The sequence below is a fragment of the Hemicordylus capensis genome, chromosome 2 (assembly GCF_027244095.1).
Source record: "Hemicordylus capensis ecotype Gifberg chromosome 2, rHemCap1.1.pri, whole genome shotgun sequence".
Classification (NCBI taxonomy): domain Eukaryota; kingdom Metazoa; phylum Chordata; class Lepidosauria; order Squamata; family Cordylidae; genus Hemicordylus; species Hemicordylus capensis.
This window is the reverse complement of record NC_069658.1, coordinates 44,393,012-44,537,190: the sequence shown is the minus strand read 5'-3', so window position 1 is coordinate 44,537,190 and position 144,179 is coordinate 44,393,012.

Here is a 144,179-nt window from a genome sequence, read left to right as displayed (position 1 = left end):
TTCCTATGTTCCTAACTACAGTCCCCACAATGCCCTGCACCTCCTGGGCATTCCTAAAAAGGCAAGCTCAAAATAAGGCACTTGGTTTTTAAAAAATGGCCTTTCCTGCTCCCCCATTTGTATATAGAATGGTCTTTGGTGCCGCTGAAGGAGTTGCGGGAGCAGCAGCAGGTGACGGCAGCAGTGGGACCAGCTCTGGAGGCTTCCGATGGAGGCCCGGCAGCACAGCTGTGAGGAGTGACAACAGGCTGGTGGCAAAGCCAGGAAGCCCAGCCATTGGGCTGAGTGGAGGGGCAGAACAGCCAGTGGCCAGCAGCAACAATAGGGTGGTGGTGACCTGGAGCAGCCACAGGGAATCTCTTTAAACTTTAAATGTAAAGAGAGGGGTCCTGATAGCATTACTGGTAAAATATTGGTTCAATTCCAACGTGATTCTGATGGTGCTGGGAAGGCCATGTTGGCCTCCATTATTTTTGGTGGTGCACAAGTCTAGCAGCTGCAACTGAACGGGTTGTGGGGGGGGGGATGTGCCTGGGCCCATGAGGCAGGGGGGCTGGTAGCTGGGTGACAGCTTGCTCTTTGCTCTCCCCCTCATGCTTCTCTGAAGAAGAAGGGAGGGGCCCATCTTCATTTTTTGTCCCAGAAGTAGACCAACTCCAGCCTTGCTATGCCCCTGATCCGATTAACCTTTCGACCAGGATCCTTGTAATTGTGTGAACCCAGCCAATACAAGATACAATGGCAGCCATGGCTGCCCCAGAATCCCTGATTTCACTGGGCAAGAGCAAAGTCCATAGCAATAACTTTTAATTGGATGTGAAGCAAGATAGGCTAGCTATTCCAGTCCTGAGTGAAGAGGTGTGTTTGTCTGACAAATCAAGCTAATAGGGCTGTCAACTAATTAAAGAATTCAGATTTGCTTAATCACCAGGTCTTTAATTAATTATTTACGTTACATTAATCAATTCCATTAATCAGTTCATCAGTAGGTCGGCATATTATCTAACACTTAATATAGGCATCCTAAAGGAAGAATGAGGCACCTTACAATTCAATAACAAAAGTCACTAGCCACTGTTGAGAGGGACATCTTTAATATCTTCTCTTTCAGCCCCTGTTACTACAATAGCAGACCAGAAACAAACAAACAAAAAAATAAAATCTGTGTACATGAAGCATATGGCTGTAGGGGCACGTTTAGTGAAAATGAGCAACAGGATTTCTACAGCCAAGACTGCTCTCCCCTCCAGTTTTGTGACTGTCATCGAACTCCTGCTTTACAATACTAGTAGAGTATTCTGACTTTTGTTTGTTTAAAATCTTGAGAAAGAAATTGCTTGGTAACTTAGATTTCCCTGAGGGCAGGAATATTTTTGGTCACATATTCAAATGACATTTTCTAGCTTATGATTTCATCTGAAGGAACAATGCATTCAATAAATTCCATCATGTATTTCAATAAACTGAAATGTTAAATCTCAGCTAATTAAGACACCCAAAATTAATCAAATGGCATGCTGACTGAATTGTTCAGCATTCCACTGATGTGGAGAGAGAGAGAGAGAGAGAGAGAGAGAGAGAGAGAGAGAGAGTATATTTGTTATTATTCAACTGGTCTCCCCCATAACAAAATTTCCCTAATGACTTTGTACTTGCATCAAACACAGCTAGATATGGCATGACTGGACGAATTGCTCTTTCAGTATCATGGGCCACGGGCTGTTGGTGGTGCATCTTACACATATGACAAGCCCTCAGGCACACAGCCAGCACAGGAAACCAGAAAAGCAGCTGATTCAAATCTTGAGAAGGATACACTGCATACTAACTCCAATATCCATATGGAGGGAGATGCTTATTTGAAAACGTGCTCATATAAACATGTCTGTACTTTTCAGAACTAGTGCAGAACTATTCCCTTAATGTGCTAGGTCTGAATTCTCAAAGTCACTTTATTTATTTTAATGTATTTTAACCCTGCCTTTCTCAGCAGACTCCAGGCAGCTAACAAAGTTTAAAAAGAGTGCAACAAACTCTCAGCAATGTGTTTCCTCTCTTCCAGAGCACAGGCAGAATGGGGTCATTTCACCTGCTTCTGCAACACTGCACATGAGGGACTGGGGGTGTTGTGCACAGGCCCCTGTTGTGTTCCCGCAATCCCGCATTACACACATGCTTCATTAATCAGGATGTCAACCAGGGATTTCTCAGACTCGGCCTACTGACTGGGATCCCTATATAAACCTCCTGGTTTTATATATGGTCAGGCCCTGAACATTCTGCTAGTAGTCCGCTAGCTGTGTGTCAGGGCTGCTGTTTATATGTGTTAAGAACATAAGAACAGCCCTGTTGGATGAGACCCAAGGCCTATCTAGTCCAGCATCCTATTTCACACAGCGACCCACCAGATGCTTCTGGGAAGGCCACAGGCAAGAGGTGAGGCCATGCCCTCTCTCCTGCTGTTACTTCCCTGCAACTGTTATTTAGAGTCATCTTACCTTGGAAGCTGGATGTGGCCTCTAGCCTTCAGATTATTATTATTTTATTTTATTAGAAGTATTTAATATACCGCCCACTCCAAAGACTCCGGGCGTTGTACAATGACATGTAAATAAGGTAACATTAAAAACTACAATCAAAAATTAAATTAAAAATACGAACTAAAATAGATAATGGAAAGGAAATAAAGTAAACTACAGGGCAAATGCCCAGCAGAAAAGAAAGGTCTTCCGTAAGGATTTAAAGACCGGTAGAAAGGGGGCTAGACAAATCTGAAGGGGAAGAGAATTCCAAAGAAGTGGGTAGTAGCCATTTCTTAGCAGCCATTGATAGACCTGTCCTCCATGCATTTATCTAAACTCCATTTATCTAAACTCCATTCAGGCTGTAGGCTGTCTCCACATCTTGTGGCAGAAAATTCCATAGGTTGATTATTGATTGATTGATTGATTGATTGTTAAATGTATATACCGCCTTTTATTAAAACAATCCCAAGGTGGTTTACAGCAAAATTTAACAAGAAGATTGTAAAAAAGACATTATGCGTTGTGTGAAAAAGTACTTCTGTTAGTCAGTCCTAAATTTCTTGGCAATCAGTTTCATGGGATGACCCCTGGTTCTAGTGTTATGAGAAAGGGACAAAAATTTATCTCTATCAACTTTCTCTACACCATGCCTGATTTTACAGACCTCTATCATGTCTCCCCTCTGTCATCCCCCCCAAAAAACTAAAAAGCCCCAGGTGTTATAGCCTTGCCACGCAAGGAAGGTGCTCTAGGCCCCTGATCATCTTGGTTGCCCTCTTCTGCACATTTTCCAGTTCTACAATGTCCTTTTTTAGATGTGGTGACCAGAACTGTATGCAGTACTCCAAATATGGCTGCACCATAGATTTGTATAAGGGCATTATAATGTTTATTTATTTAATTTATTTAAAATGTTTCTATACTGTCCCAAACTTGCATCTCTGGACAGTTTAGCAGTTTTATTTGTTAGCAGTTAGCAGTTCTGTTTTTAGACCCTTTTTCTAATGATCCCAAGCATGGCATTTTTATTTATTTAAAAATTAAATCCCACTTTATTTCCCAATGGGAAATTAAAAATTCCAATTAAGAAATGGGAATTCAAAGCAGCTAATATAAAATATAAAAAATTAACAAAATTCAGTACAATAACAAGCAGCATTTTAAAAAGCAACAAATCATGACACCAAAGGACTTGGAGACCCGACTCACAGTACCCAGAGAGCCAGACAGGGTGCCAGTCACATCTCAGGAGGGAGTTCCAGAGAGTGGGGGCAACTGCAGAGAAAGCACCCTCTAGTGTTGATATTAGCTTCATCTCCAGAAGAGGAAGGATGCAAAGAGTGCTCCCTTGAAATGATTGACCAATGTTTTGTTCCCTTTAGGCCATGTTCTTTAATTTAATTTTATCTATCTATCTATCTATCTATCTATCTATCTATCTATCTATCTATCTATCTATCTATCTATCATATTTTTATGCCACTTGATATATACATCTTTAGGCAGTGTACAAAATTTAAAAACAATATAAAAGTCACAAATTAAAACACACAAAATACAATAATAGCCATAGCATAAACCAGTTATTAAAACAAATCATTAACATTAATTCTAATTAAAAGCCCACATGAACAGGTGAGTCTTGAGGGTCTTACTGAAGACAAACAGAGAAGAAGATATTCTTATTTTAGCGGGGAGCATATTCCACAGAGCAGCCACAGAGAAAGCCCAATAACCGGACCTCTCCAGAAGATCATGACAGGCGGCAGGGTTGATGACAAAGAATTAAAAACTTTAAAACCCTGGGTCCAAGCCATTAAGGGCTTTAAAAGTGATAACCAATACTTTTTATTTTGTCCAGAAACATTTCGGCAGCCAGTGCAGTTCTTTTAAAATTGGTGTTATGTGGTGCCAGCCTTCATGTCCCAGAGACCAACCTGGCTGCCGCATTCTGTACCAGTTGTAGTTTCTGGACTACGTACAAAGGCAGCCCCACATAGAGTGCATTACAGTAGTCAAGCCTGGACGTTATCAGCATATGCACCACTGTTTTAAGGTCATTTACCTCTAGAAATGGACGTAGCTGACATATCAGCCAAAGCTGATAAAAGCGCTCCTGGCCACTGCCTCAGTCTGAGAATCCAGGGAGAGCTTTGGGTCCAGGGGCAGTCCCAAGCTATGTACCTGATCATTCATGAGGAGTGTAACCCCATCAAGAACAGACAGATCTAAACAATCTGTCTGGTCCTCACCAGTGTTTCTTCTAATTTTTATCACCAGTGAGCAGAAAGAGTTTTGTGCTGGACACCACTATCAAGGCAGTGTGTGCACATAAACACACACACACACACACACACACACACACACACACTCAATTTTTTTAAAATTTTCCCGGGCCCCCAGAAATAATTGTTTTAGAAAATCTTTTTAACCTAACTTCTGGTGTCTCTGGGCTGCTGGGGGGGGGTGCCACAGCCTGTCCTCCTCCCTCCATCTTCCTTTGGCTTCCTCCTCCCGCTGCCCTCAGGCCCTCGCCTCTGGTCTTTCTGAGCTGCCGGAGTGACCACTGCCCATTCCCCTCCCTCCGTCCTCCTCTGGCAGAGGCAGCGTGGCAGTGGCGGCCTGGCCCGGGCACTGGGACAATGCTTCCCTTCCCTTCCTGGCTGGGGAAATGAGGTGCTGGGCAGTTGGGTGGTGGTGGGGGGCATAGCAGGGACTGCGCACTCGCAAGAAATGACCCAGGGGTTGGTGTGCACGTGCACATACATGCACCTTAGAGGGAAGCCTGGTCCTGACCCCACACAGTCCACACTTCCGTCTTATTTGGATTCAACCTCAGTTTGTTATCCAGGGAGACTTTTGACTCTGAAGTCTCCTGGAGCTTTTTCAGACAGCAGGCTTTACCACGGGTTTACTGTGACACTTTACTGTGAGTTTGGGGCATAACGAATACTCCGACGAAAAAAGAGGATTTTTTGGACAGAAATCGGGCTACATTCCAATATGGAGGGGGAAACCTGAATCGTGCATGAAGTGCTCTCTGTGATATCACACAGGCTTCAGGGTAAATCTGGCTGATAAATGAATGCACACCGACCCCCCAAAGTAAAGTCGCAGTAAAGTCGTCGTCTGAAAATACTCCTGCCTTTGACTATCTTCGTCTGCCTACTTCTTGCCCTCTCTCTTTTTCACTTGCCGTTATGTGACTTTTTCAACTTAATTGTGGACTTTGTATAGACCTTCTTGACAATAGTTATCATCTTATTCTGTAAACCAAGACCAGACTAACCTCATCAAATCTGCCCAGCTATCCATTTTAGGCCTATAAGTCAAATGAACGCCTAATCATTACCATGCTCTTGACATCACAAGAGCAAAGATTCAGGATGGTGGTGACTATCTTTAAAGTCTTAATTTGTTTGAGGCCAAGTTACCTGAAGGATCATCTTCAGGAATCTGCCCATCCCATTAGAAGTTTCGAGAGGCTCTTATGTGTACCCGCCCCCGTCAGAAGTTCATCCAGTGACTACATGTGAAAAGGCTTTCTCAGTAGCAGTCTCAGCCCCACACATTATGGGAACACTCTCCTCCATGACACTTAGTAGGGATGTGCATGGAACCGGTTCCATGCTCTCCAGGGAAGGTGTGTGTGATGGGGTAACTTTAAGAGACAGGGAAGGGGCTGCCTACCTGCCAGCCCCACCTTGCCCCTCTTCCCCCACTGGCGCTCTCTCCAAAAGAAGGTGTGTGAGACTGCAGCATTCCTCCCTGCACCCCATTCTGCATTGTCATGCAAATGGCCAACACATATGCGTGCTGTGCGCACATGTGTCAGCCATTTGCGTGGCGAGTACTGAGTTCTGTCAGTACTCCCATCATTCCCAATGGGAATATGGTGAAAATGTGATGATGTGCTCCTTGGTAGGCATGGAGTTTCTGCACCTTCGGTAGTAGTGTTGGCAGAGTTTAAAGTGCTGCAGAAACAACGAGCTCTCTCTCCCTTGAATCTGCAGCTCCTTGCAGGGAATGTCAACCTGTGCCAACATGATTAAGGACATGTCCAAACCTCTCTTTCATAAAGCTTGTGTAATTTAGAGAGTCAGCAAGACTGAGATATATGCATGCATTTCACACTAGTTGAATCAAAAATTTAACTTGTTTGAGAGAGAGAAATGAATTCACCTTCTAATCGCTGTTTTTAGTTTACCCTGATCGATTGGGTTGTTTTACTCAAATGGCTAAAGGATATATGTCAAATAAATTGGTGTGCTTTGGCTGGGTTAGTTAAGATGGATTTGTCTTCTACATTTCTTATAAATAGCTTTGGAATATGAAGTGAGTGGAAGGATACTTCATAGATTCAGAGCATATACAAATCAATGTCTCCTGTTCTTAGTTGCCAACAACCAGTGCTATACAGAATAAGGTTCAGTATTTCATGCAGGTGGCTGCTGAAATAAAGCTTGTACAAAAGGTTTGTCCAGCTCGAAGAGTTAACACCCAAATCAGATCCAACTCCCTATCTCTGCAAAATCGAAGAATTTTCCAGCACGGTCAGCTTATTTGTAAAGAAGAGAATTCTGAAAACAGAATCCCTTCAGAAAATGGGCCAATTTGTCAGCTGCAAATTTGGCACAGCTGTGAAGCATGTTTGCTGGGCCATTTGCAGGAACACAATGTTCTTTTTTGCTTTTGAGTGCTGAGGAGAATGAAATCAGGGCTCAGCCCAAGACATAGCAGAATCAACCCTGAAATAAATTCACTTAAGTGTGAAATGAGAAAAGGAAGGAAGAAATAAACTGAAATGCTCAGCTTAAAATAAGGGAGGGGATCGGGGAAGAATTCTCAAAGGGGAGAGAGCGAGAGAGAGAGAGAGAGAGCAAGGAATGAATAAAAGTCTTATTTCATTTTAAAAATCAATTGCTTGGGTACTGTGAATTGGGGGAGAATTATCTGGCAAAGGTCTATGAAATTTGATCTTTATATGTCTCCAGCAGAGCCACCATGTAGAATTCCTGAAACAAACACAGAAACCCTTAATAACATCAGTTTCAAAGAATGAAAAGTTCCAAAGAAACTCGGCAGATTGAGTCTCTCAAAACAAATGTGAGATATATTTGTTTTTTTAAAAAGCAGCCCAACATTCTTGTGTTTGAATTGTTCCCTTTAAACGTCCACACTTTCAAAACCCACCATGCCAGATACTGCCACAGTTGCACAAGCAGCCATGAAACCTAGAACAAAACCCTACACTTGCAAAAATGACTGCAATGCAGCTTGCCAATATATATATATACAATGTGTGAAGGAAGTCATCCCCTAAGACTAAGCAGCTCTGGAAGCCATAACCCTTTGACCGGATGCATGTTTGGCAGACCAAGATAGATATCTTTATGTTCAAGATGGCTGCCATATAATCAAACATGGCTACAACTCTGCTGTAAAATACAGGTATATTTGAATGCCAAGGAAATGCTTCCACTTCCATCTGGAAGCATGGTTGATATACATCCAGATGGCAGTGCTTCTTTGTAATGTCCACGGAGACATGCACAAGCATCAGATATGAGAATATGTCCATCACAATGATGGTCCCTATTTACCAAGGGAATCGCTACTATCTAGAATCTATTCCTTGTAAATCACCATTCCTGTTTGTGCCTACTGTATTCAGTTTTCATCATGCGAGCTATAATTCTTCAGAATTCAGTTGGATCCCCAGAGTCTCTAGGCATTAAATCTCCAGGTGGTACCTGCATGTAATGAACACACAGCACTACCGCTGTATATAGGGCACAGCACAGAGTGGTCGGGATGCAGTTTTCAGCAATGTTTAATAGTGGATGGGGAGCTTGGGCGGTAATACCTTGTATGAGAATTGCTTGTTCTAAGTGTATCCCTATTTTCTTCTGTGAAATCTTGGAAGGTAAGGGCTTGGTTCGTTTGCTTTGGTAATCTGCAATCATGTACCCGGGGGTAGTTCTCGGTCTACCTCCCGCCGGCCCCAGTCCTTTCTCTCAGGACTCAGAGTTCCAGTAGTGAGTGCTATGGATGTGTACAGAACCGTTTGGTGCTCCATTCTATCTATCTGTCTGTCTGTCTGTCTGTCTGTCTGTCTATCTGTCTATCTGTCTGTCTATCTATCTATCTGTCTATCTATCTATCTGTCTGTCTATCTATCTATCTGTCTATTATATTTATATCCCGCTCTTCCTCCAAGGAGCCCAGAGCGGTGTACTACATACTTGAGTTTCTCCTCACAACAACCCTGTGAAGTAGGTTAGGCTGAGAGTGTAGTGCTAGAGAGAGTTAGGCTGAGAGAGAGGTTCATTCTAGGAGCGCTGAACCGGTTTCGTGGACTGGCGTTTGAGCAGGTTTGAGGGGCGGGGGTTACTTTAAGAGTGGGGGAGGATGCTCTTACCCCTCCCGCTGTGTTCCCCCCACTGGTGCTGTGTATTCAAATGGTCTGGCCGGGCAGCAGCGTACTGACCCTGTCGCTCCATTGCTTCCTCAGTGATTGGAAGTTCACAGTGCGCACACTGCACACATGCACATGCACATGCACATGGCGTGTGCCTGTGCAATGGGAACTTCTAGTCATTTCCAGTCCAAGGAAGCAATGGGGTGGCAGAGAGGTACAGTGCCACCCTGCTGTACTGTTTGAATACACAGCACTCGTGGGGGGAATGCAGAGGGAGGGGTAAGAGCACCCTCCCGAGCTCTTAAAGTTACCCCGCCTTTGGACTGGCGGACGCCGGTTCCGTGCACATCCCTAGTGAGAGCAGGGGGATGCAGCATCTTTATCCCCACCTCTCCCTTCAACAGGATCTCGCCTTTCACAGCCTGCCATACCTTGACCTCCTTGGGCTTCTCCCTTTCTGCTCAAAGCATCAGTCCTTGCCTGTGCTTTCTGGAACCATCATTGTCCCCATCTGTGCTTTCTGGAGCTTCATTATTATCCCCCTGCCTGTTTAAATAGCCCTTGACAGGGCTGCCAATATCATCAGGGAGAGGAGGTCCCATTTCGTGAGAGTCACAAGACTCTGCTTCCATAGTGCCCGACGCCAAGGCATCAGATCCAGAAGGCTCTGCCCCTGCCAGCCAACCTGTTCCCTGATGCATAAGCACTGCTGTGTTGGTTTTCACAAGGGACAAACATTCAATGTATAAGCAGAGCCTCACCCACCTGGCTGTCAGTTTCCACCCCTCTAACCCTTGAGAGTGCTCTGCATGTACTTGATTACCTGCTTTCCAATTCTGGAATGCTTATACTTGGAAAAGAATATTCTCCAGTGTAAAATATTCTCTTCAATTCTAATTAATGCATTGGCTTGACCGTAGCCCAACACATTGTACACCGCACCCCCTGGGTTCTACACATTCAGAGGTATGTCCTCCTTTTCAGCCGTGAAACGTTAGAGGGTACCAATAATGGTGTGGGTTTTTTAACATCTATATGAAAAATTCATACATAATGTAATATATAAAACCAGCAGAACAGTGCAGGGTAAAAGGTGCATGAGAGTGGAGTAGTGCCCAAAATTTTATTTCAAAGCATACTCATGGAAAAGTCATTGTGACCTGAAGCAAATACTCTAGAATTATAGCACAAAACTTAACCTTAGCTGCAGCAGTTATATCTATAGAACATAATAGAAGGTCTGCAGTGAGTAAATAATGCATTGCAAAATGTATGGTTGAAACCATGCCTATCCATGTCTCCTGCCACCCAAGAAGTCGAACCCGCAACATAATATGTGCACTTTCATAAGTGGGCTGTTATTGTGACTAATTTGATAAAATCCTCTTTAAACTAGGATATAATAGAATTAGATGGTCATCCTTTAAAATACATACATTTGCAGGCTAACATTAAAAATGCAGTTTAAAATTACCATTATATTCCTGTATAAAAGAGAAATATCACATCAGCTGCCAGGCCTGAGTGTCTCAGCTGCTCTTTATAAACCTGCATTTATAGCTTTCAGACAAAAATCTAAAAGTGAGAGTTCTCATTCTCAGCTGCTGGTTTCCTGCTGGCTCTCAGTGACCTTTCTGACCCCAATTCCACGGAAACTGCACTGGGATAGGTGAAGGGGGGGAGCAAGTAAAGGGGATTAGTATGGTTATTTTAAACATTTATTTTAACTAATCCAAAGTCTATATTTTAAAGATATGTAAATTAATCATAGGCAGCTGAAATTCTTGCATGGATGTGAGTTGCTGAATCGCACATTGGTTTCCCTGGAAATGTAAGTTCAGTTGAGAAAGAGTTGTAAATTAAATATGATCTGTTTTATCTCCTGCCTGTTCTCCTGTCCCTTTTCGATAGCTGTCAACCAGTAGATAAACTCACTATAATAGATTTGAAACTGGTGTTTGGGAGCTTGCAGCAAACTATACTAATATGAGGGTGGGGGGAGTGCTGTGCAGAAACGGAACACCTTTCCCTCCAGATTTTACATACTAAGACAGTGATGCATCTGAAAACTATCCCCAGAAAGATCGGTTTCATTACAGGCCATATAAACCTCTCACTGCCATTGTTTCATCAGGTCAAACTATCATGCTTCTTATCCAGGTTTTAGTTTTAAAAGAGGGTGTCTCACATACCACTCAGCAGCAAGCTGCCTGTCTAAGCGACAGGTGTGCTCACTGTGTCCATGGCACTTTAAACCCCATCGGCATAGCAGGGAGGCTCTGTGCCTACTCAGGAGTGCCTCCTTGCACTCCCACTACTACTTCCGTTATTCCCAGTGGGAGAAGCAGCGACATGGGACAAGTCCAGACATCAAAGAAATCTTCTTTCCCAATATTTTATTTCTCCCTCCCATCTCCCCCACCCACTCCCCCACCTCAAATTGAGGAGCTGCTCCTCAAGCTGTCATTATGTCTGTACTCCTGGACTATCTAATCCACTCTTTCTAGGGAGGCATGATTACGCTTATATCCCCTCGGCACCCGGGATAGAACCCTTTCTGTTTTCCCAGGTCGTTTATCTTGAGCAGTGATGTAGTTGCAAATTCAGAAGTGCAGGTGCTCCCCGTGACAGCCCTTATGGCCATGCCCAGCCCAGCAGCCAGAGAAGCCAAGAAGTACCGGCACTCCACCCCTGCACATCCCCCCCTCCACTACAACTTGGATCTTGAGATATTTTTATGCTTCTGTTCTGCTGTTGGTATTGATTTTATTATAGTCGTTTTTAATCATATTGTGGTATATCTTTTTACTGTGAACCACCCTAGAAATATTTATTAAAGGGAAGTAGGCAAATATGTTAAACAAATAACCTTACTGCTTCACTAGACCACTGATTCTTAAGCTTCACTGAATTGTGGTTTGCATTGTGGCCTTTGTAGACCTTCATGTTTCATTACAGCAGGCCTTTTCAAGTGTTCTTCAGAACTAGGAGCCAGCCTGAAAATTTAGGAACTACACAATGGACACTTGACAAAATCGCCAGACTTAGTGACAGCCGTTATGGAGCAGAAGAACAAATGGACTTCTCTTTAACCCCTTCACAAGTAACATACTTAGAACAGAAACAACACTGTCTGGAACAAATACAGATTTTATTAAATAACTCTGCCTCTGAATATTCTACTCTAGGCACCACAGTTAAATTTCTAGGTGCCTGGCTCCCTGGTGCCTGGGATTTTGTAAGCCCTACATTATACTGTAGCTTCCAAATTAAAATTCAATTCCTTCTACACCCCATACAGCTCCGATGAATGAATGGGATGAAGGGGCAGTTGCTACATAGAGGCAGACATGGCTATAGTACAGCTGCACCAGAGTACAGAAAGAACTGAGCTATAATTAAGAACATAAGAACAGCCCTACTAGATCAGACCTAAGGCCTATCTAGTAGAGATGTGTGAAACGTTTTGGGTACAGAACGATCTGTACCTGAAACTGTCCATTTGGGGTGATTCATTGCCGAAACGAATCACCCTCTTGCCCCCCCCCCCAATGTTTCGGAGCTGAAACGAATCACCCCCATTTGGGCTCCAAATAATTTGTAGTTTTGGCCCTCCATTTTGTGGCTCATAAAGTGCTTCGTCTTCCTCCTCCATTTTGAGTTCTGACGTCTACTTGAATTTCCCACCTTTTTTGCCTCCCATTGACTTCAATGCAAAAAGGTCCGATCTAACGTCTACTTGAATTTCCCGCCTTTTGGCTTCCATTGGCTTCAATTGAAAGGGTCTGATCTGCAGAGGAATGCCTATATTTGGTGTTCAGGAGACAAATTAACCCCCCATTGGCAAGGGGGAGGTGGAGGAAGGGGCAAAGGTGGGGGCAATTTTCAGAGGGCATTGCAGGAGGGTATTTAAAGGGCCAGCATAGCCATTTCCTCTCTTTCTGCTGCCGCCTCGTGTGGGAGAAGAGAGAGCTCTATTGCCTGATTGCCTTAGCCTTGTTGCCCCTATCATCCACCATTGCCTCCATTTGCCCAGCATAGTGCTTCTATTATTATGGTACCAGCTGGCACCCAGCCTGCCTTCCTGCATTGATTGTTCCACCTCTTTTTTTTTTCTTTTTTTTTTTTTGGAGGAGGAAACCACCAGATTGGGAGAGAAGGAGGAGAATTCTCTCCCCCCCACCTTTAAAACTTTTTCTGCCTTGCAGGGCAGGCTTGCCTTGCACACTGCTGCCAGCCTCTGCTGCTTGCTGCCAGTGAGCCTGTGCCATTCTTTCCTGCATTTTATTTTTATTTATTTTAGAAAGAGAATTGGCAGAAAAATATTTTTTTAATTATTTATTCTTCTGATTTTTTTAAAGAACTCCTTTCTGCTGCTGAGAGGATCATCACTGCCGCCTGCCTGCCTGAAGCAGCTTCCAGCCCCAGCGTGCCAGGCCTCTTGTGACTGATGACCACTTTCCAGAGAGGCTGCCCCATCTGAAGAGTAAGGAAGACTGGCTGAGACCAGACCCTCAGAAGTGGACTACAGAGACCCAGCGTTTGGAGAAGCCTTCAACTGAGTGAGAGTGGCCCAGCCATTTATATTTCAACACACGCACAAACACACACCACACCATTACACACATACATCTCTAGTCTCCCTTGAATTGTGTATTTGGGGGGTTATTTTTTCCCTGTTTGGAGGGAGGTTAAGGTTTTGGAGTTTAACTGAATTTTAAAAGTTGTGTGATATTTAGAATAGGTTTTAAATAGAGGTTCTTCAGTCTGTAGCGCTTTAGAGTTTAAATAGGTCAGATCCCCGTTAGCGAGCTAGGTAGTAGGTGGTTCAACTTTAGACTGGTAGCGTAGCCTAGTAGTGGTTTAAATAAATAATTATTTTCCCCCTTCCAAATATATATTTTTAAGAGGAAAGGAGCCTGTTCCAGCACTACTAGCATTAATAAAAAATTAATTCAGCTAGGCTGTCTCAGCACTCCTCTTGTCCTGAGTCATGCACACACTTTTGTGTTGCTGCTTTTAAAAAAATATTATAAGCCACTAGCCTGCCCACCCAATTATTTCTCTGCCCATAATTTGTGAATTGAAACACACATTGCTTGACTTGTGTGTGTAGGCCCACCACAATTTAGTTCCATTATATCATCTTCTGTGCCTGCTGTCTGTGCTAATGACAACATCATTGTTGTTTCAGCAATCCAAATCTGTAACTAACTAAACTTTACTTTGATACATTGTAACTTCCAATAACCACAGATAGAGAATATAACTTTCCCTGTTGTTCTTGCTGAGTGCCAGCCGTAAACAACTCCTCCAAAGTCAGTGCAGCAGTGCCACAAGTTAAGTAACATTATTTCTTGTTCTGTGGCAGCCTGTTACTTTGCTGTTGTATCACTCTAACTCCCAGTCCCTCTAACTAAACTCTGTGTGATACACAACATTACAACTTCTGAGTTAGTCAGCCACAGAATCTGTGCCAGCAAGCCTTAAGCAAGGAGGCAGTGCATCAGAAGTCATCACAGGAGCCCCTGTTTTTGGCCCTTTGAGTGTCGTCCCCCTGCCCATCCACTCTGCCCCTCACCCCACATTCCATCATTTCCCATAAAAGTTTTTTTTTTTAAAAAAAGTTTTAAATGTGACTACAGTCTTTCTCCCCTGCCCCAGCAGTATGCATTGCAATGCAATCCCAAAATGCAATTGTGTGCCTATCCTAATGTGACCCTTTTTTTTTTTTGAGGGACATCTCATGGTGTGGTGTGGGCAAAGGACAGGTTTAATTCACAGTGTCTGTGCGCGCACGGACTAGTTGTTTTTGCAATTTCATATTGTGAATTGCATATCGCAATTTCATATTGTGGGTCATATTGTGAGTTGTCAGCATTTTTATTCAAAGATTGCTTGCATCTACATAGGTTGTGTTCACAGTGCTCACAGCTCATGCTACAGGCTCCGATCCATTGCGGAAATGCACCAGAAACTTGTGTGCCACCGTTGTTGTCATCAATACATCACTCTTCAAACATGTGTAGATGCTGGGAGGGGGTCCCGTGCCAAGCCTCGCTGCTCTGTGTTGCAGAATGTTGTTTTGCATCCTCCTTACTGAATGCATGTTGCTGACTGTGTCTCTCTGTTGCTTGTGATGGACAAAAAATGCTTGGGGGAGGATCAGGGCAGGGCACGGTTGTTGGACCTAGGGCCTAGTCTGCCCTGCTGCATCTGTGTGACAACATGCTCCTTGGAAACCTGGCTCTTTGCAAAGCTCTGCAGTTGTTGTTGTTGTTGTTGTTGTGTGTGTGTGTGTACTGTGTGTTGTTCTTTGGGGCAGATTTGGGGCAGAAATGGGGCATCTGGGGTAGAAGAGTGGGGTGGGGCAGTAGCGCCTAATGGGTGGAGGCTACCACCCAAATTGCAGAGGAATTGGGCAAAGGGCTGATTTTTGGTGATTTGTTGAAATTTGAGTCCCTTTGAGGCAGATATGGGGCAGAAAGGGGGTATCTGGGGTGTAAGGATGGGGTGGGGTGGTAGTGCCTAATGGGTGGAGGCTACCACCCCAATTGCAGAGGAATTGGGCAAGGGGCTGATTTTTGGTGATTTGTTGAAGTTTATGCATCTTTAAGGTTTTTCTCCATAGGGCATCATGGAGTTTTCAGCAGCCCCGTAAGTGCACTTGGGGGGCACTGGGGTGGTCCAGAGCAAGTGGTGGTGTAGTGCACATAGGGTGCCAACCACTCCCATGGTTTGCTAACCCTTGGGGTACAGGGTTCTGTTGTTTCTGAGGTGTTCTTCTGAGTGTGGATTCTCTGATAGCAAATGAGATTTTCAATGAGACACCATAAAACCCCTTTCATTTGCTATCAGAGGCCTTGCTGAAGGCATGCTGGTTCTCCTTCAGCAAGGCCTTTTCTTCTATATGTTTAACAGTTTTGACCTTAAGTATGCATTCCATCAATTTACCAGTTAAGCTGACTGGATCCCCCCAGGTCCCTTTTTGAAAATCACAGTTACGTTGGCTACTTTCCAGTCCTCTGGTACAGAGCCTGATCGTAGGGAAAGGTTACATATTTTTGCTAGGAGATCAGCAATTTCACATTTGAGTTCCTTCAGAACTCTAGGGTGGATGCCATCTGGCCATGGCGATTTGTTAATTTTTAGTTTTTCAAGACAGTTTAGAACTTCTTCCCTTGTCACCTCAAATTGGCCCAGTTCTTCAGAAGCTAAACCTGAAAAGCTCAGTTCCGGAGAGGGTATATGGTTAGTATCCTCCACCATGAAGACAGATGCAAAGAACTCATTCAGCTTCATCTGAATGATTTGGCAAGCTGTCCTGTCATCTGACCTATTTGGCAAGCTGTCATGTGTTTCCTTCTGCTCAACTCCCAGCTCTACTCTGTCCCCTTCTAATTTATCCGAAACTTTAATTTGGCATTCCTTACCAATGTGCTCAGGAAATGCCTACCACAGTAAGAAAATGCCTTCTATTATTTTTGATTCAGGGACCACCAGCCGTGGTGACAAATTACTGCACTAACACTACACTGCAGAGATGACCTCCTTGTGCTACTACAAATGTGTTAATGGAGCATGATTCACATATCATTTCCTAGAGTCTTGTTATTAACATTATGCTAAATAAGGTTACAGAAGGGTTTGTGTTTCAGCCTTATTCAGTCCAAGGAAAAGCAGTTCTTGGAATAGGACTGTGGGATGACTAACATCTGATGAAGAAATTCCCTTTTGCCTAATTGACTGTGTATAGTGTTTATATCAGTAATGAGCACTTGGTGCTTCCAAACACACCACACTTGTGCTTGTATACTTAAATTTTATGTGTGGAATGCTTCTGGTTTTGCTGTAACAACACTGAAACAAAGAACTATAAAGCAGTAAGCAGCATAGAAAATCTGATAGGTTACATGGCATAATCTTGCAGCCTATTCAGAGTGAATGCAGTGCTTTCTGAATTGACTTTGTTATATCACATCTCTGCAGCCACATCCTTTATTGACTGGGATCATTTATCCTAGGCATTTATCCTAGTCAACAAAAATATCATTTTTTTAAAAATGGCACAGATTTGGGCAGGGCTGTCCTTAGGGCATGGCAAGCAGAGTGACTGCCCTGGGTCCCACTCTTTTAACCCTCATTAGAATTAACTGGAAGGGACCCCCACACTGGCTGATTTGCACCGGGCCCTGCATCCCACCAGGGCTCTCTAAGGACAGCCCTGGATTTGGGGACCCAACAGGAACAAATGTTTATAAAAACAGTGAATGATGGGGAGCTTTTGGCAAACATTTTAGGGCTTCCTTCCCTTTCCCATACCAAAATGTAAACATTCACGTCGGCACTAAAAAAAGGGAATCTGGTTGCACTATGCAAATGAAATAAGGTTCATTGAGCAACCTCAGAATGTACTTGCATGGGTACAAATCTCTAGCATGCTATGCTTTTACATCAGTATAAAACTTTAGGGCAGTTTCACAGAATCATAGTTAGGATAGGGGATGCCTCCTACCCTAATTTGGGAGCTGTGTGCACTCCAGTTTGCTGATCGTCTGTCAATCAAAACCAAGGTTGGAGGACTTTTGCTCCTACATCACTCAGCTACTGGGTGCAGCTGCTGAGTAGGAAGGGAGCCATCTGTCCCAGCTGCTGCTGAATAGGGGTGTGCAAGGACTGGTTGCCATGGTTTGGGCCAAATCTGAAACAAATTTGGACGGAACCAGTTTGGTTGAACCCAACAGCTGGGCTGGTCAGGTAGATGAACTGGTTCACAATCGAACTACTCAAACCGGCCCAGTTCGTGGCGGACCGATTCACTGTCGGATCAGCCCATGCACAGCCCTACTGCTGAGCACATGAGCATGAACAGTGCCTCCAACCTTGGTTTTAACTGGCAGATGATCAGGAAGTGGACGTGCACACAGCTTACAAATTGGGGTAGGAGGGAGACTTCTTTATCCTAACTTGTGAACTGCCATTTTAATTCACATAATCTCAACTCACTTAATACATGCCAGCCTAAAACAATTGCTAAGATCGGCAATTCAGAGGCGTATCTAGGGAAAATAGTGCCTAGGGCAAGCACTGAAATTGCGCCCCCTGTCCAAGCATCTGACACCCATCTTTCAGATAACTTTACTATAATATCAGCTGAAAAATACAAGTCACGCTCCTTAATCTTTTAATATTTCAAAAACTATTTTAGCAGTGGACGTAGCCAGACCAAAAAATGCTGGAAAACTACAAATTTCAGTATGCTGGGGCTCATGAAATACCCAAATACTATGTGGAGGTGTACTTGGAAAACTAAACAGAAGTGCCTGTCTAATTCTCTACTATGTATTGTAGCATCACCATTACATAAGTTTTAAAAATAAATGGAGAATTTGACTTTTCCCAGATACTCTGTAAATAATTAAAGGATATGCAGAGTAAACTGTGTCACTGCTTGGAATATATTCTAGTATTTCAGAAAGACGGTTAAAATGAGAGAAAGAGAGCAAGAAACTCCCAGTGGGCCTTAATATTATGGATTTCACACTGATTCAAAGACAAATTCACCATTAATAGCTATATTAAGAGCCCCTGGTGGCGCAGTGGTAAAACTGCCGCCCTGTAACCAGAAGGTTACAAGTTCGATCCTGACCAGGGGCTCAAGGTTGACTCAGCCATCCTTCTGAGGTCGGTAAAATGAGTACCCAGAATGTTGGGGGCAATATGCTAAATCATTGTAAACCACTTAGAGAGCTCCGGCTATAGAGCGGTATATAAATGTGCTATTGCTATTGCTATTGCTATATTAGCAAGACATCACATTTAACTCACTTATCACAAGAGGCAAAGTAAGAGCAAATGAACACAATCCTAAGCATCAGCTCAGTATTCACAAGCCCTGATTCTCTGTACATAGTTCCAAGCTGAATATGTGTACAGTGACTTATATTATATATTATTATTTTTTTACCTGTAGCCCCTTCGGGGGACTTCCTAAAAGCTGGGGTTTTTTCAAAGGTTCCTCCTCCCCCCACTGGCCTCTAGGGCCTCTCAGGGACCATTTGAGCATGTGCAGTGGCCATTTTTAAAAATCTTTTTTTAAAATGGCCACTGAAAACAAAATGGCCACCGCGTATGCTCAAATGGCCTCTGCAAGGCCTGGCATGACCTAGGGCCTCACAGAGGCCATTTGAGCATGCACGGTGGCCATTTTGTTTTTGGCAGCCATTTTTTTAAAAAAATTAATTTTACAAAATGGTGCCCCCCCTTCAAGTGGTGCCCAGGGCACGTGCCCTGCCTGCCCTACCCCTAGATACACCCCTGAATTTGTGCCTTTATAAAAAAGTATGGACAAACTAGATATTTATTCTACCTGTGGTGAGAATTCCTAACATATAAACTGTATATTAAAATTATGAACAGGCAGCAGTTCTATTTAAATGTAAACCCATTTCCCCCCTGCAACACTCCACACCTCCAATATGTGGTTTAGAGCTAAGCTTTCCAGATTAGAACCTACCAATGTCTTCCATATTTATACCAAAACCTGTCAGAAGATGCTTAATCATATAGGCCTGCTTCAGAGATCTTTGACCTTTCTTACAACTTAATTTGCTGTGAAATTTCTCTTCACTTGTTGGTTACGTGACAAGGATGAAATAATATTCACGAAGTATTCATTTTCAAATAAATATAGCACGTCACAGTCTATACATCCAAACTATGCATGGAAATAGTTCATGAAATCAATCTTGTAGAAAAATAGCAAGAAATATTCAACTGTCCAAAGTAGTATCAACTAGCTTTATGCTAAGAAGCAGTAAGAGTCAGCCATTCTCATGGAATATATATTCCTCCTCCTCCTCCTCCTCCTCATTACAAGCTTACCCAAATAAATGCTATACATTACAATACACACACACTGCATCAGAGGTGGGGAACCTTGGCCCTCCAGCTGTTGTTGAACTATTGAATTATTGTGGCTGGGGATGGTGGGAGTTGTAGTTCAAAAACAGCTGGAGGGCCAAGGTTCCCCACCCCTGCACTACATAGAGGCATACATATCGGAGTACAGATTTTTCTTTTGCTGTTGGTACAGTAGATAAAATTCTCAGATGAGATAATTTGATTCTTATTTTTTAAAAAATTGCAAATAAAATGGACTAGGGTCCACACTTTATTTTTTAACAAAGTAAGTCTACATTCAGCAATGTATAATTTTAAAAATCCACCTGTTCAACTCATAGATGAACAATATGATTTTCCCTACCTTCAATAAGGGAAACCATTATTCAGACTTATAACCTAATCTTTGATGTTACCTTGTCAGGCTTTTTTGTGTTCATAGTATAAAAACAATAATAGAACTTGTTTGTTGAAAGGAGCATGAACGTGTGTTGAACGACGCATGAGCCGTGGAAACTGGATTAAATGGCCTCATCATTCTTGCACCCACATAGGCCAAATACTCAGTACAGCCATGTTCTTCCTTGCAAGGCCTGGGAGCCGGTGGAGGCACCTCCCACTGGCCCAAAATGTGGTTCCCTCACTAACTGTTTATAGGTCTGTGTGAAGCTTAGCAAAGAGATAGGTAACCTCAGCTCTCCAGCTGTTGTTGAGAACTACAACTCCCATCAACCCTAGGCACAATTAATTGTGGCTGGGGATGATAAGAGTTGTACTTCAACAACAACTGGTGAGCCAAGGTCGACTACCCCTGCTTTAGTAAATACTCTGCACAGCCCCTCCTTGTACTATGAGGAAGTAACTGTTCCTACCACACTGTGCTCTGTCTAGTATCAGTGGGACTCCTTAAAGAAAGACAGCACCAGCACCATCTTGGAAGGAGTGCACTAGAGCTTTATGGGGAAAGCTCTGGGAAGGACTACACTTCCAACTGCTCCATGCATGCCTTCCAAGATGGCACTGGGGCTCCACAAGGCTCCATTTCTCTTAAAGGGCTCCTCTCAACACTAAGTAAAGCACAGCACTGCACAGAGCTCAGCATGGTGAGAAATGGCTTTCATAATGAAGAATTGTTTTGTTTTGTTCTGCCAAAGTGCCCCCCACTTAAAAAATAGTGAAGATCACTGGGGTACAGGATTCCAGAGCAATACAGTTTTTTGATTAAGAAGGCTCTGCTCATGGTTAGAGCAATCTTTTCTGAATTCTGACCAGAGAAAAACACTTTTATCAAGGGTTTATGCAGGGCCAGAAGGACAAGGGGCCAGGAGACTGGGCATTTGACATCTCACACAATTACTTAAACTGGATATTACTATGTAACACGGTGATTCAATGGGGCAAAGTAAGCTTAAGTTCATTGGTACACAATTGTGTGGTTTGTGTAACTGAGCAATAGAAAAGGAGTTCAGCTTAGGGGTGTGCATGGAACTGGTAAGGGTGGTTGAGTTCGAACCAAACTCAAACTAAAGCATCGAGTCTGCGAGCCAGTTTGTTTGAACTGGTAGTAGTCCAGTCCAAACAGTTGAACCAGTTTGGATGCTTGTAAAGGGGATCCAGTAACGATTCCCCTTTACAAGTGGGGGGAGGGTTGAAAAAGGGCGGTTGGGAGGTTACCTTACATGCTGCGGTGGCGGCAGCTCCCCTAGGCCCACCGGTGCTCCCCCCATCAGCCTCCGCCTGCGAGGGGCTGGTTCAGGCCTCTGTGCAAGTGTGGAGGCCATTAGAGATGAGTTACTCTGCAAATGTGTTGAGGCCATTTGCGTCACCACACAAATTTCCACAGAGGCCCGAACTGCACCCCCACTGGCCCAGGCTGATGGGAGGAGTGGCAGTGGGTCCTAAGGGAGCTGCCGTCAGCCTGCCTCATGCCATAGCAGCGCATAATTTACAATTATTCCCCCCCTTTATAAATTCTCCTTTACAAGCATCTGAACCAGTTGAACTGGGCCAAACTGGTTTGATCTGAACCGGGTCCATGGACTGGCCCCCCTTTTTTGGAGTGCCAGACTGGTTTGAGATCGAAGTGGTTGAACCAGGCCGGTTCGACTGAAACCCAGTTCAAGCTGGTTCACACACCCCTAGTTCAGCTTGCCAGACATTGAGGCGGGTCTCACGATCACTGAGACCCACCTTCATAGGGTTTGTGGGGAGAGCGGGCTAAGCCCGCTCTCCCTGCAGACGAGCAGGGCGGCTGGATTGGCCGCCCACACGACTGCTGGCTCTGTGATGGAGCCGGCAGGGGCTGGGAGGATCGGGGGCCGTGTGGCCCCCTGGAAGCTCCAGTATGCCCTGTGCTCCACAAACCCGGATTAAGGGGTGGGTTACTTGAGCAGGTTACCCATTCAGGAACCACCAGGCTCACAGCCGAGCCTGGTGGTTCACGCGGACTGCAAAAATCGGGCTCGGCTCCCTTCGCTCGATTTTTGCAGTCCGTGTGAATAGCCTCATTGTGTCTCCTAACCATATAATTCCCTTCCCTCTACAGGAAACACTGAATTTATTGTTACTAATAAAATGTTTTTAAAATGCCCTAGAGCTGATTTTCGTACGATTTATCAGGGGTGGGTGGAGAATGATTAAATTACAGGCAAGACTTTGATATTGTAATTGATACTTGTTCTAATGATGAGATGGCAGTCCTCATTTTGTTTGTTTGTTTGTGGGTTTCTTTCTTTCTTTTTTCTTTTTTTCCTTTGTGTGTGTGTGCGTATCTTATGTTGTGAAAAATTGAATAAAAAGTATTTTTAAAAAGAATTTATTGTTACTAACAATTTATGATGATTATTGGTTTGATAGTAACTTCTGTTTACACAGGCTGGATCGGGCAACAACTTGCAGAATTAGGAAAAGAATGTGAATAAGGAGCAAAAGCATATTCCTGGCTCCCTGTGGATCACTTTTTTTCAGCATACCATTGGTTTGATTTGAAGCATGTGGAAGCAGTTATACTTTATGGATGCAATCCACATTTCACAGAAGTCATTGTTGGAAATTGAGTGGATTCTGTGGTGGAGATAGACATATTTGTATTGCTTGACAGATTTTTATTTCATTAGCCAGTCTCCATCTTGAATGCCATGTTTTCATACTGGGAACTTAATTCCTTTAGGTTGTACTCCTTTTGGTTAAATAGTGGGACATGTCAAACTGAACTCTTTTGTTTTCTATTGGCATGTCTTTGTATTTCTGTTTGATTTCACATCCATTGCCTTCGGCTGGGAGTGCTAGATATTCCTGCAGACAGTTCCTGAGAAGTGATAACTCTCCTACCATTCTATGAGTTGGTAAAATTTATTTTGCCCAAGGACCTCGTGCATGCAGGGAACTGGGGGAGTTGCGCAAGGTTCCTGTTGCAGTCCCCTGAATCATGCACGCTTTGTTAGTCGGATGTCAGCCTGTGTCCGAGTTGGATTGAGTTCAGGTTTGAGACATATGTTGATTTAACAAGGCAAGTCTTACGTTCTGTGAGCCTATGCCATGCTTCCCTTATGACTGAATGCATTTCCACATAGGATTTCAAATTTAAATTTCTATCTATTTAAAATGTGGCTACTAAACATTTGAGCTGATTATTTCAAGCCAGTATATGAAATTTCCATGCCCTTCCCCAATTTTCATCCTTGTTATGTCCCCGTCTCATTTACTTCTTGGCTCCTTTTTACCAAGAGCAGCCTATAAACACCCCTGTACTCCTATCTGAGGGTTTTCCTCAAAGCTTCTTTCTTATTGCCTTGTTCTTGAACCTCTGCCTCAACCACACCACACACACACTTAGGTTTTTGTTTCTGCCCATCTTTCATCAGTCACATTGCCTTGTGGCCTCTCCTCACATTTAGTTGTCAGCTTTCTCACCAATAGCTCTGTTCTCCATCGGCTCTATGTAAAGGTTTTCCAACATTATTAACTGACTTTTATTATTGGGACAATTCTATTTCAAGGGTCCCCAGCAGTCTTTTTCTTAGAAGACTAAGAACAACACTTATCTGTTTCATGGCTTTGGCCCAATGAAGTCAACTTCTAGGAACTTTGAGATCGCATTGGCCTTTAGACACGCACAACCTTTTGACATATTGCCGAGCATCAAATTCTTAAGAGGAACAGCATGATATGTTATCCATCTCTGTACCCAAATTCTTTGAAATACAGACACATCCAAATGGGCTAGGATTTTCCTCTGAGATATAAAGGAATTACATCCATCTGAAATTAATTTAGCAATGAACATATCAGGGTACATAATATAAACCAAAAGTCTCTCTTTTCAGACAGAGGTTATAATAATGGCCATTATGTCTTTAGCATACCAACTTTTCTCCAATGTTCCTTTGCGTATTAGCCAGTGGATAGGTTCTCTATATCAAGTAAGGTGTCAGAAAATCATCTAGTTTAAGGAAATGTGAAAATTAAAGTCCTCTATGAGAAGTTACAAAGACATGTTAACTAAAAGCAGCTTTGGTGGGGTGGGGGGGGGCAGCTGGGAAATTCATAGTCAAGAAGAAAAGAGCAGTGAAAGCAAAATGAACTAAAAGCACAGTTGAAAATATATTTTTGGCGGAGACCGGTGCACACATTTAACAGAGATACCAAGTTTTCCCCATAGCTTCCTTTCCAAATTTCCAAAAACTGAATTAAAAAAGAAGACTGGGGATTAGTTGCTAGGACTGTTCAAAGGGAAAGCTGGGCAAAAGAACATACATGAATTGAGTCATTTCTCTCAGTTTTGTTTGTAACCTTTAAGCATAACTCACCCTATAAATGTGCCCTCCTAGATATGGGTGTATTTCTTTATATGTATGTTTATGGCTGATTGTCCAGGATGTATTAGAGACACAGAGGCTTGATGATCAGGATCGATATGCAAGAATTACATCTATGCATGCGTATTTGTCCCTGCAGAGTATATTGTTGCAAGTTTGCAGTCTGAATACTGGGAATGGGTTACAGTGCCTTGATTTTAAAGCTCTTTAAAAAACCATCTTATCACAATCATTTTGCATAAAGTGATGCCTGCCTGATTGGAGTCAGGGATCTGGCAAAGGAATCATACTCTTTCTTAATGACTATGCATGGCCCCCATGGACAATTAACTTAAGAAGTAGAATCTTAGAGACTAATGTCCTGGAGGGTGTGCATGTGCACACATGTGCTAAAAGCAGCAACTTGGAATGCTGAATAGTGATGGTGAGCATCCCTGCTCTCGTTCAACCCTGGAATTATTTTGATGACATCTGATTTCCTCCCCTAAGGTAGGGGTGTGTGTGTGTGTGTGTGTGTGTGTGTGTGTGAGAGAGAGAGAGAGAGAGAGAGAGAGAGAATTTTCTGAGCAATTTTGAGGCTTAGAATATTATCCTTCTCCCCACAAATACCCTACCTGCCAACCCCCCTCGTACTCCCCCCCACCTTTACTTACAAGTCCCGCAGATGATTTTCGGTTTTTACATGGTGGTTTTATGGCAAGTGGACTAATTTCATCCCCGTGTTTGATGAAATATTTCCTTTGATGTCCCCCCCCCCAACGCCCCTTGGGATTTTGAAAACCTGCTTTTTAGAAACCAAACTTTTTGCAAACAAGGCTCTAGCAGCTTGTCAGAAGAGAGGCTATAGCTCCTTGGCAGAGCACATACTTCTCATGCAGAAGGCCCCAGGTCACATCTACTGTTAAAAGGATCTCAGATGGCATTATTGCTATGGAATGCCCTTCCAAAAGAACTTTGCCATTCTCTTTCCCTTAGGGTTTTTGTTTGTTTGCTTAAGATCTCAAAACCTATCTGTTTAGAGAGGCTTTTAAAATCTTTTAATGATAAATTGATGTACTTTAATCAATCTCTTCATGATAAATTGATGTACTTTTCATTTTTTAAAATTCATTTTTAATTAATTAATTTATTTTATTTATTTAAAATATTTCCATACTGCCTAAAACCTGCATCTCTCTGGGCAGTTTACAATTAAAATCATTTTAAAAATTAAATCAATTAACAATTAAAATCATTTAAAACATTAAAACATTTCAAACTCAATATTAAAAATATTAAAACTATAAATCTAACTAAAAGCCTCGGTGAATAAATGTGTCTTCAGTGCCTTTTAAAAAGTTGCCAGAGATGGAGATGCTCTTATTTCAACAGGGAGCACATTCCAAAGTCCAGGGGCAGCAACAGAGAAGGCCTGTTCCCAAGTAGCCACCAAACAATTTGGAGGCAATCACAGATGAACCTTAAATACCCAGGGTCTAAGCTGTTTAGGGCATTATATAGTTAGTATCCTCCATCATGAAGATATCTGTAAAAAAAACTAATTCAGCTTCAATTTAATCTCCTTATCCTCCTTAATAATCCCTTTCAAACCCTTATCATCTAAGGGTCCAACTGCCTCCCTGGCAGGTTTTCTGCTTCTGATATATTTAGTTTTTGTTATTCCCTTTGACACTTCTAGCTGTATGCTCCTCAAACTCTCTTTTTGTGTCCCTTATTGTCTCCTTGCATTTCTTTTGCCAGAGTATTTGACCTAATCCAGTGCTTACTTGACTTAGTGGGCGGGCTGGCCCGGTGTAAGCACCTGTGCTAGCTGGGGCATCCCATCTCCTCTACCGCCTGGGGTTATCATAGCTCTTCTTCACCACTGCCCATCACCATTTCCCAGCTGGCTAACATAGATCTAGGCAGCTGGATGGGACAGGAGAAAAGCAACCCAGCCATCTAGCACTGCACTAGCCAACTGGGAAATGGTGATGAGCGGGCCAGTACCCTGATGTCAAACATGCCCCCTAACACCAGGATGTGTTTATTATGGCACATGCATGGCCCACAGGCTAGATCAACCAGCCACCAAGGTAGCCAGCTGGGAAATGGCAATTGGTGCAAGGTGAGCTGCGAACAACAAGGCAGGGAGTGGTAAGTGGCAAGGCAGGTGAGGCAACAACCTTGGGTGGTGGGGGGCAAGATGCCTGCAACTCACCGCCCCAGGGCATAGGTGCAACCTGAAGCTGCCTTACCTTGCCTCATTCTTTCTTTCAAGCTGAAGCCTGGTGTCCCCCATGATGCATGGTCCAGCAGGAAGTCAAGGAGGCAGCAGTAGCCAGCACAAGCTAGAAGGTGCAGTAGGTCACAAGGTCACAGGCAAGTTCAGAAAACCACTGCAGGTCTGTGTTCTCACACAGGGAGTAAGGCTCCAGCAGCCCTCAGCAGTTCAGAAGCTTGTGCTGAATATAAGGTACTAAAGTGGGGCTGTACTGTGGACTGAGAGTGGTGCTCAGTGACAGCTGTTGTCTCCAGCACTGGTGCTGGTTCAGGAAATTGATTATAACTACCACCACCACCACCACCACCACTTATATTAAACCAAAAGTTCTCAAAGCAGTTTACATAGAAAAATAATACATAAGTAAGATGGTCCCCTGTCTCCAAAGTGCTCACAATCTAAAAAGAAAGATAAGACAGATACTGTCAACAGCCACTGGAGGGATGATATGCTGGAGTTGGATAGGGCCAGTTGCTCTCCCCCTGCTAAATATAAGAGAATCATCACTTTAAAAGGTTTCTCCTTGCTTGGTTAGCAGGGGTCACTTTAGGGCAGCCCTGCTCCACTTAGCCCCCCCAACTGTTTTTGGACCACAACTCCCATATTCCCCAGCCACAGTGGCCAATAGCCAGGGATTGATTGATTGAATATATATATATTTTATAGCCAGGGATTGATTGATTGAAAAATAAATAAATAAATAAATAAATAAATAAATAAATATATATATATATATATATATATATATATATATTCATTCAGTTTTTATACTGCCCTTCCTAAATGGCTCAGGGCAGTTTACAATTAAAACAGAAACCATTACAACCAATAACAATTAAAACAGAGATATAAATATAAAGATCCCAGATTGTGGGGGTTGTGGGCCAACATCTGCAGGAGAGCCAAAGCTGAACAGCCCTGCTTTAGGGTTAAAAGGGTTTGTTTTAGTATAAAACATCTGGAGACCCCTACCCCTTTCCTGGAGCAAACCAAGCCTTACTCAAACGGTTGCCAGGGGTTGGCTGCTTACTTCTCCTCCTGCATCTGACTGCGAGACGTGCACTTTTCCGTTTGACTTGAAGGTCCCTGCTGAGCCGGTGGCTTCTGTCAGATTGGGGACTTGGAGAACTGCTAGGGCCTGGAGAACCTTGAGTCCAGGTACAAGATGCCTTGGGCCTGACTGCTTCTTTTGGTCATATCTAAAAAGTCTGCTTCCCAAGCTCTGTCTCTGAAGCTGGTGGTACAAGTGGCATGGTACGCTCTACTGATTCCAGAGTTTCTGAAAATAGGCTGGGAGTGTGAGTTTCTATCCTCTCGGAGAAACCTTCAGAGGTCTCTGACCTGGTGGGTCTCAGAGTTGAGATCTATGGCTTTCTCAGGCTGTAATTCTTCATCCAATCTAAGGATATTTCTCGTTGCCCTCCCTCAGAGTCAGCACCAGTTTTTCAGGTCCCCTCCAACACTGACTGCTCCACTTCGTTATCCACTTCTCACCATCTGGCTTTGCACTCTCCCTGCCCCCACTCCCCCCGCCGCCCCAGTCACCTATGTTGCAGAGGCTGGGTCAATGGACAGCGCAGAAGACTTGTTTTTCTGGCAGTTACTTGTTTCCCTTCCCAGAGTTTTCTTGCAAGTGGATGGAGATGCCAACTCCATGCTCTCTCTTTTCCCCACAAGTGACATTACCAAATAGAGGCAAAGTCTCTGCACACTCGCTCTCCCCCTAGAAGCTCTCCGGTTTGCTTCCAAGGGACAAGTCTAGAACTCACACATATTAATTTGAATAAAATAAAACTCAAATTGTGATGTTATCACCTCCATGCTTTTGACCCTGATATTTCCACTGATTTGCTGTCATTTCATAATCTAAACTCCTCACCTACATTTGCTTATAATTATTATAATTATTATCTTCAGTTCTTACCTCCCTAGGAGTATAATAAAACCTTGATAATCAATCTTCGAAAAAGTTTGTCTTTAATTAAATAATTAATTCAAAGGGTAGTAATCCGTCTTAAATTAGGAGGCTGTGCACATGAGCAGCCCAACAAAGGCTAGGGCAGCCCAACCTGGATTGAGCTGCTCATTTGCAGTACTGGGATCAAGGCCGCTCCTGGCGCTGCCTCCCCTGCAAGCCTGGGAATTTACCCCAGGCTTTAACCTGGGTTGGAGGGTGCGGGTGTGCCCTCTAGCCCAGTGCCAGGATTGTGAACTCATCACGTGGTGCATTGTGGGGTTCCTGGAGGCCGGAAGAATGAGTCCCGGCTTCCAGAGATCCATACTGCATGGGGCAGCGTGGATTGTGTGGGTGTGCGGTCTCACAACAAAGAGGAAATTACTGGTCATCTGGGCGGGGGGGAAGTAGGTCCTTCTCTATCTCTCCGCCCCTCTCATGGTTGTGTCTACAACTTCTATGTCTTCCTAACTTAGTGGTTATTAAATTTGTAATAGAAAGGAGATTTGTATCCATGCTCCTAGTGATATCCTTAAAGGTAATAAAAATGTCCTTAAGAATTAATATGTAATTCTAATAAAATGACAGATACTAACTTTCCCATAGAGGCCCAATATGTCTAATGGATACTGCAGTTCAAAACAAACATCAGGGCATTTTTAAAAATCTGTTTAAAAAACCTTTCAGAAACAAGGGCCTGATCCTTAGATGTCACGCAGAACCAAGGTCTAATCATGACATTCATGACTCTTGGGTCCTCCCCTTTGCATACAAGTGTAGGAAACTTTACACTTCTTATCTTGGCTTACAACAAACTGGGATTTGCTGTGATTCCAAACCTAGCAAATGCCATCTCTATCAAAGCAGAATTTGCAAACAAGCCAGGTTATAAGACTGGTATTCAAGCTCAACCCTGGTATACAAACGGCTTTCAGGCAGTGGTTAATTACTGGCACATCTGCTTGAGAACTCAGGAGTGAACTGAGATGAAAGACAAGCTAAGTGTTCAGTTATTTTAGATTGCACTGGTCTGTTTTCATCCTGAATCTTCCAGATACAGGTAGTTTCTGATAACAAATAAATAGTTCCAAGTTAAGCATGGAAGTGTCTCAGATTGTTTCTGGTGTTCAATAAGAACTGTCTACCATAGCTTATAAAGCATACCTTGCTGTCGGTCTCCTTTCTTTCAGTGTGGTTGCATCCCCAATAATGTCCACTCTATTCTGCAACACACATCTGCCACCCCATCAGTTCTTTGCCTGTGGAGTTCACAGAATGCATAAATACATCACAAATTGTCAGGTGTTCCCCTCAGGCTCCATGAGGTCTGAACAGATGCTATTAATACTTAAAGCATTAATATCTCTTATTATAACCCATGGAAATATGGGCACATTTTAGTGAAGAATGGAAATAATCTACAATTCGAATTCCAAAGTGAAGTGGGCTTACGTGAACTACGTTCTAGAACAAAACAAGCATACTGTGACCTTTTCAGTTATACATTTTAAAGAGAAATACACTCATCAGCTACCAACCAGAAGCTGCCCATTGTGACCTGTCAGTAATTATTCAGCAGAGTTGAATATGTCCATAGTGTAAGCACAGTTGCTGGATGCCAGGAATATAGCCACCTTTTTGAGTGTTATATTTTGGAGACTGATACAACTTGTCCAGGACTTTTAATAGAGCTTCCTATTTTTATACAAGTCCCTATTCTGGGAACTTATCTCCCAGATGTAAATGACAGCACCAGCCAAAAGTGAGCAGCTAGCTACACCAGAAGAAATACTCTCATTTTGTTTTATAGAGCGAGAGTTAGAGCAGTGACTCAAGCAAATTAGAAACTCTGCAGAGACATTTACAAGCTTGCCCATTACCATGATATATGAACACTGCTGAAACATATTGGAACATAATCCTTCTCCAGGTTCCTTCCAGTATAAAAGTTGGTGTGTAAATGCAAGAGCTGGAACCAAGTTACTCACTCAAGAAAATGCTTTAACATCCAAGCTAAAATATAATTTTATATTTAATAATAATTTTTTAAAAACTAGAAGCAAGGCAACTTTTCAGGACATTAAAGGGGCATGGGAGTGCCCCTTTAGTTAAGGCGAGTAGTGGAAGGAAGGAAGGAAGGAAGGAAGGAAGGAAGGAAGGAAGGGCTAGAACATTGGAAACTGCCTTATACCATGTCAGACTATTGGTTCATCTAGCTCAGTATTGCTTACAGTGACTGGCACAGGCTGTCCTAGTTTTCAGGAAGGAGTCTCTCCCAACCCTACCTGGAGATGCCAGAGGTTGAACCTGATTGAAAACATTTCTACCACAGAGCTGATTGACTGACTGATTGATTGATTAAGTGCCGTTAAGTCGGTGTCGACTCTTAGCTACCATATAGACAGGTTCTCTCCAGGATGATCTCTCGTCAACTTGAGCTTTAAGGTCTCTCAGTGGTGCATTCATGGCTGTCGTAATCAAGTCCATCCACCTTGCTGTTGGTCGTCCGCTTCTTCTCTTTCCTTCAACTTTCCCCAGCATTATGGACTTCTCAAGGGAGCTGGGTCTTCGCATAATGTGTTCGAAGTATGATAGTTTGAGCTTGCTCATTTGTGCCTTGAGTGAAAATTCTGGATTGATTTGTTCTATGATCCATTTGTTTGTTTTCCTGGCTGTCCATGGTATCCTCAAAAGTCTTCTCCAACACCAAAGTTGGAGGCAACATCAAAGTGTCAATGTTTTTTCTATCTTGCTTCTTCAAAGTCCAGCTTTCACATCCATAGAATGTCACGGGGAAAACCATTGTCAGAACGATTCTAATCTTTGTAGGTGTAGACACATCACGGCACCTAAATATCCTTTCCAAGGCCTTCATTGCAGCCCTACCAAGTGCTAGTCTGCAGCATGTTTCTTGACTGCTGGATCCTTTACTGTTGATGGTCGATCCTAAAAGGCAGAAGCTATCCACCACTTCAATGTCTTCATTGTCAATTGTGAGGCTGGTTGCTGTACCCATTGTCATTAGTTTAGTCTTCTTTACATAATTGTAGTCCTATTTTTTCTCTGTGCTCCTTGACATTCATTACTAGAGCTTGCAGATCATCTGCATTCTCAGCTATCAGAGTGGTGTCATCCACGTAGCGCAGGTTATTGATGTTTCTTCCTCCAATTTTAAAACCATGCTCATCTTCTACCAAACCAGCTTCTCTCAGTATATGTTCAGCATATACATTGAATAAAGAAGGAGAAAGGATACAGCCTTGTCTTACTCCTTTGCCAATCTGGAACCAGTCTGTTTCACCACGGAGCTACATCCCCTAATAAACTGCCATTATAAATCTCAAAATTGTGCTGCTTCTGTCTACTAGATGTAAACATATTTAATAACAACTCACCCTCCTGATGAAACCTTAAAACAATCAGTGTGTGTGGTGTGTGTGCATGCAAGCACATGTGTGGGGCAGTAGTGGAGAGATGGTAAAGATCTCTAATTTTGAATTCTCAGCAGTCTCCTTACAATATTTAGGATTCTTTAGGAATAGTTGTGACAGTTAAAACTATATTTGCAGATATGCCCATTGTGTAATAAGGCAACCCCAGAAGCACAGTAAAGAGAACAGTTTCTTACTTTAGGAATTTGCAGGCCTTAATGTGTCTGAAAAACTTACAAATATTTTTGGAATATATAGTATGTAACACTGTCCACTTCCACCTGCCTCAGATAACCTTAAACTATTGAACTGTTTCCAAAATTGTGTTTCTAATTTCCAGGTTTAAAGTTTACTCATATACACTATGCATGCTGCCCTTTGAGACATAGGAGTGATGACTGGAAGATATCAGGGGTCTTTAAATCATAACAAGGAAGATTCCACAATTGTTGATGAAAAAAGCTTGTTTCAAAGTCAAGTTGAGTTGTATGGAGATTTTGTAAATGGCTCATGGTGGAATTATCAGTATTTTGAAACAATAAGACGACTCAGAATTCCTTACACAAATTTAATTGGGGGTATTGCTGTTTACTTGATTTGAAAAGACCAAACCCTGAGCTTTTTCTGTGATCAGTCACATACAGTGACTACAGGTCATGGTGGGGATGAGGGGTGGGGCGGGGGGGGGGGAGAGAGAGAGAGAGAGAGAGAGATTGGAACTACATTTTGGAACTAAATTTAGTTTGGACTAAATTTTAGATGTCAACTGCAACAGGAAAGAGCTTTGAAAAGTAATGTGCCTGCCATTGTAGGATTTTCTCTAAGGTTGCCTCAAGAGCTTGAATTACATGACTGCCCTGACCCTTTATAGCAATCCCTTTAGCTACTGTTTTTAAAAACCTACAGAGTAACAGTGGAAGGCAGGTTTGGGAGGGAATCATGATATAGGGCTTCAAGGTTCCATTAGAGCCCTCTACCTCTTTCTCCATAATTTGAGCACTAGTAGCTACCCTTTTGACCAATACAACAAAGTCTCTGTATTAGGGCTGTGTGAAGCTATAGTGGCCGATTCATTTTAGAATGAGAGGGGTGCCCTCCCTCATGAGCCCAGGGACATCCCCCCGCCCTGCTCAATTATTACTATGCTCCAACTGGAGAGGGCCAGGAAGTAAGTTTTCTCCGCCTCCTGGTTCAGGTTAAGAGGCAAGCGGTTGGCCAAATCCTCTTCTGACTCTAATGAACTGCTGCCAGCTACACGCCCGCTTTTCAAAGTTCTTGCTAACTGGCAGGGAGACTAGTGGCAGGCCATTGGCAAGGTGGTGAACCCTATTTTGAGCTGGAGTTGCCACCTCATGGTGCAGCGGGGAAGTAATCTGCCTAGAGAGCAGGAGGCTGTTGGTTTGAATCCCCGCTGACATGTTTCCCAGAATATGGGAAACTCCTATATTGGGCAGCAGCGATATAGGAAGGTGCTGAGAGGCATCATCTCATACTGCGTGGGAGATGGCAATTCTGCTAAGAAAACCACATGGTTCTGTGGTCGCCAGGAGTCAACACCGACTTGATGGCACAACCTTTCCTGAATTCAAAGGGCTCTGGGCCTAGCTCACAATCTCATAAGCCTTTACAAACTGAGGGCGTTTGTATTTCAAACTCCCCCGGTCTGAATTTGCCCCATCTTTAATTAAAGGTCATATTCTCATGACCCACACAATTGTAGTGAAAGGGTTAACTACGATCAGTGAGCCAGATGCATGCCGCTGGAGTGTGACAGGAGAACCCGCAGTTCAGCACCAATTGTAGTCCTGCCGCCACAACCAACTACTGCCCCTGCCAACTATTGTGGCAGTGAGGCAATGACTGGCACTAAAGCACAGGCTCTCACAATCACGCTCTGCAGGAGCATGCCCAGCTAACCAGCCATAATTAATCCTTTAACTACGATCACACAGATTGTGAGAACACAGCCCAAGACAACTGAAAAGTATGAAAAGTATTTCAGCATAAGCAATTACTTGATACAAAATAGGCAGTTTCTTAATATAAAATGGTGATGCTTATGTCAAGCAAGCAGTTAACTTCTATATTCCACTATATATTGGCCATACATCAAAACCATGCCAGCTAGAAGGATGCAGTTAGGGATATCACAACATAAGAAGAAATTAAAACACAACTAAATATAACTAGGATGCAGATCACGACACTGCTGCTATGCAATCTCTCCTTTTATCAGTGAGATGTATGTGGCATTCCCACACAAGCCTCGTAATGTACTTGTGCCTGACGGATTGCTGTGTGTATGGGCGGGGTGGGGTGGGGGGAAGCAGCAGCAGGCCTGTCACTTAAACAAGATGCCCTCTTCATTCCATTAGGGCTGCCAAGCCTGCAGCTTCTCCTGGGGCCGTATCAGGAAAGGTGACAGTACAGTGCTTTTGTCTATACTGCTATGAGCTATCCCAGAGCAGTAATAGGCTGCAGTAGCAATTAATTAGGTAAATCGGGAGGCAGTCACCTTCCTTCTCTAGCAAGGACAAATTGCTGCAATAGGCTGAGAAACTGAGAGTTCTTTTTATACAAATAGCCCCCCCCCCCGCCAACATACCACTCTATATGTAGCTGTTAAGTGTTTTCTGATTAGGTTATTGCTTACTTGAAGCATCGGAAATATTCCTATCAATAGGCAATCTTGCTCTTTGTATAGGGCTAACTATGCTGCCTGATTAAAAGACTGATGGAATTTAAAAGCTGGTTTTTCTGAATATCAAGAGAAATGTCTTCAGTCCACAAACCCACTCAATTTATTTGGTTCAACTTCCTGTATGGTATGAAAAGGATAACAATCTGCAATGCAATGGGGCTATTCTCATGAGCAGCAAAAATCGGGCTAGGAAAGCCTAGCCCGATTTTTGCTGCTCATGTAGACCACTGGGCTCGCAGGTGAGCCAGGTGGCTTACAAGCGGCTAGCCCGCTTCTGTAGCCCTCCCCTAAGCCTGGGTTTGCGGAGCGAGCACTCCGCAAACTCGGGCTTCCCTATTGTGAGTAGCTGCAGCGTGGCTCCGCGCTGCAGCTACTCATGAGTAGACCCCCGGAGGGGAGGCAAAAAGCCGCCTCCCGGCTCCGGGGGTCTCCCCAGTATGCCCTGCATGCTCACGCAGGGCATACTGGAGCTTCCGGGGGCCGCGCAGCCCCTGAGCTCCCCAGCCCCTGCCGGCTCTGTCACGGAGCCGGCAATCGGCCGCCCAGGGTGCCCAGGGCTCTGCATGAGATCCGGCCGCCCAGGGCTCGTGCTCTGATCGTGAATGGGAGAGCAGGCTTAGCCCGCTCTCCCCGCTCTGCTGCAGAAACCGGGTCTCACTGATCGTGAGATCTGGCTCAATGTATTTATATCAGCCTCTGCTTTGACTTATCCACCATTCTCTCTGTTCTTCAAGCAAATTTCTCAGTTAACTCACCACTCCTGTTTTTATGTTATGCCTGCTGGGTGTAATGGAGTCGCTCCTAGCCCCTCTTGAACAAGTGGAGTTATGCCAAGATAGCAATATCCTTGAACCACCAGGGCCAACATTGGGGGACAGCAGCACAGGATAGCTGCTGAGAGTTCAGCATCCTCAGAAGTGCCCTCTGACAATCCCTGAAGCTACCCCTGTGCCCATAGCCTTCACATGGCAGCGGCATCTCTGTCACTGCCTCTTTTGCCTCCTACCTTCACAGTAAACCCCACTATGAATCTTAGCAGGGGCACCAGGTAGGAGAGGGCCCACAGAAAGCAGTTTGCCAAGGAGCTCCTAAAGCTTGGAGCTCACCCTGGAGAATATCATCAATTTAACCCCTTATGCTAGCAGGATTTGACAAGTTCAAAGGGGAGAAATGGGCAGAGAATCGCAGTATGGTGGGAGAGGAATGGGACTTCGCTGGAATCCAATGCTTGCCCTGGAATTACTATATTTCCACACATATACTCTGCACCCTAGTACAACTCACCCATGAGTATACCACACAGAAAAATAGCACTTTTGTTTGAAAGATTATGGATAGCCTATTATATCCCTGGTGGGGTGCATATGCAATACACACATGATGTCACATCAGCCGCTGATAGACACAGGAGCACTCAAGAGTGAAGGTTGTTGGGAAATGTAGTCCTGCTGTCAGTCACATGCATCACAGCTGGCAGACATCCAGACCACAGTTCTGAGTGACTCCTTGGGGTGGGGTGGAATGCTGCAATGGATAGAGGGGAGTCCCCCCCCGGTTTTGCAGTGTTAATGATTCTGTAGACAGCCCACACCTTTTTAGATCCCCATCCCCTTTTCTATTTATAAAAACTTAAACAACCTGTGGGTTATATGCATGGAAATATGGTGGCCCCACCCCTAATGATAGCAAGATAGTATTTCAAAATCCCATTGGGTTGGGATTGGTCCCACCCTAATGACAGTGAAGTGCTTGCAAAATTGGAGTCAAGAGGGTCAGATGACTGCCTCTATATCCACCATAGAGGATATTATTCCTTCTAGCTAACTCTCTGCCCAGTTGCAGCATGCCACCATGATTGTATCTAAAGGACTGCCTGCTCTATATGAGAACCTGCTCATCCATTCATATCATCCCCAGAGGGCCTTCTCTGGGTGCTCCAATGGTTAGCCAGGTGGTGACTAAAGCTTTGCCATTTTCACTAGGACTCCTGTGGCTTTATTCATTACATTTACACCTCACCTTTCTTCTATCATAGAATTCAAGGCAGGGTTTCCCATTAGTTATCCCATCTAGTCACTTGACTAGATTCAGACCTACTTAGCATCAGCAAGTCTACAGTTTCATTGCCGTGTCCTGCTTTACCGATCATTCCTGCCATTTCCACATTCTTTCTCACTCCCCAGAATGGGGAACAAGCCCAGTCTTTCAAAAGATAAGCTGCCCACTCCTCTTTATCCTGCTCCAGTTGCCACACCTGTCTCATCCCTTTTATTACTGCTCTGGGCTGAGATTGTTGGAGGCTAATAAGCCCCAGCTGACTCTAAGCTCGGTCAATTAACCTTTGTCTATGGAGCATGACATCCGGGGGCGGCGGGGGGGGGGGAGCTTCTTCCCTCAGTCAACACTACTGGATAGCCTCTCTTACACTGCTCAAAATATGACTATCACACAAATGCCACAGTCAAATTGCAGCTAACCAATAAGCATGACCTAAGCACATGTAACAGCCGCATGTGGTTATCTACAACTAAATGTCCTTTCAGCATTGTTATTGCTACTGCTGTTGTTTGTTTATTAATTTGTTTAACAACTAAAAGTATACTCAGCAATTTATAATTAGCTCTTTAGGCAATTGAGCACATTACACAGAGAGCCTATTCACATGATGGGATGAAATCGGGCTAGCCTCTGCTAGCCTGATTTCGACCCATCGTGAGAACCACCGGGCTCGGCTGCAAGCCTGGTGGTTCTTAAGCGGGTCACCCGCTTATGTAGCCTGGCACTTAAACTGGGTTTGCGCTGCGGAGCGAGTGCTCCGCAAACCTGGTTTTCCTGCTTGTGAGTTGCCACACCGCAGCTCCACACCATGGCTACTCATGAGGAGACACCCCAACTGGGAGGCTGAAAAGCAGCCTCCTGGCTGAGGGGTCTCTCCAGCATGCCCTGCGCATTTGCCGGGGATCACGTGGCCCTCCATATCCCCAGCCCTGCCCAGCTCCATGACAGAGCCGGCAGTTGTGTGGGCAGCTGCTGCGGCTGCTCAGAGCAGACTTCCTGCTTATCTGTGGGGAGAGCGGGCTAAGCCCGCTCTCCTCGCAAACCCCCAGAGGCTCTTCTCAGTAATCGTGAGAAGAGCCTCAGAAACAAACCCGAGTTTGTTTCTCAGCAAACAAAGCCTCTGCTAGCTCGATTTTCTGTAATCGTGAGAACCACCGGGCTCGGCTGCCCACTCAAGTACCCCTGCCCTAAAAGCAGGTTTGCGGAGCGAGTGCTCTGCAAATCCAGTTTTCAAGATCATGAGCACCCGCAGCGTGACTCCACGCCGCACCTACTCACGGGGAGACCCCTAGAGGGAAAAGCCACCTCCCGGGTCTGGGGGTCTCTCCAGTATGCCTTGCATGCTTGCACAGGGCATACTGGAGCTTCCGGGGGCCATGCGCCCCCTGAACACCCCAGCCCCCACCAGCTCCGTCACGGAGCCGGCAATCATGTGGGCAGCCAATCTGGCTGCCCAAGGCTCCCGCTTGCTTGTGTGTGGGGAGAGTGGGCTTAGCCTGCTCTCCCTGCTTAACTTCGCAGACAGGGTCTCACTGATGGTGAGACCCGGCTCTATAGCAAATAAGCACTAAGGCTGTTCAAAGCTTCAAGGGCCTATTCAGGTTCAGCCTCGCTTCAAACCCATTTAGCCCAAAGAGAAGTACTGTCTGGGAAGGCTGAAGTAGGGATGAAGTGAAACAAACTGGACCGAAACCTTCAGCCCCTCAAAGTCTTGATTAAGCCTTCCCACCCCTAAAACTACTTACCAGGACCAACAGAGGCCAGGAGAAAATCCTCTATACTTGTTTTCGCAAGAGGGTTCTGTGGGGAGATTGGGCTTGACCTGCTCTTCTCGTAGCTAGCAAGCAGCTCGCCCTGGGTGGCTGGATCGGCCACCCACACCATCATTGGCTCCATCATGGAGCCGGTTGGGGCAGTGGGGATTGGGGGCCTCACAACCCTCGGAAGCTCAGCATGAGTGCGTGGGGCATTCTGGGGAGCCCCCCCCGATGCTGGGAGGCTTATTGTAGCCTCCCGGTTGCAGGGGCTACTTATGAGTCACTGCAGCACGCAGTCATGCTGCAGCAACACAAGAGCAAACAAACGGGGTTAGCAGAGCACGTGTTCCACTAAACCCATTTAAGGGGGGCAATTAAGTGGGTTTGCTGCTGGGAACTGCGGAGCTCCCAGTGGTTCACATGCTTGGTGAAAACCAGGCTGCATTTCCTTAGCCCAGTTTCCACTGTGTATGAGAATAGCCTCTTGTCTCAAGAAAGCAAGCATCTGCCTTTCATGACTTGACTTTTTAAAAGACATTCATTTCTTTTGCTGTGCAATCCCAGGAGTGGCATGGGTGCTCTTGCATTTGTAGTCTTTTCTGAGGCTGCAGCCTCAGAAAAGACTATAGTTCCCCCTACAATTCTCTAGGGGGAAACAACAAAAAGAAGTTGTTTTAAAAGTGAAGCTGTGGAAGCAGCTGGTTTCTCCCTCATGGTGTGGAGCAAAGAGGAAATATAGATGCTTTCCTTCTGGCCCCTGCTAGTCCTGGTAAGTAGTTTGAGGAACGCGGGTGGGGTGAAGCCAAGCTTCAAGCGGCCAAAGGGTTCATCTGAAAGCAAAGTGGGTCTCCTTGAAGTGAGGCCAAAATATGTCTGCCAAGAAACTCTGTTATTTGGGTGTTGCCATTGAAGAGGTTATCTCTCGGTAGTCACCTGCAATGGTGGAGGCACCTGAAGGAAGGCCTCTGGAAAAGATGTTAATGGTTGAGTGGGACAGTCTTTTAGCGACATGATAGTGTGGAGGAAATTAGCAGTGCAAAGTAGCCCTAAATACACTCGGTCTGCTAAATGCTTGCCCCAGAAAAGTGGAGGCAGCAGGAGGTGCAATAAATCCTCTCTCCACTCATAGGTGAGGCCAAAGGGGCAAGAGAGAAGCAAGGAAGGAGGGCCTCCCGCTGCAGAATGAGAATCCAGTTGGAAGAGAGCAAGCTGGGGGCCTGTGCCTGCTGTAGCACAGAGCTCCACCCCTCCTGATAGCTAGCACTTGCCACAGGGGAGAAAGGCAACTTCACATTAGGATTAGACAGATCGGTCGATGGAGGACATGTCTGTTGATGAGTATTAGCTATGAGGACAAAATATTCAGGTTCAAAGGCTAAGTGCCACTGAAATCTAGTTGCTGGGAAGCAAGCAACAAAGGACAACTATTGCCTTCCTGCCTCTTGTGGCTTCCCTGGTGACTATTGGCGGGGTAGTCCTTCCATGAGGCATGGTGAGGTGGCAGCAGATTATTGCGTGGGGGGGGGGCAGCAGCAAAATGGCAAGATGCCCTCTTGTCCCCCTTTTAAACAGGGGAAAGAAGGAGAGCAGGGTGCACACAAGAATGTGGCATTTGGCACTCTGCCTCAGGCATACAGAGATCTTGAACCACCACTGTGATGATTGGAAATAGGATGCCCAATAAGCTGGCTGCCTTAAGAACATAAGAACAGCCCTGCTGGATCAGGCCCAAGGCCCATCTAGTCCAGCATCCTGTTTCGCACAGTGGCCCACCAGATGCTGCTGGAAGCCTCAGACAGGAGTTGAGGGCGTGCCCTCTCTCCTGCCATTACTCCCCCGCAACTGGTACTCAGAGGCACCCCGCCCCCGAGGCTGGAGGTGGCCCACAGCCCTCCGACTAGTAGCCATTGATAGACCTCTCCTCCATGAAGTCATCCAAACCCCTCTTAAAGCCATCCAGGTTGTCGGCTGTCACCACAACCTGTGGCAGAGAGTTCCACAAGTGGATCATGCCTTGGACTGATCTACAGCCTTGGACTGATCTACAGCAGGATTTTTCTGAAATTCTTTCCCACTTTCTCCTACTTAGCAACTTTCCTTGCATGTAGGAGACATAATCTGTTATGACTGTCTATTTTGGTCTCCCCCTGTTTTAGACAGTGGTCAGAATGACAGAGGAATTGATGGATTGATGTTGAGATGCAGCTGCGGTGATTGCTGGAAGCAGGCTAGAGATGACCTTTTAAAACAGGACGATAGCCTATATGTAGCACAGATTTTTTAATACACAATCATTCCAGACATGAGCATTGGGAGTGCAGATGTTTGCATGGGATATGCTAGCAGCCAACCAACCTCTTGTAAAATCATTAGACAACAGAAGTTGAGAAAATTATTCTTTGTATTTTGAATTGGCCCTTCTTTTACATACAGCTAGAAGAGAACAAGCCCAGTGATACCACCGTCTTGCGTTTCAAGCTCTCTAGCATATTTAATGTAGGCCATAGGATAGTCTCTATAAAGCATTACAAAAACAGATATTTTGGAAAGTAATGCAAACTTTGTCTACTTTTAAGAATTTCACAACTGTTGCCACTGCGAAATAATGAACCTGTTCTCATGACCACAGATTCCTTGGTAGGAGAGGAATAACCCAGGAACCATCATCTGGGGCAGCAGGAGTCCTCCTGACCCAGCAATTCCAAACCAGGGTAGACCAGATCTGCTACCCAGGTAAAAAGTGAAGTAGGACAAAAACGGAGCCCTTCCTACCTTTCATTTTGGTTGTCTATGCAGCCAAAGCATTTTAAACTGTTCCCAGACTGCTGGTGGCCATAATAGCCATAGAGTTGGGTGGAAAGCAGGGCCAGAGAGAGGAGGACTGTTGCTGTACTAAGGGCTGCCTCACTGCTGCTTGTGCAGTGCATTGTGGGATAGCTAGAGGCCCCAGCTCCCAGTTTCAGCTCTGGAGACTACTGCTGTGTTGTCCATGTGGGCATGCAAGCTGGAGACCCAAAAGGAGGGTCATTCAATGGGGAATCAAGCCCCATTTCAATGTCAGAGCTAAGCATGTCTGTAATAGGGGGCCTAAATGTAATTAACTTTTTTAAGATCATGCCCTCTGCAAGCAGTCTCAGCCATCATCAGGCACTTGTTCATGTGAATAAATATAATGGGCAGCATCCAGATTAATGCTTCCTCTTACTGCATGTTTCATGCATGCAGTGTTTCCCCACCCCACAGTCTCCTCCTTCCCTTTGCTGTCTTGATGCCTCCTGAAATGTTCTAACACAAGAACAATGTTAGTTTAGATGCTGCCCAGTGTGTGAACTGGCTAATCATGTGAATTCATTGTGATCTCAGCAGATTATTGGGTGGCTTCAAAGGTATTGCAGCAAGTAAGTATAGACCAGGGATTCTCAATGTTGGGTCCCCAGATGTTATTGGACTCCAACTCCCATAATCTCCAGGCCCAGTGGCCTTTGACTGGAGATTATGGGAACTGAAGTCCAATAACATCTGGGGACCCAACGTTGAGTATCCCTGGTATAGATGAGCTGCTGGTTGTTGCTGGGCACACACACTTGCCGGTCATACCACCATTTTAATGACTTCTGAAGCTGCCAATATTGGGGGAATGTCTACTATTGACCTAAGCTCAAGATCTAAAACTAACATTTGAAGTTGGCTTGATGAAGTTGGTCTGAGGTCAGTAACCTACATTCTTTGCCCGACACTGGAGACTTCAGAAGTCATGAAAAAGATGGTGTTAGCGAGAGCACACACCTGGTAGCAACCAATGGGTCTCCATACTTACTTGCCACTGTTACATTTGAAAAAGTCCATGGTTCTTGTGGTACCTAGGAGAAATTCTCACGATGACCCTGGAAATAGTTGCCACCTGTATTATCGGCACATCTGTTCATCTGTTACATCTGTCTACATGAGTGCATGTATGAAGATGGTTGGGACTGCTCACATGTGTAAAGTCCCACCTGAGCCAGCCCTTTGATTCATTTTAACAGATTGGAGGAAGCTAGACGATCCATACACAGTGACCTCTCTTATGGAAAACCTGTCATACAATATTTACTAACTTCATGCTGACAAAAGGAAATTGATTGCCAGCTAGTAGGGATGTGCATGGAACCCGCAACTGCTGATTCTAAGGTGGGGGGCATAACTTTAAGGACTGGGGAGGGTACTCTTACCTCCCACTCACCCCATGCCATGTTTCCCCCGCCAGCACTGTTTTCAAAAACGGTCCCACCGGCGTGGCAGTGTACCTCCTTGCCACCCTGGTACGTCACAGACCACTGTCCGGTTAGGCGACTTGCGCATGCGCAGCCACCACTTCCAGTCCGCAATGTACCAGGGCAGCAAGGAGGTACTCTGCTGTCCCAGTGGGACCATTTTTGAGAACATTGCTGGTGGGGAAAACGCAGTGGGGTATGTGGGTAAGAGCACCTTCCCCAGTCCTTAAAGTTATCCCCCAGCTTTGAACTGGCTGAACCGCTGGTCTTTCAAACTGGTTCGGAAGCCCATAGAGGGTCCATAAAGGGTTCGGAGACCCATTAAGGGCCTCCGAACCAGTTCCATGCACATCTCTACCAGCTAGTGCTTAAAAGGTTAAGACATATTGGGAAGCCATGGTTTCCTTTGTGAGCCATGGCTCACGTGCTGCCATGAATGGGAAAGCTTTCACTTTCACTTTGAAGTTAATCACAGTTCTGCATTATGTTCAAGGCTGCCTTTGCACATAATGGCAAACCACAGGTCCAGTAGACCCCATCCCCTCTGCCATGCTCCCAGATGATCCCAAACTGGAGTCTGGGAGCCTGAAAAGCGGCGAGGAACTGGCTGCATGGGCTTCCACTTTCTCATGAAGGACAGCCATGGCAGCCAACCAGATACAGAGAGGGAAGAGCTTCCTACCCTCAACTATGCTTAGAACCAGTGGCAGACTTTGGATGACACAATGCCGCTTTCTAACTGGAATTATTGCCTGTGAAATTGTAGAGCAACCAAAGGTGAAAATTCAGGTTTGTGACCTAAAATTTCGGGTTGCTCTTTGAATGGAACTGAGGGTTCCCAAATTTGGACAACCTGAGGCTTGGCATGATGTCCAAAGGCGGCCTGTGTGATGATTATTTGAAACCATAAGGAACAAAACAAGATCTGAAACCATGGTTTGATCCCGGTTTCTTTCCCCCAAATGCGATTTGAAGTAAATAATCACAGTTGGACATAATGTGGAACTGTGGTTAATTTCAAATATAGAGGTAATGGGAATTAATGGGGAACTGTGTAGGGGTGTGCAAACCAGTCTGGTTATAACCCTGGTTTGACTCAAAACAAGACAGTTTGAGTGGTCTCAGTTCAAACCAGCCCGGCCCCCTAAAAGGGGGTTGCCGGTCCGCGTTTTAACTGGATGAGCCAAACCAAACTGAGTTTGGGCCAATTCAGGAATCTACTCATAAAGGGTAGGGATGCGCAAATCGATTCAGCTGCAAATTGATTTGTACCCAAATCTATCTGATTTGGGTGATTTGGAGACAAAACAAATCACCCCTGTGGTCCATTGGCTAGCTTCAGATCCAAATCGAATCATGCCTGATTCAATTTGAATTGATTCGAGATTCGGATCCCTCCTCTTAATTTCCCCAGATTCTCAGCTTTCATTTAAAAAAGAAGCTAAGCTCTAGCCCTTGTAGAAGTGGAGTTATGGAGCAAAATGTGTGGTGACTATTTTTCAAATGTTTGGATTCTTTGGTGTATAATAACTTTCCCTCAATGAATTCCTATGAGGATTCATTACACACCTTCATTTTTTTCTATTCATTTTGACTGTCTTTTGGACAGTGGAACATAGGAACATAGGAAGCTGCCATATACTGAGTCAGACCATTGGTCTATCTAGCTCAGTATTGTCTTCACAGACTGGCAGTGGCTTCTCCAAGGTTGCAGGCAGGAATCTCTCTCAGCCCTATCTTGGAGATGCCAGGGAGGGACCTGGAACCTTCTGATGCTCTTCCCAGAGCAGCTCCACCCCCTTACAGTGCTCACACATCTAGTCTTCCATTCATATGCAACCAGGGCAGACCCTGCTTAGCTAAGGGGACAAGTCATGCTTGCTACCACAAGACTAGTTCTCCTCCCATGACAGTGCCAACTGTCAACTGCCATGTGCCAACTATACCCCACTCCCACCCGCAAGGCAGTGGGGTACTTCTCAGTTTATGTTCTAGGATTTTTTCTAAAAGTGTTTAGGCTCTTTGGTGCCTAATAACCTTTCCTCATAATGAATCCCTATGAGGATTCATTACACACCAAAGAGTCTAAATATCTCAAAAATTCCTAAAATATAAACTGAGTACCCAGTGGCTTGTGGGTTGGGGGGTAGTTGGAACATAGGATGCCACTAATTTCCCACCCCTGCCTGCAAAGCAGTGGGTTTAAAAAGAACAGAAGAAATGAAGGTGTGTAAAGAAGACACAAAAGAATCCAAACACTTCAAAAAATACAAAAAATAAATAAATTGAGTACGTGTGTGTGTGTGTGTGTGTTTTTGTGTGTGTGTTTGTGTGTGTGTGTGGTGGGGTGTAGTTGACACATGGCAGTTGACAGTTGGCAGTGTCTAGTGACAGTCAAAATGAACAGAAGAAAGGAAGGCGTATAATGAATCCTCATAGGGTTTCATTATGAGGAAAAGTTATTAGACACCAAAGAATCTAAACATTTCAATAGTCCTAAAAATTAAATGAGTACCCCACTGCCTTGCAGGTGGGGGGGGGTTAGTTGGCACATGGCAGTTGACAGTTGGCACTGCCCAGTGACAGTCAAAATGAACAGAAGAAATGAAGGTGTATAATGAATCCTCATAGGGATTCATTATGAGGGAAAGTTATTAGACACCAAAGAATCCAAACACTTGAAAAACAGTGATCACATATTTTGCTCCATAACTCCACTTCTACAAGGGCTAGAGCTTAGCTTTTTTTTAAAAAAAAGGAAAGCTGGAGATCCATCTTAGGGTTAGGATATGGAGACATCGAATCCGCATCATTTCCTTTGGCGGAAATGTTCAAAATCAGTAAAAACTAAAACAATTCATTAAACATCAACCAAATGTCCCACTGCCTTGAAATGTGGGTGGTAGGTGGCACCCATGGGGACCTACCTACCACTCAATTTTGCCCCTAGGACTTTGTTAATTGGTCCAAATCGATCCAAATCCAAAGCAAAGCAAAGCAAATACAAATTTAAATTAGGGTGGTTGTGGGGGGTAGATTTGGACACAAAACAAATTAGGGGTGATTTGTTTTGGGCACAAATCAAATCAAAAAATCCATTTGTACACATCCCTAATAAAGGGGAATCTGGTGAGATTAAAGGGGTGAGAGGGGAGTCAGGAGTATGCCTGAAGCAGCAGTGGCAGGGGCGGCAGCTCCTCCACACCTTAGCTAGTTCCATGCACATCCCTAGAACTGTGGTTTGCTTCAAAGTAAAAAGGCATGCTTTCCCACTCTTCCTTGTGATTGGAGACAATTTACTTGGCATTTGTGGGCCCATTTCTTAATGCTTCAGATAGCAGATAGCAGATAAATCTTATGGTAGCAAGCATGACTTTCCTCCTTAGCTAAACAGGGTCTGCCCTGGTTGCATATGAATGGGAGACTAGAACTGCGAGCATTGTAAGGTATTCCCCTCAGGGGATGGAGCTGCTCTGGGAAGAGCAGAAGGTTTCAAGTTCCTTCCCTGGCTTCTCCAAGATAGGGCTGAGAGAGATTCCTGCCTGCAACCTTGGAGAAGCCACTGCCAGTCTGTGAAGACAATACCGGGCTAGATAGACCAATGGTCTGACTCAGTATTTGGCAGCTTCCTATGTTCATATGTCAGTTCTCCCATAGACTTAGGTGGAGGCTGTATGTGATTGCTATATTTGGAAGAACTGTAGCCACATACAGAGCCATGCTCTGGACTGTGTGACAGATCTCTTGTTTATTGTAAATAGTCTGTAATCCTGGCTGGTTAGGGGATGTATGCGATGCAGAAAAAAATCTGTTCAAGAATAATCAAAATTCTGCCCCAAGAAAATCCAGATTCAACTAATTATGCAAATCAAGAAATCTGAATATATTTTCTTATTTTGCACAATTTATTTTGCTTCCAGTAGCCATGGGAAGGGGCAAGAATCAGGGCAGAGTTGTTCAGGGCACTGAAGTCACAGGTCCTAGTCAGCAGAATTTGTTACTGCTTTTGGTTTTGGACGTCCACCAGGCATTTCCCAGTCTAACTTTGTGGCCATAAGGACTAGGGACTTGTTTTTGAAGAAGAAGAAGAAGAAGAAGAAGAAGAAGAAGAAGAAGAAGAAGAAGAAGAAGAAGAAGAAGAAGAAGAAGAAGAAGAAGAAGATCTTTGATTTGAAGGATGTTTTTGTGTTTTTGTTGCGCATGCACAAAATCACAGGAAACACCCAAATATACTTTCAGTGGTCAAGCAAATCAGCCGTTTTCAGTACTGATGAAACGAGCACAATATATTCCAGAGATCTGCAGTATTGTATTAAGCAGTCCTTTGATGGAAAGTCACATCCACACTGGACTCTGATTCAGAAGAGAAAATAAACATCTTATTACCTTTATAGGGAAATACTTATCATTCTGCAACTTTCACAATCTGTGCCTAAGTCTGTCTACTGAGACATAAATCCAGACAGAAGCCTAGTGAGACATATGTCCTGGTGACTTTGCTTTGGGTTGTAGCCTTCCTTTCTAAAAATGAAAAGCCTCTGTCATTGTACAGAGATTTAATCTGACTGGTGGATAGATAAATGCTTGAGGTCTCCCTGCTGCTTTTGGCTGCTGAGCAATTGTATAGGGTGGTGCAAATATAGGCTCTACCTCCTCCTAATGGCTCTCATGGCACGAGTGTAAGGTTCCTCGTCATTTTAATGCCCCACACAATAAACGTCTAGGTTATAAATTTTGATATGCTTCCCAGCTGAATGGATGCCTTGAGTGGAGACAGACTGGCTGGAGCTAAAAGCTGTTAGCTTTGATTTACCTCCCTTCTATTATCCAACCCTATTGAGAATTTTGAGTTGCGATCAGAAGGCATGTTGATTGGCTGCAGTTTATAGATTGAGTGATATTTAACTCCAGTCAATACTCTGCAACCTTATAATGATATTAGTGGAGATGAGGTAATGCTAGTTTGGTAAGAGGCAGACAATGAAGCAAGGTGTTTGCAAATAAATCCATTGACAGATGAGTTTTCCTCATTAATCATTTAGCACGTGCATTTCCCCAAAGTCCTGGCAGCAAAGGGAACTACTGGTGAAAAGTCCGCTGTGTCATTTCTTATGCAGTATTTATGCTTTGCCTGATTTGTAATATTTGGCTCACACTCTGCAGACCTACACATGCTATGCATTCAGGGGGCAGTTGCCTCCATGTTATTGTTCAGTCTTTTTCTGTTGCCCAGAAGCACTGTGTCCCTTTGGATGTTTTATCTGTTGCAGATGGAAAATCAGAGAAAAATAGAACTGAGGATATAGGGGGGAAAAGAAGCAACACTTACATCATTCATTCAAATCAGAGCATCCCAGAAGTTCCTATGGTAGAAAGTGTAAACAGATGACAGACGTAATGAGAGCCAGCATAATGGAGAGGACAAAGTGTGATCCAGAAGTCTGAGGTTCAAATCCACTGAGTCATGAGGCTTGGGCCAGACTCACTGTCTCAAACTAACCCAATTGACAAGGCCAAACTACACCTAATGTCAAAAGATAATTGAGCTTCTGTTGTTGTCTAAAGTAGCAGTCATGGGAGAGAGGGGTGGAACCTGGATTGGGGCCACAGTAGGGGGAGAGGATTGTTTGACCATTTAACTCCATGCCATCATCATGATGAAAATTGCCCCTATGAAAGCTGCTATTTGCTTTAGAAGGGGCTATTTTCGAGTATTGAATTAGGTACAGTGCATTTTTAAAAAATTATTTTCAGCTGCATCATTAGGGAAATGGTGGGCTTCCATTTAGGAGCATTTCCACTATCTTCTCTTGAGACTAACCATTCAGAGTAACATTTTCATATAACTTGAAGCTCTGACACAAACTGTTTCCTTCCATGCAAGGTGTTACCATGTTTGCTCAGATGCGTAATGTTTGCCACATTGTGAGGCTATTCTCACAATGTGGGGAAACCAGGCTAAAGGAGCCCAGCCCAGTTTTCCCTCATCATGAGGGAAGGTGAGTTCTCTGGCGGCTAGCCCACCAAAGTAGCCCTCCCCTTAAACGAGGTTAGCGGAGTGAACACTATGCTAACCCCATTCTGGCGATCATGAATCACCACGGCATGGCTCTGCACCACGGCAACCCGTGAGGAGACCCGGCTGGGAGGCTAAAACAAGCCTCCTAGTCTCGAGGGTCTTCCCAGGATGCCCCACGCACTCATGCAGGGCATCCTGGGTCTTTCAGGGGCCGGGAAGCCCCCGATCCCCACAGCCCCTTCCAGGTCCATGATGGAACCGGTAGTTGTGTGGGTCGCCTATCCGGCTGTCCAGGGCTCCATGGGTGATCATCTGTGGGGAGAGTGGGCTAAGCCCGCTCTCCCCGCCAAACCCTCCCAGTCTATACACACCGCTCATGGGTAGAGGACTGGAGTCATACACACATACCTATCCTAAGTTGTCTGTGGAGCTTGTGTGCAGTAGCTGTAAGGTTGCTGTCATCCTCCTCTGGGTGGAAGGAGATGGATAGTCTGCTCCTGCAGGTTATGGAGGAGACTGAAGGGTCTGGGCAGTTCAGAGACACAAGTGTGGAACATGTACTGACACACTTCAGAAGAACCTCAATGATGGGAGTTGTGGGGAAGGGGCCAGGTCAGGGTTCACGGAGGAGTCCAGGGGGCTTAAGAAAGCACACAGGAGTTCTTGCACACACACAAATGGATGGGATTTGAGCACACCATGAGCCTCTTCTCATGACCAGTGAGAAGGGCTAGAAGGTGGGCTGTGGGGAATGCCTACACAGATGAGCACTGACTCCTGCCAGTAGCTCAGAGGGTTGGGGTGGCGGGACGTCCCGCGTTGCCCCACTGCTCGGAGCTCCAATAATGTACTCTGCAAGTATGTGGTGCATAATTGGGATCCCCCTCCTCCCGAGTCTGCCAGCTGCAGCTGAAAGCAGCTGCGGCTGACACACGATGGGCAGAACAGGGTTACGAGAATGCTTGCTCTCCTAACCCTGTTTTGAGGGGAGGCTCCACAAGCAGGTTTGTTGCTGTGGTGCCACTGAGATTGGGAGCCGGGTATCACAGTCAGTGAGACCCGGTTTGGGGTGGTGGGCAGGAAGAGCGGGCTGAGCCCGCTCTCCCCTCACATGAGCGAGGAGGGGGCCCTGGGCAACCGGATCAGCCACCCACATGACTGCCAGCTTTGTAATGGAGCTGGCGGGGGCTGGGGGGAGCAGGGGCCGATTGGCCCCCGCAAGCTCCAGCATGCCCTGTGCCAGTGTGCAGGGCATGCTGGCGAGGCCCCCGGAGCCGGGAAGCTGCTTTTCGCCTCCCCTCCGGGGGTCTCCTCATAAGTAAGCATGGCACAAAGTCGCGCCACAGCTACACACGATCTTCAAAATCAGGTTTGCGGAGCACTCACTCGGCAAGCCTGGTTTTAGGGCAGGGGTTCTTGGGCAGGTTACCCGCTATAGAACCACCAGGCTTGCAGCCAAGCCAGGTGGTTCTCACAATTGCAGAGGCTAGCCTGATTTTCTGCAATTGTGAGAATAGCCCCTGGATGTGAGCCCAGGGTTCACATGTGTGTGCAAAACCAGGCTGGGCTCACTTAGTGAGGTGATTCTCATGATCGCCCAAAAGCGGGATACGGGAGAGCTGGTCTTGTGGTAGCAAGCATGACTTGTCCCCTTAGCTAAGCAGGGTCTGCCCTGGTTGCATATGAATGGGAGACTTGATCTGTGAGCACTGCAAGATATTCCCTTCAGGGGATGAAGCCTCTCTGGGAAGAGCAGAAGGTTTCAAGTTCCCTCCCTGGCTTCTCCAAGATAGGGCTGAGAGAGATTCCTGCCTGCAACCTTGGAGAAGCTGCTGCCAGTCTGTGAAGACAATACTGAGCTAGATAGACTAATGGTCTGACTCAGTATATGGCAGCTTCCTATGTTCCTATGTGTGCTGCAATGGGGGCCGCGCGGCTCCCGGTCGCTAACCCTCATAAATACCCCTCCCCTAAGATGAGGTCAACGGGGTGAGTGCTCTGTTAACCTAGGACCGGGTCTCACAATCAGTGAGACCCGGTTTCCTCGGGTGAGCAGGAAGAGAGGGCTAAGCCCGCTTTCCCAGCTCATGAGTGGGCAGGGAGCCCTGGACAGCCGGATCGGCCGCCCACATGATTGCCAGCTCTGTGACGGAGCCGGCAGAGGCTGGGGGGAGCGGGGACCAATTGCCATTGCGCAGGGCATGCTGTCAAGAACCCTGGAGCCGGGAGGTGGCTTTTTGCCTCCCCTCTGGGGGTCTCCTTGTGAGTAGGAGTGGCATGAAGCCACGCTGCGGCTACTCACGATCTAGAAAACCAGGTTTGTGGAGCGCTCACTCCACAAACCTGGTTTTAGGGCAGGGGTTCTTGAGCAGGTTGCCCGCTCTAGAACCACCGGGCTTGCAGCTGAGCCCAGTGGTTCTTACAATCTGCAAAAATCGAGCTAGGCTCTCCTAGCCCGATTTTTGCAGATCGTTAGAATAGCCCCCATGTGTTGCCGTGGCTCATGGCGACACACGAGTTGACCCCTGACCGGGAGGCTGCAAGCAGCCTCCTGGGCTTGGGGGTCTCTCCAGGATGCCCAGCACACTTGCGCATGGTATCTTGAAACTTCCGGGGGCTGCACGGCCCCTATCCCCACAGCCCCTGCTGGCTCCGTGATGCAGGGGTGAGAAGAGGCTCTGTAAGAAGAGGCGTAAGGGGGTTTGCGGGGAGACCGGGCTTAGCCTGCTTTCCCCCAAGCCCCCTTACCCCTCTTCTCAATGATCATGAGAAGAGCCTCAGTGTGTGAGTAGCCTCCTTGTGTTGCAACCTTCTTATAGAGGTTTTCTGCCCTGGAGACCTGGAGCTGCATCTCACAATCAGTGAGCCCCAGGACCGGGTCTCACGATCACATGATTGCCGGCTCTGTGACAGAGCTGGCGGGGGCTGCGGAGCTTGGGGGGGCATGCGCCACCTGGAAGCTCCAGTATACCTTGCGCGAGCGCACAGGGCATACTAGGGAGACCCCTGGAGCCGGGAGGCGGCTTTTCGCCTCCCCTTCGGTGGACGACTCGTGAGTAACCATGGCGTGGCGCCGCACCGTGGCTACTCACGATCTGTAAAACCAGGTTTGCGAGTGCTTGCTCCGCAAACCTGGTTTTAGGGCAGGGGTAGTTGGGCGGATTACTCGCCTAGGAACCACAGGGCTCGTGTGAATAGCCTCAGAGTTAGGTTCACATCCATGCTAGAAACAACTGATAATAGCTCAAAGACAAAGGCATGATGAGTTTGGGGCTCCTGCGGGTTTTACTTTCTGTTCAGATACTCCAAAGGACAAAAGGCAGGCATATGTTTGTTTTTGTTTTTTTTAAATAAACGGGAGAACAGTGCTTCTCAGATTATCCAGAAGGTGCTGTCTTTAGCTAGGATTTCTGTGAAATGTTTCCAGCATTTCCCCTTCTCCTTCATAATGCCTCTCAAGTCTGAGGTGCATTATGGGTGTCTGACTTATGGCTGTTCTTCCATCTTTTCTACCTTTTACTTGACAGCAGGCGCTCTCAGATTTTACAAGTTTGGCATCTTCCTTGATTACCCTAATAAATGTTGCAAGATTTCCAGGCAGGAACTGAGGAGAAACATTCACAACAAGACGTCCATGCTCTACATACAGAAGAGCAGTAAATGCTGCATTGTCTAGGTGGATTTTTTTGTTTTACTTCTTCCACTTGGCCTTGTTAGAATTCCTTTTGTTTTGATATGTGTGCATTTATTACACCGAATTTTGTGTGTGTGTGTGTGTGTGTGTGTGTGTGTGTGAGAGAGAGAGAGAGAGAGAGAGAGAGAGAGAGAGAGAGAGAGAGTGTGAGGGTGGGTTTGTTGAATGGTTAATATACATAAAAACCCAGTCCTAGAAATTATGCATATTGCCTGGGAAATGTACAAAATCCTGTCAATGCATTTACAATCCCTAATACCTTTGGGGGCTTATGCAGACTGAGCAGAGAATGCACATGTCCAGAAAAAGTACAGAAATCTGTTAACGTATGAATATTCCCAAATGCCTCTTGGAGATTATCCATATTTATTGGAGAATATGCCAATTCCATCAAGATACGCATAGACCTCAAAGCCTCTTGGAGATTATGCATCCTGACCAGAAAGCATGCACAACTCCCTTTTCATACAGGGATGAAAGTGCACAAAGGCCAGTCATTATGCCTGTTAGCCACTCAACTTACTCACATTGCCCCCGCCCGTGTGTGTGTCTGTGTGTGTGTGTAAACTTTATTCTTTCATGTAATCCGCTTTGGGCGTACTTCAGTGCAGAAAGGTGGGATATAAATGAATAAATTAAACAACATGACCCTAGAATATAAAGGATCTCCAAACAATCAGGAACACATTTAGCGTTCTGGCAAAAACCTGACTATAAAAGCTTCAGTTCCAGGAGTAGAGTCCAAGAACTGTTTAAAAATAAGATGCACATGACCTAGCTAAACTTAAGCACTTTAAATCTCCACTGCTTTTAATGAGCATTAAGCACATACCCATGTACACTGTGCACGATAAAAATAATGTACAAGCACTTCAACGATTCCACATGAGGCCAGGTGACAGAAGGGGTCTATAGTACAGTAACTTCTGCTATGGGAGGAGGAGGTTGAGCTGCTTGTATTCCAGTTTGCTTCATATGTTTTAACATCTAAGTCATGGTTAAATCATACCAGCCTTTCTCTCTCTTTCTTTCAATTATCATGTTTTCTTAATCCAAGCACGTCAGCAAAACTCTGCTGAATTTTTCTTGGCCCTACTGCCACAAGCATATTTAAGATTGCAGCCTTATAGTTAATAAATGTTTCCTAGTCATCAAAGAAAGTATCTCAGATTTCCTTAACATCTGTAAGCAACATGTGATATGTGAATGCTGGATAGCTTGAGAGATTGATTAATGTGCTGCTAATATGATCTATTATGCTTTGAACTGCAAGTGATTTAAAGGTTGTTACTATAGGCACTTCCTAAATAGTTAACAACAATGAGTATATTTGTTGATGGCAGCAGCAGAGCAGGCATGTAACTGTTCAAGCAAAAATCAGTCATCCTTCCTAATGGCAAAACTTTCCACTGGTTCATCTGCAGACTGCTAGCTATGAACAAGACTTGAAGAAGCATTTATGACCATAGTCACCAATTAATTAATAGTCATAAGAGACAGTCATTTCTTCTTGGTGGATTGGTTTAAATCATAAAAGCATCAAGAGGGAAAATCCAGCTTACGTCTTTATTTTAAATGAAGTTAGGAACATAGGAAGCTGCCATATAGTGAGTCAGACCATTGATCCATCTAGCTCAGTATTGTCTACACAGACTGTCAACGGCTTCTCCAAGGTTGCAGGCAGGAATCTCTCTCAGCGCTATCTTGGAGATGATGCCACCAAGGGAACTTGGAACCTAGAAGCTTTTCCCAGAGCAGCTCCATCCCCTGAGGGCAATATCTTACAGTGCTCACACATGTAGTCTCTCATTCTTATGCAACCAGGGTGGACTCTGCTTAGCTAAGGGGACAAGTCATGCTTGCTACTACAAGACCAGCTCTCCTCTCAAAAGTTTGCCATTTTAAATTTCCTAAACAAGCATTCATATCATCTGATTGCTATAGCCATTGGCTTTCAACTAAATAGAGGGCTTTTTCACATGACCAAATGGGAAGGAATTGGGGGGATGGCAGGATCCTACCTTCCTGCTCCCAGATGACCAGAGCCTGTTCATGACTCTCCATGAACAATCTCCATAGTTGAGATCGGAAGGGGGGACCAAGCTGAGTCCTCCAGTATCCCACAATGTACCAAGTGAGCAGTAGAGAGGCAGCTTTTAGTATAGCAACAGTGTTCCTCTCTCTGGCCTTGCAAGCCTCAGAACTATATGATCATCATGGTCACCGGCCACCCAGGAAAAGTTTAAAAGCAGCAGCAGCAGCAGCACCACAGACAACCCAAGGAAGATGTAGGATGAGTTCTGTTTCCCTCCTACCTCTTTTTTAGCCTGGGTAGCAGATCTCGGCTATGCAGGCTAAGAGCTCCTGGGTCAGAAGGACTCCTGCTGCCCCTGACAACCAGGGATTCAGGGTTAACCCTCTCCTACTCAGGAATCTCTGCTTACGAAAACAACCTTAGAGTCTTCTACAACCTAAGTGCATAATTCCAAAGCTTTAGCCTTGCAGATCTGTCTTTTGCACTGTGGAATGACATCTGCTTAGGGACAAGAGCTATTTCTGCTTATTTTCTTTGTATGCATGCATATAACACTTTCTTTATACCATGTATGGGTTATTTTACAATTGGCAGGTAATCCTGCCTCCATATAAATAAACACAACAACAATTACATGATAAATTTGCACTTTGAAGTTTATCTTTCTTAACCCAAACAGAATTTGCGAAATAAAAAGAGTTACAGAGGGTTGCTCAGACTCCTGTCCCAAACTGAGGTTTGTTATTGCTGCTGCTGGCTTGTTTGAGAGTTCTTTCTTTTCTGTGGCATTGAGATACAGAGCCAGGTCTCACGATCAGTAGATCAGCTACCTGTAGCCAAAGATTGGTGGGACCATAACATTGAAAAAGTTGAAGAAAATGAAGATGCAAAAATATTATGGGACTTCCGACTACAAATAGACAAACATCTGCCACACAATACACCAGATATAACTGTAGTTGAGAAGAAAGAAAAACAAATTAAAATAATCGACATAGCAATAGGGATAGCAGAATAGAAGAAAAAGAAATAGAAAAAACAACCAAATTGAAATTGAAAGGTTGTGGCAGAAGGAGACCAAAATAATCCCAGTAGTAATTGGCGCCCTAGGTGCAATTCCAAAAGACCTTGAAGAACACCTCAACACCATAGGGGCCACAGAAATTACCATCAGCCAATTACAAAAAGCAACTTTACTGGGAACAGCCTATATTCTGCGATTATATCTATAATAATAACAACAATATTGATAATAAAATTCAGCCATCCCAGGTCCTTGGGAAGGACTCGATGTCTGGATAAAACAAACCAGTCTATGACACCTGTCTGACTGTGTAAACAAGAAATAATAATAATAATATTAAATTCAAATTTTATTTTAAAGCAGGAGCCATTTACTATAATTGGATGGTGTTTTTTTTTAAAAAAAAATCCAAAAATGAACCAAAAAAATGTTTTCAAAAAACCAAAACAACTGTTCCAGGCTGAGCCAATGTCTTTACAAGGGCACCAGAACATGGACACTGACCACAGCCAGGTAACACAGCACAGGACAATGTTGCTCCAGCAAAGTCTAACAGCAGATTCTTAGTTCTTATAGTTGCTGCCAAAGCAGATGGAACTGGCCCTACCCCTTTTTGTGGAAGGGCTATTTCTTAAAGGGTCCCTGTCGGATTCTCAAACACTGGCTCCAGCAATGTTGGGGAGCCTCCACTACAACCAGCATGTCCTCAGTTGACTCTGAGTTGGAGAATGAAGGCAGAGCTGTGTCTTCAAATTAAAGCAGAGTGTTGACTTGGGTTCCTCAGGTGTTCTTGTTGTGGGGGTCCCAGTGGGAAGGGCTCACCCAATGTCTGGATTCTAGATTGTTCACACTGTGTCATCCCCTGAATTCTCTGCATCGTCCCTGGAGTACGAGGCATGGTCTTGGATCTGGGGTCATGCAGGGGCATATCTATAGGGGGGCAGGGGGGGCACGTGCTCCGGGCACCACTTGAAGAGGGGGCGCAATTTCTTAAAATTAAATAATTTTTAAAAATGGCCACCAAAAACAAAATGGCCACTGGGCATTCTCAAATGGTGCGGCGGGGGGGGGGCAATTTCAGTGCTTGCCCTGGGCGCCGTTTTCCCTAGTTACGCCACTGGGGTCATGACAAAAAAACCCATATCCGCCTTGTATTCATTTAGCTCCTGTGTGCTTATCATGTTGTCTGGTGGCACAAGGTTAAGCTAGTGTTGAGATATTTATAAACCTCATATCACTGACACAAGCTATCGGCAAAGTTAAACTGAGTTCGCACATACTTGGGCATTGCACTAAACACATGTTAGTAAATACAGGTTGTATTATATAAACTTAGATATAGCACTGAAGTTGCAGATTGCGGATGTAAGTCTGTGCAGACAGTTGTAGGAAAAGGTGCAGGTTAACACAAGGGTATGAGTTCTTCCATGGAAACCTCTGCACTCCCCAGTGCTAAGTTCAGTGTGAAAGCTGTCGAAGCCGAGACTAATATACACAGAAATATGGCAGGTAGATAAGAAACTAATACCTTAGTTCTTTATACAGTTATTTCTTTATATATATATATATATATATATATATATATATATATATATATATAAAATAATTTTATATTTTATATTTAGTCCCACCTAAAGGAGCAGTAAACAATATGCTTAAAAACAATAATACAATAAAACATACAATAAAAGCAGAGACTCACATACTGCACAGTAAGCTGCTGACCAAGTGAGAGTGGTGCTCACTGCTTCTGAGCCACTCTGAACTAGGGATGTGTGAATAGATTTGGGTACAAAACTATTTGTACCCAAATATGGCTGATGTGGATGATTTGTACACAAAACAAATCACCCCTGTGTTCAATTGCCCAGATTCGGATACAAAACAAAATCACCCCAGATTCGAACCCCCAAAATTTGGAGATTTGGACCTCCATCTTGCGGCCAAAGTGGGTTGGGTGGTAGTGCCCAATGGGTGGAAGTTTTAATTTTCAAAGAAATTTGGCAAAGGGATGATATAAAAATTGTTTTTGAAGTTGATACCTCTTTAAGCTTTCCCCCACAGAGAATAATGGGGATTTCAGCAGCCTTATAGTTCCATGTGGGGGGGCACCAAGGTGGCCCAGATCTGGTTGTGGTGGGTGGTAGTGTCCAATGGATGCAAGGAAACTACCACCCAGATTTCAAAGAAATTGGGCAAAGGGGTGGTTTTATTTTATCTTATTTTATTTTATTTAAGATGGCATGTCTTTGTGGCAGATTTGGGGCAGAAATGGGGTTGGGGGTCAGAAGAGTGGGTCAGGTGGTAATGCCCCAATGGGTGCCTGCTACCACCCAGACTTCAAACAAATTGGTGAAAGAGGTGATTTTTAAAGCATTTCTGAAATATGCGCATCCCATAGGGATCCCTTTCCCCCCATATGGAATAATGGGGAATTTCAGCAGCCCATAACTCCACTTAGGGGGCATCAGGGTGGCCCAGAGTGCATTTTGGTATAGTGCACATAGGGTGTAAACCACCCCCAAAATGACAAGCCCATAGGGCACTGGTTTTGGTGTTTTCAATGTGTGAGGTGTTCTTCTGGGAGTAGATTCTCTGGTATGAAATCCACAGATGATCGGGCAGCTAGTCCTGGGCAGCCAGATCGGCCAACCTCATGATTACCAGCTCTGTCACAGAGCCGGTAGGGGTGGTGGGGATCTGGGCCCGCCTGGCCCCCAGAAGTTCCGGCATGCCCTGCGTGAGTGTGCAGGGTATTCTGGGGAGACCCCTGTGCGCCAGTAGGCTTGTTGCAGCCTCCTGGTCTGAGTTCTCCTCATTAGTCGCCATGGCGATGCACAATAGAAAAAACAGGATTAGCAGAGTGCATGCTACGTCCGTTAACCTTGTTTAAGGGGAGGGGCAGTTAGGAAGGTTTGCTGCCAGGAGCCACATGGCTCCCGTTGCAGCACACGGCCAGGAAAAACTGGGCTAGGCTCCCTTAGCCTGGTTTCTTCTGGTCGTGAGAATAGCCTCCATTAGTCCATATAGCTCAGTATTGTCTACCCAGACTGGCAGCAGCTTCTCCAAGGTTGCAGGCAGGAATTTCTCTCAGCCCTATCTTGGAGATGCCAGGGAGGGAACTTGGAACCTTCTGCTCTTCCCAAAGCGGATCCATCCCCTGAGGGGAAGATCTTACAGTGCTCACACATCAAGTCTCCCATTCATATGCAACCAAGGTGGGACCCTGCTTAGCTAAGGGGACAAGTGAGTCATGCTTGCTACCTTATATTTAGCAGAGGGAGAGCAACTGTTCCTGTCCAGCCCCAGCACAGCACCTTTCCAGTGGCTGTTGCTGGTGTCTGCCTCGTGTTTCTTGTTAGTGAACTCATTTTGGGACAGGGAACCATTTTATTCCTTTTCCTATCTAAGCTGCTCTAAGAACTTTTTTTGGTTGATAATCAGTATACACAAATTCTGAATAAAAACAACAACAAGATATGTGACTGCTTGCAGCAGCAGCAGCTTCACAATAGAGGTAGAGTTCTTCGCGGTATGTCACTCATGTCACCATGCTCATGTGAGCATACCAGACCCACAGAGTCTGGTCTGGGCCTTCAAAACAAGGGTTTGCATATGACATAGCTGGATGCATGTATGAAGCAGGCCTCAGAATGTAATTCTCCTTACCAAGGGCGGAGGGCGGGGGGACACCTTGCTGTGGAATATTTTTGGAGTTTCAGTGAATCCAAGGGGTCGTTCATGCCACACATCTGAAATAAGTGGCTGAGGATTGCATCACAGGGGTACTTTTGTATTTATAACTGTAATATGTGTCTCAGTGACTCATGCTGTAAGCTGAGCTGACACCAAGCACTACAAGAACTCTTGGTATATAGCTCCCTGGAGCAAATTATTTTGTATATCCAGAGCAGACCAAGGAACAGTAAAATGCAATTCTGTGTGGCATTAAGTGTGAAAAATAATCTTATTTCCAAGTTCACTTTGAAATTTATACAGAGAGGCAGGTCTGGGTCCTGAGATAGCACAAAGCTTCTGCACAGGCTGTAAAGCATGCTGAACAGTCAGTCCCCTTAGGTCAAAAATGGGCACCCAGATTGGCACTGAAGACCATGTCAGAAATTCTGTCACCACGTATTCTGTGTGATGTTCTGCAGTCATGAGAGCTAATAACGGTTTTTTGTTTTTTGTTTTTAATAGAGAGCTAAATGCTCACAAGTCTAATAAGAACCCACTGAAGAATTTTGGCAGCTAAATGCATTTACTAACGCAATGTCAATAACTGCTCCAGAGATGACCAGAAAACATTTTTTGTCCTTTTACTTTAAAATGTGTGCTGTCGAAATAGATGGTAAAACCTCTGTAAAACTGGTGTGTCACATGTTACCAGCTTATAGCAATACTTGTAAAATGAGACATCTCTTGCAAAATGAGAGTAAGAAAGGCAGTTTGTGAAATGTACAGCAGATGGTCATGGAAGATTTTAGGTATCGTCTGTCTGCATATCTTTAGGGGTGTGTTTTTTTAACCAACAAAACACCAGAAGACGGTATAGAGTACAGATAACTGGACAAAGCTGCACCAGAGGGCATAGCTTATGGCAATATCTTCCTTGTCTGGTTCAACTTGATTTCCCACTCTGGGTTCAGACAGCAGACACATCTTTAAACATATCTTCCACTAAAGAAAGGTGGAAACTTTCCAGACAGATTTGGAACGACAGCTTTTATAACCCAGCTCTTGTATCAGAGAAACACTTTCTGGAAGATGAACAGAAACATTTTAGATTATTTTAGCTTTGGCATGTGGACTGATCTAACGGGGCTGATCTGCCATGTGGTGGATGCCAGACTATTCTTTCACAATGTTTGAGCATTAGTGTGTTTCCTTTTGTAGCTGCTTTCACACATGTGGCAGCCAGCCACGAGGCATACAGTGCACTGACATGAGCCACAGCTTTTTAGTGACCGGAAGTGAGGGTATTCTCCTCGTCAGGCCAACGTTTGCATACTGTGAGGTCTACCTCACAGACAGACTAGAGAGCTTCAGGGGTTGGCACAACTCAGAGTCCCATCATGGCAGAATAGTGCACAAGTCCAGGCTCTTCCTGATGTGGCTGGCTCTTATGGCAGACTGTGGGGTGGGGGCACAATCTATTGTTTTATAAGCTGCTTCCCTTGTAAATACAAAGCAACATTCTGTAGCCTTAGGCTTTATTCTGAAACAACTCATTTTTTCTTCTTCTCTTTGACTCACTTTACCTTTCTGACTCCACCTCCACACCACCACACACACACTCTACAGGATCTCCACTGGGATTAATTAAGATAATATGTATTCTATCTAGCAGTCCATTATTCATTCATCCATCCAGCCATCCAGCCATCCATCCATTCGATTTCTCTACCGCCCTTCCAAAAATGGCTCAGGGCGGTTTACACGGAGAAATAACAAACAAATAAGATGGAACCCTGTCCCCGAAGGGCTCACAATCTAAAAAGAAACATAAGATAGACACCAGCAACAGTCACCGGAGGTACTGTGCTGGGGGTGGATAGGGCCAGTTACTCTCCCCCTGCTAAATAAAGAGAATCACCACGTTGAAAGGTGCCTCTTTGTCAAGTTAGCAGGGGTAACTTGGGACTTGTAACATTATGGGACAGGGGTAACATTATGGACTTGTATTCTATCTAGCAGTCCATTATGTTTTGTTATTTTTTCTTTTCCTATTTCTTGGGGTCTCTGGCACAGGAGCTGTTAGTGATTGTTTTTTGGTACAGAGAACTGTCCATCACTTTCATCAACCTCATCCGCGAAGTCAAAACTAGAGGCAAGATCAAATTCCTCTACGGTTCCTCTCTTGTGATCAGACTCCTTCCCCTCTTTTCTCATAATATTATGCATGCTTGAAAGCTGCAAACTGTTCCATTTCTTTCCATCATCCAATATGGCAGAATCTCCTTGGATTCTGATTATTCGGTTTTGGTCCAGTATATCGTGAACATCCCTTTCCCTCTTTATAAGGCAGCCATATTCAAGCAAAGTCCCCCACCTGAAATGTTCGGTGTTTCGCACCCTGTTTATGATCCACACATACAATTTATATTTTGAATCTCTGCATGCTCAGGGTGAGATGTCACAGAAAGCCCCATCGCTTGTTACCTTAAGTAAGTTTGGTGTTAGCTTTGTGTCCTCTCAGCAGTTCAAAAGGTGATTTTCCTGTGGTATAATGAGGAGTAGTTTGATAAGCAAATAGAGTTGCTTGGATTATCTCCTTCCAGGGTTGTTATTGCATAGTAGTCAGTTGTAAACTTTCTTTCACTAATCTGTTCATTCTTTCCTCGAGGCATTCCCTCGAGGATGATACAAGGAAATAGGCTTGTGTTTTATCATTTCTAATGAGATAAGCTGTGTCCCATTATCAGTCACTAGTTCTTTAGGAAGACCTTGAGGCGGGTCTCATGATCTGCGAGTGTGCAGAGCATGTTGGAGAGACCCCCGAGTCGAGTTGGGAGGCTTCTTTGTAGCCTCCCGGTCGGGGGTCTCTTCGTGAGTTGCTGTGGCACAGAGCCGCTCCGCAGTAACACAGGATCATTGAGCCCAGGTTAGTGGAGTGCTCACTCCACTAACCTGGGCTTAGAGGAGGGCTCCGTAAGTGGGTAACCTGCTTGAGAGCAACTGGGCTTGCCTGCAAGCCCGGTGGTTCTCATGGTCGCCAGAAAGCAGGCTAGGCTCCCTTAGCCCGCTTTTTAGCGATCGTGAGAATCGCCTCCTTCTCTCACAAAAATTGAGGGCATGCACTGTATCTCTTAATTTGTAACAATGTTGTCAGCAAATGAAACTTCTGGCCACCTGGAATAGTAATTCACCACCACTATATCAAAACTTTGTTGTGTGGGCTGCTTATCAAAAGGCCCCATTATATCCAGAGCGCGTTTTCCCCAGGGACCATTGGAATGCTCTATGGGAGTCAAGTAGGTGGTAAAAGTCTTCTGTGATTTATCACACACAGCACAAGCCATGTAGCAACTGATTACATTTTCAATATGTTTCTCCATACCCTGCTAACTTGGCAAAGAGGCACCTTTTAACGTGGTGATTCTCTTTTATTTAGCAGGGAAGAGTAGCTGGCCCTATCCACTCCCCGCACAGTACGTCCAGTGACTGTTGCTGGTGTCTATCTTATGTTTCTTTTAGATTATGAGGACAGGGATCCATCTCATCCATCTTATTTATTTATTATTTCTCTGTGTAAACCGCCCTGAGCCATTTTTGGAAGGGCAGTATAGGGAATCGAATAAATAAAATAAAATAAAATAAAAATAAATAAGGAGGTTGGCACCACCAAACAAGCAGTCCTCAGCACCAGTTCATTGAGAAGGGACAGCATGTATGAGATTGGCATTTATGGCTGAAGATGTTCAGGTACTTTGTTTTTGCATGGCCACCCATTAGTTATGTAAGGTTTAAGTTCAGTAAGTACTTCAGTAAGCACTGAGGGCTGCTTTCCATTCAGAAGACATCACTCTATGAGTGGATGAAGCTATTTGTGCAATTACAACCCCTTCGTCCTCTTCTTCTGGGATCTCCTCTTGCCCTGGAAGTCAAGATAAACAATCTGCAGTTGTATTCCAAAAACCTGGCAGATATTTCACCTAGAAATCAAAGTCCATAAATCTGGTGGTCCATTTGGCTGTTCTTGGGGTTGCTCAACTTGATCCCTGAGTAGTAAATAAAGCAGATAGAAGTTTATGGTCTGACCGTAAGGTTAGTTTTCTGCTCCCCAAGCAAGTCCTGAAGTGCCTAACTGCCCAGAAACATGCTAGAGCTTTATTTTCAATTACAGAATACATCTTATCTGAATCAGTAAGCACTCTGGAAGCAAAGGCAACTGTAACCTCTTTTTTCTGGGTCAAGACAGCACCCAAACCATATTCAGAAGCAACAGTGGTTACAATAGTGTGCCTTTTGGTGTCAAAAGAAGTGAGGGTAGGGCTTTCAGCAATGGTTGATTTGATAGTCTGAAAACTAACCTTGCAGGATGTGTCCCAGTTAAATGCTACATTATTTTTTAAAAGAAGATGCAATGGAGCAACATAATGGAGGCAAGTAATTTTAGAGTAATTTTGGGAAGGCAAGATGCCATTGAGCCTCAAGCAGGCAGTGGTAAGACCACTACTAAAAAAGCCCTCCCTTGATCCCACCAATTTTGATAACTATCAGCCTGTTTCTAAACTTCCTTTTTAAAGCAAGGTGATAGAGTGTGTGGTGTCTGTGCAGCAGCAAAGGGTCTTGGATGATACAGATCATCTAGACCCTTTTCAATCTGGCTTTTGCCCTGGGTTTGGGACTGGAACTATTTTGGTCACCCTAGTGGATGACCTACGCCGGGAACTAGATAGGGGGAGTGCATCCCTCCCTGTTGGTTCTGTTGGACCTCTCAGCAGCACTCAGTGCCATTGACCATGGAATCCTTCTGGACTACCTCTCAGGTATAAGGATCGGGGGTAGTGCATTGGAGTGGTTCTAGTCCTTTCTGATGTTTCCAGCCCAATAGTGAGACTCCTTTTTGTGACACATACTGTACACTTTCCCTTCCGCAGTATATCCCCATGGGTGGATGTCTGAAGGCTGCAGGTGCAGATCTATTGTAGTAAGGAGTTTCTTGTAAATTAGATGGGAAATGATAGTGTATGGAAAACCAGACTCTGCCATCATCCACACTTAATGGCCATTAAGTGGTACTTGACAATGTGGAGAAACAGGCTCTGTCACATTTAAAATGCTTCAGGAAGTGGTTCGCCTGCTTCATCCTTATCATATAGTTTATCAGTCACGGAGTATACAGCAGACGTGCAAACCTTAGCAGAGTGTCCCCTTCCCTTGCACCTGTTGCAAGTGACCCTCTGTGCAGGAGAATGAGCAAAATTGGCTTTGTAGGCAGAGTCTCCACATTGGTAGCATTGGTAGTTCTTCCTTTCCTGTGCTGCCACTTTCTGGGCCAGTGCCATAGGAGAAGATTTGGCTCGGAAGGATTTATACTGAACAGCCTGGTGGTTGGTTTTGGGTTACCAAAGAGAGTGATTTGGCACAGAGAAGAGCATTTTCCATCCTCCTAGCCATCTCTATAACTTTACCCAAAGTAAGTTTCCGCTCCAGTAGCAGTTTTTCATACAGTTCAGAGCAGCTGGTTTTCATAACAATCTGATCCGTGATCAGTTCATCAGTAAAGTTGGCAAAATCACAAGTTACGCTTAAGGCACGCAGTCCTGTGACATATTGATCAATAGATTCACCAGGGGAATCTAGAATAGAACTTGTAATGTTCAGCAATCACATTCAAAGTAGGGTTGAAATGGTCATCTGCAGTTTGAAGAACAGCTTCATAAGTTGTTGGCATCCCCTTCCAAGTTGGCAGGGAAGGACAAATGATTATATATTATTTCGCTTTCAGGGCCCAGGCAGTGAAGCAATATAGCCTTCTGTTTTGCTGGAGTAAAATCAGAGGTCTGTATAGTCAGGAGGTAATTGCAGAAATAGAACCTCCATTGTTTCTGGGGAAGAGTAGGCTTTCCTGGATTGGACAAGATAAAAGGTGGTGATGGGATCTGAGCCATGATGCAGCGGGCATCCAGGGAACAACAGAGTCCAGGACTGATAAGGAAAAATACCTTCAGGGGTTGTGCAGTTCAGGAAGCTGAAAAAACAATCAGCAGCAGCAATAGTAGAATGCAGCAGTTCAGGAATGTAAGCACAGTAATGCAATGAAAAGTAGGGGTGTGCATGGAACCGTCTGGCCTAGTTCGGTTCGAGGCTGGACCGGCCTCAAACATAACTGGGCCAGTTCAGTCCAACCCCCATTGAACCACCCCCCCCGTCCGGTCCTGGACCGGACCACAAATTTTTTGTTTTTTGTTTTTAAAATTAAAGTAGATTTTAAGTACCTTTAGCCCCTTTGGGGGGCTTGCTGAAGCTGCGGGTGTGTGTGTGTCCATGTGGGTTTCCTCTCCCCCCTCAGGCCTTCCTCATCACTGCCATGGCCCACTGTGGCTGGGTAACTGAGCATTTTCTGACCTTTCGGGCCTCTGTATGAGTGCGCGGCCGCCATTTTGGTGGCTGCCACACATGCGCCAATGCCCTCTGCGAGGCCAGCACACTCATATGGAGGCCCGAAAGGGCAGAAAATGCTCAGTTTGGCGGGCCATGGCAGTGATGAGGAAGGCTGGTGGGGGAAGAGGGAGCCCGCGCAGACTCCACACCCCGCGGCTTCAGAAAGCCCCCCGAAGGGGCTAAAGGTACTTAAAATCTACTTTAATTTTTTTAAAAAACAAAAATTAAAAATTCATGGACCGGCCGGACTGGACCTGGCGGTCTGGTTCTGGTCCGACGGAACCCGGGGGGTGGTTCGGTTCGACCCCGAACCCCCAGACCCCCGCACCCCCGGACCGGACCGCAGGACCACCGGACATCCCTAATGAAAAGAAGATGCAGGAACCTTCACAAGCTTTGCAGCCTCACACGCACAGCTGTTCAAAATTTCATCGCCAAATGTTTTATAACTGCTTCGCTTGTAGCAAACATGAAGAAATCTTATGCTGATTTAATTAAGACTTTATTAAGAAACAGCTCCATTGTTCTCCTTCTCCTTCCCCTCCCTTTCCTTTCTGACTCCACCCCCTCACACTCTCTACAGGATCCCCGCTGGGACAAACTTCTATCTAGCAGTCTTTTATGTTTTGTTAATTAGAATACAACATCTATTTACTCATGGACATCCACATTCTAAGCTGCCTAGAGTGCCAGAAACTTCCTCCCTGCCAAAAACAAACAAATAAACCTTGAGCCAATCCTGGAATGCAGCTTGTCCTTTGATGATCTGTTATGAAAAGTTATATTAGATTGAAATTTGCATTTAGGAGGTTTGCTTTTAATGAAACTGTATCCTCAGTGCCCTTGCTCTGTTGGCCTGAAACACTTCGTGAGAACTGCTGCTAGCTGTGGACCAAGGGTTGAGAAATTGGCTACTTATGCCAATTTCTCATCTGTATCTTGAGGGCAGAAATGTGACGATCCTGGGAAATGAGCCAAGGCTTCCTTCACTTGCTGGAGTGGTATGATTACAGGTCAACCTTGGGCAAAAATAGCTATTCTAGAAAGGGAAAATGGTGGCTGTCTGCCAGTGCATGGCCTGATTAGACCATAATGTCTCATCTAATGTAGGTCGGACTGACCTATTGCAGAGTATTCTCCATTCATCCATATCAGAATATTAAATATGAGGGCAAAGTGGCATGGCTGTAAATAGAGCCCACACCTATTTAGATTAATAACAGCCTTAAGAGGAAGATAAGAGTTTGTGGTTGTTTTCACTTTTTAAATTCATGTGTGTCTCTGAAATTGCCTCGTGCAATGACCAGAGTGTACATCTGCTTATGGCGTTGCTTACTTAACATGAATCAAAGCTTATATATTTTGTACTTGTTAAAGTGCAATGCAGATTTGTCATTCTGGAAGCCCAGGTGATAATAAAAAGACTCTGCATTTTTTTTAACATTTATATTCTGCTCTTCCTCCAAGGAGCCCAGAGCAGTGTGCATAGTTACGTTTCTCCTCACAACAACCCTGTGAGGTAGATTAGGCTGAGAGAGAAGTGACTGGCCCAAAGTCACCCAGCAAGTATCAAGGCTGAATGAGGATTTGAACTCTGGTCTCCCTGGTCCTAATCCATCACTCTAACCACTACACCACACTGGTGTAGTGAATCTTTCAAAGTAATATTCTGTTAATAAATATCTGAATCCTAAGCAACTTTGCCCCCCAAATTGGGGGCAAACAAACAAACAAACAAAAGGTTTCAAGTTCCTTGAATCCTCTCTGGATCAAAAGACCTCTGGTTTTGCCCCGTTCCAGAATAATAATTGTTGCTACCCACTCATAAAATTCACAAACTGCTTTCTCTGGGTGGGTGGGGGGAGAAAGAGCACAGCTTTTATCCAGAGAGGATAAAACACATATTTCATCATAAAGGCTTAGAGGGATGGACTGACAACTAGGCCTAATTAAGAAATAGACTGTAAAAGGAAGGAGGTTAAAACATGGAAGCGGTCATAATTCCCGTGAGAGACTTCACTGAAAATCAGGGGCTACAGGAAGGATGTGGAATTTGCAGAGATCGCTTATGGAGAATGAGACATTTGTAGTATGGATTACATTTTTGGAATCTGAAAACTTGCTGGGATTGTATCTAAGTGTTTTTAAGTTTCATTGCTAAGTTGCACATGTGCATTTTAAGATATATACTGTGAGGTTCAGTCATATTTGTCACATTTCCACTGTGATGAACCACCTCAGTGCCAAATGAGTTGCATGCACTTCATTCTCAGTTGCTCTTATTATTTAGTTTTGTTTATGGTTGCCAATCAAACTCAAAAACACACACTGAAAGACAGCTATCTAAAGAGTCACATATCGATTTTCCATAGACTCCCCTGGAGGTTTGCTGAGTTTCCTTTTCAGAGGTTGCCCTGCACAACTTCCAAATCGCTCCAAAAACTCCACCACATTACAAAAGCAGTTTGGAGATTTGATGTAATACTGGAATACTGGTGCATAATGGCCAACATAATGTGCAGCATCCCACAGGCGTTTATGGCACTGCTGGAGCTACTATGTGTTCATAACTTTGCATTCATGCAGTTGTTCATGGCCCTCTTGCCCAATTGCTGGAAACTGAGTGAACACTGGAAATTGTGCAAAAAAAGTTGCACGGTGGTCTAATCATAGGAAATAATTGTGGGGAGGTTTAAATGGCAACTCTCCCCACTTCCCAGTTAGCACGTGGGGAGGCATAAAGAGCCAGTTTAAGTGGCTGCATGCCAACTCTTTAAACCTCCTGAACACCAACTGGGGCGGGGGGGGGGGGGCAGAGTGGCCTTTTAAACTTTAAAGATCCCCAATGATTGGTGGGGAGGTTTAAATGGCTGCTCTCCTCACATCCCAGCTGGTGTGTGGGAGACTTTAAGGGACGAAGCAAGTGGCTTGGACACTCCTTTAAGTGTCCCAGCCACGCACAGTGCCTGAATGCAGAACCTGACCCCAATTTGTGTGGGTGGGGGGACAGGTTAAGCCAGAGGTGAGCAAACCTGGCCCTGCAGCTGTTGTTGAACTACAACTCCCATCATCCCAAGTCACAATAAATTGTTGTGTTCAACAACAGATGGAGGGCCAGGTTTGCCCACCCCTGGGCTAAGCTCTCCAATGTCACAGATTCACCTTTTACGGGAGTTTCCCAGAACACAACCTCTCACAATATTGGAGAGTTTCCTGTACTCATCTTTGGAAACTTAGCAAAAAGAAAAGTGTGTGTGTGTGTGTGTGTGTGTGTGTAGGTGCTCAGCTACAGCTTGATCCTGGCTGTAGATCCAAGCACAGCTAGATCCAATTCTCTTTGCTGTCTTGATCTTGCTCTTGCTTTTCTTCACTCCTCGTCTCCTTTAAAGGACTCATTTCTATGCCCTTATTCTTAGGCGGCGGCTGCTGCTGCTACTGCTGCACCAAGTTTTCTCTTCTTTTCCACATGGCTGACTCTTCCAGGGCTCATCCACCAGGCCAGCTGTGCCATTGTGCTGAGCTGGCATTGCGGCGCACTCCAGCACTTCCTCTCACCGACTGTCAGGAAGTGTTGCATGTAGCATAAAGTGGACTCATAACTGTGCAAAAGGGGGAGCAGAGAAAGCCGCCTCAAAAGGAGCAGTACATACTGGAAGACAATCACCTCAAACAGAAGCAGGGTATAAAAGGCTGGATGTTGGCGTGTGTGTGGGCACAAAAAGAGAGAGAGAAAAGAGCCATTGTTTTAGTCTTTGAGTACCTAGTGAGCAAGAAATAGTGCTGAAATGCATTGGTGTGGGCATAGCTACGCACTATAGTTCTTTCAGTCACCCTCATACGGCAAGGAATTCTTTAACAGGGCAAAGCTTGAGTTCCGTTTCATCAACAGCTTTCTTTTCCTAAACCTGTTGGGTGGCATCTAAATCTGTGGCACACCATTGATGAAAGCTCCTTCCATGAGTGGAAGGAGAATGGTCCTCATACAATCAAGGCTGGAGGGGTCCGGCAGCAGACCTGGGATACAATGCTGCCACCGCCACTCACATTTGCTGCAGCCACCCCACACTATGTGCTGTGTGCACACACCTGCTATGCTCCTTGCGCCAGCATCTGAAGCACGCTGTGTTTACAACGATTTGAATGCAGATTCTACCACTCTGAACATAATCATGTAATTGTAATATTTATTTATTTATTATTCCTAAAATTATGTAACTGATCTCATTGTAGCATTGAAGTTCAAGCCTCGCCCAACAACGTCACAAAAACTGTCATATATTTAAACACAAAGAATCTTAACCCCAGACCTCAAAGGCTCCTTCCACATGTCACTCATACAAAGTTCTGCTATGGGTTTCAGAAAAGGGAGGGAAGCTGGTCTTGTGGTAGCAAACATGACTTGTCCCCTTAGCTAAGCAGGGTCTGCTCTGCTTGCATATGAATGGGAGATTACATGTGTGAGCACTGTAAGATATTCCACTTAGGGGATGGAGCCACTCTGGGAAGAGCATCTAGGTTCCAAGTTCCCTCCCTGGCTTCTCCAAGATAGGGCTGAGAGTGATTCCTGCCTGCAACCTTGGAGAAACCACTGCCAGTCTGTGTAGACAATACTGAGTGAGATGGACCAATGGTCTGACTCAGTATATGGCAGCTTCCTATGTTCCTAGATGCCAACACAGGAGCTGTGCCTGACATCAGTTCATGGATGTGCAGGGAGAGAAAGCAAGCAAGCACTCAAGCAGCGAAGAAATGGCTGGCTGCCTGGAAAAGGGTGAGGGGCCGTGCGTCCATCTCTGCCAGTGGGTGAGCTCTTCATTCACTGGCTGGGTGTGGCGGAAGGAGGGGGTTCCCTGGCGGTGCCTGGATGCTGGTGGCTTAGGGACATTTGTCCCCTCTTGTCCAGTAGTGGCTACGCCATTGCACATGAAGGGTCTTTCTGCAAGCAGAAGCCATCCTTGCATGAGCACCACTTTCTTTTTACTTGTGGAAGCAGTTTTCTGCCAATGGTGGGCCACTGCATTAAATGTTTGGATGCCACTCACTATGTTTTCCTTTATTATCTGGAGTCCTCAGGACAGTAACACTGCTGGAGTACAAAAATCAACAATGAGTAAGGTTTTCAAAGGAAAATGAAAGAAGAAACTCATGGAATCTCTTCTGGATGACTGCTAACTGAGCAAAAGGGCACCTTTTAAAGTGGTGATTCTCTTATATTTTAGCAGGCAGAGACCAACTATCCCTATTCAGACTCAGCAAAGCATTCCTTCAGTTGGTGTTGCTTTGCCTACCTTGTGTTTCTTTTTTAGACTGTGAGTCTTTTGTGTTACTGAGCCTATTGTGAATCTTTTGGTTACTGAGGGAACCATCTGAGGTATATATTTGTTTTTCTATGCAAACGTATTTGAGAACTTTGTTGAAAAGCAGCATATACATAGTAGTAGTAATAATAATGCAGCCACCTAATGGTGCAGCAGGGAAATGGCTTGACTACCAAGCCAGAGGTTGCTGGTTCAAATCCCTGCTGGTATGTTTCCCAGACTATGGGAAACACCTATATTGGGCAGCAGCGATATAGGAAGAGGCTGAAAGGCATCATCTCATACTGTGTGGGAGGAGGCAATGGTAAACCCCTCCTGTATTCTACCAAAGAAAACCACATGTCTCTGTGGTCGCCATGAGTCGACACCAACTTGACTTACTATTATTAGTAGCAATAATAGTAGCAGTAGTAGTAGAGATGCTCTGTCTGTGGTCTCTACTAGAATCAGTTCTTAAAAACAGATGGTGGTTACAAACATTGAACATGCTTTGAACATGCAATCTTGTCCCCTATAGGCTTAAAGAAAACACTACAAAACCGTGTATGGGGGTGTGTGGGGGTGTGTGTGCGCATAGATTAAGACATAGCCCATTGAACTAGAGCTAGCCACTGCAGAAGATATGCTAAAGCTGGGAGCATTAGGAAGCCAGCAGGTTCTGTGTCTGATGTTGTGATTTATTGCAGTCTTCATGTTAGTCTGACTTCGAAGCAGACACCCTGTTATGTCTTTGTCCCTCTTCTCACTCTTTAGATATTTGCCTTGTTACAAAATTAGCCTTTGATCACTTTCAGCGGCTCTGTGTTGAGACATATAATTGCAGTACAAACAGGGCACAATTGTTAGGCAGGCAAACAAAACCACTCCATTCTTTGCTAGATTGCCATCTCGTTCACATGTACTCTCCTTCAATGCCCCCTTCTTAAGCCACCCTAGTCAATACAAATGACTGTTTACCATGGCATGAAGTAAGACAGTAATTCAAGGGCAATTGCATTGAGGTCATAAGCAATGAGTGGTATTTTACACATATCATTTTCCTGCATTTTCCACCAGTAGCAGATTACACTAGATATTACACTGAAATTCCATGACTGGAGGTCCCCATGAGTTTGGCTCATTGGCTGATGCATCAGATGACCAGCTCCCTGTTTGGTTATAGGTGCACTGCATTGTTATCACTTAGTAAGTGGCTCCCTCCATGGCTCATTGTTATGTATGGAAATTATGCATTGGGCTGTAACTCAGTGATAGAATGCATGCTTTGCATGAAGAAGATCCTAGGTTCAATCACAACACAAGACAGGATGCTTCTCTGGCATTTCCAGTGAAGGCTGGGAAGAATGCCAGCCTGAAAACTTAGAGAACTGCTGCCAGTCAATGTAGACAATATGGAGCTAGATGGTCCGGTTGTCTGACTCAATATAAGGCAGCTCTATATTATTTCTTTGGAGATGGTGCTGTAGCTTCATGGTAAAGGATCTGCTTTGCATGCAGATGGTCCCAGGTAGGTTCAATCCCTAGCATCTCCAGGAAGGGCCGGGACTGGGAGAGACTTTTGCCTGGAACCCTGTTTTATAACTGCTTGCCTTGTAGTAAACACAAAGAAATCTTATGGTGATTTAACCAAGACTTTATTCAGAAGCAATTCCATTGTTTTCCTGGGGTGGGCAAGAAAAAGAGGGGATCTGAGTCATGCTGCAGTGGGCATCCAACGAACAACAGAGTCCAGGATTGATAAGGGAAAGTATCTTCAAGGGTTGTGCAGGTCAGGAAGCTGGAGAAACAATCACAGGAACATAGGAAGCTGCCATATACTGAGTCAGACCATTGGTCTATCTAGCTCAGTATTGTCTTCACAGACTGGCAGCAGCTTCTCCAAGGTTGCAGGCAGGAATCTCTCTCAGCCCTATCTTGGAGAAGCCAGGGAGGGAACTTGGAACCTTCTGCTCTTCCCAGAGCGGCTTCATCCCCTGAGGGGAATATCTTGCAGTGCTCACATATCAAGTCTCCCATTCAGATGCAACCAGGGCAGACCCTGCTTAGCTATGGGGACAAGTCATGCTTGCTACCACAAGCAGCGGCAGTGATAATAGAATGCAGCAGTTCTGGAATCTAGGCCCAGTAAGTTGCGGGCACATTCACAAGCTTTGCAGGCTCACGGGCATAGCTGGTTCAAAATCTCATCGCCAAATGTTCTATAACTGCTTCCCCTTGTAGTAAACATAAAGAAGTTTTATGAGGATTTAAGTAAGATTTATTTAGAAACAACCCTATTTTTCTCCTTTCCCTCCCTTTTCTCTCTGACACCCCCCCCCCCACTACACACTCTCCAGGATCCCCCCGCTAGGGACTCTAAACAATGAAACACAAAAAATTACAAGACATAATACAACACCCTGGAAAGCTATTGCCAGAGTAGACAATGAGGCAATTCTCACGATGGAGAGAAACCTCCCCCATTGTGAGAACCTTCGTGGGCAAGCCCGATGGTTCAACGGCGGCTAGCCTGCCTATGAACCCCTCCCCTAGAACGAGGTTAGCAGAGTGAGCACTCAGCTAACCGCATTTTACTGATCATGTGCCGCTGTGGAGTGGCTCTGCCCACTTGGGAGGCTACAACGAGCAGCATCCCGGCATCAGGGGCATCCTGGGACTTCCGGGGGCCAGGTGTCCCATGATCCCCGCTGCCCCTACTGTCTCCGTGACAGAGCCAGTAGTTGTGTGGGTGGCCGATCCAGCCACCCAGGCCTCGACGTTTGATCATATGCAGGGAGAGCGGGTCAAGCCTGTTCTCCCCACACAAGCCCTGCAGGCTCTACACACTGATCGTGTGTAGAGCCTCCATACCTAGCTAGATGGTCTGACTCCAGATGCAGATGTACCTAACTCCTATGTTCCTAGTTCCTATGAATGCCGCCGGATGCGGTGATGGCCGCTAATCTAAACAGTCTGAAAAGGGGATTTGACAAATTCATCGAGGATAGGGCTATCAAGGGCTACTAGCCTTGGTAGCTATATACTTCTACCAGGATCAGAGGTGCCATGCCCTTGAACACCAGGTGCTAGGGACCACCGAGGGAGGGGGCAGTTGCCCTCTTTCCCCTGCTCACGGGCTTCCGGTGTGCACTTGGTTGACGGCTGCAAGGTTCTGTGTGCACCTGGTAGAGACAGGATGCTGGACTGCATGGGCCCCGTCCTGATTCAGCAAGGCTCTTTTTGTGCTCATATGATGTTCTTATTCCAAAGCGGAGGCAAGAGAACCAGGGGTCGTGTATTGTTTGCAGCATCACGGGGACAGTGGAGGTGAGGTTTTCTAGAGCCTACGGGTAATACCAAGGCCTGTCATGGAAAAGGGCTCTCTTGAGCCAAGCTCCTTGGCTTGCTCAGCAAGGTTCTGCCCCACCAGCCCAAGTTGCCCTGGACTCAGGATGCCTTCAGGGTCTGAAAAATGCTTGCTGTACCAGGCTTGTGCATTACATTGATGTTGCAAGGGTGTAGTTCCAGCACTGCAGGACAGATCTACCTAAGGCATAGCTGGCTGGGCAGCTATTTTTGGCAGCACATTAGTCATTCCAAATGGATGCAAAGCCCCTATTATTCATTGAAAGTAGCTTGAAAATGATTAAGTGATTATTCCATGCTTGGCAGCAGAGACTGGTGCATTCTGGGAGCATGAAGGAGCCTTTGTCTAGTATGCTCCGTGGATGCCTGTAGCCTTCCACAAAGTGCTTGATTTTCTAGCACACTGGAAAAAAATGTTTGGCTTGGAATCCTTCAGGTTTGGATAATTGCCATGCTTTGTACTCAAGTGCAGAACTTCAGTTCAAACTTGCCTCTTTTGTTCCCACCACCTAATGCCTCACCATTGCTTGAAATGCTTTCTAGGCCAGAGGAGATCTCTTCAGCTTGATGGAGTGTTACGTTAACCTTCAGAGCACCACTAAAATGTCCTTTGTCAAGGGAGACAAGTCCAGATAACCCTCCTGACTCACCTTCTTGCCTCTAGCCTGGGGAGATTGGGCTAGGTCTCAGGCTTAATATCTAGGATCTCCAGGTAGGGCTGGGAAATGCCTCCTGTCTGAAACCCTAGATAACTACTGCTAGTCAGTGCTGATGAAACCGAGCTACAGGACTGGCCCTAGGTTTTTGGCACCCTAGGTGAAGCTTGATTTTGATGTCCCCCACCCCCCAAGCCAAGGAGTGTGCAGCCCCAGTTCAGAGGCACTCTTACTCCTGAACTTCAGGAAGTCCACAGTTCTTAGCCCCCCCCCATCCTCTTTAGTTTGTTCTGAGTGGTGTAGTCGCCCTGTGTAGCATGGTGATGCTTAATTTGCAGGGGAGAGGGGGGCCTCCAAAGGCCTTGAGGTCCAGGCTCCAAAATTACTTAGGTGCTCCTCTGCCCCAGTTTGAGCCACACAGTCTGTTCATTTGTGAGGTTGAATGACCAGCCTGAGCAGATGACCAGTGGATGACTAGCTCGTCCAGTTTTGAGCATACAGTGGGAGAGAGTTTGCAGTCTATTATGGGAGCAAAACTGAACACTTCAGAGATTAAAAGATGCTGCTGTTAATTTGGAAATCCAGTTTGAGACAATTTCATTTTGGGCACATATGCTGAGACAATTTACATTCAAGAAAGGGAATGCAGCTTATGAGACAAGCTGTTTATTGGGGGCTGAAATGCAATAGCAAAGAAAATAGCGCAGTGGAAAAACTGCTGCCCTGTAGCCAGAAGGTTACAAGTTCGATCCTGACCAGGGGCTCAAGGTTGACTCAGCCTTCCATCCTTCCGAGGTCGGTAAAATGAGTACCCAGAATGTTGGGGGCAATATGCTAAATCATTGTAAACTGCTTAGAGAGCTCCGGCTATAAAGCGGTATATAAATGTAAGTGCTATTGCTATTGCTATTGCTAACACAGGAACATAGGAAGCTGCAGACCATAGGTCTATCTAGCTCAGTATTGTCTACACAGACTGGCAGCGGCTTCTCCAAGGCTGCAGGCAGGAATCTCTCTCAGCCCTATCTTGGAGAAGCCAGGGAGGGAACTTGGAACCTAGATGCTCTTCCCAGAGCAGCCCCATCCCCTAAGGGGAATATCTTACAATGCTCACACATCAAGTCTCTCCCATTCATATGCAAGCAGAGCAGACCCTGTTTAGCTAAGAGGGCAAGTAATGCTTGCTTCCACAAGACCAGCTCTCCTCTCCTAGGCTATTTGGGGGGAGAGAATGTGCAGGGCCTTTAGGGAGGGTAGTGCAGCATTACATATTACCTTCTTACAACACCGTGCAGTACTTTAGGGGTGCAATACAAGAGTGAGAAAAAAGTATAATTGGCAGTGCGATAGTCTGGCACTGTTTATGCACCCCCAAGAATGGGTGCTGTAGGCAACAACGTAGGTCTGCTTGCTTAGTAGACAGACTGGACCTGCTGAGCTACGTAGTGGTCTAATTCAATAAGATAGGTTCATATGTTCAGCCTGATAGTAGTTCTATCTGCTTTACTGTTTTCAGTTCACTGTTTGAGTCAGACAATTCTTTTTCCTGACTATTTTAGTGGGTTGATTTATCAAAAATAACTGTGAGTGGGATGGATTTAAAATAGAAAGCTAAGAAAACCTGCTGCTCAGGACAGAGTATAACTTTGCTTTCATGGACCTGTCTTACAATTTTTATGTTCTCAAAAGCTAGGGAGCCATTGGCTCCAAGTTAGTACTGGTAGGGAGATTATTCATATGCAAAATAAATTTACTAGAACACATTTCATTATATACTGTAGAGTGTAGGCACTCTTATTTATTTTTAAATTATATGTTAATTATATATTTATTTTTTCAATTATACTGCCCTTTTTGTCCTAAGATCCCAGGGTGGAGAACAAAAAGATAAAAATAATCTTAAGGTTTCAATAAGACACCCTCAAAATAAAACAGACAGATCTAGATACAAAGAAAAGGAAAGCATTGGCTGAAAGCATTCAATCCCCCCCCCTTCCTCCTCCTCCTTTGGGAATGAGGGAGACATAAGAATTTAATCCAGACCTGAGCTCCACGGCTCGGGGCTATCACTGAGTAGGCCCTGTCCTGCAGTCTCGATAAATGCATTTCAGCAGCTGTAGGCATGAGCAGAGCCCTCTAATCAGTTGCGGGAGGTGGGGTAAAGAACAAGTGTTCTTTAGCCTGCAGGCTAAGCTGTTTAGGGTTTTAAAGATAATAATCAGCACCTTGAATTGCTCCTGGAATTGTACAGACTTTTCAGGAAAGGTCCATCATTAATTAGAACTTGACACTTTGCAGTTGTCCTGCCTGTTTTATGGATCCTGGCTGGGAGACTGGTGATGAATAGCCACTTTTTTGCCTTTGAATGGTCTTTCTCAGTTGCCCTAATGACAATTACTCTTATTGAGCTCTGCACTAACTGGGACACTTGAATTTGAAGTTTTGCTTTCCATGTGTCATTTTCCTGAGAAGATCCATATATCTTCTTTTTAAAATTTTCATTTCAATGGCAAAATAATACTATTAAAAATGAAATTAAAATTAAAAAAAAAAATAGAGGAACTCAGAAATCAAAGCCTTGCCACTCCATAGGAACAGTGACTGTTACTGGGACAATTAAGAGAGGCAATTAAGAGAGGCGATTGAAAGGAAGCAATACAACAGGCTGGACCTGTAAAGTGTAAACTACCAGTTAACATTGGACAGAATCTTTCTTGAAAGGGACTTACTTGTCAGCAAGGTCTTGACCATGGGGAAAGGCACTGCTGGGGACTCTAGTGCTACATGAAGTGATGTGTGGAATCTCTATTATAATTCCACATCCAGCGGATTATGGAAGACCCGTGCCTCAGCAGCACTAAAGGCCTCTAGGTGGAAGGCTGGAAGCTACCAAAGTCTGCCATAGTGAATATTACAGACTAGAGCAGGCCTGGCCATCATAAGGCCCAGGGCCCAGATTCGGCTTGCAGGGACTGTTCTGCTGGCTCGCAGATGGGAATATTCTGCAGCAACATCAGGAACCATAAAGCACAGGGGCGTATCTAGGGTAGGGCAGGCAGGGCACATGCCCCGGGCGCCACTTGAAGGGGGGCCGCAATTTCTTAAAATTAAAAAAAAATTTAAAAATGGCCGCCAAAAACAAAATGGCCACTGCGCATGCTCAAATGGCCTCTGTGAGGCCCTAGGCCATTTCAGGCCTTGCAGAGGCCATTTGAGCATGTGCGGTGGCCATTTTGTTTTCAGTGGCCATTTAAAAAAAAACCAAACAATTATTTTTAAAAATGGCCACTGCACATGCTCAAATGGTCCCTGTGAGGCCCTAGAGGCCTTCAGAGGAAGGGGTAATGTTTTCAGACTCCCCCCCCCCCCCACAGCCTATAGGAAGCACCTCAAAGGGTCTACAGGTAAAAAATATTTTTAAAATTTAATATAAGTCACTGTACACATATTCAGGCTGGCACTATGTACAGAGAATCAGGGCTTGTGAATACTGAGCTGAAGCTTATGATCTAGGATTGTATTCATTTGTTCTTACTTTGCTTCTTGTGATAAGTGTGTATGTATGTATTGGTTTATTTCGGCCCAAGGCCAGCATAAATACAAGAAAAGAAGGGAAACAATAACAACAACTTGTGATAAGTGAGTTAAATGTGATGTCTTAATAATATGGCTATTAATGGTGAGTTTGTCTTTGAATCAGTGTGAAATCCTTAGTATTAAGGCCCACTGGGAGTTTCCTGCTCTCTTGCTCTCATTTGTCTCATCTTGCTCTCATGTCTTTCTGAAATACTAGAATATATTCCAAGCAGTGACACAGTTTACTCTGCATAGCCTTTAATTATTTTCAGACTATCTGGGAAAAGTCAAATTCTCCATTTATTTTTAAAACTTATGTAATAGTGATGCCACAATGCATAGTAGAGAATTAGACAGGCACTTCTGTTTAATTTTCCAAGTACATCTCCACATAGTATTTGGGTATTTCATGAGCCCCAGCATACTGAAATTTGTAGTTTTCCAGCATTTTTTGGTCTGGCTACGTCCACTGCTAAATAGTTTTTGAAATTTTAAAAGATTAACGAGCTTGACTTGTATTTTTCAGCTGATATTATGGTAAAGTTATCTGAAAGATGGGTGTCAGATGTTTGGACAGGGGGCACAATTTCAGTGCTTGCCCTAGGTGCTATTTTCCCTAGATACGCCTCTGATAATGCGCTCTTGGCCTGTCTAGTGGCACTGGCTCCATGCAGTTGGCCGCTTGAGACCAGATGTCCCTGGCCCAGATCTCACTGCCACCATCCCCCTTTCCCCTCCCCTTTCCCCCTGACTCCAACCTTTTGCCCCCTCCTTTTCATTAACATTTTAGTAATTGATTTTAATGTAATAATTAATATGCTGACAATTGATCTCAGCCCTCGCACACCAAGTCATGGTTGGTTCCAGCCTACTGGAGCATTTGAGCTGGGCACTTCTGAACTAGTGGTTTGTGTTTGCATATAGGGATGTGCACAAAACCGGTTCACCCCGTTCAGTTCGAATTCGAACCGGGTTTGAACCTGGAGGGGGTGGTTCGGTGTTGGTTTTGTTCGAACCACCCCCTGGTTCGGTTCGAATTTGAACTGGTTAGAACCTGCTCAGACACCCAAAAATTGGTAGGATGGTATCTGGCACCCAGGGGTACCTGTCACCCAAACCCCAAAGCAATCGGACACTCATATGATTTTTTATGAATTTTTGAAAATTATTTTAATTTTTTTCTCATAGGGTATAATGGGACTCAAACCAGGCCATTATACCTTATTGTGGAGCACCCATGGGTGCCAACAACCACCCAAACCTTAAGCAATAGGACAGTCCTACGATTTTTAATTATTTTTCTCATAGAGTATAATGGGACCCGAACAAGTCCATATCCCCTATTGTGGAGCACCTAGGGGCACAAAAGCAGGGTGGGTGGTAGACAGACAGGGGTGCCTACCACCCATAAAACCCCAATACAATTGGACACTCCTCTGATTTTTGGTGAATTGTTAAAGTATTTTTGAATTCCTCATAGAGAATAATTAGGATTGCAGCAAATGTATAGCTTCACGTCGGGGTAAAGGGGTGTCGTAGAGTGGAGTGTGGTGGGTGGTAGTTCCTAGGGTGGGCAAGGACGCTATTTGAAAGGAATTGGGCAAAGGGGTGATTTTTAAGTGATTTTTGAAGTTTGCGCGTCTTTAAGGTTTTTCTCCATAAAGAAGCATAGAGATGTCAGCGTGTCTGAGTGTGGATTCTATGATAGCAAATTAGAGTGGATTCATGGTGTCTCATTGAAAATCTCATTTGCTATCACAGAATCCACACTCAGAATACCTCAGAAACAACAGAACCCTGTACCCCATGGGTTAGAAACCCATGGGGGTGGTTGGCACCCTATGTGCACTACACCACCACTCTCTCTGGGCCACCCCAGCACCCCCCAAGTGCACTTATGGGGCTGCTGAAAGCTCCATTATACCTTATGAGGGAAAACCTTAAAGACACGTAAACTTCAACAATTCACCAAAAATCAGCCCTCTGCCCAAATCCTTAAAAAAAATTCAGGTAGCTTCCTTGCCCCTACCTGGCACTACCACCAACCCCACACTGCTCTAGGCCACCCCTTTGCCCCCGATGTGAAGCTATACATTTGCTGACATCTCCATGCTTCTTTATGGAGAAAAACCTTAAAGACGCGCAAACTTCAAAAATCACTTAAAAATCACCCCTTTGCCCAATTCCTTTCAAATAATTCAGGTAGCTTCCTTGCCCACCCTAGGAACTACCAGCCACCACACTCCACTCTACGACACCCCTTTACCCCGACGTGAAGCTATACATTTGCTGCAATCCTAATTATTCTCTATGAGGAATTCAAAAATACTTTAACAATTCACCAAAAATCAGAGGAGTGTCCAATTGGCTTGGGATTTTGTGGGTGGTAGGCACCCCGTCTGTATACCACCCACCCTGCTTTTGTGTCCCTAGGTGCTCCACAATAGGGGATATGGACTGGTTCGGGTCCCATTATACTCTATGAGAAAAATAATTAAAAATATTTCAAATATTCATTAAAAATCGTAGGACTGTCCTATTGCTTCAGGGTTTGGGTGGTTGTTGGCACCCATGGGTGCTCCACAATAAGGTATAATGGCCTGGTTTGAGTCCCATTATACCCTATGAGAAAAAAATTAAAATAATTTTCAAAAATTCATAAAAAATCATATGTGTCTGATTGCTTTGGGGTTTGGGTGACAGGTACCCCTGGGTGCCAGACACCATCCTACCAATTTTTGGATGTCCAATCCAGTTCAAATCGAACCATCCCCTGGTTCGGTTCGAATTCGAACCTGCAGCTTGAACCTGATGGCTGGTTCGGTTCGAATTCGAACATCCGAACCACCCTGGTTTGAATTCGAACTGGTTCGCACATCCCTACTTGCATAAAGTTTACTTAGGTATCCAGAGCCTCCTTATTGCAAAGATTGCTGGAACACACATGCATCTGGTTTCCAGTTTCCCCATAACAATGGAACGAGGCCGCATAGCTGAGCAATTGCTCCTAGCTGTTCAGTCTCTTGCGGTCTTAGTCCACTCAAGCAAGCATTGTGCTTGCACAACAAGGATAGCGAGTAGTTTTGCATCGTTCTGTGCAACGCATATGGACTGAGGGAGAGGCTCTTTTCAGCAGGATGCATGATACAGGTTGCACAAGCAATGTATAGAACGCAAGCTCCCCACTTACTGGAGTGAGCACAACATCATTGCAGAGGTACAGTGTTAGTCTGGATGTCTGCCGGTAAGGCTATTTTCATGAGCAACGTAATCTAGGCTAGGGTAGCCCAGCCTGGGTTAGGCTGCTCGTATGTATCACTGAGATCGGGACTGATCCCGGTGCTGCTGCCTTGCCTTACCCTACTTTTGACCCCAGCCTTTAGCCAGGGTCATGTGTATGCGCAGGCTGCACACAGCCTGAGCATACACAGTTGGGTACCTAGATTGCCTGACTCCCGGGGGAATTCCCCAATGCACCACACTCATCAATGCACCGTGCTCATCAATGCGCCATGCACAGAGCAGCACGGATCGTGTGGGCATGCAGCAGTGCACCCATGAAGGGCCCCAAAGATCGCCAGGGTGGGGGGAGGTAGATGAAACCCTGCCTATGCTCCCGGTCACAGGGGCGTATCTAGGGTGGGGCAGGCAGGGCACGTGCCCCGGGCACCACTTGAAGGGGGGTGCCATTTCTTAAAAATATTTTTTTTTAAAAAAAGGCTGCCAAAAACAAAATGGCCACCGTGCATGCTCAAATGGCCTCTTTGAGGCCCTAGGCCATACCAGGCTTCACAGAGGCCATTTGAGCATGTGGTGGCCATTTTGTTTTCAGCTACCTTTAAAAAAATTTTTTTTTTTTAATGGCCACCACATATGCTTAAATGGTCCCTGTGAGGCCCTAGAGGCCAGGAGGTGGGAGGGGGGACCTTTGCAGACCCCCCAGCCTTTAGAAGCCCCCCAAAGGGGCTACAGGTAATTTTTTTAAAAAATTAATATAATATAAGTCACTGTACACATATTCAGATATGTGACTTGTATGTGACCTTCAGACTTGTATTTTTCCACTGATATTATGGTAAAGTTATCTGAAAGATGGGTGTCAGATGTTTGGGGTGCAATTTCAATGCTTGCCCTAGGCGCTATTTTCCTTAGATATGCCTCTGCCCAGTCATCTGCATAGCCTCAGTGTCTCGTTAATGGGTCTAAAGGTAGGATATTGGTCCAGGCAGCAAATGCTGCTTGACTGGGAGAATGAAGAAAATGAGGCAAAAAGAAATTGTACTGGCTTTCATTTCATAAAAACGCAGTCTCAGCAGTCAGAAGCCTTTATTTAAAGCTTGCAGACTTTTCTTGTCCCCCCCCCCCGCCTCTTTTTAAGCCCATAAAGAAAGACTTACCAAATTAGACCAGAAGTTCATATCCTCTTTACAACTGTGGTCAATACTGATTACCTTAAGTAAGTGCATAACAGTGCAGGACACTAATGAAGCAATCCAATCCCTGTCAAACGTCTTCCAGTTTACACCAAGCCAGTCTTTGGGAGGCAACGTCAAAGCATTTAGCCTCTTTCTTTAGACCAACTGGCAGGCCTAGCTTTTGTGAATTACCCTGGGGAAGAGGCTACTGTATCAGGGGACAGAAGGATTCCATCAGCACAGGAGAAGCTTTACAGTAGCAAATGATGCCCAGCGCATATTTTACCTCAAGGATCCTTGGGCTTGTCTTCAAGTAGAAAGAATATATGTGTACCACTGAATGCAGATTTCCTGCTAGGGATCATGGGGATTGCAGTCGAGCCCCATGATTTTCTGTGGGGAAAGATGCCCTGTGCATCATTTTTATTTATTTCATTTTATTTATTTAAAATATTTATACCCCGCCCCTTCAGTACACTTCTGCTCACAACTACTGCTCGGGGTGGCTCATTTCCTCCTCTGAAAAGGAAGTGGAGACCTTGGGCTGTGCCCATCTTGAAGTGGGGGGGGGCTCTCTCTATCCGAGTGGTGAGCTTGCATTTTTGAGCAGCCTGTTTTGAATCCCTGCCCCCTTGTTGTTGTTGTTGTTGTTGTTCTTCTTCTTCTTCTTCTTCTCCTCCTCCTCCTCCTCCTCCTCCTCCTCCTTGCAAAAAGCAGTGGTAGTTCCTTAAATGCTCACAGACAAACTTTAGAAGAATTACTGAATGTTCAAGTTGGTGAATGGCAAATTCTAAATTGAAAACTGCTAAACAAGCCGATCAGAGAAGTAATATTTCTTAAAACCCATAACAAAAGGCTTACCAAATTAGAGTAGCTATCCACATCCTCCAGTCAGCTCCATTACCATGCAGGGAGGTGAATTCAAAGAGGTTATACTTTCTGCATTCATATTTCGAACTTAGAGAGAGCATTTTGACTGCCTCTTAGAATCTGAGTGCATCCTGGCTCTGATCCTTCGTGTTCCCCCCAAGAGATTCTAAATTGGCTTCTCATTCTCCAGGCTGTATGAAATCCAGATCAGCAACAAAAATACAGACTTGAAAGCTGCTCTACTTTTTGTGTTTCAAAAAATAAAAATGAAATGAAATGACTTCTTAAGCTGATGTGTTTTGAAGTGGAACCTTACCCTGCTAAATATTTCAACACTTGACTTTTTGAACACACAAAAAATGGGAAAAGATCATAATCACAACATGGAACTCCACGTAGCAGAAGAGTTTTAAGGCTGCCTATGAGTTCACACACTTTCATTAGAGAGAAAAGTTTAAGGCACAATCTTGTTCATTCCTTCATCTGCAGAAAATGTCTGTGTGGAGGCAAAAGAGGGATTGGGTCTCCCGGACCAAATTCTGACCTCCACATGATCCCCCCCCCCAACATTCATTCCACATAGATGAACACATCAACAGTCCAGAAGGTGTTTTGCTGGCTTAAATGCTGTGCAGTGTGTGGCTCACTGAAAAGGGACAGCTTATACGCTGCTTCTGAGACAGCCAAAAGCCCGTTGTCACTGCTTGTGAATGCGAGGCCTGCTCTGTGCCTCCTAAGCTATGCACAATCACTGTTGCAATCTATTCCCATCATTCCCAATGGGCCTCATTGTGGTACGTAATCAATGTCGCAATCTAGTCCCATCACTCCTGATGGGACTCTGCAAGCAGGGAGGACAGGCTTTTGGCTGGTCCAGCACACAAGTCTCTCTTCGATGGATGGTGCACTGCACAGTATGTAACCCACTATATTTATTTGTCGCAGTAATGTACCACCGCTTTTCAAGTGCTCACACAGCTGCATGCATGGGATCTCCCTATTTATCTGTACAACATGGTGCTGGGGCTACCCTTGGAAAGAATTCAGGCACTGCAAAATTTATTGGCTAGGCTGTTACTGGGGACCCATTTTTATTACCACCCCCCGTGGCCATATAATTCTGGAGCATATTATTCTGGTTTCACTGAATCTGTATTGGGTCCTGAATAATTTCTGAGCCAAATTCAAACTGCTGGTTGCTGTTAAGAGTATGTACATTCTCAGCTGATTCTCATGATCAGAATTTGGGTAGGTATCTGTTCAATTACAGGAAGGGACGAAGTTCCAAACCAAAAAAAAAACAAGAATCAGAGGAATCAGAGGCAGGTGTGTAGTCAAAATCAGGCCAGGGTCAAGATTCAGGAGAGCAGATGCTTACACAATGCCGACACCCCAGAGACAAGACTGAGGGGCACCGTCTAAGGGGATGGGGCTTTATAAGGCATATGGAGGGATTGGTGTTGAGGCAAGCTAATACTGTAGCCTTGATGGCACCCTTGAAGCACAGGGCTCTGTTTACTTATCTTGCTCTGGAACTAGAATACTGGGACTGCAAGACATGATGTGAGCCTGAGGTCAAGGCACACACATGGTACCTCACATTGTAAAACTGAGATCTATAATACTGCAAAATGCAGACATTATCACAACATGCAGAGGGAGAAGTCATGATCCCCTGCCTGCATTCCTGCACAAAATCTCCCTTATATGACAACTCTGCCTCTCGCATAACACACAAGCAGTGCCGCAGTGAGTGGCAGAGCCAAGAGCTGGAAGAGGAATTCCTCTGGCATCCCACAATGCACCGCACCAGGAGCACGGTGCATTGGGGGATTTCCCTTCCCTCTTGCTGCCTAGCTTTGTGAATGTTCGGGCTACAAGAAGCCAGAGTGTTCACATGGTGGGGAATGGGGTAAGGGCATGCTCCCACCCTTCTACCCCACTATTAGTCTGGGTAAAAAATCCAGGCTACCTTGTTTCGGAGTGCTGAGATCGGGACCAATCTTGGTGCTTCTCATGACCAGGCTATACCCAGGTAGGGCAGCTGGTCGTGAGCATGACCTTGGATTATTTTAACCATCTTATCTTATCTTGAGGACTCAAGCCCATGCAAGAGTACCAGCATTTTTCCTAGTTTTCTTCACAGTGCTAATGGACAGGGGCATAACTATCATAGGGCAAGGGGAGACAGTTGTCTAGGGGCCCACTGACTTGGGGGGCCCCCAGAGGCAAGTCACATGACTGACTCCCCCAGCCACGCACCCACCCAGGCTTCCTTCAGTTTTATTCATCCTCCAAAATTGATGTGAGTGTTAAGACCTGGAGCTACCAGAACAGCATGTCTTTCTCTAGGACCATTAAATGACTTTCATTGTGCACAATTTTCAAAACCTTTTTAAAAAATAATAATTTAGGATGATGTTCTATTGTGGCACATAGAAGATAGATAGATAGATAGATAGATAGATAGATAGATAGATAGATAGATAGATAGATAGATCCATCTGCATGCTTTTTGTTACCACTATTCAGCGAGCTTCAGTGACGGGGGGCACCATTTTAAAATCTTGTCTCTGGGCCCACTCCAACCTTGCTACGCCCCTGCTAATGGAGAAGGCATTAGGACTGATCCTAAGCATTCTAGGAATATAGTGTCTGTCTATGTGATAGGATGACCATTTTTGTGATGTTGGCTTTTCCTGCTCTAGTCCTAAAATGAGTTTCTACCTAGAACATACACATCATACTATACTCAACTATCACTGCATTCACACAATCACAGTGATCCTGGCTAAAGGGTTAAACAGGATCAATGAACCCTGCAGAGCTGATTTATGGGATGCTGCCCTATACCGAGTCAGACCATGGGTTGATTTAGCTCAGTATTATCCATGTAAACTGGCAGTGGCTCTCCAGGTTTTCAGGCAGGAGTCTTTCCCAGCCCTACCTGGAGATGTTAGGAATTAAAATTGGGACCTTTTTCATGTAAAGCAGAAACTCTACCACTGAGCAGTGCAGGGCTCAGAGATCCTGGTTAACTTTTAACCAGGATCACCAAGATTGTATGAATGCAGTCTGTGCATTTCTTTCCCCCTAATGTTCTGTGGCCAGGCCTCAATCCACCCTAGTCTATCAGTCAAACATTACAACTTCTCTCCTTGCACATTGTAAAAAGCAACAAAATCGAAGCCATAATGTCCTCTCATTCCCTTGTCCCTCATTTAGCAGAGTGCTATTTGAATGGGTGGTTGGCTAGCAATCTTTTAGGATGCCCTAATTCTACATGGATGTATCCATATTGATTGGGTTGTATTGTCATCAGCTCCACATTCATTAAGACAATTTGGTGCAGAATGCTTTTAGAGAAAATAGATGGGGAGGGAACAAGGCACTCTAGCTGCACAGAGCAGGAATGGAATTCAAGAGATCATTTCTATAATACGTAGTGCAAACCTACTCAGTGACACTCAGTGATAAAAAGCTGCTCTTCTGCTCTTTTCATTTCAGTTACAAGTGGTACAATTTGAGCATCATTTCCTCCTCTGCCACATCCTGGTGCACCATTTCAGATTTCAGTGGAGAATGGAAAGGCATTTTGACATTTCATGGAGGCTGGGACAAGATTCAGAAGGTCCAAAGGCCCACTCTTGAATGCATTCCAGCTTAAACTGCAAAAAAGCAGTTACTGTATTTTAATAGCATTTTAGAGTATCCTTTGATACCTCATATAAACCATAGCAATACTATAGATGTGTCTTTTTTGAAGCAAAGTCTTAGTGTGAGGGCTGGTTTATTTAGAAAAGTTTACTTAGGACATGGGTTTGTGTACTTATTATTTACTCCATATATAGAAGCAGTGGCTGACATCCAGACTAATGTTCTGCCCCCAAATGTTTTGCATGCACAATGAGGGAGGGTCAATATCTGCCATTCCCCCCTTCCCCCTGCAGTCCTCTGTACCTTCAGAAATATGTGTCTGAGGCCTCAGGACCCTCGGGGACATATTCTTAGGGGGCACAGATGGCTGCAGAGGGAAGGAGGGATCAGCAAAAATTGCCCTTCTCCACTGAGCATGCAAAATGTGTAACATTAATCTTGTTGTCAGCAAATGAGTTGGTCAGAGTTACAATTGCTCCTGAGAAATAATTGCATTGGCTGTGCACTATAAATTGGGAAATGACTAGCCTGAAAGACTTTACAAGGGAATTAGACAAATGCACACAGGATAAAGCAATAGTTATTCACTATGACAGCGTTAAATTTGAATGCAGATTCCGCCATAACCGTGGTTTAGTGCTGCTTCTGGAACCATAATCATAGAGAGGGTGGCTCAGACCTGCCCAGGATCATGCCCGCTCCATGCCTGCAGTGCTTCTCGCTGGTGCCTCTCCAAGCACTTGTCCCACCCCCTGTCTCAAATCTAATGAAGCAGTTGCCCGGCTACAGGGACACCGTCACATCCCATCCCAATTTTGTAAGTCTGTCAAATGTGAAAGTCACATAGGGGTATGGCCTCTTCCCATTCTGTCCCTTGTTCCCTCCTTCTGGCTATCAGGAGAGAAAGGGGACAGGATGGCAAGATGGATCGCTGCAATGAACGTATGGCAGGATGTTGATACCCGGGATCGGGTTTAAAAGGCAGCACCACCCAGGAATTATTGAATGGCACAGGTCAAATTTTTGTAGAATGATGTCCAGCCCCTTCCGCTTGGGTCGACACATGTGATTCCTAGGCTTACGAAGGGCTGGGCAGTAGGATCAGCATTGCCTCCAGTGAAAGGAGAGATTCCCCATATGTGATGAGGATGGATTCTGCTCCTGAGTGGACTGCTTTCTCATGAGAGTGGAAGGCCATGGGGATACCCCTTATCAACTCATGAGAAGAACTGTCTTAGGGGACATGGAGTTAGGGTAGAATCACTAATAATGTGCGATGATAGTCCTCCCACAGACCACCCTCTCATGAGAGCGTTAGGCCATGGAGACACACATAGGGGCCAGATGGCAGATGCTGCTCAGCCTGGTTGCTCCATACAAGCAAGCCATGGGGATGGGTACCCAGGCAACACCTCTCCCTGTCCTGACAACTGCTGTGAAGAAGCAGTCAAAGCATGCCCTCTGCCAGCCCATCTACCCATTTGAACAAATCCATCTTTATTTTTGCCCGGAATGGCGATCCCACTCTCCAGGAGTCACAGACAACCGGGTCTCCCCTCTCCTGCAGTTCCATGTGGTGGCAGATCTGCATACACTGCAATGCCGGTCTGAACCTGGGAAATGAGAATAAAGATCTGTCCCTGGTCCTAGTGTTTCTCCAGCCTGCCCACCTGGCAACGCCTGCACACATAGAGCATAAAATCCCCCTTTGGGTCCATCAAAGGCTTCCCTGGGAAGGAGGGGGTCACTGTCTAAAAGTTCCATCATTAAACAGAGAGAACGGGGTCCCACACAAGCCGGGGCCCCTTGTTTTGGATGGCTCAACTCATGAGCACACAATCTGACAGAAGACTGTCACTGAAGATTGTCGAACCTAAGGTCCTCCCCAGTAGACTGTCCCTTTCCTGGTCTTCTAATCCCTGGGCGGCAAGCTGACACGGGGGCAGGAGTATGGGAGGAGAGCTGGTCTTGTGGTAGCAAGCATTACTTGACCCCTGAGCTAAGCAGGGTCCACCCTGGTTGCATTTGAATGGGAGACCAAATGTGAGCACCATAAGACATTCCCCTTAGGGGATGGAACCACTCTGGGAAGAGCATCTAGGTTCCAAGTTCCCTCCCTGGTATCTCCAAGATAGGGCTGAGAGAGATTCCTGCCTGCAACCTTGGAGAAGCCACTATATACAGGTGAAACTCAAAAAATTAGAATATCGTGCAAAAGTTCATTAATTTCAGTAATGCAAATTAAAAGGTGAAACTGATATATGAGATAGACGCATTACATGCAAAGCGAGATAAGTCAAGCCTTAATTTGTTATAATTGTGATGATCATGGCGTACAGCTCATGAGAACCTTCCCTCCATGATATGACTGGGAACAAGAAAGCTTGACTCAAATGTAGTGGTAAGAATACGTGTGCTATATATCCATCTGCCAAAATGTCTACTCAGTGCTGTGGTGAGCTGCCTGGGGGGGTACCACTGAGACAGAAGGCTGATTTTTGATCCCAGGAGAAGCATCACATTTTGCTAACAGTAAGCTTGAAGACAGAATAAATACATGGTGGCGCATGATGTGCAGCACGATGCAAGTGGTGCTGACCCACCTGCACTGCTGCAAGCTTGCACTGCAGCGCTGGCTTGTGGCTTTGCACAAGAGTGCAAATGCTCTAATTATCACACCCATGCTCCATATGCACTACTTATATCAGAAATGTGTCACTTAAGAACATAGGAACATAGGAAGCTGCCATATACTGAGTCAGACCATTGGTCTATCTAGCTCAGTATTGTCTTCACAGACTGGCAGCGGCTTCTCCAAGGTTGCAGGCAGGAATCTCTCTCAGCCCTCTCTTGGAGAAGCCAGGGAGGGACCTTGGAACCTTCTGCTCTTCCCAGAGCAGCTTCATCCCCTGAGGGGAACCTCTTACAGTGCTCACACTTCTAGTCTCCCATTCATATGCAACCAGGGTGGACCCTGCTTAGCTAAGGGGTCAAGTCATGCTTGCTACCATAAGACCAGCTTTCCGCTTGACTGTCAGCGACATGTTTCCAATCTAACTAGTGCTTCCAGAATATGGGTGTGCTATTAGAAGTATTTGCACTCTTGTGCAAAAGCACAATATGCTTCACTACAAGCCTGGAGCAGTGTAGGTGGATTGTCACCACCCCTGGTTTGCTGTGCTGGATGTCAGCCATGATGTTTTAGGGTCAAACTCCTATGACAGTAATAGAGTACTTGGGCCTGGTGTGCTTGATATTTATTCACTAAATAGCAGCTCTTGTGGGGGGATGTTTCAGATGGGGACCGCAGCATAGGGCAAGGGTTCCCAACCTGGGTTCCTCCAGATGTTGCTGAACTTCAACTCCCAGAATCCCCAGCTACAATTTATTGTGGCTGGGCGTGTTTGTAGTTCAGCAACATCTGGAAGAACCAAGGGTGGGAACCACTGGCATAAGGGGAAGTGAGTTTAACCCTTTGCTCTTGCCATGGTCCTGATCTGGATCAGCCCCCTCTATCCCAGCAACTGTTATTTATTTATCATTGGCAACAATGGTAGTGTCACATTGGAGCCCTCTTGGGTCCAAGGGTCTAAGTTCCCTTCCCGCATAATGTGGTCACACTTTGAATTGGGCCCGCATGAATGCCATTTAGAGTAGAAGTCAAGCATATTATTAGTGTAGCATGTAGTTTTATTCTATGTTAATAAGAACAATAATAGTATCAGTTGTGGAGCAGGTGGAAAGTATTAAAACAAATATATGATTTCCACCTCATGCCAACAACAGCACAAATATTGGCGGGGGGATCCAATTTCCTCGTTAATTCAAGAGGAAGCTTGACTTACAAGTGAGTTCTTCAACTCAAGTGTGAGGCAAAATGCATATGTGTGTACGTAGTGTGAGGCAAAACAGTAATTTCCCCCTCCTTAAAAAAAAACAAAAAAAACCCCACAACTTTCTGAAGCGTTGAATAGTTGTTCCCCTTTTTCCTTCTGAAGAAATGTCTTGGCTTCCTTGGTTAAGGTCAGAAGGGCTAGATTTATTTCTGCGAATTAAGAGGAGGGCAAGAAATATTATATGCCATGTGATTGGTTATATGCTTGCTAAACAAGAAGTGAGAATGTGCAAATATACTTGGGAGGCGGAGCGGTGGTGGTGGGGGAGTCATACATGCCATCCATTTCCAAATAGTGACATAATCCTATTTGCATTGTCAATTGTGATGAGTCAGCATTGGAAAGACCTAAAAGAGAAGGAACATCCACTCTTTTCTCCCACGAATTCAGTGAACACGTGTGGGGAGGAGAAATGGGACTGCAACTGCTGGCTATGAGCCCAACTTCTGGAGGGGAAGCAATATGCTGACATTGGTCGTGTCACGTGAACCCCGGCAAACTGGGCAAAGAGGCACCTTTTACTGTGGTGATTCTCTTTATTTAGCAGGGGGAGAGTAATGGGCCCTATCCACCTCCAGCACAGTACCTCCGGTGACTGTTGTGGGTGTCTGTCTTGTGTTTTTTTTTAGAATGTGAGCCCTTTGGGGAAGGGAGCCATCTTATTTATTTATTATTTCTCTGAGTCAACCACCCTGAGCCATTTTTGGAAGGGCGGTATAGAAATCGAATTATTAATAATAATAATAATAATAATAATAATAATAATGATGATAATCTTTTTCGGTTAAGCGACGTTTCTTCCAGTAACCTTGCAGTCTCCAGTCCTGGTTGCTCAACTGAAGATCCTGAGTCCTGTTGCCCACTTGCCACCAGATGTCCAGGGACTATAGCACCTGGCGCAGTCCTTGTTGACCTGGGTGACAACCGATCCAGTATAGATTTATTAAAGTTACGTCTCACCATATTGTTGATGGGAGAGGCACTCTTCGTCTGGCTCCTCTGGTGAGACCTGTCCAGTATGGTTGGACCTCTGGCATAGCTCTCACCTTCCTCAGAGCACACAAGCCTCACAACCACGTCAAGGTAGTGCCTCACTGGGGGGACCACTGCAACATCTGCAAAAAATACACTGGAACATCTGCAAAAAATACAAGCTACCTGTAGCCAAAAATTGGTGGGACCATAAAATTGAAAAAGTTGAAGAAAATGAAGATGTAAAAATATTATGGGACTTCCGACTACAAGCAGACAAACATCTGGCACACAATACACCAGATATAACTGTAGTTGAGAAGAAAGAAAAACAAGTTAAAATAATCGACATAGCAATACCAGGGGATAGCAGAATAGAAAAAAATCACCAAATACAAAGATCTACACATTGAAATTGAAAGGCTGTGGCAGAAGAAGACCAAAATAACCCCAGTGGTAATTGGCGCCCTGGGTGCAGTCCCAAAAGACCTTGAAGAGCAGCTCAACACCATAGGGGTCACAGAAATCACCATCAGCCAATTACAAAAAGCAGCTTTACTGGGAACAGCCTATATTCTGCAACGATATCTATAACAACTGACAATAAAATTCTGGCATCCCAGGTCCTTGGGAAGGACTCGATGTCTGGATAAAACAAACCAGTCAATAACACCTGTCTGACTGTGTAAACAAGAAATAATAACCCGCCAATGTTGGCATATTAAGCCCTACTGACTGTTCTGAACCTGACCGCTGTAACCAAGATTTAAAATGGGTTGCAGAGATGTGGGGTTTGGAACCAGAAGTAGAGCTGCATATGCTGACCCTGGGAAGTTCAGATGACATGATCAATATCAGCCTATTCCCCCCCCTCCAACCAGAAATCAGGCTTGCTGCCAAACTCTGGGAACCAGAGGTTCAGCTTTTACTATGTCGACTTGTGTGAAGCCTCCCTGAGTGTTTAGTATTTGCATGAAAGGAACACATATATGCTTTCAGCCTATTGAGACACCTGATTTCCCAGGGCTCCCAATTATACTTGGTAGCTGAATGTCCATAGAGCCCCTTACATACAAATGCTGAACACGCAGGGGTTGGCTGGTGTGGCCAGTGGGCACATAAGAATTGGGGGCATGGCCACAAGGTGCAATCCTGGTTCCCTCCCACATATTCTGTTTATGCGGGGGGAACCATAATTTTTTCTTAAAGTTCAGGGGAGCTTAGCACAGGGTTTATGGAGGGCAGTGGCAGGTGCAGTGGTATTAAAAGTGCTACTTGCTTCCCAGTTGGTGCCAGTTTGCTTTCCAAAATTCACCAAAGAATAATGTTGCATTGTGATACAACATCATGCCCTGGTGCATTCTGGGAAGTAAAATGTCACTGGCTGGGAGTCAAGCAGTACCTCTAACATTGTAGCACCTACTGCTGCCCAAAGAGGCAGCAGTTTTGAGCAAGAAAACAGCAGCACCACGATCCCTCTGCTGCTTTAGCTAAGCCCCTACCCCTTCTTTCAAATTTAACACACTTCTGTGGGGTCCCCACCAGTGTTCCCTCTAACAGGGAATCGCAGATGTTTTTGACTACAACTCCCATAATTCTCAGCCAAAGACCATTGCAGCTGGGGATACTGGGCATTGTAGTCAATGACATCTGGAATTCCCTGGCTGGTCCCCACACAAATGTAAGCTCCCCTCCCCCAGTTTTGCCCCCAACAGAAACACTGGCGAAAACAGAGAAGGGGATTTGATCCTGTCCTAGTCCTGACACTAGTCACTAGCGCAGTCCAAATTGTAGCATAAGACTTTTGTACAACATGGCACCGAATCTTCCCCATTTCGGGTTTAGTGCCATAAACAATATGGTGTTACCATTTACATCTTGCAACTTTAGTGACCAATTTAGCATGGCATCTGGTGTGTGACTGTAGTCTGAGTCCTACCTGCTTGATCTCCTTAATGCAAGGTAATCCTTAATGATCTCTCTTGACACCTCACAAGCACACACACGTCCTCCCAAGGCATCTCCTCCTCTTGCCCTCTTAATCCCCTTATTCCAGCCTGTTTGCTGAGCTTCTCTGAATGACTCACAGATGCTGCGTCTCTCTCGGAACTGCTACCTTTATCAGGGAATCACAGCAATTGTTCTCCCTTTGTGAGGAAGGCCTGGAAACGGCATAATCCCCACACATTTGACTTTCAATAAACTCCACACATGCTTTTAATCTGCAGTATAATTTGTCATCAGGAAATTAAATGGCGTATTAATTCTAATCTCCATAGCCATTGAAAAGGCCATCACAGAGAGTCTGAATGTCCTCTGTGGCGTCTACCAAGAGCTGAGCATTTGGTGCCTTTCCAGAGAAAATGTGTAGACGGGCACTGCCCTGTTGGAAGGTGTTTTCTATTTAAAGGCTAAACAATGTTTTTCAATAGCTGTATGAGGGGGAATGAATATATTTGGGTTTGTTACAATCAGTTCTGCTCTTTATATACTTCTGAGATTTATTGACTTTTCAGCTCAGGCCACTGACAAGCTGTGTGTGACAGGAAATCTTGCACAGCTGCAGAAGTTTGTTTATACAAGATATCACCTGAAATATGCATGAAGCTATACAAAAATTAGTGTCAGAAGGACAGAACTGTCTTGCCTGGTATAAGCAGCTTTCCTTAGTAAGGATGCACTATATAAGAAAGTGCTGCAGCTCCTGCTGAGATCAGCTAGAATAAAGTTTAAGAACAATGAAATATAATAAATTCATATTAAAAACAGCAGCAAGGTGAGGAACATCTAGCCAGATAAAGTAATACATAAAACCCCCAAAATCTCAAAGGCCTGGACAAATTAAAAGGTTTTTGCCTGGAACAAAAACACATTGGAGTCAGAACCAGGTGAGTCCTCTTGGGTGCCACAGCTGAAAAGGCCCTGTCCTGGGGTCTCTTACGAAGGCCGGGAGGAGCCACAACAGAGCTTCAGGTCAGGTCCAAATGGGCAGGTTCATATGGAATTCAGGTGGTCCTAACAGGGGTGTAGCAAGGTTGAGTGGGCCCACAGACAAGATTTTAAAATGCCCCCCTCACTAAAGCTCAGCTCATGAAGTAAAGAAATCTTAAATGAGGCTGAATAGTGGTAACAATAGAAAACCATCCTAAATTATTTTTTAAAAGGTTTTGTAAATTGTGGATGATGCAAGTCATTTAATGGTACTAGAAAAAGACAAGCTGTTCTGGTAGCTCCAGGTCTTAACACTCACATCAATTTCAGAGGATGAATACAACTGAAGGAAGCCCGGGCAGGTGTGCAGCTGGGAGAGTCAGTCATGTGACTTGCCTCAGGGGGGGGGCAAGGCAGTGGGCCCCCAGACAGCTGTCTCCCCTTGCCCTATTATAGTTACACCCCTGGGTCCTAAAGTTATCCTGGTCCCAAGCCATTTAGGGCTTTACAGATTAAGACAGCACCTTGAATTAAGCTCAGAAATACACCAGAAACTAGTTCAGGTGTTTTATGACTGACAAGATGCGTTTTGTAGGTCTGGTTCCAGCTAAGGGTCTGGCTGGCTGCTGTATTATACACAAGTTAGCCAATATTTCCCAACCATTTTCAGAGGCAGCCACACACACAAGAATTCTCCGTTCTTAGCTTCTATTCCACACCAGTGCTCTTTACCCTTATTCAGATATTAGCCCTACTGAGACATTTCTTTAAAATCCCCACTCTATACCGTTTCATCACTGAAAGTGGGTCTGGAAGCCCCACCTCGTTGCCTCTCTCCGACCCTTCATGGCACTGCTCATGGATACTGTGTTGTTTGTCTGAAGAGGCAAACACTATAACCATGATGGTGGGTGCGTCTGCGATCAGCAGGCAGGGGTCACCATTAAGTGTTCATTTTTCCTGCATACATTTTTTTCTGCCAAGGCAAAAGTTGTATCTAGGAAGAACTGGAGACATGACTACAGAGAGTGCTGGGAGGTATGGCTAGTTAGCACATTCCTGCTCCCATGTGGCTCCATATACTGTCCCCAATTGGAATGATTACTGAACATCATTCAGGAGTTGATAGGATGAACAGTTGCTGTATATAGGAAGCATTTACACCCAAGAGGTGGAGGCCTTGCTCCAGAAAACTCTTTTAGGTTTCCCCAAAGGCTCCCTCACATCTTGTAATAAAAATTTCCTTGAGGCCATTGTGCATTGTGTGAAAAGTATTTCCTCTTGCTGCTTTTATACTTGTTGCCTTTCAGTTCTGAGGCAAAGGCATCACATTGCTGAGGCACTATTCTCCTTAATCAAAATCACATGTTTTGTTTATATTAATGGGTTTGCCTCCATTTTCTGTTCGGAGATAGAATTTTCTAACTTAAAACTTCCTTTTGCTGATTCATATGTCTTTCACTTCCTGAAATCATAGCAACTGAATAAAAAAGATGTTGTAAGCAGAGGTCTACCAGTTCTAAGAACCCCAATGGAAGGGAGCTATGTTTTGGGCAACAAAAGGTCTCCTGCAACATCATTTGAAATGGACTAGGGAAGTTGGTGCTGTTTCTGCTTGCTACTCTAAGTAAAGGTGGTGGGGGGAGGGAGTTCTTGACGGGTGGGGTCAGAAAGGAAGAGGGGAAATTGCTACAGATTTGTTCAAAATCATCCAAATTTCCCCCAGTCTTTTTGGGAAGAAATCAGATTATTTTTGAGCAAAGCCAAAGTTAGTGCAGGGGTGCTTGCCCATCATATACTGTATCTATATTACACTATACTGTATATTGTATCCAGAACCAGAATCTCTATTATGGCCACTGACCAGTAGAACATTACTGTATCTAACTCACTATATCGAAGCTTTTCCCAAAGAAAGTTGTGAAAAATGCAGTAATATGAAAAACTACTGTTCAGATTATGAGAAATGCGGGAGTTTTTATAGATCAGTTCTTCTGAATACACCTTTTTCTGTTCCAGTGACAGAGATGGTGATTGTACTCTTACAGTCATCACCACTTTCTTTTTCCCATAGACAAACACAACACTTGTATTTTCCTCTTGGACATGTAGCTTCTTTTGCACTAGAAGATGGCAGGTGTGTAGTTATTGCCAGTCTGGATAACATAGACATTTGAGAATGCACAATGAAATGAGGGGGAATGCCACAATGCAGAACTGAATGATATTCATAACTAACTGACATCTCAGTCACTTGCCGCACAATCCTATGCATGATTACTCAAAGGCCCATTAAGTTCAAAAAGGTTTACTCCCAAGGAAGCATACATAGGTTTGCAGACTTAAGGCTTGTACAGACCACTATTTTATTGACGCAATGGGCAACCATGTATAGGGTGTATTCTTACAATCATGCAATCATGGTTAAAGAGTTAACTAGGATTGCTAAGCCCCACAGAGCTGGCTGTAAGAACACAGATTTCCCAGGCAAAACTGATCAATTGCTGTGGTAAAACTGCATTTAGCAGAATGGGTATGGTTATCTATCCCAGTTAAAATGCGGTTTAATCACAGCAGTTTGACCAGAATTGTCCAGGAAATCTGTGTGTTCTTGCAACCAGCTCCACAGTAATACTGGCTAATTCTTTAAACAAAATCAGCATGATTGTGAGAATGCAGCCATATTAGCTAGTACTTCAATTGCCTTAATCCCAATTCAGCATTAGTAGTGTGATAACTGCATACACACAAAGTGGGGGAGGAGCTTTAATTCCATATCTGCTGCTTAAAAATGTATGCAGTGCTACATTTTATCCCCTAAAGAGTTGTATTTGAGTCAAATCAAGGTGCTGGAAAGGGAGTTCACCATAACCAAATTCTTTAATAGCACATTTTGTCTTACTGACAATGAAAGGTGAATAAGGGTATATTGGGGTGGATTAGACATATGCTGCATAGAAGAGTTGCCATTTGGATTTTCCATTCCAGGCACCTACATGCCTTGGCCTGGCTCAAAATCCTGAAGGTATGTAGGATATTGAGGATTTCTCATGGGATGGGTACTGTGGATTCTAGAAGGCTGCCAACCTGCTCAGAATGAGACCAAGATGTTGCGGTCCAAGTGGAAGATGGGGATTGGCAGGTCCTCAAGGCTGTGATATGAAATTGTTCTTGGTTTGGACATAATGGGAGAACTTTGGGAATACTTGGCTGGGTGCTGCTCTGGAGAGGTTACTGCAATGTGAGCGCGCATGAAATTGCATATGAAAGTTGGTGTTGCCTAATTGAAGAAAGATGTTGACATAGTTTGTCTCAGATCAACTCTATCGCTATAAAGTCACTTTTTAAAATAGAATTTAGCTTTCGTATGGCCTGAAGAAATGCTTTCTTGGCATGCTTAGCTGTAATTTTCATCTGGTGCCTCATTTCTTTGGAGCCTTTCCGTGGGGCGTTGCTATTGTTTCTTGCTTGGTTTCAAGGGAAATAAGTAACACTCTTCCTGATTGGTATGGCTTTGGTTCTGCACTGGATTGGCTAGATATTTAAATCCAGCTGGCCCTGTGTGATGAATAAACGATGCAGGCTAGTTATAAAGTTGCATTCTACATGAAAGGTCCCTGCACACACCCCAAACATAGTAACATTCAATAAATCAGAATTCCAGGAATAATTTCCCAATCCATATTAGCTTGCTCCAGATACTCATCTATTTGAAGAAGGCCAAAAAGAGTTCAATATATTTCACTTCTTAGGGTTCTCTTGTCCAGAATTAATTTGCTTTGGCTCTTAAAACCAAGGCTGATGTAATATTTACTCAGGTTTAAAGCTACTCTAAACAATCCACATTGGGCTAGTTGGAAAAGAGAGATGTTCAGTTTCTAAACATAAGCTATGTACATTTTCACAGAGTGTTTGCTCCCAAGAATCTCCTGCTCATTTATCAAGACAAAAATCAGAAGTGTTTGTCATGTATGCCTAGCAATGAAAACAATGACAGTGTAATAAGAAAACATACTAGCTTCAAGCCTGTCACCATCTCTTTATACCAGCATATTTCACTTTTATATTAAATCAGATCACATGGAGCTTTGGGGAAATGGTCACACAAGTTAACCTATTACCTCTATATTTCAGATGCTTAAACTCTCATAAATTTGCCCAATGGTTGATGAAAAAATGTATAAAATGTATTTCTGAATGAAAGAATAAGAAAAAACTTGGAAATATGTTCCCCACTCAATGAAACCTGAGATCACTTCTGGACCTAGCTTTATAATAATGGCTTTTATCAGCTCCACTAATTTGCAAGTTGACACCGAAGCTGTTCTCACAACCAGCCTAACCCTGCTGGTCGTAAGAATTGGCAGGATCCTCATGGATCCCCACCACCACCTAACCCCCTTAATCAACCCGGCTGTTAGCCAAGGTTTAGGGTGCTTTGACACCCTTAACTTGGCATATAGAGCTCCCCTCTGAGAGGGGAATCCCCAATGCAATGTGTGTGCCACGTGTTGCAATGAGGGATGCCTAGAGGCCAGAACAAAGAATTCCGGCCCCAGATCCCTCTGCCCTGCTCTGTGCTTTGCAGAGCTGCATGGAGCAGGGCTGCCATAGCTCACTGGCAGAGCATCTGCTTTGTGTGCAGAAGGTCCCAGGTTCAATCCCTGGCATGTCCAGGTAGAGCTGGGAAAAATTCTTGTCTGAAGCCTTGGGGGAGCACCTTCCAGTGTAGAAAATATTAAGCTAGATGGACCAATGGTCTGACTGTTATGCTCCTATGCATTAAAGGGACAGGAGCTCAGTTCCCCTTTGCATGCGAAACTCTTGCCAGGGACAATTAGAAGGCACCTTCACTGGCATGTTCCCACATTAACCATTCAGTATCATAATTCACTATTAGCATGCTGTGCAACATGTACAAGTGAATGTGCCCAGTGATTGGGAGTTGATCTCTTGTTGGACCTACTTCCAAGAAAGGAGAAGCAGATGTTTAAAAACCTAAATAGCCATTCCTTTGACCATTTAATGTATTAATTTGCTTATTTTATTGCTATTGAAAGCACCATGCAGTTTTCAAGGGGATTTAAGGACACTTGCCTTATTTCTGTCACCAAGATCATTTTTCATTTTTCTGATCTTCCATTAAAGTATCTCATGCAACATGAAAAAGCACTCAGAGAGGCTCTAGTACCAGCCAAAACTCCATCCTCACGATATCTGTTACAATGGAAGTAAATGAATGCAGTTGACTGTGGCCCACATAAAGATCTCCGTTCATTAGTCTCTTTGCTTTTGAAATCTTGTCAAATGCTACCCAGCATTCTCTGCAAAGATGATTAGTGCGATGCTTTTGAACTCCATGCTTTTGAACTCCCATCCCTATCCATAGACATAAAGGGTCTTACCACACCAAAAGCCATGGAAAATAATAATGGACTTTAAAAAAAGAAGGCTTGTAATCTTTCATGTTATTTCTGAGCATAATGAATGTTGAGAGTGAGAGGCTCGAGAGACAGAGCTATAAATAATTGTGAGAAGCAATAAATGCTTTTGCTTGTCTTGGAACTGAAACGTGTTTCTTAGGGAAGAGGTGCCAATAAAAAGGTTCATAAAAGTTGACCTTTTAAGCTGAGCCCCACTTTCCTTCTGATTGTTCAGCCTGGCCCTACTTTATATAGGTGGAGTTACCAGTGCTCCAAGGTATCCTTGGAACATGAGCTGAGCTGCCTCCAGGGTTCACCTCACCAACCTCAGCCCTCTGACAAGCCGGCTACTACTCCTACTGCTGCCTTCCCACCACCGCCATCATCCACCTGCCTGTCGTCCCCTTCCACTGCCTCATTCACCTGCCTGCTGCCTCCTCTGCTGCCACTGCCATATGCATGCCTCCTCCTCCTCCTCCTCCACTATCTACCCACCCACTTCTTCCTCCCGGTTCCCAGGCCTGAAGCAAGAAGGGTTGACAAGGGTAGTGGGTGGGTGACAGGAGCAACAGCAGTAACAAGTGTCAGGAGCAGGGGCCGTGCATGCCACTGGTGGGGGGGGGGGACAGGCCCCTTTCCCTCCTAACTACATCACTGTTTATATCCTATGCTGGCCCTTCCTCACAGTGCTCCAGAGCCAAAGAGAAGGGAACATCAGAAATATCTGGGAAGCAGGACTAGTATCTGTATCATGCATTTGCGGGGCTTGTACCCAGGCTTAATCTTTAGATGAATGAAGGTACAGTCATTCACTCAAACATCTGTACACTTGTAAAACATAATGGGCTGCTTCAAATTAACATGGCCCTAACACATAAAGAGGGATGGGGACATGCCAAGAGAGCACCTGGCCTGATATCACTGAAGCTCTGTTGGGACATCTTTCAATGGGGGGTGGTGGTGGCTATTCATCTGAATGGACCCTAAACACGCACTCCAAAACCCAGGATTTGGGGGGGTATATGTTTAGGGGCCATTCGGATGAACAATGCCCACGTGAGATTGAAGGACACTTTGATGGTGCGTCAAGGCAGGTGCTGTCGAGATAGGAACATAGGAACATAGGAAATTGCCATATACTGAGTCAGACCACTGGTCTATCTAGCTCAGTATTGTCTTCACAGACTGGCAGCGGCTTCTCCAAGGTTGCAGGCAGGAATCTCTCTCAGCCCTGTCTTGGAGAAGCCAGGGAGGGAACTTGAAACCTTCTGCTCTTCCCAGAGCGGCTTCATCCCCTGAGGGGAATATCTTGCAGTGCTCACACATCAAGTCTCCCATTCAGATGCAACCAGGGCAGACCCTGCTTAGCTAAGGGGACAAGTCATGCTTGCTACTACAAGACCAGCTCGCCTCTCCTCAATGTGACACCATCCTCTTTGCGTGTTGGACCAGTTGCTCGTGTGAACCAGCCCAGAGTCTGGATAGGTCTTATGTTGACTCTGCTGTTGGGAGTCATAGTCATTAGATTAAAAAAAACAGGCCTGTGCAAAGGTTTGGCTTTGAAGTGTCATAGCCAAATCATTTGTACCTTGTCCTATCCCCATGTGGAGGGAGCCACTCCCAATGCTTACCTCTACATAGAATGGCCCTCTGTGCAGTGCCTGTTAAAGAGTTCCACAGCTGTGGGAAGTTCCAGTGATGTCATGGACAGTGCATGGGAAATTCCATGCGTGCATTCCAGCATGGGAAATATAGTCTTCCTAGTACTTTCCAAATAGAGTTCTAGTGTAAGGTGAGGTGCAGATGACTTCATCTTTGACCCTTTGAATCTTTGCGCAGGCCTGGTCCAATGCATGTTTACTCAGAGTTCCACTGTACTGAGTGAGGTTTACTCCCAAATAAATGTACATAGATAGCTGCTTTATACCAAGTCAGAGCATTGATCCATTTTGCTCAGGGATGATGGGAGTTATAGGCCAAAAACACCCAGAGGGTCGCAGTTGGACAGCCCTGGTCTATATGAAGGCTGTTCACATGATTGAAAACTGAGTAGAACAAGTATCCTACCTAGGCTTGGGAGCTGTGTGTGCTCCTGATTCTTTATTGTGTGTGAGCAAACTACTAGGTAGGCAGAGGGGACAGTGATTGTCTGTGATATCACTTGCTATCCTACCCAACTCTCGTACCCATCACTTTAACAAGGTAAGAGGAAAAGCCACCCTACCCAGCTGCTCTCTTATACACCATCACTCCCTCCTCTTCCTACCTAATTGTTCCTCACACATGATCAAACATTGGGAGTCTTCAAGTTCCTAAAGCTGGGTAGGATACTTGTCCTATCCAGTTAATGGTCATGTGATCAGCTCTACTGATTAGCAGTGGCTCTTCCAGTCTTCAGACAGAAGTCTTTCCCTGTAGGAGCCAGAGAACTTGCCATGTAAATGATAGATACCTAAAATGTGCTAGGTCTCTTATGTCTCCCATATATCATACTTTTTCAGCCCTGTATCCACTTTGTTCTTTTTCTTTATCCTGGTTCCGTTAATAGTGCTGTTTTATAAAATCACAAGACCAGGTAGCCCAGATAATAGACTTTTTACACTGAAAGAGAAGCATGAAGGTACAGGGATGAATCAGCTGCCAAGATTTTAAAGGACTTGCACTAGCTTGTTCTTGTCTAATAATCCAACAAATCTGTCAGCACTTGAGGAACAAAAATAAGCACAGGAAATCCAAAACAAGTCTAAAATTAATGTACACATCTCCAATTTAAAATATTGCACCTGGAAATTATTCTATCTGGAAGGAAGCATGGCTTGCCATATACTTTTGATAGGCTGTGTAAAATTAGAGCTAGATTTTCAAATCCAGGAGCTTCTGCAATACTAATCTCCAAATTACCCTAACTCCTTGTGTATATAGAACTCCCAGTTCTCTTGTACCTTCCTAAAGGTGGCCCACTTCATTGGCACAAACTGGACAAAGACTTTATTGGCTCAGACTCTCACAGGACTTGATGAGTAGCTATGCCACATGACCAAAGCAGAGGGAGATAACATGCCCCACTGCATCAGTACCTGGGACCAATTGCTATTTGGCTCCTCCCCTTCCAGAACTTTCTTCAGTAGCCAATCTGTTACTTGAAAGTGTTGATACCCGAAGGCATAACAAGGTTCCCAATGACCTGGGGACAAGCTACCCAGACCACCGAGTGCACTTGCCATGCCCCTTGGCCCCAACATCATCCTGCCAACACAGGGGTGAGACCAGCATAGGGAACAAAGTGTGGTGGCACCTTACCATCTCCAGCTAGTGAAGCCCTTTCTTCGTGGCTGCAAGCTTCTTTTTTCTCCATTGCAGGCCAGAAGGAAAAGAAAGCACCCAGTTGGCCAAAAAAAAAAAAAAAAAAAAAAGGACTTTGCCAGCTGTAGAGGGCAAGGGACCACCATGTGTTCATTCCCTGTGCCATTCATGCCCCCTGCATTGGCATGATGACACAGAGGGAAGAGGGTTGCTGGTGTGCAGTAGAGCTCCTGGCCTCAGCAGCATGAGTGGTAGGAAGCTTTGTGGGGAAGGGGCAATGGAGTGTGTGTGTGGGGGGGGGAAGTGAGGAGTACATTTGTAGTCCAAGGACATTTGTTCCCCTTGCTCCATTATCCCTATGCATGTGTTGATACTTGAATTGTCTTGTTTTTCTCTTCTCTCCCCAATTCTTTCTTTTTTTATATATGATGCCTAATAGACATTGTCTATAGTCTCTGAGGACTATAGGCCACCTCCAGCCTCAGACACAGGATGCCTCTAAATGCCAATTGCAGGGGAGCAACAGTAGGAGAGAGGGCATGCCCTCCACTCTTGCCTTTCAGTTTCCCAGAGGCATCTGGTGGGCCACTGTGTGAAGCAGGATGCTGGTTTAGATGGGCCTTGAGCCTGATCCGGCAGGGCTGTTCGTATGTTCTTATGTCTATTAGGAAGGGCCTGTGTCATTAAAAAAAAAATTATATATGCACAATGCCTAGAAAATTCTAGATGCTTTATAAATCAATAATAATATTTTAAATTGTAAACTACCTTGAGTGCATTGGCAGAGAGGCAACACAGTATATAAAAGTAGCAAATAAATAAATAATGCATAAATGCAATTAGGCTAAAGAATGTGAATGGAATAGTTGTGCCATAATTAGTAGAACATTCTTTATCCGAATGATCAAATGGTCTGCTTCATCTTTGAACTGTGCAGGATTTTTTTTAATTTTTTTTTTTTTAAGTGAAGTTTCAGTGATCAGGGGATAAATCTGGTCATGCGGCTATCAAGCCTACATTCACATGATGGGATTCCAAGATTAGGAACTTTTAAAAATATGCTGTAGCTGTCCCTTAGGAAGGGAAGGGAGAGCTGGTAGGGATCTGTAAACATAAAGAGATGGGAAAACTTGGCAAAAAGTAAATACAGAAACACACCTGGTTTCTAATTATACAAAATCAATCAAGGCCATGTTCTCACAACCACGTTTTCTCATGATCCTTCTTATCAGTTCTGGTTAAATGCTGTTTAGCCACAGTGGCTTAACCAGGATTGCCCTGAAATTCCAGGTTTTCACTTTACACACTGTGGAATCACAAAGACTCAGCTATCAGAGTTAGCTCTTTAACTGCGCTCCCTGTGGTCATGAGGACACAGCCCAATGTGTTCAACATGTGCACAGTACATGTTTTATTAGGATATTGTGGCAGAGTTTGACCCTTGTCTCTGGAAGGGGAGAAACATAGCCCTTCAGGGAAAGTTAAAGCTGAGCTTTAACTTAGTTTGCTGTTCTCATGCATCATCACAACAGCAAATAAATGAGTTCAGTTATTGCAGTAGTAGTAGTTGTGGTGGTGGTGGTGGTGGTTACCCTGCAACATGGCTCCCAGGAGATTTCTGTCCAGCATACAGCATATAAAATATGAAACATCTATCATAACAATAAAGTGCCCTATAGTCTGCAAAACACACAGAAATCTACTACAATAAACATTCATAACAACAGCAAAATTCCAATAAGATCTTTAAAAGGCTAAAATGTTTTTGGATAGGCCTCTTCCTTTTGGTCTTTAGGAAGTTGGTGAAGGCTATTATGTTTCACCAGGACAAGAGAATCTTCACAAGAGAATCTATCCAATAGAGCAATAACAAGAGGGCCTGCTGAACCCCTCTGGGGAGATGGATTCATAGTGTGGATGCTACCACAGAAAAGACCTCACAATCAAACATTAGACAATAGTGGCATTGGAAACACATCCATACTGGATGACTGTAACATATGTGGGGACATTACCTAAGTAACATTTCTCTACATAAAGGAGGGAACATTACCTAAGTAGCATTTCTCTTGTTTATGCTGCACTCTCATAATTACTGTCCTCTGGCAATGGGTTGCCCAAAGCTTCCTTAGTTTTGTATAGGCTCTAGATTCCAGAAGAAATAAATTCTCACTTTTTACTGCAGTCAAATAAATGTGCTTCTTTATTCTTGTGTAGCACATACCACTTTGAAGATTAAAGGAACTAGAAAACAAAGTCCAAGGGTAGAATCTGATTCCAGTCCACAATAGAAGGTTCTAATATTTAACTCTTTGATCAGTGTGTTTCTACACTTAGCTTTGAGAGCCTGAGACTCTTCTTAATTCCCTAGCTAGGCACTGTATTTTTATGGAGTTCCCGGCATCTTTGCCTTACAACTCAAACGGTTTGGAGCTACCCTGTACTTCTTTAAGAGTCAAGCCTAGAAGTCCTCAATGGCCGCATTCACACCTAATGCAGAACTGGAGTTGCAGGGACCAAATGTTTCCCTACCATTACATCCAAATGCATGCAACTCCGATCCCATTTCTAAAGTGACCTGAGGTTGTGCTCCACAAACTCCAATTTGAACTCTCAGTTTAAAGTGAGTTCTGCTGCTCATAATCGGGGTTCCAGTTCCAGAGCATTTCATCCAAATGCAGCACTAGAGGTTGCATTTGCTCCAATCTGAGCAGAGGGAGGAAGCTCCTTCCCCTCTCTCGCCATGATTGGCTGTGTGGGCTGTCCTTCAAGCAAGAAGGAAGCCCACATAGCCAGTTTCTTCCTCCTCTCTGCAGTCTCCCTGACTGACTGCTCTCTGTTTTTTCCAAATGTGGACAGGAGAGCGGGGGTGGGAAGCAGAACCGTGGGTCCATTGGACCTGCAATTCCATGTTACATGCGAATGCAGCCATTATAAGACTGGTCATAGAGGAACTGGAATTTCATTTTTGCAGCAGAGGTCTGGGTGAGTGGTTGAGCCTGTATGAGCTGCTCAGAGGTCTGAACAATCCTAGGACTAGATGGAGATGGACCAGGAACCAGAGACTGTGTTCCCAAAAGTTGTATTTATTATTTCACCAATCTGTTGTTGTTTTTGTATGTTTGTTGTTTTGGCCATGAGCTTTTGTAGTGAGTGGTGAGCAAGAAATAGATGAAGTTGTCTAGTGTGTGTGCTGCTGTTCTCACATATCTAACACCTCTAGGATAACATCACACATCGTATTCTCACGTAAGATCAAGGCATCTCTCAGTGTCCTTCATGACCCCTCTTTCCATACCACTCAGTATCCAATTCACTATATCCTTGGTTGTCAGCTGTACTCTTAGTCTGGTGACACATGACTTCTTAGGCCTTGGTACTCCTGCAAGTTGGACTTATAATATTTGATGGGCCAGGTATCAACAGTACACAAGCTCTTGTCTTGCAATGTTTCTCTAAAGAAAACCTCTAACATTACTATCTCCTTTGCAAATGCTTTCCATTTTCTCACCTCTCCACCTCTTACAACTAGTGTCCCTCATGTTTGTTTATGTTTTCAGTACATTACTTGCCATGCCCCCTTCTTTCAGATATCTTGCCCTTTGCTGCTGCACAAAACCCCTAAGTGCATTACTTTATTGAGTATATGTGTTGTGGGGGAAAGCCGGGCTGGCTCTAGGCAAAGAGGAAGCCCTAGACAAAAAGTTCAAATGGGTCCCCTCCTATAACTAGCTGAGTTCCCACTTCTCCATGTGCGTAGGTCTGGGCTTACTGGACTTTTATGGGGCACGTGGTAATGGAGGAGGTAGCAGCAGCAATAGCAGGCAGACAAAAGAGGTTGGTGGGCAGTGAAAGCAGACTGGTATTGCTGATTATATTTCCACAATGCCCAGCCCTGAATCAATGCCCACAAATGCCCACAATTCCCACAATCAGGGGCCTGGAGCACCTTCCTTATGAGGCAAGGCTACACCTGGGGCTATTTAGTTTTTCTAGTAAGAACTAATCAGCCTACTTTCCTTTCACTGTCTCTATAACTGGACTAAATTTGGTTCAAATCAAGATTCACAAGTTAGATCTCTTGCACCTCAAATGTTCATGCATCCACCATCTTGGATCAGGGTGGATGACATTATTACAAACTATACCATTGAAGTGTCCCTGTGTGTCACTCACTACACCTGTATCAAATTTGGTTCAAATGGCTTAGATAGTCCTCAAATTAGTGCACTTGCAACTCAAAAGTTCACATGTCCACCATCTTGGATCAAGGTGGATAACATCATCACAAGCTACACCACTGGGATATCTCTATGTGTCCATACAACTATAGAAAATTTGGTTCAAATCAGACTGTCCACAAGTTATTGCACTTGCACCACAAAAGTTTACATGTCTGCCATCTTGAATTGGGTTGGATGACATTGTCACAATCTATGCCATTGAGGTGTCCCTATGTGTTCTTACAGCTGTAGCAAATTTTGTTCAAATTGGTTAAGCAGTTCACAAGTTAGTCCACTTGCACCTCAAAAGTTTACGTGTCTACCATCTTCGATTGGGGTAGATGACATCATCACAAACTATGCCATTGAGGTGTCCCTATGTGTCCCAACAGCTGTAGCAAATTTTGTTCACATTGGTTAAGCGGTTCACAAGTTAGTCCACTTGCACCTCAAAAGTTTACGTGTCTACCATCTTGGATTGGGGTAGATGACATCATCACAAACTATGCCATTGAGGCGTCCCTATGTGTCCCAACAGCTGTAGCAAATTTGGGTCAAATCAGTTAAGTGTTTCACAAGTTAGCCCACTTGCACCTCCAAAGTTTATGCATCCGCCATCTTAAATCAGGGTGGATAACATCATCATAAATTATGCCATTGAGGTGTCCCTGTGTGTCACTCACTGCAATTGCCCACAATTTGGTTTAAATCAGTTAGACAGTCCACAAATTAGCCCGCTTTCACATTGTATGTTCACGTGGCCGCCATCTTGAATTGGAGTGAATGACATCATCAAACACTATGCTGTTTGGGCATCCCTATGTGTCCCTACAGTTGTAGCAAATTTGGTTCAAATTGGTTAAACGGTTCACAAGTTAGCCCACTTGTGCCTCAAAAGTTTATGCGACTGCCATCTTGGATCGGGGTGGATGACATCATCACAAACTATGCCATTGAGGTGCCCCTATGTGTCCCTATTACTGTACCTGATTTGGTTCATATTGGTCAAGGTGTTGCGGAGTTGATGGGGGGGAGACTCAGAGACACGGACACACATAGAGAATGCCAGGTGATCTCGTAAGCCTACTGGAAAGTAGGCTAAAAAAGACAACTGCGGGGAGACATGATAGAGGTCTATAAAATCATACATGGTGTGGAGAAAGTGGATAGAGAGAAATTCTTCTCCCTCTCACATAACACTAGAACCAGGGGTCATCCCATGAAATTGATTGCCAGGAAATCTAGGACCAGCAAAGGGAGGTACTTTTTCACACAACGCATAATCAACTTGTGGAATTTTTTGCCACAAGATGTGGTGACAGCCAACACGACTTTAAGAGGGGTTTGGATAACTTCATGGAGGAGAGGTCTATCAATGGCTACTAGTGGGAGGGCTATAGGCCACCTGCAGCCCCAAAGGCAGGATGCTTCTGAGTACCAGTTGCAGGGGAGTAACAGCAGGAGAGAGGGCATGCCCTCAACTCCTGCCTGTAGGCTTCCAGCAGCATCTGATGGGCCACTGTGAGAAACAGGATGCTGGACTAGGTGGGCCATGGGCCTGATCCAGCAAGGCTGTTCTTATGTTCTTAATATGTTGCCGTGGAATGACATACACTTTCAGGGCCGGGCACTGGAAGCATTTAAATGGCGCATACGCATAAGCCTGCTTTAATCACCTATGCTTCTCCTAAGTGGCAGCAATGAAAGCAGACTGGTGTGTGTTGGTCATTTAAATCCCCCCAAAGCCTGGCCCCAACACAGCTTGTCACTGTGAAGCTGCTTCAGGCTGGGCACTGGGGGAATGTTTTGACTGCTGCGGCCACCCTTCTCCTCCTCCTTAAATCGCTGCCATAGTGCACAGCAAAAACAGCCATGGGAGGAGGAGGAGGTGGAGGAGGAGGAGGAGGAGGAGCATACACAGCAGTGGCTATAGCAGATCAGAAAGCACCACAATTTTAATTCTCCCAGGGCCCCCTCCCAACATACATTACTCTGGTGGGCTGGGCATTGGGGAGATTAAAATATGCTTTCCAGTCTCCTTTCACTATGGGGAAAACTTAAAGGGACCAGGGGAAACAAATTGGGGAGTCCTAGACATCATCAGTGGACCATCCTGGGTGGTGGGCCTTTGGCATTGCCCCATGGTGCCATGTGCTGAAGAAGGCCTGGGGAAGTACTACCTGTTTGTCAGGTTTGAATTTACTTAGCTGAGTGACCACGAGATCTAGTATTATTTTTAAAGGAGATTTATTTTCCCCTGCATAATTCATAATTTTATATAAACTTCTATTATTTCTCTTCCCCCCACCCCCAAGTTTTGTGTGTGTGTGTGTGTGTGTGTGTGTGTTTGTATGCATGTGTGTGTGTGTGGTAACCTAAAAAAAAGTCTCTAACTATGGCCTTTCCTACAAAAGGCTAAGTAAAGTAAAGTGTGCTGTCAAATCAATTTCGACTCCTGGTGCCCATGGAGCCCTGTGGTTTTCTTTGGTAGAATACAGGAGGGGTTTACCATTGCCTCCTCCTGCGTAGTATGAGATGAAGCCTTTCAGCACCTTCCTATATCGCTGCTGCCCGATATAGTACCAGTAGGGATTCAAATCGGCAACCTTCTGCTTGTTAGTCAAGCATTTCCCCACTACGCCACAAAAGGCTAATGGTTATGAAATAACCGACAGACAAGCAAGTGATGGGTTATACTTGCTGTTGTTCAAATGCAGGTTATCTCTGCCTAGCTCATGATCCTTTATCACACATTTGACACAGACATTAATGAACAGACGATCTTTTGTGACTTTACTTGCATAATATGCTGGGGTTTCTGGAATATGCCATAAAGAGGCTGGAAGAAACAAAAAGAATATGAACATTCACTATGTTTTGACATCAGAATCTGAGAAATATAATTAATTCCTTTATCGCCAGGCACATTCTCGGCACACTCTATCAATGGTTGCTATTGTTGTTCTTATCTATATTATAATCTTTTCATCATGACTTCTCAAAGCACCACAATGAATAAATATGTTGCTAAAGTTCTAGAGACTGAAAATGGGTCATTTAGTCCACTCAGTCAGCTGAGGATGAGCTAGGAGATGAATCCAGGCTCTTGGGTACAAATAATTCTCCTTCTCCTTCTCCTTCTCCTTCTCCTTCATTACACATGCTACTCAGAGTGCAGTTGAGGTGGTGAGCCCATCATGGAGTTACTTTGCTGATATATAGAGTTTCAAGGAGGTAGTGAGCTGCAGCAGCACTGTGCAATCAGGGGCAATCCAAGACATTTTGCTGCCTGACATGAAGGACAACATGAGGCCTCCCCTGTCTCTGGGTGGGTGCTCAACATTCTCAGGCCTTGCTGCTAAGGCAGTGTGGCATCACAGGGGCACCTTCAGACTATTCCACCAAGCCAGGCAGTGCCAGCAGGGGCATTTCTAACTCACATCAGCAGGGACAGAGAGGAAAAGGGGAAAGAAGAGGTCCATCTCAGCAGGGGAAGGAGGGGATAATGAACAACATGTCCCAGCTGGGTGAAGAAGGCCTATGGGCAGCAGGGAAGCCTATGTGGTGGCATCCATGGTGGAGGGACAGTGCTTGCTACCTCCTGCACCCCTCCTCATACTTGCTCCTGAAGCAACCCTCACCTGGCCTCATGAAAAGCCCACACCCGTGTGTAAGTGTCAGAGCTGGGCTATAGGCAGGTGCCTCTGGATGATGCAGAGCCCAAAGTCAGGACCAGGCTGAGTAGACAGATCAGGAACCAGATACAGGAAAAAAGGACAAATCAAAGTCAAAAGCAGGGGTTGAAAAACAGATGGACAAACCAGGATCATGCAGTAAGCTAAGGGCCAGAGACAGCCCCAAGGGTGATATGAAGCAAAGAGACCAGGAGCTAGGATCAAAGAGCAAGCTGGTGTCAGAGACAAAACCAAAGGCCGAGGTGAATTCACAAATCAGGAGCCAGGATTGGAAGACAAGGCAGAAATCAGGGGTTGAAGAAGCCAAGGAAATGAAGCAGAATGATATATCATCACACACCAAGAACAAAGGGATCCTGTTATTGAAGCAAAGAGAATGGCTCTGGCAAGATCCAGTGAACACCCTGGCTGGGTGGGACCAAATCCAGGCTTGGGGACTCTATGACAAAGCTGTTGCAGTTCAGGAGTATGCCACACAGGGCAGCTGTGGATAAAATCTATGGCTTTCAGAACCTCCAGCCAGGCAGCTCCTGACAATAATGTAGCGGCTTCCTTGATGCCAAATAGAAACCTCCTTCCAGGACTATTTGCAGTTTCTGTGATTTTTGTGGAAACCGTGGTGCACCGAAAAAGAGCAAAAATACCCATTTCCCATGTACTGTGGTCCTGACCATGAGTTCCTTGCATAGCTACTGTTTAGCTTGGGAGAAAAATATGTAGAAGCTTTCATAAGGCCCAGTTTACACCAGCGGGCATGCTACTCATAGAAAGCAGCCTTCTACTGAGCCAGATCACGGGCCCATCTTGCTCAATATTGTCTATCCTGGGCTGCTCAACTTGGGTCCTCCAGCTGTTTTTGGACTACAGCTCTCATCATTCCCAGCCACAGTGGCCAGTAGTGAGGGAGGATGGGAGTTGTAGGTCAACATCTGCAGGATGGCCAAAGTTGAGCAGCCCTGGCTGTATTGTACTGATTAGTAGCAGTTCTCTAGGGTTCCAGACAGGAGATTTCCCTATTCCTATCTGGAGATTTCAGGGACTGAACCTGGGACCTGCTGCATACAAACCATGTTCTTACTCCTGAGCAATAGCCCCTCTCATCACTTTTCAGTTCACACATTCAGTTATGAATCACGGAGGCTATTCACACGATTGTAGAAAATCGGGCTAGACGATTTCCTACAATCATGTGAACTACCGGGCTCGGCTGTGAGCCCGGTGGTTCTTGAGCGGGTAACCGGCTCAAATAGCCTGCCCCTTAACCTGGGTTTGCAGAGCGAGCCCTCCTCAAGCCTGGGTTTTGGGATCCTGAGTACCCATGGCGTGGCTCCGCACCGTGGCTACCCATGAGTAGACCCCTGGTGGGAGGCTGAAAAGCAGCCTCCCAGCTCGGGGGTCTCCCCAGTATGCCCTGCGTGCTCGCGCAGGGCATACTGGAGCTTCCGGGGGCCACATGCCCCCCGAACTCCCCAGCCCCCGCCAGCTCCGTCACAGAGCCGGCAGTTGTGTGGGTGGCCGATCCGGCCACCCAGGGCTCCCTCCCTGCTCGTCTGTGGGGAGAGCGGGCTTAGCCTGCTCTCCCCACAAAACTGGCAAAAGCGGGTTTCACTGATCGTGAGACCCGCCTCACTGAGTGGTGAAAGGGGACATCACCCAGTAGTAAGCACATACATTGTATGCAGAAGCCTCCAGGTTCAATTCCTGGAATTTAAAGATAGGACTGGGGAAAGACCCTGCCTGAAACCCTGGAGATCTGTTTGCTAGTTAGTACAGACAATACTGAGCTAGATGGACAGCGGTCTGACTCAGCATCTTCATATAGGTGGTATGCCTGTTTGTGTGAATTGGACCTTATGAAGGTCTCTGCAGCTGAGGTACCTTCAACCTTGTGTTTTGATCTTCTTTGGAGATTAGGTTTGCTGTCAGCTGAGGAGAGAGTGCCAAGATCCCCTGGAATCTTTCATCCAAAGGCACCAGTGGTGAGCCTGGCCCCTCATCTGAGTGTAGAAGAGAGTGGACAATTGATGACTACGATGTCAACTTCGACCACGACCACCACAATAACAGGAAAGTGAAGCAAACGGGATTATTTGTTTCAGCCCTAAAGAAAGAAAACGATGTCCCAGGGCCTGACTGAAAAGATGTCCCCTCACAATTTTTCCAAATTTTTACTTTATGTGGACTGTAAGCTCAAGAACAAGGATTTGACTATAATGATATGTCTGGGATGGCACATCTTTGGTGGGAGCACCCTGACTGATCATAAACAACATTCCTCAGGAAAAGGAAGAAACACGATACGATCCAATGTAATGGAGCCTAATGGCTTGCACAAACGATATTCTAACAGTCTCCACAGAGTTTAACCATGCTTGCAGGATATCACAGTGAATAATAGTCTGAGGAGATAAAAATATAACTTTCAACAGGAAAGAACAGGCAGTGATGTTTATACACTCAATCCAAAAAGGAGGTAAAGTCAACAAAGCAGAGAGAAAAGAGGGAGAGGAGCAGAAAGGTTGTTCCAGATGGCAGGAGCAGCATCAGGAGTTGGCTGTCACTGTGACAGTGAGGAGATTGTGTGATTAAGGGACACAGAGGAGGCTGGTACTAAAACGAACAGAAGGAATGTGGAGGGCACAGAGAGAACTGGGCCATGTGAGACAGGCTGGAAAAAGTCCAGGAACGCAGCAAAAAATAAATAAATAAAGGGAGAATGCCTTGGCTGTTTTCATGGGATGCAGATAATGTGGGGAGAAATGCACAAAGCTGCTAATTCAGAATGAAACCCAACCTTTAAAAGGGAAGCCAGACTATTCTCAGAGAAGCATTAACTTCCAGGTCTGACAGAGGACCGTTGTAGGAAATTAAGTCAACATGAACTGGAAGAGAGATTTATATATGTGCATATATAAATAAATAACCAGCAAAAGAAAAGTGTGTCAGATTACACATGGCATGTGGTAAAGAGCTGTGTAGAAAGGGAACACTTATAGGACAAGACATGGGTATTGACATGAGCAGGGGCAAGGGGGAACAGCACTGTGTGGGGGAACCTTTGGAGTTCTTGTGACACCTGTTTCCTTGACCAGCTGCCTGGAAAAACATATCTTAAGGAGTTTTTTCTTTCTTTCCCTAAAATGGGGAAGGAAGTCTGCACTATACTTTCCCAGGGGAAATCACTAACTGGCAGAATATCTGTCAACAGCTTCGTTTAGCACTAGAAAAAAAATGTCATCATTTTATACTCACAGAAAAGCTTTAACTGTAATTCCTTGTAATAGGTATAGAGATTATCCTCTCCCCAAATGGAATCAGCAATGAATGCTTCCAGAAGGGAATGAAAAAAAAAAATCTTCTGAAAAGTGAGAGAGTATATTAAAATCTTTTTATTTCCTCCAGTATAAATGTGCTGGTAGGTTTGTTTATTCTTCAGCAAGCCAAGGAAAAGACTTCTGTTTGGTTACCACATTTTAAAAGTAAAAAGTAATGGAAAGCAATGAGCACTGAAGTTTTGAGGCATTGGTCTTCATTTCCTTAATAAAGTCTCGTTGCGGTAATCCCACCTAATTAAATCATGGGAAATCAGGGTGACTCTTCCATGAGGCAAAGTGAAGTGGTCACCTCAAGCAGCAAAGTTTTGAGGCAGCAAGTTGCCAACCTACTTCCCCCCACCCGCCCCTGCACACACACACACACACACACACACTTCCCTCTTCCACCCATCACCATTGGAGTGGCTTTCTGCCATATGTTGGCACAGGCACAAGTCTACAAAGAGGCTAAGAGGGTCTTCTACAGCGGCCTCCTCTTCCTAGCCCAGTTTGCTTCCTACATCCTTCTCCAGACCTACTGGAGCACCTACTGTAGTCTCCTTCCTCCTTTGCATTATGGCAGGAGGGTAGACACCAAGGCAGGCAGCAGTGGTGCTGTAAAGAGGTTGGAGGAGGCCCATCTGCAACCAATGAACAGGGGGCCTTTTTACATTTTATTTTTTAGTGATGGCAGTGGCCACCACCACAAAGCCTTTGCCTGGCCTTTACCTTTGCTTTTGCCTATGTTGCTGCCTGCTCTTCTGCCACCATGCTGTCCTCCTTCTGCTGCCCCAGGACCTCATTTCACTGCTGCTGCTGCTGCTTCTTTGCCACCACTACCACCACCAGAGCAGCTGGCAAGTGGGTGAGTCTGCTGACCAGCTCACTGGCGGTTCTGGCTGCCCACCTGCTCTTCCTGTTTCTGGATGGGAGCTGGAAGCAGGAGGAGCGGGTGACCAGAGCAGCCAGCAGGCCAGAGGAGAAGAGGAAGAGGCAGCAGTGGAGGGCAAGACAGGCAGGGGGATGTCGGTGGCAGTGAGCAGCAGGAGGAGCCACAGTGGGCTGAAGGGGAAGAGAGAGGAAGGGAGGGAGAAGGAAGAGGGCCTCAGGGCTGGAGCAAGCTCATGTTTCAAGGACACGGGTTGTTCCAAGGACACTGGATGTCACTGTTGTTGTGGCTGTGTGTGCTCACATTTGAGTGTGCACCCAGAAGAATGACAGCTGTGGCAGCCACCTGAAATGAGCACATGTGTGGGTGGGGAATGCATGCATTTGGTGTCCTGCCCCAGACAGTTCTCAGGCCACAACTGCGGACAATTATCTGACTAAATTAAATCATGGAATACCATATTTATGCATTCTGTTTCAATGGCTCTAAAGAACCTGGAGCTTTCCCAGACAGCAGGCTTTACCGGGGGGTTTCTGTGAGGCTTTACTGCAAGTTTGAAGTTGCAAAAAAAAAAAAAAAAACCCCAACCCCACAAAAAAGTCAGTTTTTAAACTCTGGATATAAATCAGGCTACACTCTAACATGGAATGAAAAACCTGAATTGTGTGTGAAGTGCTCCCCGATAGCTCGCAGGGACTTTGGGGTAAATCTGGCTGATATATGAATGCACATCCTCCATTTCAGAGGAGATGTGAACTAAAAGCTGGGTGTAAAAAACTTCCTGACTATTAAATAAGAGCATTAGAATGGCCAAAAGACCAAAAGTCTACCTAGTACAGCATCCCCTTTTCCACAGTGGCTAATCAGATGCCTCTGAGAAGGCAACAGGAAGATAAAGACAATATATTTCTCCTGGCATTGCTTACCAACAACTAGTATTCAGAGGTATACTGCCTCCAGATCTGGAAGTAGCATAGAATAGAACATACATAGTCCTTGCAAATTAAAGATTCAGCATCTAATGCACAGAATCTGTCCATTTCAAACAGGATGCCTGGTCACAAAGGGGAAAAATAATAATTACCCACAGAGAAAAAGAGTTCACCTAAAATCTTAGATGTGTATAGGCTGAAAGGGACCAGAAAGTTATTAAGACATCATGACATGTTTCTTATCATATTAACTCCACATTGCATTACACCAAAGGGTTCCTGTAGAATAGGGAGCCCCCAGGGAAGGGGTGAGCTGACAACAGGTAGAGCATAAATGGAGGCAAACAGCATTTGTGCCTAATAACCAGCATGTGTGCCTAATATTAAATAATAATTTAATTATAAAATGAGCTAGCATGGTGTAGTGGTTAGAGTGCTGGACTAGGACCAGGGAGACCCAAGTTCAAATCCCCATTCAGCCATGATACTAGCTGGGTGACTCTGGGCCAGTCACTTCTCTCTCAGCCTAACCTACTTCACAGGGTTGTTGTGAGGAGAAACTTAAGTATATAGCATACCGCTCTGGGCTCCTTGGAGGAACAGCGGGATATAAATACAAATCAGCAGCAGCAGCAGCAGCAGATTTCCATCTGACTTCTGATCCCCAAAGAGGAGCACCTCATGAGATGCCTGCAGCTCCCTGCCCTCTCTGCTTCTATCCTGTCTGTATGTCCCCAAACTGTCAGACTCCTGCTTTCTTCACACACACGTGTGCACACACATACACAAATGCACACAGCCACACCCTTGCCCCCTCCTTTTAGCTGCAAAGCATGGGATGTTTTCACTTTCTCCAAAGTCAATTCCCATTCCAAACATTCTTGAAAGATCTCTGTACCCAGAAAACATCCTAATAATGAATCCCTATAAAGAAACAACTAAAGGTAAAGTGTGCCGTCAAGTTGGTATTGACTCCTGGCTACCTCAGAGTCCTGTGGTTGCCGTTTGGTAGAACACATGAGGGGTTTACCATTGCCATCTCCTGCGCTACACCAACATTAATGAATGCACAGTCCTGGTTCACACAATCAAAATCCAGGTTTAATGTGGGTTACCAACATTAGTGTGTGTGTGAACCTACACTAAGGTGTGAATCTCAGAGTCATCTCAGGCCATAAACCACCTTGGTGTGGGTTCACACAATCACACTAATGTTGGTAACCCACATCAAATCTAGATTCTAACAATAGTGTGAACCAGGCCTCTGTTGTCAAATTTGAGACCTGGTACAGGCATAGCTTTAAGGTGAACCCATAAACCCTCTTCAGGTATTACTCTCCATGCATGCATTGAACACGGGGAGAGGGAAATGCGAGCTAGGCAAGTCAGCTTAGAAAGTCTATACACATGACCCTCAGTCTGTGGCAAGCTGGTTGGGTGCACCCACTGCTATGAGCTAAATTTGGTTTTCAACACACCTTGTCAAGTGCCAGAAATTTGACAGTGTTTACTCTTCTCCTTGGCTTAAGGGCAAAAGATTAAAAGAAAAGGGAGGGATCAGAGCTTTGTGAGCCAGAAATTTGCTTTAAAATGATACAGCAAAAAAGAGTTTCCAAAAAAACAACAACCAGAAAAATCTTCTGTGGATCTCCAGCACTGATAATCTGCAGAAGAGCTGGCATTCTGATTTCTAGCTCTGGCAGGATGGACTCTGTGAAAAGTTCAAGAAGAAAGTTAAGAGTCCTCTCACAACTCACTCTACACATCTCCAAGGAGGGCCATTGCCCATATTGGAAAAACACTCCTCCAGAGCAACATGCACCATCCAGTATTGTTGTTTTTTACACATAATGAATTCTTTCCAAGCGGAGCCAGTTTAATGAAGTGTGAGGGAGACAAATAGCTGGGTGACAATGAAAGAAAGACATCTCTGTGGTTTAGACTTCACAAGATACGACAGCCTTCATTTTGCTTACTTTTCACATTTTCTGCTAAATTGATTTTTGAAGTGGTGTTTTGAATGCACATTTATCTCATTTATCTCTCACACTTGCTGTGTCATGCACGGTCTCTATCATTCCAGTTAAGAGTCGGAAGTGCTAATAATTAAAATGTTGATAATGTGACAACACACATTAAAAGTATCTTTCTGAAATAAAAATCATGCCAAGTTTCAAAGTTAGCAGCTATTAATGAGAGTTTTTAAAAAGTAAATATGTTTCGGCCACGTTGCAATATGTGATGATGAGGAAAACTGTAGTACAATTAAAGATGAATATTAAACATGGGTAACCAACAGCTTGGCTGAATTCAGATGTAACAGGAAACTGGAGGTCCCTTCACCTCCAGTTTCCTCACCCGCATAACTGAATTCAGGGAAATAGAGTTTGCAGCAGAAACGGACCTGCAGTTTCCCTCCCCATACTCCAATCTGAACCTTCAGTCAGAGTGGAGTTTTGCCACTGCAAATTCCATTTCTGCTGCACCAGCGTTACACCCCAAAGCTGGCACTGCAGTTTCGGTCCCATGGAACCAGAGTTGAGGGATGAAGCTCCTCCTTCACTCCAGCCTGATTGGATGTGTGTGCTGTCCTTCTGTCAAAAAGGAAGCCCACACAGCCAGCTCCTCTGTCTCTCTGCAGTCTCACTGACTGCAGAGAGGCAACTCTCCCGAACGTACTAATGTGTATGGGAAACCGGGAGGAGGGGGCCGCAGAACCGTGGGCCCATTTTAGCCGTGGTTCCGTGTTATGTCTGAAGGTGGCCCTTGTTCCTACAGTTCAGTGCTATGTTTCTGGAGCACATAGGGTTAGGCTTAACGTTCGTTCCACTGGTATTAAGTTACAACAGTTGATGCAGCATTGGTAAGCAGACATAATCCTTGTCTGAGCACTAGCATGCCCATTATCATTATTACACTAACCCAGTCATTACATTAGGTTTTCCAATGAAATCTGAAAATTAAGTGGAAATCAGGAACTTTCCCAGCCGGACAGCTTTACTGCAACAGGAAGTGCCTAAAGTTAAGCTGTTTTGAGCACTATACCGAAGTGCTACTTTTAAAGAATGCATATAATGTGCAGTAATTGCAAATCATTAGAAGCAAAGGTGAAAATTGCCTTTGGCTGTATAAACGGCACCTTCTATTGACTAATCTGACATCACTATAAATGGTTCCCTGGTATGAACTCCCCGCCAAGCCTAAGTGCTGTGTAACTGTGTTCAATCTCCATTTGGAAAACTCTCTGGTCAAATATTGAAAATCTATTTCTTACTTCCAAATTCTTATCTTCTGAATTGTGATCTGAATATTGGAAGGGCTACTTTGAAATCATCCATGAGTCACTCTGAATAAGTGTTACACATTATTGAGATATTTCAGGGGGGTTGTGCCAAATCAATTGTTTTATTGCCATAAACTTCCAAGGCAACCCATCTGTATCCCCACAATTTAATGCACTTTGTATCAATTAGCTTTCATTCTTGTCATAGTTAGCTTTTTCTTTATGCTAAACATAAACAAGCATGTGTGAGATCATAGGCTGGCAGTGGGAGTGGGAACCTCCACGGACCCCACCGCCACCTCAGACAACTCCCCCGGAAGGTTTAAGTGTTTTATTTTAAAAAATTATAACAAAAAACAAAAACTTGTGAACCTCCAGCAGGGGTCCAGTCTGGGGTTGGACTAAACAGGGGGTGGGTCGGTTCAACCCTGAACAGTCAAACTGAACCGGTTCAATGTTGAACACATTCGACGTTGAACCAGTTTGCACATCCCTACCATTCATCCATCTCTTCAGTATTGTCTACTACACAGCCTGGCAGTGACTTCCCCAAGGTTGCAAGCAGGAGTCTCTCTCAACGCTATCTGGAGATGCCAGGGAACTATCTGGAGATGCCATCTCTATCTTGAGATGCAAGGGAACTTGTAACCTTCTGTATGCAAACCTTCAGATGCTCTCCCCAGAGAAACCCTGTCCCCTAAAGGAAATATCTTAGAATGCTCACACATGAAATCTCCAATTCAAATGAAAACCAGGGTGGGCCCTGCTTAGCAAAGGGGACAATTCATGCTTCCTACCACAAGAACAGCTCTCCTCCCTACATTCCTCAGTAGTATAATTCTCAAGAACATTCATCATTTCCCAGGACATGCAGAGAAAAAGCAACCTTCCAGGTGTATTTTTCAAAGTCACAATATGTAGCCATTCCTCACTACCAGAAGTGAAAATAAATTTTAAGAAGAGATGTCCACACTGGACTTCTGCCCAAATGATAAATATTGTGGGGAGTAGGATTCAGAGGCCAAAGAGGAATCAAAACAAAGTAATCTGATGTGGCCTGATTTGGCACAAATCAGTCTATGGCCCAATTCAGGTTAAATATTTCTAAGAAGGATGAGGTATTTTCCTGATTCATACCTCCAAACAAGAGATGTGCACAAAATGAATTTTTCAATTCATTTCAAATTTGAATGAATTCCAAAAATTCATTTCAAATTTGAATCAGATTCAATAATTCAGTCCAAAAATTTGAGTTGAATTGAATTTGAATCAATTCAACCCTTTTGGTGCCTTTTTTAACCAATCAAAGGGCATGAATGGTTTGAAAAAGATGCCAAGTGCCTCTCAAATTGAATTTGAATTGAATTTCAAAAATTCATTTTGAATTGAAATGCCCTTTTAAGGGGTGATTCAGTTTGAATTTGAATAACTTGAATCACCCAGATTTGATTTGAATCCAGTTGAGTTCAAATTGATTTGCACATCCCTGTTCCAAATATCCTGTGTGAGCTATCATTCTATTTGGCCTTCCCATCATCCTCAAAGGTTTGGTTTCTCCTCCATAGGCAGCTCCCATGGCCTCTCTTTTCTCTGCCAGTACAAGGACAAAAAAATAAAATAAAGGATCCTCATATAAAACAAGATTCCATGAAATGAGATATCAAGAAAATAAGAAGATCATGCAACACTCAGTATAAAGCTCAGGGAGATATCAGAACTTGCTTTTATTATACATAAATCATGGGCAATAATTTAAATCATGATTAATGCCCTATATAATTTGTTTCACATATATCTCCAGAGCTCTGTGGCTGTTATGCAGATCTAGACTCTTTAAATTCATGGTGCTTGAGAAAGAGTGCCATGGATCTTTCCCTGCTAATATGCAAGATTTATAACTGGATGGGTGATAGAGGGAAGGAACAGCTAAAAGAGAGGAAGTGCAGTGCCTTCTTTCTCTCCATAGTGGAGTAATGAATGAAAACTAAAAGCAAAGCAGAATCAAGTTTACAACATAGTCTCTATGGATTTTTCTGTGATCCATTATGTGATCCCTGCTTCACTCTGCTGGGCTGGGCCTATATCAACTCAGGCTTGCTTTATTCATTCATTCATTCATTCATTCATCCATCCATTCAATTTCTGTTCTGCCTGTAAACATAAATTCTCTCAGGGTTACTCACAATACAAAAAACACAGTAATAAAAACAAGGAGTAAAACAACAGCAATTTGAGAAGTTAAAACAATTGATAAATCTGGTAATGAAATAACAGTATTAACAGTTGAAAGTCTGAGAAAATAAAAATAAAAAACTATAAAAGTTTTTATAAAATAAAAAACGTTATAAAAATAAAAGCCCCTTGCCTGGTATGAAAAAGAGAGCAGAGTAGGCACAGGGAGAGACTCCCTGGGGAGCGAATTCCATAATTGGGATGTCCCAGCTGATAATGCTTTCCTTCCAATGGCCCAGCCACCATTTTACCATTGCAATGCACCCTGGCTGTGGTTGCCCACGTGCTGTGTTTGCTGCCTACCTCACCCACCAGGATACTCTCCCCCACCTTTGCAGCCTCCTGCCACTATCACACCACCACTAGGCTGCACTTTCCCCAACTCTTCGCCAATGCAGCTGCCATCCCAATGAAAACAAGTGGTCCCTTGAAGTAGGCCTGATCTCACTGGTGGGTGGACAAGTGGCAAGTAGTAAGCCAAGCGGGGTGGGACCGAGCTGCGGAAGAGCAGCTGTGGTTGGGATTTTGCCCCCAGGCAGCCTCTAACCTTGCTACACCACTGCTTCTCTCCAGTTGCCACCCACTTCATTAGAGATAACTGTGGGCCTCTAATGCCTCTTAGTGTGTGGACTGGCTTATGTGAAGATAGTGAATGGAATTCCATCCAGAACAGGATGAACTCCACCTCCTTGGTTAGATGAACCACCAACCAGCATCTTGTCTGGACTATCAGGTGAAGAATAACTTACTTTCCACTTGCCTTCACTTCCAGGTAGGTTACACTCTTATGTTTTCCAAAGTCATTAGCTGAGCAGAGCAAATAAATGTTAACTGCCCTTCTCTGTGTGTTTACAGCTACAGAAATGGAGAGATACACTGCTCTGCTGCAATCAAATGGCAATTTCTATAGGATTCCAACATGGTGATGATAAGTATCTGACAGAATCTAAATTTGGACCAACTCCAGAGAGCATGTGCACACTCAGTTCTTTTGGACATAAGAGCAGGGGAAATATTCTTAGTTGAAAAAGATTTGGCATGTAACCCTCTAGAAAGGAAAAACCTTCAGTAGAAAGTGTTAGTGGAAAAACACTACATAAGGAAAAAACAAACAGCATGCTGTTTGGCAGGCCCAGCCCTGTGGCCTAGAGCTATAGGTCATTGTCTGGGTCTCTCACGCTTTATCCTCTGGTGTCTCAGAATAGAGGGAAGGGGGTTTAATCACCCTTTCCCTTCTCCTCCTGTTGTCTCCTTCACCAAAACCTGTCCCTTGTCAGGCTGGGCCCATTTCCTCCTTCTTTTCCTCCTTGGCACAGCCCCACTCTACTTTAAATAACCCTGTGCATCCTTCACAGGAACATGGGACATCTTCTGGCCACCCCTCCTGAGCCCACCCACTCTCTGAGAAACATGATGCTGCCTGGCCAGCTGCTTTCCCCTTCCTCCATGTTTGCACCAAGCACAGACAAACCAGGCCGGTGAGGGCTGCATTGGTGGGGCTGTGAGAAGTACCATTAAAAAGTGATTACTGGTGGTACCATCGGCACCTGCAAGCCACTGCGGCCAGTGGCACCTCACCCAGTGTCCTGTGCAGTAGCTGCCGTGGCTCCAGCATGAGGCCATTTGCTTGGTCAGCAACACCACGCTGACCATGCATATGGCCTCTACGTGCACGCGGAGGAGGCCAGGTGAGTGCTGGAGCCAAAGCAGCTGCCACCCAGGATGCCGAGTGAGGCACAACTGCTTGTGGCAGCTTGAAGGTGCTGGTGGCCCCACCAGCACAGCCCTCACCAGCTGCCACTGCCTGCATTGCTGGCCTCCCACTACCTGGGCATGGGCTGACACTGGGAGGATTCTCCAGCCGCAGGTGGCTTGCCTGCAGCATTTGGGCTGCCTGGAATGCCAAAGCTGTGCAAAGAAGAAAATGCCTGAAAGCACTTTTCTATCTATTGTGTTGGGAGTCTTGATTTGCAGCTACTGTGATTAACCAAGTGTACCCTCTGTTCAAGGAATATGCCAGTGTGCTTTTTGCATATCACATCACTTCCATAAAAATACCAGACCACCAACTTAAAAAAAAAAATACTTCTGCACTTAGGAAATGCGTGCTTCTGAGGTTGGCAGTACTGCAAGAGCAATGTCAGTTTTTAGAACCAATGAAATCTGAGATAACCACAGTAAACCAAGTTCAGAGCATTTACGGTAACATTTGAGTCACAAATCTAGGCAGCTGGAAGGAAGCTGTCTTAAGTATGCATATCTTCATAGTGCTGCACACATCCCTATGTATAAAGGACACAGACACAGCCCTATGCATAAAATGTAAGCATTGTTATTCATATGGGCAAGTTGGGTGGAGAAAGAAGAGAGCAAAAGGGACAATCAGCCATGGTTTGATTGTCATGGGAGAACAGGCTAGAAAAGGAGAAGAATAAAGTAATGTTCCCAACTGGCTCTTCCAAGTCTCACTAAATTAAGGTATTGCCAGGCCCTGGGGTTAATCTGCCCCCTGAGGAGAGCCATCTGCCCCTCTGTCCTCCCTGGGCTTCTAATTTCTTGTAAGAGGCAGAAGGCAGGCAGGAGAATGGGGATTAGATTTGCCAGCAGACCCCATGGGGGTGGTAAGCACCTGCTTCACCCACTCAAACTGAACTGCTGACCAGTGCTCTAGGTGGTTCTCCTCCCCAGATAATTCAACAGGTCACAGGGGAGAATCAGAAATGGAAAGGAGCACGTTTCTATATCAAAGCTGGCTCTGAGAGATCTGATACACCTGTGGAGGGATCTGTACTGTGGCAACAATGCTGGAGGCCCAGACCACCTTTTTGCTTCTAGTGACGCTGTATCATCTACCCATGTGGAAGCAGGTTATAAGAGGTGGTGCTGTGTGCTTTTGCTCATTGCTTCTGTGGCTCTATTCGGAAAGACAGTGAAGTAGGGAATCAAAATGAAATGTGGAGCACGTGGGCACATAGAGAGAAACCAATGCAAGCTACTAAAGTGGGCCAATGAAGTTCATCCCACATGGGTCAATGAAGCCTCTAAACAATTTATAATTTGCCTGAAGTCATGGGGTGAGCTTATGGCCCAATTCAGACATCACGTAGAGCCAGGGTCGGCAATGTTACCTAGCCTGGGGTGAGTGTGTGTCTCCCTTGTCCTGTTTGTGGACAAGGGGAAGAAGAATATGAGAGGAGAGCTGGTCTTGTGGTAGCAAACATGACTTGTTCCCTTAGCTAAGCAGGATCTGCCCTGGTTGCATATGAATGGGAGACTAGAAGTGTGAGCACAGTAAGATATTTCTATTAGGGGATGGAGAAGAGATGCTCTGGGAAGAGCATCTAGGTTCCAGGTTCCCTCCCTGGCATCTCCAAGATAGGGCTGAGAGAGATTCCTGCCTGCAACCTTGGAGAAGCCGCTGCCAGTCTGTGTAGACAAAATTGAGCTAGATGGGCCTATGGTCTGACTCAGTATATGGCAGCTTCCTACGTTCCTATGAATTCTACTTCCAATCCAGGCCAAAGTCTGTCATGATGTCTACATCAGGTAATTCTGGCTTATATTCACTATAGTTTGCTACAGTGTTTCTTGATCTGGCTTGGTATGATATATATATAACCCCTGCTAACTTGGTAACCCCTGCTAACTTGGCAAAGAGGCACCTTTTAACGTGGTGATTCTCTTTAGTAACTGGCCCTATCCACCCCTAGCACAGTACCTCCAGTGACTGTTGCTGGTGTCTATCTTATGTTTATTTTTAGTTTGTGAGCCCTTTGGGGACAGGGATCCATCTTATTTATTTATTATTTTTCTGTGTAAACCTCCCTGAGCCATTTTTGGAAGGGCGATATAGAAATTGAATGAATGAATGAATGATGCCAATTACAAAAATCTAAAGATTCCTGTTGTTCCTGGGTCTAATCCAGTCTTTACTTCTCCCTCATTACAAGCTGCTTTTCAATAGAATGAATGGTAACACTGCTAAGATAGGATTCCTTAAATCATTTGGTTTTCAAGTGATCAATGTATTAAACTTTTGAATGCGTGGATGGATTTTTCTAACTTCTGCCTTTGCCATCTGGATGAAAAATGGTGGGGAACAGGGAGAAAAAATGAAAAACTGTATTTTTCCAGGAATGTATCCCTGCTTCCGATCTTGGTTTATTTGGAAAATCTCTGTAAGGTAAAAGCGTATAAGCAATGTAGTTCTTCCATCTTTGATTATTCAGCACTAACTACAACAAATGGATACACACCTCATCTAGAGTTATGCATAGGGTTAGGACCAACTGAACTGATAGTCTTTCATTCTTTTGTCTTGCTGCAGTATAGCGACCTAATAACCTTTTGAGTGTTTAAATCTCAAAGGAATTATGGATTTATAACTTCCAAAACTACAGCAAAATATTTTACTTTGTCATATTTGTGATGAATAGTTCCTTTGGCTAGACAGGTGTGTTGGTGAATTATTATCTACCACAAATGATAGCAAGAGGCACCCTGTTGCTGTTTCACAGGCACATGAGAAGGTTATCACTAGTTCCTAACCATCACAGGTTTGACAGTTATGGCTATTACAGATGTGCCAGCAGCACTGAGATCTTCTGCCAGCTGGGCCGTTATTTATTTTACCTCACAGACCCAAGCAATGCCCAATATTTTAGGAAGTAACAAGTCTGGATATCTCTCTGGTGAGGATTCCCCTTTACCAGGACAGGGACAGCGGCAGCTCCCCTCACCACCGTTGGCCTCCCCCTGAGTAGCCCAGGTCAGTGGCAGGCTGGTTCAGGTCTTCTCTGGCCTGGTTTGGGCCTCTGTGCATGCCTGGGGGCCATTTTACTCACCTCCGCTTCAGTAAAATGTCCCTTGTGTGTGTGCAGAGGCCCAAACCACACCAGAGAACTTAAGGCCCGAACTGGGCTGTCACCAGCCTGGGTTACTCAAGGGGAGGCTGATGGGGGTGGAGAAAGCCTCCGCCCCCTCAGCTGCCACTTTGCAGTCGCTACTCATACTTGTAAGTACATATTTACTCCCCTCCCACCTTCTCTATACTTAGGAAAGCCCCCCTGCCTTGCCTGTACTGGTAAAGGTGAAACCCCACCGGATTCCTCTTTACCAGTATAGCTCTGAGCCAGCTCAGTTCGAACTGAGCCTGGTTCAAACATCAAGCCAGGCTCGAACCGAGCCAGCTCACACACCCCTAAAGGGGACAGATTCATGCGTGGATTGGTAATTGGTTGAAGGACAGGAAACAGAGGGTTGGAGTAAATGGACAGTTTTCACAGTGGAAGTAAGTAAGAAGTGGGGCCCCGCAGGGATCTGTACTGGGGCAAATGTGCTTTAACTTGTTCATAAATGGTGTAGAAGTTGGAGTAAGCATTGAAGTGGCCAGATCTGCAGATGACACTAAACTATTCAGGGTAGCGAATCCAAATCCAGAACAGATTGTGCAGAGCTCCAAAATTATCTCTCCAAACTGGGTGAATGGGCAACAAAATGGCAAATGTAGTTCAATGTAAGCTAGTGTAAAGAGATTTATATGGTGGAGGGCGGACCCAACTTCACATATACACTGATGGGGTCTGAGCTGTTTTTGATAATTTTTTTGTGACACCGAGGATTCAGTGACTGGGAGTGGAACCAGTCAAAAAAGTGAAAAATCTTATATTGGTGGCAGTGGATGTTTAGACTGAGGCCAAGCCCTCACCATGGAATTCCTGACAGCCTGGCTTCCTTCCCTCCCAGTCGCTGGCCAGCTCACTGCAGCACCACTCATGCGAGTGTGTGGTTAGCAGGACCCCAATCATCTAGTCTTCTGGGCTAAGGCAGTCAGGCTCCTGCCTTCTCCACCCTGCCTACCCCCTTGTGATCATGTGAATCATTGGGGCTATTCTCGCGAACTCCCAAAAGCGGACTAAGGGAGCCCATCCCGCTTTTGGGAGGCTGTGTGCTGCAATGGGAGCTGCACAGCTCCCGGCAGCAAACTTCCTGGAATTCTGCCCCCCGTTAAATGAGGTTAGTGAAGTGAGCACTCCGCTAGCTTTGTTTATTCAGTCGTGAGTTGCCAGGGTGCACTCTGCACCATGGCGCCTCATGAAGAGACCCCTGGCTAGGATGCTACAACAAGCCTCCTGGTGTCGGGGGTCCCGCCAGCATGCCCCATGCATTCTCATGGGGCATGCTGGGAATTCCGGGGGCCGCATTGTCCCTGATCCCCACTGCCCCTACTGGCTCCGTGATGGAGCCGGTAATTGTGTGGGCAGCCAATCCGGCCGCCCAGGGCTAAGCGCCTGCTTGTGTACAGGAAGAACGGGCTAAGCCCGCTCTCCTCACAAAGCCCGGTTGGACTCTACACATGGATCGTGTGTAGAGCCTCAGTGTGAAATTGGTTTGTTGTTATCAAGGCTCTTGATCAAGTAGACACCTTAAGCAAGTAAAGTTTTGCTAGTATACCGCCTGACACTTGGTCTAGTTTGAACGTACACACAGTCGGATCCTTTCTAGTGTTACATTTATATAAACTGTCAGAAGATGAAATCAACTAGTAACATCTTCTGCCTGCAAACCATCAACTTGATGTTAACTGCAGGTGCCTCCAAAACAAACTGCAGGTCGTTGGTATTATAAGCCATTTCAAACAAGACCCTGTGAATCCTCCCCTGTTTGTTCAGAAGCCTCTGGCTGCTAGGAATGGCTAAGCCCTTGGCAGTTGCTGCAGCCAGCTAATGAGCTTCCAGTTTTCTCAAGCATGATCACAGCCACCACCACCACACTGCCTTGGCAGCACTTGGCTGAATCCAGGTGTTCTTGCTGGGCTGGCTGAAGCAACTGCTCAAGCTTGTAGCTGCTACTGTCAGTAGAAGGCTTCTCTACTTGGGGGGGGGGCACTGCTTACCAGGCTCTTCTATGGAAGGCACACAGTGTTCAGGCTGTGTGGCTGATATGCCCTGCACTGGCCCCACCAAGCCTGAAATGTGGATGGGCAGATACCACACGGGGCATTGGTGCAGTCTGGAGGGACCTGCAAATAGAGACTGCAGGATGCAAATCCATCTCCATTCAAAATTTCCTTTCGGATAGCCTTGAAGAGAACCTACATCATTTACTTGCATCTTTCTTCATTCTCTTTGGGTTTATAAAGGAAGGGTTAGTTAGTTAATTCTTAGTTGGTGTGTTTCCATGTCTCTTTGAGCTTTCCTTTGTTTTGATCGTTTTGGGTTTCTTTTATTATATGATCCATTCCCCTCATTGCTTTCACTCTTGTGCAGACTTGAGGAGGGGAGGGGGCTTTTCCAGTGATGGAATGGAGGCTGGTTGTTTGAGTTCCTCCCATGCTCCCACAGATGAAGCTTATCGCTGGTTTCAGTGAGAGGAGACTGCCAAGAACATTATGCCAGGCAGTAAAAGAAATCACATTTTTGGCAGATGGAGAACAAAATAAACATCCGTATTCTGTGGATAATACCACACAATTGGCTCTCTGCATGTTTTACTGCCTACACCCTTCCAATTAGGAAAAAAAAGGTCAGATAAATGCTTTAGAGCAGAAGCATAGCTAGAAAATGACTACAATGTGCAATGACAACACTAGAAAAAAATTGTACTTTTGGAGGGGGTGAATTCTCACATATATATGATGAGAGAAAAATTGTGCTTTGATGGGGAAAATAATTTTTCAATGGGGATTCTCTTGGCTGCCTATGCTCCCCTTCAGCAGCACCCATGGGTGATATGGGATGATAGGGCAAGATAGGAAGTGTGAAAGAGAAAGAGGGAAAACCATAGTTGTTGGGGGGGAAAGGCAATGTGAATGTTGCAAGCTTTGTTACAGCAGTTTGCAATGGCCATTATGGTTTCAGTCAAAAAATGTTGCAAGTTGATTAATTCAGTCAAATCAAAACCCACAATTCAGTGGCAGCTTGTGGGCTCCAGCTGAGAAGCTGCAATGCAAATTCTGTTGCAAATTCTCTTTGGACCCAGATTGTTTGCCTGTTGGGCTTTACTACAGCATTCCAGAGGCCTATAGCCCTGGAAACAAACTATGTCATCACCAGAGTGGCCACCATGGTGTGGACTGGTCCCCAGCAGTGTTCCATGTAAAAGGGATTCCCAGATGTTGTTGACTACAGTTCCCAGAATCCTCGGCCAAAGGTCATTGCATCTGGGGATTCTGGGAGCTGTAGTCAACAACATCTGGAAATACCTGTTACAGGAAACCCTGGTCCCCAGATTCATTCAAGAAAGCAGGGAGGGGCACATTTTTAATTTATTTATCATATTTATATACCACCTGATACGTGCCTCTCTAGGTGGTGTGCACAATTTAAAACACAACAAACATAAAACAGAGTAAAAACTATTAAAACAATTTCACAAAATAAAAAGTTAAAACAATCTCATAGGATAAAAACTATTAAACAGTTTTTAATAGTTTTTAATTTAATATTTAACAGTTTTTTAAATTTTTAAAATTAATTTCAGTTAAAAGCCTGAGAAAACAGTCTCTTAAGGGTCTTCCTAAAAATAAACACAGACGGAGATGCTCTTATTTTGACAGGAAGCATATTCCAAAACCCTGGCAGCCACAGAGAAGGCCCAGTCCTTAATCACCACAAAACAAGCCAGTGGCAACTGTAACTGGACCTCTCCACATTCTCTTAATAGGATTCATGACAGAGAAGGAACTCTCTTAAATATCCTGGACCCAAGCCATTTGATCTTCTTCTATGGACTAAGAAATGTACAGTAACTTTAGAGCATAAATAGAGTGCAAACCAGACTTTTACAAACAATTAAAAAATGGTTGTGTAGTTTGGGCTGGGTCAAAATGGCCCAGTAATTTCACAATAATTTGCAAAGGACATTTCATTCCATTTCAAATAGAATTTATTTGGATCAGCTGTAGCATCCACTTCCAAATTCCATCTATGGATATATGAGTACAGAACCATGGTTTATTTTAATTAGGCTGTATTTAACACAATCACCAAAACTTTGTTTCATCATATATCATGGTTTGTTTTGTTCCCCTTCTCACCTCACATGAATTAGGCTTGACTCTTGCCATCTGGAATTATCTTGTCATATGGTGTCATGTCTCAATATGGTGTCATATTGAATCTTGGATTCAAATCATGGTTTGACTGCCTGAAACAAACCACAGTTTCTTGACTGGTATACTGTAGATTCAAACATACATTACTAACCACAGCCAGAAGAAATAAATCATGGTTCCCTGTAATGTCTGAACCTGCCCTATATCTATATCTATCTGCTTTATACATTAATTCTGTAGAGGTGACCAGTTTAGGTAAACTATGATCTATGCATGAAGAGGTCAGGATCGTATCTGCTGGCCCTGCTAGGCATCCAACTGTTGTGCATTCAAAGTCACATCTGCAGAATGACCTGCACACACACACACACACACAAATACCATGCACAATATGATAAAACCTAGGATTTGGCTGAACTTTTGAAAGTTTGGCTGGATTTTGTAGGGACTAAAGGGCAAAAAAGGAGATATGCCTCCTGGACTTCTCAGTGTCTTCAGTACCATTGACCATGGTATCCTTCTGGGCTGCCTCGCTGGATTGGGACCTGGGAAAATGGTGGATACAGTGACTCCGGTCGTTCCTGGAAGGTCGTTCTCAGAATGTGGTGGTGGGGGATGCCTGCTTTACCCCTTGGCCATTGGCCTATGAAGTACCACAGGGTTCTATTCTGCCCCCCATCTCATTTAATATGTACATGAATCCACTGGGAGAGGTCATTTGTGGGTATGGACTGCGGTGTCATCAATATACTGATCTTACCCAGCTCAATCTATCATTTAACTCAGCAGTCACTAGAGGGGCAGTTGAAGTAATTAACTGGTGTCTTCAGGCTGTTCTGGATTGGATGGGGGCAAAAAACCTGAAACTTAATACAGACAAGAAGGAAGTGGTCTGGGTCGGTAAAACCAACCATCCAGATGAAAGGCAAATCTGGTCTTTGGTGGGGTCACATTCTCCCTGAAAGACAGTGTTCATGTTTTGTTTTGTTTTGTTTTGTTTTATGGCGGGGAGGTGGTACTCCTGACCCAATGAAGCTGTGAGATGATCCCAGATATTAAACCAGTTTAACCATATTTCAGGCAGTTGGGATGGTGACATATTGAAAAATAGGAACCCATTTGAATCTTTGGTCGGGTCAATAGCCAGATCAATGTGTTAATAATCTTTATGGCTGGCATTATCCCTTTGTTTGGATTTCATTATATTTCTTTCTTTCTTGACCTATCACAGTTTAGTTTTGGTTCATAATGACCTTAGTTGCCATAGTTCTCTGTCTTGCAAATCTCTATTTGTAAGCAATCTTTCTGTAACTTTATTTTATTTATTTATTACACTTTTATACTGCCCCACACTCATGTCTCTGGACGGTTCACAATGATAAAACAGTTAAAACAGATATAAAAACACATAAAAACAATTAAAAACTAACAATTTAAAAATCAATCACAGAATTAAAAACCTATACATTATTAAGAAGCTGGAAAAGCCTGAGTAAAAAGATGGGTTTTAAAATATTTTTTTTTAATTGTCAGAGATGGGGAGATTGTATCTCAATAGGGAGCACATTCCATAGTCCCGGGGCAGCAACCGAGAAGGCCTGTCTCTGTGTGGCCACCTGGCGAACTGGCGGCAACAGGAGACAGACCTCCAGAGACAACCACAATGGATGGTGGGGCTCATAATGAAGGAGACGTTCTCTCAAATACCCAGGGCCTAGGCCGTTTAGGATTTTATAAGTTATAACTAGCACTTTGTATTTTGCCTGGAAACCTATAGGCAGCCAGTGTAACTCCATCAGCAGAGGTGTAATGTGGTCTCTTCGAGATGACCCGGCAAATCTTGAAATGGTAGCAAAGTGGCCAGCAAACTGGCAAATCTTGAAATGGTAGCAAAGCATTTCAAATGGATTGGCCTTTCTGACTAGAAGCACTGTGAAATGACTTCTCTACTGGGAATATGAAACACAAACTTTGGGGGAGGAAAAGCAATTAATGCCCCTTGGACCCCATTTAACCCTGTGTTCCCTGTTTGCCTTGGATTAATGAAGAAATGATCTGAGTTATTTCCCCCACAAAAATGAAAACATTCAGATCATGTTTTGCACCAATATAAGGCTCAGAAAAATTACCCCTTGTCCAGGCAGAGACCATTCGCTAAAACACCTTTTCCTTTCCATTTACTTACCCAAATAGCAATGTTTCTTACTCAGAAGGCAATGGCAGAAACGGCAGCAGTGTGCAGAGAGAAGGGAGGGTAGATATCAGTCCTCCGCCTCCATTTGCCCAAAGTCTTGTTCTTCAGAGTCCCAGGATGCAAAGCCTGGGGTCTGATGGGAGGTGTCAGAAGAACAATATTTCCCCCGGGCCCCTGAGCTGCACTGCAGCATACAAGTCAATCTGTAGGCCCATTCACACATTCTGTTCAACACTTGTACAATGGATGTACAGTGTTCTCAGGGACAGTCATTCACATGTTATACTGAACACAGGTACAGAAGTACACTTCCTATCTGTATCATACATTTGAAGGGCCTGTATCCACGTTTACTTTTAAAATGAACACTGGTACAGTCATTCACATAAACTAATGTATAAGTGAACAGATATCTATACACTCATGCAGCATAATGTCTGAATTGGGTTGTATGCCTCCCTCCTCCCTCCTCCCTGCATGCCAACATTTGGAAAAGTAAAGGGAAGGAAGGGTGTTCTGGGTGGAGGGGGCTGGCATAGAGTGTGCATAGGGGATGGGGAGGGCTATTGGAGATGGAGAGAAGGAAGCCAGGCTAGGATTTTGATCTAAGCTGGAGAAGAATTTGGAGGCTTCTAGAAATTGCCTTTCATTTGAGGCAGGCTTCTATAAGCCCTCAAAGTTCTTTTCCAACACATGAAAACTCCACCAATAATCTCTAAAATAAGATGGTAATGAGGTAAGGTAGCCGAATGGATCATATCATTTCAAATTGCCCATGAGAGACCACAGTTTATCATTCCTCTTTAGAAAAATGTCCAAGGAGTACTTGAGCCATTTTTGGAAGGGCGGTATAGAAATGGAATTAATAATAATAATAATAATAATAATAATAATAATAATACTTACATGGGAGAACATTCAAGAATGGCATTCCCCATCTGCAGGCTGAAGTGGTTCAATCTACTCTATCACCTTGGGATGTCTTATTCTGTTGCCAGGTCTAAGATTTGCTTATTTCACAAATGCCCTTAAAATATGCCCAAAAGCCAGATTGGTCTCTGGGGCAACCCGGAGAGACCATATTATGGCTGGTTTGAAACAGTTGCACTGATTGCCAATATGTTGCTGGGCAAAATACAAAGTGCTGGTTATTACCTTTAAAGCCCTGAACGACTTAGGTCCAGGTTATCTTAGAGAGCGCCTTCTTCTGCATGATCCCCACCACACATTAGGGTCATATGAGGAGGTCCGTATCCAGTTACCACTGGTATGTCTGGTTGTGACTCAGAGGTGGACCTTCTCTGTGGAATGCACTCCCTGCAGACATCCATAACTTGAATTCATTATTGGCCTTCAGGAGAGCCCTCAAAACCTATCTGTTTGGCCTGGACTTCCAGGGTTTTTAATTTGTTGTAAATGTTTTTAACTTGCTGTAACCTGGTTTTCCAGAGTTTTTAAACTGTTTTGAATGTTTTAACTCTTAATTGTTTTATGGTGTTTACCGCCCTGCACCATTTTTAGAAGGGTAATATAGAAATCGAATACATAAAATAAATAATAATAAATAAAAGCAACTTGCCAACACCTCTTCCACAGTCAGATTCTTCCCTTTAGAAGGAATCATACATTAGCTCTTTTAAAAAAAATTACAGTAGCGGTTGTCTGATAATGATAGCTGTAAAAAGGACCAGCAAAATACTTTGCAAGCAATTTTTAAAAGTTCTGAAAATCTTTGCTCAAAGCATCTTAATAATGTTACCCCCGCAAGTTATTTCATGATGAGCTGATCCTATGATTATAATGGCAACATACAACTTGTAAAAAGAGATAATACTGCTGATAACAAGGTGGATCAGACTCTGAGGTTTGTGCAATTGAATATCTTGGAGTTTATCATAGGCCATCTGCACATTTCTACATTTCCTTCTAAGAAAACAGAAGGAACTTGGAAGATAACATGTTTCCTCCCTAGAATACTTGTTAGCTAATTACATGTGTGATATGCTGGATTTTAATTTGGGTAAACTTCCTTCCAACTCTTATAGCAATCTGCACATGGGGGGTGGGGGGAACAGACATTTTAGCTGCCAGGAACTCTTGGGCTTGAACCAGGAATAGGCTGAGACCCAGCTTAGTGAGCCATTATGGGTAAACACCGTTTGGTATCTCATTCTTGCTATAACTTGCACACTCTATGCCAAGTCCACAAATTAGGAGTCTGTTTAGAAGATGCCATGGAGATTGGAATCCTTGGGATGATTGGAAGACTTGAGATGAATTTGCCCCAAAATATTATCCAAAGATTCTCAGAGGGGAGAAAATGAAGTGGGAGATTCTGATAATTTTATGCTGAGCTTTAAAATATTCTTCAAAGATTCACTAAATAATTCTCACGCTATCATTTCCAGAAATATTTCCAGATATTTCTTATTTGGAATAAGAAATAAACTAGGCTTATTTTCAAGTTCCTCAGAAAAAAGGAAAATAGAATAAATTAAGGCAAAGAGCCTTGGATTCGCATTTTTTATTTATAATTTTTTCTTTGTATACTACCAAAGCATATCCTTCAAACAAGTTGAGAGATCTGGTTGATATAATAATATCTGTTTCCTCAGCATCAAACCAGAAACTCCTCGGAACCCCTTTTATTTTCTTTTTAAAAAGGCATTTATAGGTGCTTGGAACAACTTGGAATTGCAAATTAACAAAGTCCTGAATCTAGGCATCTAGACTCAGAAAATCCAGACTTTTCTTCTTTGCTCTTCCCAAAATGTTATTTTTTTCATTAGATAGACTCTAGCAGCCACTTATGCAGCTTTTTAAAAAGTCTATGTTGATTGTTCCCCCACCCCCAAAGTGTGCTTTTTAAATTTTCCTGTAGCTCTGAATTCTTTGTTAAAATGACACCAAGAAGCCATCTATGGATAGATATGCAAATTCAGATTATTCCTGCATGAAAAAAATTGAGAGGTCAGAATTTGGGGATCTGGAGAATAATTCTTCAAAATATTGTCCTCCCTTCTAGGTGAAGAATAATTGAATAAATTCGAATTGGATCCGGGAATTTGGCAGCAGGCCCCTAGTGCTTTATACTTTGCACCACTGAGATAGTTTTAAAGCAGAGGGTACTATTGGCCTGGTCTACAGTGCCATCCAGAGAATGGCTAGTGTGGGTTGTAACTTATCAGGTCAGGTGATATGCAGCTCAGTGTCCTCCACTGTAAAGCCCAGGGACCAGTGGTGGGCCCCATCCACCCTAAATACAGCTACCTGACTCCTTTTCGTGGTCCTCCTGGACTCCCATGGTGGGTCTCATCAACCCTAAATGCAGCTCCCTGACTTTTGATGCCCTCTCCTTCCCAGCAGCTCCATTTGCTCTTCTCCTTCCCATCCCAGCCCTAGGGATGTGCAGACTGGTCCAGCAGTCAGGAGGTTTGGTCCAGAGGTTCAGGGGTTTGGGATTGAACTGAAACATCCCCCGCCCCCCGTTCCATCTGGACCAGAACTGAGCCTCTGGACACATTTGTGAATTTTTTTAAAAATGGAAAAATAAATTTAAAGTACCTTTAGCCCCTTCGGGGGGCTTCCTGTACGCCGAGGGGGGGGGAGGTCCATGAGGGTTCCCCTTCCCCCTGCCGGCCTCTGAAGTCACCACAGGGGTCATTTACGCATGCATGGCGGCAGCCAAAATGGCCACTGCTGCGCATTACAGAGGCCTGAATGGACCAAAAATGATCAATTTCCCGGGCTGCAGCAGTGACTTCAGAGTCTGGCGGGGGGAAGGGGAACCCTCGCAGACCCCTCCCCCCATGGTATTCAGGAAGCCCCCTCGAAGGGGCTAAAGGTACTTTAAATTCATTTTTTAAAAATGCACGGATGTGTCTGGACCCAGGTGGGGTTCGATGGGGGCCGGATCAGACTTGGCCCGTCTGGTTTGAGTCCGGTCTGGACTCGAACTGAACTGGGCCAGCCGGTTCCGTGCACACCTCCACCCAGCGCCTCTACCTGCAGGCTGGCCATTCATCAGCTAGACCTGTGTGGGCTGGTCAATGATTAACCAGCCCACACAGCTCTACCTGACAAATCGACAGTCTGCAGGCATCAGGGCTCTCATTAACACTGAGGCAGGGTGGGATGGGAGAGAGAGAGGAGCAAATGGACCTTCCAGGAAGGAGAGGCATCTCTGGTGGCTCTGGGATGGCAGGCTCCTCCTCCTTCTTTCTCCACATCCACAAATGGGATGGGGAACTTGGAAGTGACAGTAATTACATCTTTTGCTCTTCCTTCCCACCCTTGGAGGTAGAAAGGCAGTGCTGCCACCTCTACCAAGTCCCCATTTGCAAATGGTGAGGGGCAGCCTCTCTATCCATGGATTGGGAGACTTGTTGAAAGCAGTGGCAGCTCCTCCTTCCATCCAGCATGTCCATAAATATGCTTCTTCCCAGAGGCCCCTGCATCATTGCAGGGTTCCTCAGTCTGACCAATTGGTTGTTAGAGTAGCCACACAGAGTGCGGTGACTTACCTTGGAAGGAAGCCAACTTGCAAAGGGGGTGGGCAGGAGAAGACGGCAAAACAACAACTTTAAGAGTTGCACTATTACTGCCTTTTCCTGGTATCCTCATCCACAAATGGGAACATACCCCATAAGCCTCTACAACAGTGCATCTGCAGATTAGAGGAGCCAGGAGAAGGCAGCACTGGCACATCTGACAGAGTCACACTACCAGTGCTGCTCCATAAAGGTGAGCACTGGGGCCTGAGGGGTTGGCCATGGGCCAAGGCTCTGGGCCTCTGGGCAAGAACCTCTGATGTCAGGCCTGCCTGAAGAGAGTTGGGAAACTTGCCAGATTAGAACATTGTTGAGGAAGGTTTGGATCTTGTAGTGGCTGAATAGTCTGCTATGTGGTAGCTGCTTCAAAATATTCTTTTTAATAGCTTCCTCTGTACAAAGCCACATAATGGCACAGAGGGGCAATGAGCTGATTAGCAAGCCAGAGGTTGCCGGTTTTAATCTCCGCTGGTATATTTCCCAGACTATGGGAAATACTATAATATTCAGCAATATTGGAAAAATGCTGAAAGGCATCATCTCATATTGCGCAGGAGATGGCAATGGTAAACCACTCCCGTATTCTACCAAAGACAACCACAGGGCTCTGTGGTCACCAGAAGTTGACACTGACTCGACGGCACACTTTACTTTACTGTACAGAGAGCCAATTGTACCTTGCACTTACAGCAAGACAATATTCTCCCCACCAGCACAGACCTTTGTTTGGCAGGATGGAGGAAACTGTCAGATAGAGGGGTGAGCTGCTGAGCAAGAATGACTGACAATCTGGAAAGAACTGACTAGGGAATGATTGAAGCAGGCTGCCTTTGGCAGCCATATTGTATTCCCCAGCTCTGAGCCTGGGGAATATAATTCCCTTTTGTGTTTTCTTCTTTCTACGCCTTTGTCTTCCTTGATTTTATCATGATAAGGCTGTGACCAGAATGTCAGTTCCTTCGAACAAGACACAAATTGCTAAGTTTTGCAAATAGGCTCAGGATTAGACCCACGTTTTTCTTGAATGAACTCCATCTGTTTAAAAAGCTGCTACTAAATCTTTGGTAAATCCAGAATGTGTTTGGGCTTGAACCAAGACTTTCATGGGTTGAAGCTGAGGCTAAGAGGATTGTGGGTACTGAGGCCTCAGAACCACTGTCAGGCACAGAACAGAGAAGGGATGTGAAATACCAATCACTGCAATAAGCAGGCAGTGGCAAGGGCCAGTGAAGCACCAGAAGGGCCTGGTGGGGTGGTCACCTCTGGAGGTGGGTGCAGAAGGGCAGGGAATATTGCTCTCCACCCCTGCTGCCATGAGAACCACCTCACTTGTCTGCCCACCTCTCCCCCATCCACCCCCTGCCCTTTTTTCTCTCCCCTCCACTGGCTGCCTCCCCCTACTGGCCACCTCTGTGGCAGACATCATTGCCTCTTCCTACCAGCTGATAAGAGCAGCAAACCATGCATTTTCAAGGGGTGGGGCAGGAGAAGATCTGTATGTTTTGTGTGCTGTGGGGCAAGAACGTCAGATGCAAGGTGGGGTTGGTGACCCCAGGCATGGGCAGTGGTGACCCTTTGGGATTGTTTAGCTCTGGCTAAACAATTCAGAGCCTTCTGCCCTTATCTGTTCAACATTCTGCCTGCTGCACTTTAGATCCCCAACCTGTCAGAGTCCCTGGAATAGAAAGCAAACATCCCAGACCTGATTTGAGTATAGCTGCCTCAGTCTGGCTCTGATACCAGGGACTAATGCAGTGCTGAAGGCCAATTTCCATTTCCCTCTGGATATGGCTAAAGGTGGGCAGAGCAAATCCCATTTTACTTGGATGCTTGTTCTGGTATCTAGCTTAGGTCTGGACCACATGCACATTTATTCTGAAGTTCCATTTCATGGTGTTCAATGAGCAAAGAACTGCAGCCCTAAGCTTGAGGAGTTTTGCTAAAGCCTGTTAATACCCTTAGCTGCTATCTGTCTTGTTAGATCTTTGAGAATTTTATGAAGCTTTTTCTTCATAAAGACTCCGCTTGCTGGCTTTAATGGTGCCCTTGATTGCCCCTGTATGGAGGGCAGGATGTACTGGCACAGTTTATGCAGATTTCCTCCAACGGCCGTTTGGTTTTCCTTGCCTGTGCTTGCCTCCGGATCTTTACTTGCACTCTTAGTCTCTGCATGTTTTAATACCTTTTAACCTTCACTTTTGGAGATCTATCAATTTTTTCCTGTATGATCTTGAGTTCTTTTTTCAAAAGTATTCTAGTTTCAGTCTAATAACTACTTGAAGTCTTGACTGGGATTTAGTGCACTGTCTTCTGGCTTCCTTATCTTGGTTTGGAAAAAAAACCAAAGAATTGTTGTTTCTGTAGAAAAATTAGCAGCCTTTCAAAAAAGAAGGTGGAGGGGGTCAAGTTGAATTTCCCTCTACGGTTTGTATATATCCCACCCTATTCCAATAAGTATTTTGAAACTAGACTTGAGGGAATGTTGGGGATTCATTCCAGTCTGTGGAATCTCCAGAAATGACTAGAGAGCTCCAGATCTCAGAATGGCTTCTTTGTTCATGGCCACGAGATTTCCAGTGTTGACCTCCTTGGCTGTGCTAGACTCCTCCATACATGCTCCAAGACCTCCATTGCAGTGAGTGGGCAATGACCTCACTAGGCTGTGCTAGGCCCTCTCTTGACATGCTTTGTAGTTTCTGGTTTGCTGAAGGGGCCATGACCACACTGTCCCCTCATCACAACAGAGGCCTCAGAGCAAGCAAGATGACAGACATATCTGAGAATATAATGAGGCTGCTCTCACACACAGGCAAAACTGGGCTAACAAAGTCAAGCCTGGCCTTGGCCACACACAAGAACCACAAGGATTGTGCCCAATTCCAGAGGCACCCCTTAGCCCCATTTTTTTGAATCGTGTGGCCGCATCGGCTGCTTTCAGCCAGTACTGTGACACTGACGGGTGGCTGTCTGCCACTGGTGGAATCCCTATAATATGCTGTGCACTTGCTCAGGGCCTTAAGGGAGTAACAGGGGCCTCCTGGCCTGCAAACCTCCCTGCCGCTGCCTTGGGATTGTTTTAGTGAAAGGCGGTACAGAAATGTAATAAAATAAATAAATAGATAAATAATCAGAGTGGGCGATCCATCTGCCTAGCAAAGAGAAGGAGATTGTCTGTGGGGGAAGTAAGTTTTTCGGGCTTCCTCTCCTACTCCTCCAAGCCCTTTCTCACGAATCGTGAGAAAATGCCCAGTATGAGTCAACAGTGTTTCTTGGGATCTGCAGACACAAATGCAAAGTTCTGCACATGAACATTAAAAAAATTCAGATGAACAGATATGTGGAAAGACTCTCAGGACTGAAGTCAATTGCAAGCTGAAAATGAGTCAGCAGCAGTGTGATGCAGCTGTATAAAAGGCTAATTCGATTAGCAAACAACCCCAGAGTCAACTGAAGCCAAGATTGCAGAAGGCCAAGGAGGAGCAGGAAGGAAAGATTTGGAAGTGGGTTGGTGAACAAGACTCAAAGCAGGCAAGGCATGGACATAAGCAGATAAGTATGGGGTTCCTTTCCCCTTTGAGGCCTGTATGTCTGTGTTATCTCTCTCTTGCTCTTCATATGATGTGGTGCTAGAGTGCTTCCTCTCACTGTATGTAATGGAGTCCTTCAATAGCTGATATCCCCTCATCACGCTTCGAAATAATACAGAGGCCAATTGTTGAAGTTACTAGAGTCTCCTGTATGCTGACTAGAGAGGAAGGCCATAAGGTGCCACTCTGGCTGAACAAGTAACCTCATCTCCATGCATACCAAGACTACCACTTAAGTTTCCAGCAGTCACCCGTGACCAATCAAGAGGGTCATAAACAGGTTCAGCTACATCGGTGGGGAGAAGTAAAGCCCTCTGTCTGGGAAGGCTGCCATTATAAGGCAGAGTCAGGACATAGTCCTGCTTCCCTAGCAACCCCTTCCTATGGTTTCTGACTTTCTTGCTATCTGAGACCAGTGAAGGGTTTCACTTGCATCCATAGATTATTTATTATTATTATTTTTACATTTATACCCCACTCTTCCTTCGTGGAGCTCAGAGTGGTGCTTATTTGTTTAAATGTTAATAAGCATTTTAAAAACAATGCTTATTTTTATCCTCACAACAACCCTGTGAGGTAGGTTAGATTGAGAGATACATGACTGGCCCAGGATCACCCAGTAAGTTTCATGGTTGAATAGGGATTCGAACTCGGGTCTTCCCGGCCCTAGTCCAACACTCTAACCACTATGCTATGCTATGCTGGCTTAGGTTCTGCCGCTTCCTTCCCATCTCCATCATTCTCCATCCTACTTCTAGCAGTTGCCTCATATAGCACTTTTATACCAAGGTGGTGCAGCTACCTTGGCCTACCCATGTCTACTTCTATACCAAAGTGGTGATGGTATTGATAACCATCAACAGTGCTTATGTTTCACACATGAGAGTCACCATATCCTGTTGCAAACACTGAGCAGTGAACATCTATGTGCCATTGGATAAAAGTATTAGAAGTATACACACAGATCACTGTAGTAGTTGTTGTTCCCTAGAGATTTATAGAAAAAGAACTTTCAGAGCTTCAGTTTCTTACACAATATTCTATGCAAAGCCCTGTTTTCTAAAGCTGGTGCTTGGATTCCTTCTTCTTTCACTTGACTCTCCAGGGCACGCTCTCTCTCTCTCTCTCTCTCTCTCTCTCTCTCTCTCTCTCTCTCTCTCTCTCACACACACACACACACACACACACACACACACTTTACATGTTGCAGACTTCATTTTCCCGGGTGGTGCCATCAGGATGTTACTGAGGGTGAATTTTCTTCTGCTGCTTATCTTTTTACTGAGCCATCTGGTGGGCTTAGCTGTTAACCAATGAGAGCAGCAGGTGAAGTATCTACGTATCCCATTCATAACCCGGCAGTTCAGGACTGAAACCTGATTTATGAAAACATGACTTCCAAAGAGACATTACCCTCAAAATGTAAGACCTCTCAGTGTAACACATCAAGGTCATTCTCATGACTGAAAATGGCAGGGGTAGGGAGGCCTGGCGGGGAGGCAGGTAGGGGCCTGCCTCCCTGCACACGAGCAAAGTTCTGTAGGCAGCTCTGCCTACAAGCTGCACTGAGCAGCAAAGCCGGGAGCTGGAGAAGGAAGTGAATGCAGGCAGCCTGAGCATTCACATGATGGGAGTGGGATAGAAGGGCACGCTTGCACCCTTCTACTCCGCGATTAGCCCGGGTAAAAAAAAACCACCAGGCTACCCTGTCACAGAGAGCTGGGACTGGGAGTGATCTCGACACTTCTCACGACCAGGCTATACCCAGGAAGAGCTGCCCTATTTTGCTATCTGAGGTGCACCTAGGTAATTTTGGAGCCTGGACTGAAAGGCCTTTGGACTCCCCACGCCTTGATAGAGCCGCTGCAAGATAAGCATCACCCCCACCCCTACATAAAA